Source organism: Pleurodeles waltl, chromosome 7 (genome assembly GCF_031143425.1).
Source record: "Pleurodeles waltl isolate 20211129_DDA chromosome 7, aPleWal1.hap1.20221129, whole genome shotgun sequence".
Classification (NCBI taxonomy): domain Eukaryota; kingdom Metazoa; phylum Chordata; class Amphibia; order Caudata; family Salamandridae; genus Pleurodeles; species Pleurodeles waltl.
The window spans coordinates 179266747-179410916 of NC_090446.1; the positions used below are offsets into that span (position 1 = coordinate 179266747).

Consider the following 144170-nt stretch of genomic DNA (forward strand, 5'->3'; position numbering starts at 1 on the left):
TGTAGTGTTATTTAAATAATATTACAGAATGCAATAGTTATTAGAGTCAAGGGATAAACTATAAAACCAAATTGTAGTAGTGCATAAGGCTATGTGCCTTTAAGTACGGAAGCAGCCACAGCACCTTTGATAATTAATCTGATCTATAGTAAATAGGCCTAAACACAAAAATGATCAAGATCCTCTAGTCGTCTCTAATTAGCAAGCAGAAAAGTATGAAAGCCTAAGCGGAAGAAGGTGAAAACATTTTGATTGGCTCTTTCCCGTATAGCATTTCTTATATAATGTTCTGAACAAAGAAAACATTCGAATTCTTAGCATGATTTTAGGTAAATGGGCAGCACTAAAATGTTACTTGTGCAGCACCAATCGCATCATTAATTTTAAAACAGTACTTACTTGCACATTAGTTTCATTGGCTGTTGAATACATGATGTGTTGCACAAAATAAATTGTATGTTTTATTGATGCAAAAACATAAGAAAACAAAGAAGTGCTTCTGCACATTTAGAATATTGACATGACAACGGACGTTTAGCTCATAACCTTGTAATGTTGTAATATAAGTATATCTCTTTCTGAGGTAGCTAGTGATAAATTACATTTGTACACAGGGACTGAGATCACGGTTTGCAGCTGAATTTCAATGATTTTAGGAGAACATATAAAATATGAATGAATGAGTCTTGTGCACAACAAATAGACATGTACCTTTCTGCAATGTGACAAGCACTCTTGTTAATGAGGCCTTGTAATGCTAACTAAACCAAACCTATATTAAACACAATTTTCTAATAAAATATTTCACTTTCACAGGGGCACTGTCAACTGCCCATTTCCAGTTACCCCTTCCTTTTTCACACCTACTTCACCTGTCACTACATCCACCAGCCAACCTAGCCTTCTTCCCTTTCGATCATATCTCTCTGGACCTTGCTTGCATTTAGATAGCTGCACCATGTGCAAATAGCACTAAAACTTGGATATTACTTAATGATTTTACCTGAAGTTTGAGATTTTTTTATTTTACTTTTTCACCTTCATATGCTGTTATCAATGTCCAATATTGTGTGACATTAGTTCTGGTCTGTGACATGAGCGATAGGCGAATACGTTTCTAGAAAATCAAAAACCTGAGAGCTCTGTGATCCCACCTTAACAAATTGCACTCAATGTCCTGATATCAGTACGTAAATGAAGGTGTCTTAGTCATTTGCAGAACTCTGGTACAATTCCCATTACTGACTATTGTGCACAATCAAGGTGTTTCTTCGTGAATTGCAGAAACAGTGCAGAGAAACCCCAATGAATGTGTGCTTTATGAATAATAAATAACAGCTAGAGCTGCTTCCTGTACAAGAAATATTTGCTCATGTAACTTGCCTTTCAAAGCAATTCGCTCTGCCTGGAGATAGTTCCCTCGGTGTAACATTAACTTTAGGCACATTGCTTACTTGGCAACCTACCCAGGTGCTATATTTATTTTATGAGTAAGCCTTCCTTCCTTGAAATGATTGTTTAATCATCAGTTTCTAAGAGCTATTCATTTTAGCACACTTCTCACAATCTCTATTGTGAAATATATACAGTTTTCTCCTCTACAATAACAACTTAAAAACAGACATTCAGTAGTCTTTTAGTCAAGCGCTTTCCAACATTGTAGCCTGCAAATGGTTGCCACTGTTTTTCTGAGAAAAATACCAGCCATTTGTACCTAGTATGAGGTTCCCGATGGGCCAGGAGATGCAGAATTATCTAACTTACCCTCAGAATTTGGATGTCATCCACAGCCGGTTGTCTACACCAACATACTGTGTTTTTAGCCCACAATACAAACAGAACCAGACCAGAGATAAAAGATTGGATCTCAGTGGCAGTTTCAAAAGCATGTTTGGAATTACCTATTGGAACCTCAGAAGGTTCCTTGGAGGGTGCAAGGCTGTCAAGTCTCAGAATCTCTTGTAAAACATCAGAGCAGTCAGAGAGGTCTTATTTTACTGAAAAAAAGAAAATTAGGTGCTTAAGTCTACTATCAAAATTCCAAGATATCAGTTGTAATTGTGGGGGCTCATCGACTAATGACAAAGAAAAGTTCATGTTTAATAGTGTGAATCTTTGGTTAGAACAATCTGTTTAGCTTGTGAACTAATGTAAAAGACAGGAAAATGACTAACGCAAGGCTGAAACTAAACAAAATTTGCTTGTAAAGTAGTCTGGATGAGACGTAGGCCCTCATTACGACCCTGGTGTTCCGAAAACCGCCAGGGCCGTGGTGGCGGTCTCACCGCTGACAGGCTGGTGGTGAAGACCGCCACATTTTGATTGTGCGGTTTGGCCTCTGCCAAAGCGCCAGATCTCCGCTGGTACCGCCAGCGCGGTCGGACAGCCGGGCCGAAGGACAGCACCTCTGGGCTAGCTGTCCACTGCAGACCGCCAGCAGTATAATGAGTCGGCTTTCCGCCAGGTTTTCCACAGCGGTAGCACGGCCACGAAAACCCTGGCGGAAAGGCTGCCGGTGCCAGGAAATTCCTTTCCTGTCACCGGCAGACAGCTCCCCCACCACCCCCCTGCAAATACAATACCCATCCACACCCCCTTCTGTGACAGCACCCTCCTCCCCCACATTGCCTTTCTGTGCCAGCACCCACCTCCCCGCCCCCCTTCTTTGACAGCACCCCCTCCCTGCATACACATACACACACTCCCACACGCCCCCCGCATACACCAGCACTTACATTCACGCATACACCAACACCTACATACATGCATACACCAACACTTACATACACTTATTCACCAACATGCATACATACACTCACTTACTCTCACCTGCAGGCATTCACACAAACATTCCAACATGCATTCACTTCAACAATCTCACACAGATTCACACTTACATTCACACACGCATACACACACGCAGACATACACCTACTCACACTCGCACACACAACACCCTCTACCCTCCCACTGCCCTTCCCTGTCGGATGATCGGCTTAACCTTGTCCTGCATGGAGGTCGTCCGCTAGGGAACGGGACCCGGCGCTTTCACTGCCAGCAGCGCCCTCCCATCAGCACACTGCCACGCTGTATTACTGCTCGCGCCTCTGTGCCGCCGACCGCCAGGACGATCGCTGAAGGATTTTCCACCCAAATTGTGGCAGAAATCTTTCAGTACTTGTAATATGGCTGTCGGGAGACCGCCAGCACTGGCGGGCTTCTTGCACCCACAGCTCTGGCAGTCTGTGTATGAGACCACTGAAGTCGTAATGAGGGCCTAATTGTCACTTCATAACATTAATCTATCATGCTTTATGGACCCTCATAGAGACATTACTGCTACAAGCCCATGTACTTGTCTATGACAAGTGCACATGTTTCGTTCTCAGCACATATTAATTTACAGATGTAACCAGGTAGTTAGGGCCGTGTCACAGAAGCAGCCACAGATAAGGGCACTCACCACTATCATTTCATAAAGTATCAGGAGAAAGGAATAGTTTCTTACCTGAAAATCCAGTTCTCTCACAGGGTAATATCCATTATAGTCATAAGCACTGAATAGTCCAGCCCATGTGCAGGGACTCCGTAGCACTTCTTCACAATATATCCTTTTAAGTAGAGATGTTCGCCTATCTTTGGTAAGGCCTGCAGAGTCACTGAAGGCTGAAACTAAACAAAATTTGTTTGTAAAGTAGTCTGGATGAGACGTAGGCCCTCATTACGACCCTGGTGTTCCGAAAACCGCCAGGGCCGTGGTGGCGGTCTCACCGCTGACAGGCTGGTGGTGAAGACCGCCACATTTTGATTGTGCGGTTTGGCCTCTGCCAAAGCGCCAGATCTCCGCTGGTACCGCCAGCGCGGTCGGACAGCCGGGCCGAAGGACAGCACCTCTGGGCTAGCTGTCCACTGCAGACCGCCAGCAGTATAATGAGTCGGCTTTCTGCCAGGTGTTCCACAGCGGTAGCACGGCCACGAAAACCCTGGCGGAAAGGCTGCCGGTGCCAGGAAATTCCTTTCCTGTCACCGGCAGACAGCTCCCCCACCACCCCCCTGCAAATACAATACCCATCCACACCCCCTTCTGTGACAGCACCCTCCTCCCCCACACTGCCTTTCTGTGCCAGCACCCACCTCCCCGCCCCCCTTCTTTGACAGCACCCCCTCCCTGCATACACATACACACACTCCCACACGCCCCCCGCATACACCAGCACTTACATTCACGCATACACCAACACCTACATACATGCATACACCAACACTTACATACACTTATTCACCAACATGCATACATACACTCACTTACTCTCACCGGCAGGCATTCACACAAACATTCCAACATGCATTCACTTCAACAATCTCACACAGATTCACACTTACATTCACACACGCATACACACATGCAGACATACACCTACTCACACTCGCACACACAACACCCTCTACCCTCCCACTGCCCTTCCCTGTCGGATGATCGGCTTAACCTTGTCCTGCATGGAGGTCGTCCGCTAGGGAACGGGACCCGGCGCTTTCACTGCCAGCAGCGCCCTCCCATCAGCACACTGCCACGCTGTATCACTGCTCGCGCCTCTGTGCCGCCGACCGCCAGGACGATCGCTGAAGGATTTCCACCCAAATTGTGGCAGAAATCTTTCAGTACTTGTAATATGGCTGTCGGGAGACCGCCAGCACTGGCGGGCTTCTTGCACCCACAGCTCTGGCAGTCTGTGTATGAGACCACTGAAGTCGTAATGAGGGCCTAATTGTCACTTCATAACATTAATCTATCATGCTTTATGGACCCTCATAGAGACATTACTGCTACAAGCCCATGTACTTGTCTATGACAAGTGCACATGTTTCGTTCTCAGCACATATTAATTTACAGATGTAACCAGGTAGTTAGGGCCGTGTCACAGAAGCAGCCACAGATAAGGGCACTCACCACTATCATTTCATAAAGTATCAGGAGAAAGGAATAGTTTCTTACCTGAAAATCCAGTTCTCTCACAGGGTAATATCCATTATAGTCATAGGCACTGAATAGTCCAGCCCATGTGCAGGGACTCCGTAGCACTTCTTCACAATATATCCTTTTAAGTAGAGATGTTCGCCTATCTTTTGGTAAGGCCTGCAGAGTCACTGAAGAGAGAAAGTCATAATGCAGCCTATAGGAGAAGCCTACAATGGCCTAATTCTTCATCTTTAATTCCAAAACAAGGGGCCAGGAGAATACATGTTTATAGCATATGATGGTCTTTTAGAACAGAAACAGCATAAATGTCTTACACAGGCCTTTTTTGGGGGGTAACAGAAAGATAAAGCAAGCCAGGACAGTGTAGCCCCATAGGCTTGCCATCTGCAAGCTTTTGTTTGTTTGCTTTTTGGAGTAAAGGGCTATCGAGGGTGAAAGGGGAAGACGTGCCTCTGACAGGAGCAGTTCTCTGTAAGAGATACTGCACCTTTCACAGTCACATTCCACTTCACAAGGTAAAAGGTTTTATTAAGGTGGCAGGTCTGAATATCACCTGATGCTGCAGGGCAATAGGGTAACAACGGGCATCATTGTGAAAGAACATCACTGCTCCTGATCCCCTCTTTGGGTCTCATCCCTTAAATATGCTTTCCACAACCTTCACACAAAACTCTTTTAGGGAAAGCCTGAATCTCTGTTGAAATGTATTTTCATTGCCTACTCTTAAAAAATTAAAGTAAAACTTTTCATTTTCTTTTTTAAATGCAGTCCGTTTTCCTTTAAGGAAAACTATTGACATTAAAAAAAAGAAAAAGATTGCTCTATTTCTAAAGCTAGTGAGACTCATGATTTCCCCCCTTTTAACAGCTTTGAAAGTGTCCCAAACCACAGTCAAGGTGTCCGATCCTATGTTTACCTTAAAAAATTCTTCTGTCTGTATACAGAGGCGGGGAAGCAACGTCACTATCCAACAATAACGTACGGTCAAGGGTCCATCGCCTTACCTTTTCTTTCAGAGAGGGTTTAATCTCCTGAATGGTCTGATAAATGCACAGCTAAATAAGCAATATCATAAACTGCCTTTGTTAACACCTGACCTAAATTTCCTGCTCACTACACTTTAGTGTCTGTATTTCCATCTGTAGCCAAAAGCAGTCCCAAATCTCCCTTGGACTAGAGGTACTAGTTCACTGCAGCCAGCAGGCAAAAGCTGCACTCACGAAACCAAAATATCACTGTAGTCCTGACCTCCAGCAAGTTTTAGGCAGCTACTGATTTTCCCCAGACTCCAGGACGTCGTAGTGAATGAAGGGTGAGCTTGCTGTTACCAATGCTTGCTGGTGGCCCATTGTACTACCACTACCTTTGCTCAACACTATGACTCAAGGGAACCCTGCAGCACCTCACCCCATTGCTCCAGCGACCCGTTGTCTAGAGATTGAAACCCTTTTCTTGCCAGCACCATCTAAACGGCCAAACCAGTATCAGTACCATGGGTAGCCAGGACTACTCTTCACCCGGGCCCAATGAGCCATGTAAAATTCGATTGACTATCCAGGTCCGGTCCTGGGATGCATTACCTTACACCCTCAGCAGATTCCATTGAACTCGACAGGCATGTGGTCCTTTGCACCTAGCACCTTTCTTCATTGACCGCAACGTGAAAGTTTTGCATTATTTATATTTAAATGCACTGATTTATTTTCCTTTAAAAACCCATAACTCCAGTTATACATGTTTGATTGTCTTCATGTTGGTGTCTAAATTTATATAAAACCTGTTTAGTTTTTATAGAGTTGTGTCTGTTTTCTTTTGAGTCGTGTCAGTTACTTATCCTCCATGTTGGCACTCTGAAATGCTTAACTAATGTTCCTCTTTTAAAGTCTGACTACTCTGTGCCACACTACCAGGACCGAGATAGGGATTCATTAGTATGAATCCAAGGCTCAATTTGGTGTACCGTGAAGTTATTACATAGTGAAGCATAACCAGCCCCATTGCATAATAATAAACTTTCCTACAAAAGTTATCACTTTTTAAATGTAATAAGGGAACCCAATGTTATTTTTGGGGAGAGGTAGACCTTGCAGTAGTGAAAAAAGAATTGGAGTGTTTCACTACCAGGACATGCAAAATGTAAAAGTACATGGCCAACTTTTTAAATATACACTGCACCCTGCCCTAGGGGCTATTTGGTGCCTACCTACCCAAGGGGTGACTTGGATGTTTTAAAAAAGATGGTTTAGGCCTGGGAAAAGTTCTATTTTGCCAGGTCAAAATAACAGTTTAAAACTCCAACCACAGGTTGCAATGGCAGGCCCGAGAGATTTTTAAAAGGCTACTTAAGTGGGTGGCACAATAAGTACTGCAGGCACAATAGTAGCATTTAATTTACAGACCCTAGGCACATGTACTACCACATTAATAGGGACTTTAGACAAGTAAATTCAATGTGTAAACCAATTTCACCATGTTTAAAAGATAAAGCAAAAGCACTTTAACACTGGTTAACAGTGGTAAATTGTGCAGAGTCCTAAAACCCAACATAAATGGGTTCTGAAAACAAGAGGGTAAAGGCAAAAGGTTTGTGGATGACCCTGCATAAAGAGCCAAGTCCAACAGACATCTACATAAATTGTACATCCACTGGAAAAATTCTGTGTGTCTACAGGGAGTGCAGAATTATTAGGCAAGTTGTATTTTTGAGGATTAATTTTATTATTGAACAACAACCATGTTCTCAATGAACCCAAAAAACTCATTAATATCAAAGCTGAAATTTTTGGAAGTAGTTTTTAGTTTGTTTTTAGTTTTAGCTATGTTAGGGGGATATCTGTGTGTGCAGGTGACTGTTACTGTGCATAATTATTAGGCAACTTAACAAAAAAATATATATACCCATTTCAATTATTTATTATTACCAGTGAAACCAATATAACATCTCAACATTCACAAATATACATTTCTGACATTCAAAAACAAAACAAAAACAAATCAGTGACCAATATAGCCACCTTTCTTTGCAAGGACACTCAAAAGCCTGCCATCCATGGATTCTGTCAGTGTTTTGATCTGTTCACCATCAACATTGCGTGCAGCAGCAACCACAGCCTCCCAGACACTGTTCAGAGAGGTGTACTGTTTTCCCTCCTTGTAAATCTCACATTTGATGATGGACCACAGGTTCTCAATGGGGTTCAGATCAGGTGAACAAGGAGGCCATGTCATTAGATTTCCTTCTTTTATACCCTTTCTTGCCAGCCACGCTGTGGAGTACTTGGACGCGTGTGATGGAGCATTGTCCTGCATGAAAATCATGTTTTTATTGAAGGATGCAGACTTCTTCCGGTACCACTGCTTGAAGAAGGTGTCTTCCAGGAACTGGCAGTAGGACTGGGAGTTGAGCTTGACTCCATCCTCAACCCGAAAAGGCCCCACAAGCTCATCTTTGATGATACCAGCCCAAACCAGTACTCCACCTCCACCTTGCTGGCGTCTGAGTCGGACTGGAGCTCTCTGCCCTTTACCAATCCAGCCACGGGCCCATCCATCTGGCCCATCAAGACTCACTCTCATTTCATCAGTCCATAAAACCTTAGGAAAATCAGTCTTGAGATATTTCTTGGCCCAGTCTTGACGTTTCAGCTTGTGTGTCTTGTTCAGTGGTGGTCGTCTTTCAGCCTTTCTTACCTTGGCCATGTCTCTGAGTATTGCACACCTTGTGCTTTTGGGCACTCCAGTGATGTTGCAGCTCTGAAATATGGCCAAACTGGTGGCAAGTGGCATCGTGGCAGCTGCACGCTTGACTTTTCTCAGTTCATGGGCAGTTAATTTGCGCCTTGGTTTTTCCACACGCTTCTTGCGACCCTGTTGACTATTTTGAATTAAACGCTTGATTGTTCGATGATCACGCTTCAGAAGCTTTGCAATTTTAAGAGTGCTGCATCCCTCTGCAAGATATCTCACTATTTTTGACTTTTCTGAGCCTGTCAAGTCCTTCTTTTGACCCATTTTGCCAAAGGAAAGGAAGTTGCCTAATAATTATGCACACCTGATATAGGGTGTTGATGTCATTAGACCACACCCCTTCTCATTACAGAGATGCACATCACCTAATATGCTTAATTGGTAGTAGGCTTTCAAACCTATACAGCTTGGAGTAAGACAACATGCATAAAGAGGATGATGTGGTCAAAATACTCATTTGCCTAATAATTCTGCACTCCCTGTATTTTAGTGAGGCAGTTGTTGTATACAAATGATATGTCTTACGATTGTAGGGCAATACTCAAGTCTTTATTACAGACCTGGCAACCGATGCAGTTTGCTTCAATGCTTATGTGTAACTGTTCTCAAGAGAACAACACACATACAATCTAAAAAGGAATACAGAATACAGAACACGCTGGTGGCTCAGTGGAAGAACAATAACGAAATCAACATGATACACATTTTCCTATTATACCAAGAAACAAAACATACAATATCTCAATATTATATACAAATTTATATAAAACTAGATTATAATGAGCAACAAATTCTATGGTACTAAGGAAAATCATACACAAAATTCTTCAACCTTTTAGCTTTAAAATCATCCTGTCGAATTATCCCTTAGTTATTCCACTAGTTTTAGGTGTCGGCGCACCACCCATGATTTATTACTGAGAGTCGATGGGCATGAAATGCAGAATCGCTCAGTCAAGATCATTAAGAAAACCCGCACAACAATGTTTTTCCAGATCTCAGTATTTGTAGTGTTATTTAAATAATATTACAGAATGCAATAGTTATTAGAGTCAAGGGATAAACTATAAAACCAAATTGTAGTAGTGCATAAAGCTATGTGCCTTTAAGTACGGAAGCAGCCACAGCACCTTTGATAATTAATCTGATCTATAGTAAATAGGCCTAAACACAAAAATGATCAAGATCCTCTAGTCGTCTCTAATTAGCAAGCAGAAAAGTATGAAAGCCTAAGCGGAAGAAGAAGGTGAAAACATTTTGATTGGCTCTTTCCCGTATAGCATTTCTTATATAATGTTCTGAACAAAGAAAACATTCGAATTCTTAGCATGATTTTAAGTAAATGGGCAGCACTAAAATGTTACTTGTGCAGCACCAATCGCATCATTAATTTTAAAACAGTACTTACTTGCACATTAGTTTCATTGGCTGTTGAATACATGATGTGTTGCACAAAATAAATTGTATGTTTTATTGATGCAAAAACATAAGAAAACAAAGAAGTGCTTCTGCACATTTAGAATATTGACATGACAACGGACGTTTAGCTCATAACCTTGTAATGTTGTAATATAAGTATATCTCTTTCTGAGGTAGCTAGCGATAAATTACATTTGTACACAGGGACTGAGATCACGGTTTGCAGCTGAATTTCAATGATTTTAGGAGAACATATAAAATATGAATGAATGAGTCTTGTGCACAACAAATAGACATGTACCTTTCTGCAATGTGACAAGCACTCTTGTTAATGAGGCCTTGTAATGCTAACTAAACCAAACCTATATTAAACACAATTTTCTAATAAAATATTTCACTTTCACAGGGGCACTGTCAACTGCCCATTTCCAGTTACCCCTTCCTTTTTCACACCTACTTCACCTGTCACTACATCCACCAGCCAACCTAGCCTTCTTCCCTTTCGATCATATCTCTCTGGACCTTGCTTGCATTTAGATAGCTGCACCATGTGCAAATAGCACTAAAACTTGGATATTACTTAATGATTTTACCTGAAGTTTGAGATTTTTTTATTTTACTTTTTCACCTTCATATGCTGTTATCAATGTCCAATATTGTGTGACATTAGTTCTGGTCTGTGACATGAGCGATAGGCGAATACGTTTCAAGAAAATCAAAAACCTGAGAGCTCTGTGATCCCACCTTAACAAATTGCACTCAATGTCCTGATATCAGTACGTAAATGAAGGTGTCTTAGTCATTTGCAGAACTCTGGTACAATTCCCATTACTGACTATTGTGCACAATCAAGGTGTTTCTTCGTGAATTGCAGAAACAGTGCAGAGAAACCCCAATGAATGTGTGCTTTATGAATAATAAATAACAGCTAGAGCTGCTTCCTGTACAAGAAATATTTGCTCATGTAACTTGCCTTTCAAAGCAATTCGCTCTGCCTGGAGATAGTTCCCTCGGTGTAACATTAACTTTAGGCACATTGCTTACTTGGCAACCTACCCAGGTGCTATATTTATTTTATGAGTAAGCCTTCCTTCCTTGAAATGATTGTTTAATCATCAGTTTCTAAGAGCTATTCATTTTAGCACACTTCTCACAATCTCTATTGTGAAATATATACAGTTTTCTCCTCTACAATAACAACTTAAAAACAGACATTCAGTAGTCTTTTAGTCAAGCGCTTTCCAACATTGTAGCCTGCAAATGGTTGCCACTGTTTTTCAGAGAAAAATACCAGCCATTTGTACCTAGTATGAGGTTCCCGATGGGCCAGGAGATGCAGAATTATCTAACTTACCCTCAGAATTTGGATGTCATCCACAGCCGGTTGTCTACACCAACATACTGTGCTTTTAGCCCACAATACAAACAGAACCAGACCAGAGATAAAAGATTGGATCTCAGTGGCAGTTTCAAAAGCATGTTTGGAATTACCTATTGGAACTTCAGAAGGTTCCTTGGAGGGTGCAAGGCTGTCAAGTCTCAGAATCTCTTGTAAAACATCAGAGCAGTCAGAGAGGTCTTATTTTACTGAAAAAAAGAAAATTAGGTGCTTAAGTCTACTATCAAAATTCCAAGATATCAGTTGTAATTGTGGGGGCTCATCGACTAATGACAAAGAAAAGTTCATGTTTAATAGTGTGAATCTTTGGTTAGAACAATCTGTTTAGCTTGTGAACTAATGTAAAAGACAGGCAAATGACTAACGCAAGGCTGAAACTAAACAAAATTTGCTTGTAAAGTAGTCTGGATGAGACGTAGGCCCTCATTACGACCCTGGTGTTCCGAAAACCGCCAGGGCCGTGGTGGCGGTCTCACCGCTGACAGGCTGGTGGTGAAGACCGCCACATTTTGATTGTGCGGTTTGGCCTCTGCCAAAGCGCCAGATCTCCGCTGGTACCGCCAGCGCGGTCGGACAGCCGGGCCGAAGGACAGCACCTCTGGGCTAGCTGTCCACTGCAGACCGCCAGCAGTATAATGAGTCGGCTTTCCGCCAGGTTTTCCACAGCGGTAGCACGGCCACGAAAACCCTGGCGGAAAGGCTGCCGGTGCCAGGAAATTCCTTTCCTGTCACCGGCAGACAGCTCCCCCACCACCCCCCTGCAAATACAATACCCATCCACACCCCCTTCTGTGACAGCACCCTCCTCCCCCACATTGCCTTTCTGTGCCAGCACCCACCTCCCCGCCCCCCTTCTTTGACAGCACCCCCTCCCTGCATACACATACACACACTCCCACACGCCCCCCGCATACACCAGCACTTACATTCACGCATACACCAACACCTACATACATGCATACACCAACACTTACATACACTTATTCACCAACATGCATACATACACTCACTTACTCTCACCGGCAGGCATTCACACAAACATTCCAACATGCATTCACTTCAACAATCTCACACAGATTCACACTTACATTCACACACGCATACACACACGCAGACATACACCTACTCACACTCGCACACACAACACCCTCTACCCTCCCACTGCCCTTCCCTGTCGGATGATCGGCTTAACCTTGTCCTGCATGGAGGTCGTCCGCTAGGGAACGGGACCCGGCGCTTTCACTGCCAGCAGCGCCCTCCCATCAGCACACTGCCACGCTGTATTACTGCTCGCGCCTCTGTGCCGCCGACCGCCAGGACGATCGCTGAAGGATTTTCCACCCAAATTGTGGCAGAAATCTTTCAGTACTTGTAATATGGCTGTCGGGAGACCGCCAGCACTGGCGGGCTTCTTGCACCCACAGCTCTGGCAGTCTGTGTATGAGACCACTGAAGTCGTAATGAGGGCCTAATTGTCACTTCATAACATTAATCTATCATGCTTTATGGACCCTCATAGAGACATTACTGCTACAAGCCCATGTACTTGTCTATGACAAGTGCACATGTTTCGTTCTCAGCACATATTAATTTACAGATGTAACCAGGTAGTTAGGGCCGTGTCACAGAAGCAGCCACAGATAAGGGCACTCACCACTATCATTTCATAAAGTATCAGGAGAAAGGAATAGTTTCTTACCTGAAAATCCAGTTCTCTCACAGGGTAATATCCATTATAGTCATAAGCACTGAATAGTCCAGCCCATGTGCAGGGACTCCGTAGCACTTCTTCACAATATATCCTTTTAAGTAGAGATGTTCGCCTATCTTTGGTAAGGCCTGCAGAGTCACTGAAGGCTGAAACTAAACAAAATTTGCTTGTAAAGTAGTCTGGATGAGACGTAGGCCCTCATTACGACCCTCGTGTTCCGAAAACCGCCAGGGCCGTGGTGGCGGTCTCACCGCTGACAGGCTGGTGGTGAAGACCGCCACATTTTGATTGTGCGGTTTGGCCTCTGCCAAAGCGCCAGATCTCCGCTGGTACCGCCAGCGCGGTCGGACAGCCGGGCCGAAGGACAGCACCTCTGGGCTAGCTGTCCACTGCAGACCGCCAGCAGTATAATGAGTCGGCTTTCTGCCAGGTGTTCCACAGCGGTAGCACGGCCACGAAAACCCTGGCGGAAAGGCTGCCGGTGCCAGGAAATTCCTTTCCTGTCACCGGCAGACAGCTCCCCCACCACCCCCCTGCAAATACAATACCCATCCACACCCCCTTCTGTGACAGCACCCTCCTCCCCCACACTGCCTTTCTGTGCCAGCACCCACCTCCCCGCCCCCCTTCTTTGACAGCACCCCCTCCCTGCATACACATACACACACTCCCACACGCCCCCCGCATACACCAGCACTTACATTCACGCATACACCAACACCTACATACATGCATACACCAACACTTACATACACTTATTCACCAACATGCATACATACACTCACTTACTCTCACCGGCAGGCATTCACACAAACATTCCAACATGCATTCACTTCAACAATCTCACACAGATTCACACTTACATTCACACACGCATACACACATGCAGACATACACCTACTCACACTCGCACACACAACACCCTCTACCCTCCCACTGCCCTTCCCTGTCGGATGATCGGCTTAACCTTGTCCTGCATGGAGGTCGTCCGCTAGGGAACGGGACCCGGCGCTTTCACTGCCAGCAGCGCCCTCCCATCAGCACACTGCCACGCTGTATCACTGCTCGCGCCTCTGTGCCGCCGACCGCCAGGACGATCGCTGAAGGATTTCCACCCAAATTGTGGCAGAAATCTTTCAGTACTTGTAATATGGCTGTCGGGAGACCGCCAGCACTGGCGGGCTTCTTGCACCCACAGCTCTGGCAGTCTGTGTATGAGACCACTGAAGTCGTAATGAGGGCCTAATTGTCACTTCATAACATTAATCTATCATGCTTTATGGACCCTCATAGAGACATTACTGCTACAAGCCCATGTACTTGTCTATGACAAGTGCACATGTTTCGTTCTCAGCACATATTAATTTACAGATGTAACCAGGTAGTTAGGGCCGTGTCACAGAAGCAGCCACAGATAAGGGCACTCACCACTATCATTTCATAAAGTATCAGGAGAAAGGAATAGTTTCTTACCTGAAAATCCAGTTCTCTCACAGGGTAATATCCATTATAGTCATAGGCACTGAATAGTCCAGCCCATGTGCAGGGACTCCGTAGCACTTCTTCACAATATATCCTTTTAAGTAGAGATGTTCGCCTATCTTTTGGTAAGGCCTGCAGAGTCACTGAAGAGAGAAAGTCATAATGCAGCCTATAGGAGAAGCCTACAATGGCCTAATTCTTCATCTTTAATTCCAAAACAAGGGGCCAGGAGAATACATGTTTATAGCATATGATGGTCTTTTAGAACAGAAACAGCATAAATGTCTTACACAGGCCTTTTTTGGGGGGTAACAGAAAGATAAAGCAAGCCAGGACAGTGTAGCCCCATAGGCTTGCCATCTGCAAGCTTTTGTTTGTTTGCTTTTTGGAGTAAAGGGCTATCGAGGGTGAAAGGGGAAGACGTGCCTCTGACAGGAGCAGTTCTCTGTAAGAGATACTGCACCTTTCACAGTCACATTCCACTTCACAAGGTAAAAGGTTTTATTAAGGTGGCAGGTCTGAATATCACCTGATGCTGCAGGGCAATAGGGTAACAACGGGCATCATTGTGAAAGAACATCACTGCTCCTGATCCCCTCTTTGGTTCTCATCCTTTAAATATGCTTTCCACAACCTTCACACAAAACTCTTTTAGGGAAAGCCTGAATCTCTGTTGAAATGTATTTTCATTGCCTACTCTTAAAAAATTAAAGTAAAACTTTTCATTTTCTTTTTTAAATGCAGTCCGTTTTCCTTTAAGGAAAACTATTGACATTAAAAAAAAGAAAAAGATTGCTCTATTTAAAAGTAATCACAGACATGGTGGTCTTCTGACCCCAGCAGGCCACCATCCCTGGGATTTTTTGTGATTCCCAGTGGGTCGCAAAGCGAGATCCACCCCATGAACATTAATGAGGTAGGTCTATTTGTGACCCACTAGGAATCTCAAATGAAACTCAAACGAGTTTAAAACATTTGAAATTGATATTTCCTAACTGTGATTCGCATAGAATAGGAATTAGGAACTAGCAATTCAAAACATACCTGCATCTAGTCCAAAATCCCTTAGTCTCTGACTAGTTGGTTAATTAGGTTGGAGACTGCACCTCTGATGATGAGATTGGCTTGCCTCCTCCTGGGTCACCACGCAAGTATCTGAGTGGGGTGCAGGCATGCCCTGGCTGCCTTGTCTCTGGGTCCTTGTTCATCGCACAGCGTTCCTCATTTGTTTTTCATTGGGCCCTAATGTTTCATTTGGGATCCCAGCAAATGTTGCCTTTCTGAACTATAAAATGTTCCGGGTCACCTTCTCAATTCCCATTTGTGCCGTGACTGTCCATAGCCCAGGCTCATATGGTGTTCGGGACATCCAGCCCGGTGTTCAGTCCATGAAGATCACTTGATCACCAACATGTAGGTGCCACGTCACTGTGCGTCTCTTCCGGCTCACTTGAGTATTCCTCTCTTACCATCTTGCTTGTGTCTCCTCAGGCAGTAGAGCACTGGCTTCCTCCCTGGATGGGTTGGGATGGTATTTCGTCTTTTCCCCTTTAACATCAGCGACCATGGGGCTTGTCGCTTGGTGCAGTGAGGTGTTCCTCGGTACTCCAGCAGAAAGCGTTGACGGCTAAGCTCAGCGTCCTCGACTTCCAGTATGGCAATCTGTTTGTTGAGTGTACGCATGAAACGTTCCACCTCACCATTATGGAGTGGATGCCCAACCACACCATCTGGTCTTGGAACTCGGCTCCTTGAAAAGTGAGTCCATTGTCGGTTTTGACTTCTTCAGGTAGTCCAAACATTGCAAATATGTTCTCAATAACAAGTGCAAGATTGGTGAAATCAGTGGAGTCAATGACTTCCGCCACTGGAATCTTGGAGTACCCATCCACTACAACCAACCTGATCTGGCTATCAGGGAAACTTCAAAAATCAAGGCTAGTCTTTGACTATGGCTTGATGCTCGGGTTCTCTGTCATGCCTGGTGCTGGCACATCTGGAGTGCTTGTCAGTTTGCAGACCCGGCAATATCTCACCAGTTCATCTACTTAGACTTCCAGGCCATCACACCTTTTCCCACATGCGTTCCTTCATCTTCGCCGTGTATTAGTGACGTCTATGGCCTAGATTGGTCACTAGTCATTGGAGGCCGAGGGGAATCACCAGAAAGTGTCTTCACAGTGTGAGGCCATCCGGGGTTGCACTGAGTTAATTCCAAACTCTTCAGAGCTTTGTCAGCCTGTCTTTGTCTGTGTTCGTCCAGTCATTGGCATCTCTGAGAAAGTCTTGCCAGGAGGACACATTTGGGGCATTCCTCACTTTCGTCAAAACGGCATCATGGACTGTGCAATTGGGGATTTCCTATTAGACAGCTGCTGTGCACTATTGCTTTGACATGTTTTTCTCCCACCTCATCATCAGCCATCATTTTTTTCATCCGGTTGCAACTGGTGCCGGGAGAAGAAATTGTCCGGATTCCTTGTGACCGGCCGGTATATTACATCCATGCAATAATGTTGGAGATGGTTGGCCCATTGTTCTATTGATGGAGGAGGATACGGAGCAGGGCCCCAGAACAAGGGCACTAGTGGTTAATGGTGTATGACCACTCTAAGCGGCCTTCCACAGGGATAGAAGTGAAAATTTCCACAAGCCCATTAAATGGCAAGGGCTTCTCTCTCAATCTGTGCAGAGCGCTACTCAGTTTGCGTTAATGCTTTGCTGACATAGGCAAGTGGTGCCCACCGGCTAGGTTCTACCTCTTGAGTTAAGACGGCTCCTAGGCCTACTGGACTGGCATCTACACCCAACTTTATCTTCTTCATTAGGTCAAAGTACACCATGGTAGTTTTACACAGTAGCACTTCTTTCATTGTTCGAAATGCCTCTTCTTCATGGTGTCCTCACACCCAGGGAGCATCAGTCTTGGTGAGGGTTCAGATAAAGTGGCTAGGTTCAGTATGAACCTTCCATAGTAGGTGGTCATCCATAAGAAGCACCTCACTTCTGTCACAGTTTTTGGCGCCGGGGCTTGCTTGATGGCATGTGACTTGAGCTGGTCAACTTGGACGGCGTTTTGACTGAATACCTATCTGAATAGTTCAATAGATGTTTGGAAACAAACACTTTTTCTTGTGAAGAATGAGGTCATGTTCTGCCAATCGCTTGGCGGTGGCCCTTAGATGTTGGTGGTACTCCTTGGTGGTGGAGGAATGAATGAGGATGTAATCGCTGACATTCATAATGCCACGTAGTCTTGAGAGTGTCTCCCGGATGGCATGCTGAAATACTTCAGCCACTAAAGGAATGCAGAAACTTAGACGTTTGTATCTCCTCAGACCCAGGTGCATTGAGATGGTGGGTATGTACCTACTCTCCTCTGCCAAGCACAGTTGATGGTACTCTTCATTCAAGTCCAACTTAGAAAACCACTGATAGCCATGCCTGGCCAGAGGATGTAGTGAATATACACATCCAGTGACAAACTAATGACGACAGGTTAGGCTGCCAAAAAGTGTGCAGCCTCATTACACCTATTAACTTCTAACTACTGCGATGGCCCATTTTACTTTACATGGTGCAAATAAAGCACAGCTTTTCTGGGACAGTTCCTCAAACTTTCAGCCTTCTTAAAATAGCTATTACCATAGTATCTATATTTTACCTATGTTACTCGTGTAGTGTGCTTTAATAGCCGATCTTTATCACAACATTTTCAGAAAATTATTTTGGGTTGGAAAACACTAGCCCGTTGAAAGTGGGCTTTAAACCACAGTCTCTTATGTCCAGTGTTAAGTTAAGGTCCCAGAGATGTGTACCTCATTCCACTGCATGGTCCACTTGCCATGCAACTATCACCCTCATTTTGGGTTTGGAAAGTTGACGGGTATGAAGACGGTATATAAATACAGTTTCTGTAAAATCAACTGCATTCTTTTTTTAAACCATTCACGAATGTCTTGGATATCTCCATATTACGTTTAATGAGTTTGTCTAATGTTTGTTGCTTGAGGTCTATATTTCAGAGGAAATAATTGTGGATTTAGATCGTTTTTTCCACTTTTTTTGGATGTCCTGCCATGAAAATACTAGTCCGGTAGAAAAACCTAAACGTATGTAAGTTGTTCATTTTCATGATTGGATAAGATTTATTATATATTTTAATATTCCTATTAATTGACAATTTGTCCAAAATGGGGGCTTGGGGGCACAGCCGACCGCTAGGGAGGTCTTTTCCCCGGGTGCGACAGGGGTGACACAATCTAGCGATTGTGCTGCTTTTTGGGATACATCGGGTACAGGCATTTATGCCTTTGTATTTGCCTCCGCCATTTTGTCTAGTGAAGGCGCAAGGTTGCAGCTCTATCACGTTAGTCTTACCAGTATTTTTGGCGGTTCGTAGGTGTACAGTACAGGCGGTTTCCCCCTTTTATTGCGACCTAGTAAAAAATATTTACTGTGCCAAATATTTGAAGATGGCTTCGGGCACCTCACAGCGGAGGCTGGTCGCTTGAGTCTGGTAGCGGGAAGCAGCGTGTCGGAGAGACCGATGTGGCAAGCTTCCAGAGGCGTGACGCCAGGGATCTTCGCCCCCTCACCGCCCCACAGTAAAACATCTGCAAGAGCTGAGGTAGGCAGCTGGGGCCGGCCGGGTACACGTAGTACGGCTCCACAGACCATGAAAGAAAGGGGCGGGGCTGGTGTGGGGCTGCAGGTCATAAGCGGTGTGGTACACCCAGGGCCAGCTCAGGAGCAGAAGGCTCATCAAGGGATAACAAATGGGAATACAGGGGGCGGTGGCCAAAGTATGAAAGGGCACAAAGGCCCCGTCCCAATAAAAAACTGGAGCACCCGGTAGTGGTGCAAATGTTAGAGAGGGACATGCCAGCAATAGTCAAGGCCTGATTCTAGACCCTGTAGAAAGGGCAGGCCCATCACAGAATGGAGCACGAGTAAGCGATTTGTGGGAGCAGGAGATGGGGGTGAGGCAACAGCCCAGCCAGAAGGAAGAACTCACTGACCCAGGGGATGGACAACATTTTCTTTTGGGATTCTGGCGTTGGTTGGCCAAAGCACCAGAGGCCCTACAGAAACTGTGGAGGGAGGTGGGATTAATGGGGAAACGAGAATGGGCTCCACAATGGGGTCAAACTGAGGGGTCTAGGAATGCATTCAGGCCGATTCAACTGCAGAGCTAGGGCAAATTTGGAATCAAGACAAGGGTACTTGTTCCACGTTGGGAGAAGCCCAGTTTGGAGTGGAGTGAGGATGAAGGCCTGTCCAGCCCTGTGTGCGGGGAGAGAGAGAAACCTTGCAATGTGTATTCATGCAAGAGGAATGTGGGGATACACCCCAAGCGGTAGGGTTAAAACAGGCTTTGGTGTCCTGAGTGCAGGTTTAGTGACAGCAGGCAGTAGAAGGGGATAGTAGAGGGTGCTGCACACTGGATTTGTCTTTGATGTTACAGGTTTCTGGAGCTAGCAAATACATAGACTCAAAGGAGTTTAGTACAGCTCACTGACCCCGAGAGGAAGGGATGGCGCGGTGTGGTGCAGCAGACCTGATAGCGTCATGGGATCACAAATTGGGCACCCGCCATAGGTCAATAGCAGCTCCAAAGGGGCGATTCAGTCAAGAATACTCAGCAAATACATCTACTCAGCATCCATTCTTGGATACTCCGTTGAGAGAGTATGGTACGGCTCCTCAGAGTATATGTTTCATGTATCCCGGGAGGGAACAGGTGGCCCCTTTGTGTGTGGTGAGTACAAGCTCCCAGATGGGAGTCGGTGGCACAAAGTTGGGTGAGGTGCACAGACTATGAAGTGTGGCAGGTCAAAAACGGAATTGGATGCAAGAGTATTACATGGAGGAGCTAATGTATGAGGAGGACAGTCTGGAGGAAGGGGAGATCGTAAAGGAAATTTCTTCCCAAAGGCTGGGGAGTACATGGCATCAAGGGGGCAGCTGACTAATGCCTCTTGCAGCGACATTTTGCATTTGAGACAGAAAGAACGGACCCCACATGGGTGACAGACAGTGCTGGACAGGAATCTTTCTCTGGCAATACAGCAGGCTTCTGAGCGGGTGCAGACTTTGTTGCCAGAGAAGACACAGGATTGCAGTCAGGAGGTTCAGAGGTTATTCTCAAAAGGGTAGATCAAAGACATGAGACTATGGCCCTCATTGCAACCCTGGCGGTCGGTGGTAAGACCGCCAACAGGCTGGCGGAAAAAAAATGGAATCACTACTGTGGCGGAATCCGCCAACATAGACAGACACTTTAACACTCTGACCGTCACAGCGGTACAAACAGCATGGCGGTCACCGACCAACAGACAGGCGGAAGACAATGTACCGCACACTGTATTATGAGAGGCCAATCTGTCACCTTTTCCGGGGCGGACTCAATGCGAACAAAAACACGGCAGAAACTGAACTTGGAAGGGAAAACGCTCACCTCTACACATCCCACGAGGAACCAGGACACCATGGAGCCGGAACTCCAAATTCTACCTGCCCTTGTCTTCCTTCTCCTCTACCAGGAGCACGACCGACGGCGGCGACGACCACAGTGAGTACTGCACCTACGACACAGAGGAGGTGGGAGGGAAAAGAGAGTGACACACACACACAACACCCCCACACCCACCCTCACACACTACAACACACAAACCAATACATGTCTAAACATTACATTTACACCCCCAACCCCCCCTGGAAGAACTGAAGGACAAAAGGAAATGATTTGAACGATTGTAATCAGGAAAAATCCATTACTCAAAAATATATATACACTATTAACAAATATGTACACCAAGATTCCTAGTCCATGTACTGCACCTACATAGTCCATATACCTCTGGGCCCAAAATGCATGGGCGAGGCCCACACTCAATACCCGATCCAAACGGAAAGAACACTGCAAGGGCATCAGATCGAAATAAAACAGGCACCTCAGGGGGAAAAGAAGGGGGGGCACCTCAGCCGGATGAGTGCACGACACCAGCTCCACGAGGGGGCTCCATGCCCATTGATGTATCCTGGGGAGTGCAAAGCCACAGTCTCTCAAGTCTTTCCAGTGGGTGGTTTGCCCACTGATGCATCCTGGGGAGTGCAAACCCACAGTCTCTCAAGTCTCTCCAGTGGGTGGTTTGCCCACTGCTTTATCCTGGGGAGTGCAAAGCCACAGTCTCTCAGGTCTCTCCAGTGGTTGGTTTGCCCACTGCTTTATCCTGGGGAATGCAAAGCCACAGTCTCACAAGTCTCTCCAGTGGGTGGTTTGCCCACTGCTTTATCCTGCGGAGTGCAAAGCCACAGTCTCTCAAATGGATAACAGTCTCCACTGGTTCTGGAGGGGGCTTGGTGCCCAGAGTGCTTCATCCTGCCAAGGACTGAGGTAGTGGATGTATCTCTCCACTGGTTCTGGAGGGGGCTTTGTGCCAAGAGTGCCTCATCCTGCCAAGGACTGGGGTAGTGGATGCCTTTCTCCACTGGTTCTGGAGGGGGCTTTGTGCCCAGAGTGCTTCATCCTGCCAAGGACTGAGGTAGTGGATGCCTTCTCCCTCCGGGCTGTGGCCAACTTCTTTTGTTTATGAGGTGGGGGACTGTCCTTGGCCTGGCTCCTTGGCACACTGGCTGCCTGCTGCTTGGCGCACTCCAGAAGCTGGTGACTGCTGGCACCACTGTTCCTAGTGAGGTGGGGGCTGAGGTGCTGGGTTGGGACCTGGAAAGACAGGCCCTAGGGGACAGAAGGAGTGGGAGAGGTGTAGGGAAGAGGTCAAGGTTTGCCAGGAAAAGTTTTTTAGATACACTGAGATGGGTACATGGAGGGGGTTGGGAGTGGAGGAAGAGGTAGTGGTTGTAGGAGGTGTACGTTTGCTGACTTTGGGTGAAGGTGCATAGGCTGGAGGCTGTCGTGAGGTGGATGGCTGTTCGGTGGGTGGGTGACTGCGTTTGTGTAGTTTGGGAGGTGGGCTCACAGACACACTGGTAGAGGACACAGGGGATGTGTGAATGGTAGTGGGGGTGGTGAGTGCACTTGAGAGGTGTGTGGTGATGGGCGTGCTGGATGGAGGTAGTGGCTGAGGATGTAGTGCATGTGGGTGTGAGTGTAGACGTGACAGGGAGGGAGGAGGGAGACGTGGAGTAGGGGGACAGAGTGGAGGCAGTGGCTGTTGGTATGTCTGCATGGGTATGATGCTTGTGTGAGTGCCTGTGGGATGTGTGGTGCTTATGTTGACCAGAGCTACCCTTGTGTGTTGAGGTGTGTGCATGCTGGTCTGATGATGTGCTTGGGATAGGCTGAGGTACTGGGGATTGTGTCTGGGTGGAGGAAGTTGGAGGGGGGAGGCAAGACACAGGAACAATGGCTGCCATCAGTGCTGAGGCCAGAGTCTGAAAAGCTCTCTGTTGGGCTGCCTGACCAGGATGAATGCCCTCCAGGTATACATTTGTCTGTTGCAACTGCCTCTCTACACCCTGGATGGCATTCAGAATGGTAGACTGCCCAACAGTGAGGGATCTGAGGGGGTCAATGGCCTCCTCACTGAGGGCAGCAGGGCTGACAGTGGAAGGGACTGAGGTGCCTGGGGCGAAGGAGCTGCCCACCCTCTTGGGTGAGCGACCACAGGGCACACACTGAGGGGCTGGTGGGAGGGCGGTGCTGGTAGGGGGGGTGGCGGCTGTACCTGTAGATGCGGTGGGCACAGAGGGGCCCGCCACCGCAAAGGAGTTCCCATCAGAGGAGAAGTCAGTGTCGCTGGTCTCAGCTCCTGTCCCCACCGTGGAGCTCCCCTCGCCCTCCGTCCCACTGGAGAATTCGGAGTCCGTAGTCTCGCCCTCTAGGGCCATGTGGGATGCAGCTCCCTCCTGCTCCGGTGGCACTGCTCCTCCGCATGATGATGCTAATGCACACAAGAACAGGGAGACCACAAAAAGGGGGGGAAGAAAGTAGAAAGACATGTTCAGTGCATGCAATACCCCTACCGTTGGCAGACACAGCAGCCCTCTGCACTACGCCATGCACTTAGAGTTCCCTAATTAATCACAGGGCCATGAAGTACAAGGCCTATGCCCGATTGCTGCACACATGGAAGTCACAGGAGCCTGACTAGAGGTAGATGGCTCTTAACACTGGTGGGGTGGGGTGCCACATAGCCTGCCTCACGAAGGGACCTTGCCTGCAAAACTCACCCTGGCCTAGGGGAACCCACTGCCCACCTCCCCCACCCAGACACCTCCCATGCGTGCTGAATCAGCTGAATGAGAGTGTACTCACCCCCTTGTGGCTGCTGCTCCAACTCCGGATACGCCACCGTCAGGATCCGGAACATCAGGGGGGTCATGGTGCAACAGGCACCCCTCCCCTCCCACGTTGGGAGGCCATCCCCAGCTGGGCCTCCGCCGTCTTCTTGCTCCATTGACGAATGTCCTCCCATCTTTTACGGCAGTGGGTGCTCTGTCTGTGGTGGAACCCCAGGGTCCGGACTTCCTTGGCGATGGCACGCCAAATATCCTTCTTCTGGTGGGCGCTGACCTACAGGAATAGTAAAGGGGAAAAGGAGAAACTATAACCTTCCATACCGTCACAGTCATTGGCCCACGTTCCCACCCTTGCCCTGACGCACATGCACTCACCGTCGTTTCATGCACGCCTCATTCCCCCCCCATCTCCCATCCACACCACTCCAAACAGGCATTGCCCATACAGCATGCTCACAGTGTACTCGCCTGTTTGTCTGGAGGACCGTAGAGTAGCGTGTACTGGGGAGGACCCCATCCACAAGTTTCTCCAACTCCTCCAATGTGAAGGCAGGGGCCCTTGCCCAAGACACTTGAGCCATTGTCGCTTCCAGACTGAGGTCACAGCAGCACGTGCAGTGTAGGTCCTCTCCTGTCGAAGATCAGGTATCAAGTGAGTGAACAGACAGAAAATGGCGGTCACATCCGCGGCGGTGCGTACCGTCACCACCGGCGTACATCGTCATTGGCTCCTCGGACCCAAAGGGTCCAATGTTAACCAATGCAGGATTACGCTGTGGTCTTCGACCGCCTACCGCGACGGTGTACAACGCCAGCGCAGTTACCTCATATCCCATTGTCCCACCTTACAGGTCAGGCAGCTGCCATTTCAGGGGGCCACATGGCATTATTTTTTTAATGCGTCTCACATATCTAGGCGTCTCACATACACACTAAGACAGGCACATAGCAGATTGACAAATATGTGCAATTAAGATGTGTGTTCGTACCTCGGTGTTAGCTGACCCTCTGCTCACTGTTCTCATCCATAGACCATGTCCGCTGGAGCAGGTGAGGAGATGGCAGCATCCTCCAGTGTACAGACCGCTGGTGGACCTGTCGACAATGGAAGAGCGACATGTTATAGTGACCTACCGACTTCATCCTGCCACAATCCAGGAACTGTGTGCCCAGTTGGAGCCACACCTGATGTCAGCTATCCGCCATCCCACAGGTATCCCCCTTCTAGTGCAGGTCCTGTCAGTACTCCATTTCCTGGCAAGTGGGTCTTTTCAAACTACAGTGGCGATAGCATCAGGGATGTCCCAGCCTATGTTCTCAAACGTCTTATCCAGCGTGTTGTCTGCCCTGCTGAAACACATGCGCAGCTACTTCGTGTTCCCTCAGGTGGAGGATTTGCCTACAGTGAAAGGTGACTTCTATGCTCTGGGACATATCCCCAACTTCATAGGTGCCATTGATGGGACACATGTGGCCTTTGTACCCCCCCCCCATGCCCCCCCCCCCGGAGTGACCAGGTGTACAGAAACCAGAAGAGTTACCATTCAATGAATGTTCAGATGGTGTGTTTGGCCGACCAGTACATCTCCCATGTGAAAGCCAAGTTTCCTGGCTCAGTGCATGACGCTTACATTCTAAGGAATAGCAGCATCCCTTATGTGATGGGGCAACTCCAGAGGCACCGTGTGTGGCTATTAGGTGAGGACATGGACCCTATACAGTGTGAATAATTGTTTGGGTCTGGGGTTGTCTAAAATTTGTCCCTCTACATTTGCAGGTGACTCTGGCTACCCCAACCTGTCATGGCTACTGACCCCAGTGAGGAATCCCAGGACAAGGGCAGAGGAACACTACAATGAGGCACATGGCCGAACTAGAAGGGTTATAGAGAGGACCTTCGGCCTCCTGAAGGCCAGGTTCCGGTGCCTCCATATTAAAGGTGGTTCCCTCTACTACTCCCCAAAGAAGGTGTGCCAGATCATCGTGGCCTGGTGTTTGCTGCACAACTTGGCTTTGCGACGCCAGGTGCCTTTTCTGCAGGAGGATGGTCCAGATGGAGATCTTGTGCTGTGGAGTCTGTGGACGGTGAAGAAGAGGAGCCAGAAGAAGAGGACATAGAGGACAGAAACACCGTGATCCATCAATACTTCCAGTGAGACACAGGTAAGAAGACATCACTGCCTCCTACATCTGATAAAATTGTTCTACCTCTGATCTGTCTTTCACGTTCACCCATTGTATGGACCCTGATTTGTCACTTTCCCTTTCGATTTCACAGATGTGGGTCCCACTGTGTGACCTCTGCTATGTAACCTCATGGACTAGAGCTGTGTGACATAGGTATGTTAACAATAGAATGGACATTGCCATTTTCCTTAGTCATTGCTAATACACATTTGTGAAAGCACAGACTGACTCCAGATTGTTTTGTGATTCAAGGATGTTTATTTCAGTGCAAAATAGTGGAGGGGTTTGTAAAATGGTCAGGGGTGATGGTGGAGGAATGTCCATGGCAAAATCCAGTCTATTAGTCTCACAGGTGCATTGTCCAAAGGGGCACGGGAAGTGGAGCTAGGGCATTATAAGGATGGACAGTGTGACAAAGTGGGACAGAAGAGTGACAATCAGGGTCGTCTCATTTCTTGGTGGGGGTCTTGGCATTGTTCTCTGTCTTTGCCCTGGATCTCAGGGACCGTTTGCGGGGTGGTTCTCCATCTGCAAGGGGTAAGGTGCTGGTGTCGTGGTCCTGTGGCGATGCCTCCTGTCCACTAGCGCCGGCGGAGTTGGAGGGCAGTTCATCGTCCAGACTAGTGCCAGGGGCCCCTTGTTGTGCCACTGTGTCCCTCCTGGTGTTCACAAGGTCCTTCAGCACCCCTACAATGGTGCCCAGGGTGGTATTGATGGATACTGTTCCTCCTGCAGCCGCTGGGTCTCCTGGAACTTGACCAGTACCGTTGCCATCGTCTCCTGGGAATGATGGTAGGCTCCGATGATGTTGGAGAGAGCCTCGTGGAGAGTGGGTTCCCTGGGCCTGTCCTCCCCCTGTCGCACAGCAGCCCTCCCAGTTCCCCTGTGTTCCTGGGCCTCTGTCCCCTGAATCGTGTGCCCACTACCACTGCCCCCAGGTCCCTGCTGTTCTTGAGGTAGTGGGTTAGCCTGGGTTCCCTGTAGTGGTGGATACACTGCTGCTTGACGTGTCCTGGGGACAAGGGTATGGGCCCGCTGGGTGGGTGCTGTGCTGGTGTTTCCTGAGGGGGGAGGCTTTGTGGTGGCCTGTGCCAGTGTGAGGGGAACCAACTGTCCCAAGGTCCTAGATGGGCTGGGCTGGTCATCTAGATCCAGTTGGACAGAGCTGCTGTCATCACTGTGGGCCTCTTCTGTGGGTGGAGTGGACATGTCTGGAACCTCCTGTCCGGTGACGTTGGGTAGGGGTCCTGCAGGGGTGTAAATGCATAGTTTTAGTATCTGTGTGTGCCATGGTGTGCAATGGGTTGGTGACCCTGCAGCCCAGTGCTTCCATTCCTGTGTAGGAGCTTGTGTGATATTTGTTTAGGGGTCTGTGTGGGTATGTGGAATGGACATGCATTGGTGATGGGTGTCCATGCTTTGTTGTTGCATGTAGGGCTTGGTGTTGGGACGTGTGGTTTGTGCTAGTGGGACATATGTGAGGAGTTGGAGTGATGGGGGTGAGGGCGAGGGTGGGGGGTATGTAGTAGCATGCAGGTAGGGTGGGGGATGTAATATTAAAGCTTTGACTTGTCGCGTAGGCTCTCATTATCCTAATGAGAATACTGGATTTTGAGCAGAAAGATCGTCCACAATGTGGGGGACTGAGTCTGACCCACGGTGGATGACGCTTGTCACTCCAAATCCGGGTTTTGCTTCGGCTAACTAGCAGTGCCTCATCTCTCCCAAATGGGAGAGACAATTGGGCAGCCGAGCGCATTACATATCGGTACTTCTCAGGGAAGTCGTGGTCACTCAGGTCACAACCGGTTCTCTCACACAGAGTGCGGTCTCATATATAAATAACAATAAAGGCAGTATACGTTTTAAAGATTGGTTTAATAAAACAACTGCATTTTGGATAGCAAAGCGTGAGCTGCAATAACCAGAACTACACAACACAGTAATATTAAAATAGTAACGATGAGAGTGAAACACAAGAATAAGGCTATCATAGTGCCGCTAGGATCTATGGGCTATTCTCTCTCTAAGTTATATTACGAGCACAGCATGTTAAGCTCTCAAGCCTGCCTTTCAGGTTTCCCCGGGAGGACATCAACCCTCATTCCTGAGCAAAGGCCTGTAATCTGCATCAGCATCTGCAACAGGGCATTCACCATACAGTTGTGGTTCCCTGGCTGAAATCTCCCTCTTGACGTGTATTAGGACTAGAAAGTGTTTTTATAACTAACACAGCAGATGTTCTAAGAAAATGTCCCTACGTAAGGATGTGTATTTTCTACGAATGTTGGAGACTAAACTTCTACCACGTTTACCGGCAATGTACCAGACTGTAGCCTTGACTGAAGCACAGGGCGATCAAGAATGCATTGTTTGAGAAAACAGTGCTGAACTAATCTAAACAGTTTGTCAGATGAAACTAAAACAAGACTGTAAACACTGTTTATTGTAAAATAACAGTGCAAAGCAGAATAAAATAGATCTAGGGCAAAGTGCACAGCGGCTTAGTATGTCAAACTAACGTGCATGGAGCTATACTTAAAAATGGCTACACAACAGACTTACCAGAGTCCATTCCTCCAGCTACTCCTGCGAGGCCCTTAGGATTCAGTATAGCCAAGACCTGCTCCTCCCATGTTCTTAGTTGTGGGGGAGGAGGTGGGGGTCCGCCGCCAGTCCTCTAAACCGCAATGTGGTGTCTTGAGACCACGGAACTCACCTTCCCCCATAGGTCGTTCCACCTCTTCCTGATGTCATCCTGTGTTCTTGGTTGCTGTCCCACTGCGTTGACCCTGTCCACGATTCTGCGCCATAGCTCCAACCTCCTAGCTATGGTGGTGATCCGAATAGCTGTGGCTCTACCCGGATGATTTCCTCCACCATGACCCTGAGCTCCTCCTCAGAAAACCTGGGGGTTCTTTGCTGTGCCATGGGGCGGTGTGGGTGTTGTGTGAGGTGGTGTGTTTTGTGATTTGTGGGGTGATGTTTAGGGGTGTGTATTGTTTTGTGCGTGGTTGTGTATGTGTGATGGTGTTGTGTGCCTCTGTATGCTGGTGTTGTCTTTGCTTTGCTGTCTCTCTGGCCTTCTTCGGATTTTTGGGTAGTAAGGGTTTGTGGGTAATGTGGGTGTGTGTTTTATATTGTATTGGGTGTGTGGGAGTGGTGTGTGTATGTGTATCAGGTGTGTGTATTTCGATTTGTCCAATGTGGTAGTGTTTTGTAAATGTGTGTGTATTTTGAGCACAGCGGTGTGTATCGCCATTGGAATACCACGGTTGAAAGACCGCCACGTGGATTCGGGGGTCGTGATAGTGTGGGCGTATTCCTGTTGGCATGACGGTGGAGGTTTTGTTATCGCCAGTTTATCACTGACCTTTGGTGTGGCGGACTTGTGTGGGTGTCTAGATTTTGGCGGTTTCTGAGCAGTGGGTCATAATAGCTGTAGCAGAATTTCGCGGCCACAGTGGTGTGTTGGCAGTCTTCTGCACGGTGGTAAGTAGGATTTACCACCGATGTTGTAATGAGGGCCTATATAAGGGAACATATGTAAAAGACACAGGGGTAGAAGAGGATAATAGGTCAGCAGGGGAGACCAAAACATCAAAAGGGGATGTTAAAGTGTCAGGATCATCAGAGCACAAAGCTACAGATAGGGGCGAGGACAGTCAGCCTACTAACGAGGATGGCAATGAAAAAGGTACGCAAGCGGTGGATAAGAAGGAGAGTAAGGAACTGAAAATAAAGAAGCTTCCTGTTAGACCTGACAGCCTTAGGGTGGTCACCCTCAACGTTTTGCCTACCTCCCTCCACTTTTTGACACATTTTGTTGGCTGGTTCTAGGACTCTGTGTACTTTACCACTGCTAACCAGTGCTAAAGTGCATATGCTCTCTCCCGTAAAACACAGTGACATTGGCTCATACCCAATTGGCATATTTAATTTACTTGTAAGTCCCTAGTAAAGTTCACTGCATGTGCCCAGGTCCCGTAAATTAAATGCTACTAGTGGGGCTGCAGCACTGATTGTGCCACCCACATGAGTAGCCCCTTAACTATGTCTCAGGCCTGCCATTGCAAGGCCTGTGCACACAGTTTCACTGCCACTTCGACTTGGCATTTAAAAGTACTTGCCAAACCTGAAACTCCCCTTTTTCTACGCATAAGTCACGCCTAAGGTAGGCCTTGGATAACCCACAGGGCAGAGTGCCCTGTAGGCAAAAGGCAGGTCATATACCTGTGTGTTTTATATGTCCTGGTAGTGGAAAACTCCTATATTCATTTTCTACTGCTGTGAGGCCTGCTCCTTTCATAGGCTAACATTAGGGATATCCTAATATACTGTCTGAGTGGTAGGTTCTGATCAGAAAGGGCTAGACAGGTCATATTTAGTATTGCCAGAATAGTAGTACAGAATCCTGCTGACTGGTAAGGTTGGATTTTATATTACTATTTTCAAAATGCCACTTTTAGAAAGTGAGCATTTCTCTGCACTTAAAATCCTTGTGTGCCTTACAGCCTGTCTCCAATCCATGTCTGGGCTGGGCTGGTTGACAACTTCCTTTTGCATTTCTACCACACAGCCCTAAAAACAGAATGCTCAGTCACACCTGCACTCATCTGCATACTGAATGGGTCTTCCTCGGCTGGAAGGGTGGAGGCCCTGACACTTACGCTTCAAAGGACAGTGGCCTGCCCTCACACAATGGACTGCCAAACCCCCTACTGGGACCCTGGCCGACAGGACTGTACTGAAAAGGGACCTTGTGCACTTCAAAACCACTCTTTGAAGTCTTCCCCACTTCAAAGGCACTTTGGGGTATATAAACTGGGTCCCTGACCCTACCAACTGAGACACTTCCTGGCACAGACACTCTGAACCAGATCCTGAAACCTGCCACGAGGAGCTGCCTGGCAGCCCAAAGGACTCACCTGGACTACTTTGCTGTGAAGGACTGATGCTTTGCTGTTGCCCTGCTGCCTTGCTGGCTCTGCTGAGAAGTACTCTCCAAGGGCTTGCATTAAGCTTGCCTCCTGTTTCCTGAAGTCTCAGGGCCAAAAAGACTTCACCTCTGCAAAGGAACTCCTTGTGCGGCAGACTCGACGCACAGCCTGACTGAATCGATGCACAGCCTGCCTAGCGTGAAAGAATCGCATATCGCTAACCCGGAATGACGCAGCCCGGCTCCCCAAGAGGAGATCAACGCAGTACCAATGTTGTGACTGGAATTTTGATGCACAGCTCACTGGATCGACGCATCACTGAGCTGGAATCCATGCAGCGCCTGCTATGCGACAGAAACTCTGACGCATTGCCCACCGGATCAACACAGCACCTGTGACTTCGTCCTGCACGCCCAGGATTTCCACGCATCGTCCCTGGGCATCGAAAGACCCCACATCGCAAAGAGGATTCAAGCCTGCAAACTGGGATTTGAAGCAAAGTCCTTGCCACGTTGAAAAGCATTGGCGCATCGTCTGTGTGCGCCCAGGAATCCGATGCTTTCCATGCACCTCCTCCTCTGCGGTCTCCGTACGTGTAACTTTGACGCATACCAGGTACTTTGTGCTTGCAAGAGACAATTGTTGCTTTTAAGAACTTAAGACTCTTATTATTATTATCATCAAAGTGATATTTCATCTTCTGATTATCAAACCTTGATCGTTTTGACCTTAATTTATTCAGACAAATATCTCTGGTGTATTTTGTGGTGTTCTCACTGTGTTATTGTATGATTTATTGCACAAATACTTTACACATTGCCTTCTAAGTTAAGCCTGACTGCTCAGTGCCAAGCTACCAGAGGGTGGGCACAGGATAATTTGGATTGTATGTGACGTACCCTGACTAGGATTGTGGTCCCTACTTGGACAAGGGAGTATACCTCTGCCAACTAGAAACCCCATTTCTCTAACTTCCCTATTTGGGAGTAGCTAAACCATTGAGGGCTCATCTCATGCTGGCCACAAAGGAGAAGATTTGGAAGGGTGAATATGTGGAAATCTTCAAGTTGCTACATAGAGAAGTGAAGGCCAAGGAGGAGTGGAAGGTGGAAGAGTATCAGTGAGTGAAGCATCCACACGTGCCAATGACGATAGAAAACTGGAACAACATCCTAAAAGAAGGGTTGCCTTTTTTAAGTATATGGATGTAATTCGCATGGCCCAGATTTAATTTGGAGGCAATGCCTGGGCTCAATATGATGAGGAGTTTTGGGCCAGAATGGCAGTAGACCCTGAAGTAAAATCAGGGGAAATTGGTAACGACTTGTGGCAACATACGATGGGCCCAGTAAAATTCGACAAGAGCATATTTATGATGAGTGGTCTTCCAATTGTTTACCACCCCTTTCAGGCTTGTCCCACCCAGGAGGAAGGGGAGATGCAGTCAGCAAAAACCAAGGTGGAGCAGTCAGGACATGCTGGGAATTCATCAAGTGTTTGTGCACCAGGGAGTATTGTAAGTTTAAATATGAATGCTCCAAGTGCGTAGGTAAACATGCCTTGGTCCACTGCAATGCGGCGCCCGGGTCAGGACAGGGGACTGTAGTGGGAAACACAAACAACCAATGGCAACAGGAACCAACAACTACAAGGGAGGTAGGAGTGCACAAGGAGCTGCAGGAAAAAGCCCTTATGTCGGTTAAGGTAGAAAGGTTAGCTTACTAGTTACATTTGTATCAGGACAAGAAAAAAACACAACTAATTTTACAGGGTTTTCTGTGGGGTTTTAAACTAGGTCATGAAGTCATCAGTGTGTGTTGGGCAGAGAATGAAAATCAGTAAAAGAAAACACACGGTCAGACAAGGAAAAATTGTCAAGGTCAAGGAAGGTAGAATGGCAGGACCCTTTGATGACTGGCCTATGCAAGATTTGATATAGCTCTTCAGCGAATTACTTTATCACTGAGGAGAACTGATCAGTGTCATATTCGTCAGTGGATGTGGCTCTGGAGTTTGTGGAGACTGCTGGACTGGGTGTCTTTATTGCAAATTGTGACGTGAAGTCAGCATTTAGGCTACTTCCAGTGCATCCAGAAGACTTTCAGCTGTTAGGTATACAGTTTGGGGGCAACTAGTATTTAGTCAAGTCCTTGCCTATGGGCTGTTCCACTTCCTGTCTTCTTGATATTCTGGGCATCAGTCAATAACACACTATGGGGGTCATTCCGACCCTGGCGGGCACCGCCCGCTGGGCGGAAACCACCCAAAGACCGCACCTCGGTCAAATGACCGCGGGGGTCATTTTAACTTTCCCGCTGGGCCGGCGGGCGATCTCCAGAAGATCGCCCGCCGGCCCAGCGGGAAAGCCCCTGCAAAGAGGAAGCCGGCTCCGAATGGAGCCGGCGGATTTGCATGGGTGCGACGGGTGCAGTAGTACCCGTCACGATTTTCACTGTCTGCTATGCAGACAGTGAAAATCTTTGTGGGGCCCTGTTAGGGGGCCCCACGACACCCGTTCCCGCCAGCCTCTTCCTGGCGGTGTAAACCGCCAGGAACAGGCTGGCGGGAAGGGGGTCGGAATCCCAGCAAGCAGCGCCACCATGGAGGATTCCCTGGGCCAGGGGAAAACCGGCGGGAAACCGCCGGTTCCCCTTTTCTGACCGCGGCTTTGCCTGTAGAATAGTGAAGGCTGTTAGGACATTTTGTAGGCAACAAGGTTAGGCTCTCACAGGTCTGTCTTTGTCAAATCATCACATTTGGTTGTCAGCAGGAGTAAAAAGAGGATCTGAGAATGTGGAGTTTCTTTTTGGAATCCTTAATAGGATTCCCATACATAGCCCACGGGAAATTGACTTAGAAGTACAGCTGTACCTCGGGCGGTGTTGGGTTTGGCATATACTGGCAAGGGAGATGGTGCGCAGAGGAGTGGCGGACCGCATGGATGAAAGAGTGAAGAAATACAGCATTTCTGGAGCTTTTTCCACTAGTGGTTGCAGTGCATTTATGGGCCACATCATTACAACACAAGCAGGTCATTTTTAGAGTGGATAACATGGCACTGGTTCTGGTTGTGAATAGACAGTCGGTCGGGGACCCACATGTTTTGAAACTGTTGTGAGTATTTGTGCTGGCTTGCCTTAAGAATGACATTGTATTTACAGCCAGACATGTGCCAGGTGCCGACAATGACATTGTGGACACTTTGGCCCTCATTACAACTTTCGTGGTAAATGTCGCCTGCTGCCGTGCCGATGGCCGCCAACATACCGTGACCGTGGCGGTATTCCTCTACGGTATTATGACCCACACAGAGAAATCCGCCACTGTACAGACACCCACACAAGTCCGCCAGCCCAAAGGTCAGTGATAAACTGGTGATAGCAAAATCCACACCGTTACGCCAACAGTAATACGCCCACAGTATCAGGATCCACAAATCACCGTGGCGGTCTTTCAAGCGCGGTAAACCATTGCCGGTACACACCGCTGCGCTCAAAATTCACACACTTACAAGACACCACCACATTGGACAATTCAAACTACACAAACCTGACACACATACACACACCACACCCACAAACCCACACCACTATAAAACACACACCCACATTACCCACAACCCCTTACAGTGAAAAAAAGATAGCAAGCAGAGAGAGACAAGCCAGGAGCACCCACTCAATCAGAGGCACAATACATCATCACCCATACACCATGCACGCACATCCCAATACAACACCACACACATCACCCCACACATCCTCGCACATATCACTCAAACCACACCCATGGAACCCCAAAGACACCCCAGGTTTTCAGAGGAGGAGCTAAGGGTCATGGTGGAGGAAATCATCCGGGTAGAGCCACAGCTATTCGGATCCCATGTGCAGCAGACATCCATTGCAAGGAAGATAGAGCTATGGTGGAGAATAGTGGACAGGGTCAAATCCCAGAACAAGGGATGACATCAGGAAGAGATGGAACGACCTACGGGGGAAGGTGCGTCCGTGGTTGCAAGACACCAGGTAGCTGTACAGAGGACTGGCGGTGGACCCCCCACCTCCTCCCCCACAACTAACAACATGGGAGGAGCAATAATGTGTCCTGAGGGCCTCGCAGGAGTAGCAGGAGGACTGGACTCTGGTAAGTCAAAACTTTACTACTATATCCCCCACCCTACTTCCATGCCATCACAAACAACAACCCCTACCCTCACCCCATCACTCCACCACCTCATATATACCCCACTATCACAACCCACCCATCCCAAAACCAAGCCCTGCATGTAACACCAATCCATGGACCCCCAGCACAGACCTGCATGGACACCCATTACCACAGCATGCACATTGTAAGGAAATGCCTCCTTGGCATGGTTGCCCCCTGACTTTTTGCCTTTGCTGATGCTATGTTTACAATTGAAAGTGTGCTGAGGCCTGCTAACCAGGCCCCAGCACCAGTGTTCTTTCCCTAACCTGTACTTTTGTATCCACAATTGGCAGACCCTGGCATCCAGATAAGTCCCTTGTAACTGGTACTTCTAGTACCAAGGGCCCTGATGCCAAGGAAGGTCTCTAAGGGCTGCAGCATGTCTTATGCCACCCTGGAGACCTCTCACTCAGCACAGACACACTGCTTGCCAGCTTGTGTGTGCTAGTGAGGACAAAACGAGTAAGTCGACATGGCACTCCCCTCAGGGTGCCATGCCAGCCTCTCACTGCCTATGCAGTATAGGTAAGACACCCCTCTAGCAGGCCTTACAGCCCTAAGGCAGGGTGCACTATACCATAGGTGAGGGTACCAGTGCATGAGCACTGTACCCCTACAGTGTCTAAGCAAAACCTTAGACATTGTAAGTGCAGGGTAGCCATAAGAGTATATGGTCTGGGAGTTTGTCAAACACGAACTCCACAGCACCATAATGGCTACACTGAAAACTGGGAAGTTTGGTATCAAACTTCTCAGCACAATAAATGCACACTTATGCCAGTGTACATTTTATTGCAAAATACACCCCAGAGGGCACCTTAGAGGTGCCCCCTGAAACTTAACCGACTGTCTGTGTAGGCTGACTAGTTCCAGCAGCCTGCCACACCAGAGACATGTTGCTGGCCCCATGGGGAGAGTGCCTTTGTCACTCTGAGGCCAGTAACAAAGCCTGCACTGGGTGGAGATGCTAACACCTCCCCCAGGCAGGAGCTGTAACACCTGGCGGTGAGCCTCAAAGGCTCACCCCTTTGTCACAGCCCAGCAGGGCACTCCAGCTTAGTGGAGTTGCCCGCCCCCTCCGGCCACGGCCCCCACTTTTGGCGGCAAGGCTGGAGGGAACAAAGAAAGCAACAAGGAGGAGTCACTGGCCAGTCAGGACAGCCCCTAAGGTGTCCTGAGCTGAAGTGACTCTAACTTTTAGAAATCCTCCATCTTGCAGATGGAGGATTCCCCCAATAGGGTTAGGATTGTGACCCCCTCCCCTTGGGAGGCGGCACAAAGAGGGTGTACCCACCCTCAGGGCTAGTAGCCATTGGCTACTAACCCCCCAGACCTAAACACGCCCTTAAATTTAGTATTTAAGGGCTACCCTGAACCCTAGAAAATTAGATTCCTGCAAACTACAAGAAGAAGGACTGCCTAGCTGAAAACCCCTGCAGAGGAAGACCAGAAGACGACAACTGCCTTGGCTCCAGAAACTCACCGGCCTGTCTCCTGCCTTCCAAAGAACTCTGCTCCAGCGACGCCTTCCAAGGGACCAGCGACCTCTGAATCCTCTGAGGACTGCCCTGCTTCGAAAAAGACAAGAAACTCCAGAGGACAGCGGACCTGCTCCAAAAAGACTGCAACTTTGTTTCCAGAAGCAGCTTTAAAGAACCCTGCAACTCCCCGCAAGAAGCGTGAGACTTGCAACACTGCACCCGGCGACCCCGACTCGGCTGGTGGAGAACCAACACCTCAGGGAGGACCCCCGGACTACTCTCCGACTGTGAGTACCAAAACCTGTCCCCCCTGAGCCCCCACAGCGCCGCCTGCAGAGGGAATCCCGAGGCTTCCCCTGACCGCGACTCTCTGAAACCTAAGTCCCGACGCCTGGAAAAGACCCTGCACCCGCAGCCCCCAGGACCTGAAGGACCGGACTTTCACTGGAGAAGTGACCCCCAGGAGTCCCTCTCCCTTGCCCAAGTGGAGGTTTCCCCGAGGAAGCCCCCCCTTGCCTGCCTGCAGCGCTGAAGAGATCCGTTGATCTCTCATAGACTAACATTGCGAACCCGACGCTTGTTTCTACACTGCACCCGGCCGCCCCCGCGCTGCTGAGGGTGAAATTTCTGTGTGGGCTTGTGTCCCCCCCGGTGCCCTACAAAACCCCCCTGGTCTGCCCTCCGAAGACGCGGGTACTTACCTGCAAGCAGACCGGAACCGGGGCACCCCCTTCTCTCCATTCTAGCCTATGCGTTTTGGGCACCCCGTTGAACTCTGCACCTGACCGGCCCTGAGCTGCTGGTGTGGTGACTTTGGGGTTGCTCTGAACCCCCAAAGGTGGGCTACCTTGGACCAAGAACTGAACCCTGTAAGTGTCTTACTTACCTGGTAAAACTAACAAAAACTTACCTCCCCCAGGAACTGTGAAAATTGCACTAAGTGTCCACTTTTAAAGTAGCTATTTGTCAATAACTTGAAAAGTATACATGCAATTGAAATGATTCAAAGTTCCTAATGTACTTACCTGCAATACCTTTCAAACAAGATATTACATGTTAAATTTGAACCTGTGGTTCTTAAAATAAACTAAGAAAAGATATTTTTCTATAACAAAACCTATTGGCTGGATTTGTCTCTGAGTGTGTGTACCTCATTTATTGTCTATGTGTATGTACAACAAATGCTTAACACTACTCCTTGGATAAGCCTACTGCTCGACCACACTACCACAAAATAGAGCATTAATATTATCTATTTTTACCACTATTTTACCTCTAAGGGGAACCCTTGGACTCTGTGCATGCTATTCCTTACTTTGAAATAGCACATACAGAGCCAACTTCCTACACACATTAAACAGAATCACCTAGCCCACAAAATCACCACGCACACAAGGCAAAGTTGACAGGTCAATCACAACCATACAGGGACCTACACCCATGCACAAGATGGCACATGCAGATACAATAACATTGCATTTTCATCCCCACAGGACCCCTACTCAACATCACCGGAGAGGAGGTGCCAGCAACATCCAGTCCCCCACCAGAGCAGGCCCACAGTGATGACAGCAGCTCTCCACGCCTGGATCACAATGACCAATCTGACCCATCAGGGACCTCTGGACAGTCAGTTACCCTGCCACAGTCCCATACCACCACAGAGCCTCCCCCCTCAGGAAACACCAGCAGAGCACCCACCCAGCAGGCCCATGCCACTGTCCCCAGGACACATCAATCAGAAGTGTGTCCACCACTACAGGGACCCCAGGCAACCCCACAAACACAGGACGAACAGGGAACTGGGGTCAGTGGCAGTGGGCACATGGTTCAGGGGACAGAGGCACAGGACAACAGGGAGGTTGGGAGGACAGGCCCAGGGAACCGACTCTCCAGGAGGCCCTCACCAACATCCTGGGAGCATACCACCATTCCCAGGAGACCATGGGCCAGTTAATGTACAAGTTGCAGGAGACCCAGCGGCTGCAGGAGGGACAGTACCTGAGGATCAGGGAGGACCTCAAAAGAATCTACACGATCCTGGTCACCATTGCATGCGTGCTGGCTGACATGGGCAAGACCATGAGGGAGACAGTGGCACAACAACAGGCCCCTGACACTAGCCATACCGAAGAACAGCTCTCCACCTCCGCTGGCGCTAGTGGATAGGAGGCCCCGCCACAGGACCAACAGGCCACCAGCACCCCACCCCCTGCAGAAGGAGAACCACCCCGCAAATGGTCCCTGCTATCCAGGCAGAAGTCTGAGAACATTGCCAAGACCCCCGCCAGGAAATAGGACTCACCTGATTGTCACCCTTCTGTCCCACTCTGTCTCCCCTTCCTATGCCCCATTGGACAATGCACCTGTGATACCAAGGGACTGGATTCTACCCTGGACTTTCCTCCACCATCACCCCAGCCCATTGCACATCCCCCTATACTTATGAGCACTTAAATAAACACCCTAGGAAACAAATACAAATCTGGAGTCCGTCCAATGAATCAAATATGTATTAGTTCAACAGTGTCAAAGCATTATAAGTCATATGTACAGTAAAATATACTTTGGAATGACCTTTGGTGGGCAGCAGTACACATAGCAGGAGGCAGAGTGGGGCACAGATATCTGAAAATAGAGATGCCAAAGGGTACAGTTAGTGGCCATAGACATAGGGAAATCAGGCTGCCATGTACAATGTCCAACATAAAACTGGAAAGTAAATTGAAGTTACAGTGTCTTACCTGTATGTCACTGGAAGTACTGCTGAATTATATTACTTCTGTTGTCAACATCTTCTTCCTCTGCCTCCTCTTCCTCACTGTCCACAGGCTCCACTGCTGCCAAAAGACCATCTACAGGCTCATCTTCCTGCAGAAAAGGCACCTGGCGTCTCAAGGCCAGGTTGTGCAACATGCAACGATGATCTGGCACACCTTCTTCGGTGAGTAGTACAGGGATCCACCTGTCAGATGGAGGCACTGGAACCTGGCATTCAGGAGGCTGAAGGTCCTTTCAATAATCCTCCTTGTATGCCCATATGCCTCATTGTAACATTCCTCTGCCCTTGTCCTGGCATTCCTCACTGGGGTCAGTATCCATGAGAGGTTGGGGTAACCAGAGTCACCTGCAAATATCAAGGGACAACTGTTAGACACACACTAACCCTTAGGGACAACCCCATACCCATATACCTACTTATACGGGGTGGGACCTTGGGCTCACCTATTAGCCACACCCGGTGCCTCTGGAGTTGGCCCATCACATATGGGACGCTGCTATTCCTCAAGATAAATGCGTCATGCACAGAGCCAGGATATTTGGCATTCCCATGGAGATGTACTGGTCCGCCAAACACACATCTGCACTTTCATAGAGTGATAGCTTTTTCTATTCCTGAAAACGTGTTAATTTCTCCGGTGGGGGGCAAATGCCACATGTTTACCGTCAATGGCACCAATGATTTGGGGAATATGTCCTATTGCATAAGCGTCGGCCTTCACTGTGGCCAAATCCTCCACCTGGGGGAATACGATGTAGCTGTACATGTGTTTCAGCAGCGCTGATAACACTCTGGTCAACAAGTCGGAGAACATTGGCTGAGACATCCCTGATGCCATAGCCACTGTTTTTTGGAAGGAACCACTTGCCAGGAAATGAAGCACTGACAGGACCTGCACTAGAGGGGGATACCTGTGGCCTGGCGGATAGCTGACATCAGGTCTGGCTACAATTTGGCACACAGTTCTTGGATTGTTGGCCGATCAAGCCTGTAGGTTATGATAATGTGTCTGTCCTCCATTGTCGCACGGTCCACCAGGGGTCTGTACACAGGAAGATGTCGCCATCTCATATTCAGCCTCAGCAGTTGAAGCCTATGGAAGAAAACGGTGAGCAGAGGGTCATATTCACACATCTGTTGCACTAAGGATGATTTTTGTTCCTTTACAGAACCAGTATGTGAATCCGACAGTCAGTTGCTGTGCCAGTGTCTGCTGTGACGCAGTTAGGTGCCATGCCTCGTGCCCCCCCTGAAATGGCGGCTGCCTGACCTGTGAGGATGGACAAGTGGAAATGAGGTAATTCCGCTGGTGTTGTGTGCCATCGCAGTAGGCGTTGAAGAGCACTGCGGAACTTCGCTTTGGTTATCATTGGGCCCTATGAGTTCCAGGAGCCAATGTCAATGTATGCCGGCGGTGACGGTACGCACCGCCACGGACGTGACCGCCATTTTCTATCTGTTCACTCACTTGCTACCTGACCTTCAACAGGAGAGGACCTACACTACAAGTGCTGCTGTGACCTGGGTCTGGAAGTTGCAATGGCTCATGTGTGTGGGGAAAGGGCCCCTGCCTTCACTGTGGAGGAGTTGGAGAAACTGTTGGATGGGGTCCTACTCCTGTACACTTACTCTACGGTCCTCCAGACAAACAGGGGAGTACTCTGTGAGCATGATGGGAGGGCCATGAATGTATGGAGTGCTCTGTGTGTAGGCCACATGTAGGGGGGGGCAGAGGGTCCTGGCCAGATTGCTGCAAGTATGGTGGTCAATGTATGTGCGTAAGTGGATGGGAGGGATATGTTGGGCCATGAGTATGACAGTCCGGATTGTATCACTAATCCTTTATCTGCTGTCTTTTACCTTCAAGTCAGCGCTCACAAGAAAAAGGGTATTTGGCGTGCCATCGCCAAGGAGGTGTGGACCCTGGGGGTCTTTGACAGGCAGAGCACCCACTGCCGCAAAAGGTGGGAGGACCTGGGTCGCTGGGCAAAGAAGGCAGTGGAGGCCCAGCTGGGGCTGGCCTCCCAACGAGGAACGGGTGCCCGTCACACCATGACCCCCCCTAATGTTACGCATCCTGGCAGTGGCCTATCCGGAATTGGATGGGTGCTTGAAGGCATCACAGCAGCCACAAGGGGGTGAGTACAGAATCCTGACTTTGCACGCTTTAAGAGCTACCTGGGTGGGGGATGTGGGCTATGGGTGCCCCTAGGCCAGGGCGAAGATGGCAGGGTAGGGCCCTTTATGGACAGGCTCAGAATCACTCCTTCCCCAATAGTGTTAGTGGGCATCTACTACTGGTCAGGGTCCTGTGGGTTTCAGGTGTGCAGCTAATAGCGGTAGGCATTATACCCCATGGACTGGTGACTATCTTAGTAACTGGTAGTGCATGGCCTAGTGCATAGGGCTGCTCCCTGTGCGTTGTGTATGCCAACGGTAGTGGTGTTGCTGGCATTGACCAAGTGTATCCTCTGTGTCTCCCCCCCTACCTTTTTGTTTTCTCACCCTGTCCTTGTGTGCATTAGCATAATCTGGCATAGGAGCAGAGGCACCGGCGATGAAGGAAGCTGCATCCCAAATGAGAGGCCGAATCCACCAAGGGTGAGGGCACCAGTGGGACAGAGGGCGAGAGGAGCACCATGATGGGGACAGGAGGGGAGACCACAGACAGCGACTCCTCCGATGGAAGCTCCCTGGCAGTGACGGACACCTCTATGCCCACCCCAACAACAGGTACAGCCGCCACCCCCCTACCAGCATGTTTCCCGTGCCTGCTCACCCAGGAGGGTGGGCATCTCCTTCGCCCCAGACACCTCAGGCCCTGCCCCAGTTAGCCCTGCTGCCCTCAGTGAGGAGGCTATTGACCTCCTGAGATCCCTCACTGTTGGGCAGTCAACCATACGGAATGCCATCCAGGGTCTCAAAAGGCATTTGCAACAAACAAATGCATACCTGGAGGGCATTCACTCTGGCGTGGCGGCCCAACAAGAGAGCATTTTAGGCTCTGGCCCACTCCCTGATGGCAGCCCTTGTACCTGTCTCTAGCCTCCCCCCTCCACCTTCCTCTACCCAGACCCATTCCCCTCAACCCCAGCCTATCCCAAGCACACCTTCAGATCACCATTCACCCAAATCACCACACAAAAGTGGCTCAGGCAAACACAAGCACCACACTTCATCTCACAGGCACTCACACAAGCACCATCCCCATGGAGACACACCAACATCCACTGCCTCCACTGTGTCCCCTTCCACCTCGTCGCCCACCTCCCTCCCAGTATTGTCTCCACTCATACATCTTCATCCACTACCTCCATCATCAGCACGTCCATCACAACAGACCACTCACGGGCAGTCACCACCCCCAAATCCATGCACACGTCCCCTGTGTCCTCTCCCTGTGTGTCTGTAACCCCTCTTTCCAAAGTACACAAACGCAAGCACCCACCCAACAGCCATCCACCTCCCAACAGCATCCAGCCCATACACCTGCACCGAAACACAGCAGACAGACACTTCCTACCACCACTCCCTCTTCCTCCACTCCCAAACCCTCTCCCTCTTCCTGCCCCAGTGTGTCTAAGAAGGTTTTCCTGGCAAACATTGACCTATTGCCTACCCCTCCCCTCCCTACCCCCCGTCCTTCACCCCAGGCCAGGGTGTCCAGAACCCAGGCCAGCACCTCAACCACCAAGTCGCCGTCCGCTGTGGTACCTGCAACTGACAGAGGCTCAAAGGGGTCACCCATCAGCCCAGCAAAGGACAAAACCATTCCGCCACCTGCCAAGGTGAAGAGGGAGACAGCATGCAGCAAGGCCAAGGAGCACGAACCACCCAGAAAGGCCTCCTCAAAAACTACAGCTGCCAGAGCCAAGGTCACACCACCATCTGCCAAGGTGAGAAAGGGGCACCAGGCAAGGCACCTCAGCCGTTGGAGGCTGCAGGTGAAGGCCTGGTGGCTACCAGCACAACTGCCAGCCCCGCCACCTGCACCGTGGCCAGCACCGCCAGCAGCCCCGCCGCTAGCACTGCCACCTGCACCGCCACCTGCACCGCCGCTAGCACCACTACTGTCAGCAGCAGCAGCCCTAGTGGGCAGCCGTCCAAGGCTGCAGGAGAAGGGCTGGAGCCTCCCTCCACCACTGGCAGCACGCCATCTGCACAGCCGCTAGCACCGCCGCAGGCCCCGCCACCTGCACCACTGACAGTAGGACCACTAGCAGCAGCCCCAGGGGGCAGCCGTCCGAGACTGCAGAAGAAGGGCTGGAACCTCCCACCACCACTTGCAGCACCTCCACCAGCAACTGCACTACCACCAGTGTGCAGCCTTAGCCACCGCAGAATGGAGTCTAGCCCTGCCTCCATGGACTATCATGCAACCTGTTCCCTGCAAATCTCGTGTCTCAGACACCCAGGTGAGGGACTGTCAACTGCCACACCCCAAGTGTTGCATCACTGGGCACAAGGCATCCTCCAGAACCAGTGGAAATATGCATCCACTCACCCTATCCTTGGCAGGATGAAGCACACTGGGCACAGGGCTCCCTCCAGAACCAGTGGAGAAAGGCATCCACTCACCCTATCCTTGGCAGGATGAAGCACACTGGGCACAAGGCCCCCAGGACCAGTGGAAGAACCCATCCACTTGAGAGACTGTGGCTTTGCACTCCCCATGAGCAACCAGTGGGCAAACCACCCACTTGAGAGACTTGTGAGATTGTGGCTTTGCACTCCCCAGGACCAAGCAGTGGGCAAACCACCCACTTGAGAGACTTGTGAGACTGTGGCTTTGCACTCCCCAGGACCAAGCAGTGGTCAAACCACCCACTTGAGAGACTTGTGAGACTGTGGCTTTGCACTCCCCAGGACCAAGCAGTGGGCAAACCACCCACTTGTGAGACTTGTGAGACTGTGGCCTTGCACTCCCCAAGACCAAGCAGTGGGCATGGAGCCCCCTCAAGGAGCAGTGGCGGTATTCCATCTTCCGGCTGAGGTGCTCCCCTTTCCCCATCCCCCTGAGGTGCCTGTGTGTTTTCAACCTGATGCCCCTGCAATGTTCTCTCCGTATTGATGCAGGAGTCAAGTATGGACTTGGCCCATGATGTTTGGGCCAGTGGCCCACGAACATTTTGAATGGACAATGTACCGTCTTATGTACATATTGTATATTTTTGTATATACTGTTTTTTATATTTATTACGTATATCTGCCTATTTCTAAAATATCACTGTTTAACTCAATTCCTTTTGTCCTTGTGTTCTTCCAGGGGGGTTACAGGGTGTTAATGTAATGTTGCTGCATGTGTGTATGGTGTTATGAGTGAGGGTGGGGGTGCTGCGTGTTGCGTGTGTGTGTCACTCTCTTTTTCCTCCCTCCCTCCCCTGTGTACTAGGTGCAGTACTTACCGTGGTCGTCTCTGCCACCTTTCGTATTCCTGGTAGATGAGGAGGTAGACCAGCATTGGCAGGACCTGCAGCTTGGGCTCCATGGCGTCCTGGTTCTTCGTTGAGTGTCAAGAGGTGAGCCGTTTCCCTTCTGTTTCCTGTTTCTGCCATGCTTTTGATGGTGTTGCTACCACCCCGGAAAAGCTAGAAGATAAGTGGGTTGTGAAGGGGTGGGTGGTACATTGTCTTCCGCCTGTCTGTTGGCGGTTACCGCCGTAGTGTTTGTTGCTACCGTCGTTGCGGTCGGAGTGTTAAAGTGTCTGTCTGTGTTGACGGTTTCCGCCGTAGTCGTGATTCCATTTTTTTTACAGGGTTGTAATGATGGCCTTTGTCTCATTCACAGTGGGAGTGATTCCATGGACTGGCCATGGCGGCGGACGGAGACAAGACTCCCATGCCACTGGAATTGTGGACCATAAGTGACAAAGGATGCCTCAGCTGATGATAGAGTTCCTATTGGTATCCGTTAGAAAGGCATATGCAAAAGCATGGTCAGAATTTCTGCAATCAGGGGCTCTCAGGAGAGCGAGCAACAGAATGAGGTAGGATGGAGGTCGTGGTACAGTTTATCGTGGGTTCAATTGACAAAGGGCACTCACGGGTAACCATAGCAGGAAATCTGTCAGGCTTTGCATTTGTAGGAAATCTGTGCTGGGGTTACGCATGTTCAGTGGGGGAATGAGGTAAGAGTATAGTTGAGGATGGGCAAGAGAACAAGGCAGGTCAACAGCATTAAGGAGATCTTTGACTTTTGACATATGTAAGAGGAAATTGGATAGGTTACAAGCCATTTGCACAAGTCCTTTTGAGGTCACATTGTTTTCCACGCTAATGTTGTGCATGTTTTTTGGGGCTGTTAGAGTATCAGAACTATTAGGGGGTCACAAAAGGGTATGTTTATAGTGGAAAGAGGTGAATATCCAATCCAATGGGATAAGGGTTTTCCTGCGTAGCTCTAAATTGACCAAAAATGTCAAGGGACTACTATACTTATCCCAGTTCAGGAGGGTGAAGATTTTTGCCAGTGGATATGTGGAGCACTTCTAAGGACGAACTTGTTTCCTTTAGAGGGACAAGTTTTCAGACATAGGAACAAGGAGGGGGTTAAGCCTGGCCAATTGTTGGGAGTGCTGCAAAAACTGCTCAACAGTCCGGGTCTACAGTGTAAGGCCTACGGTATGCATTCATTACGGATCAGGGAACAGGGTTGGTCAGGAGATAGGATCATGAGATAGGGGAAGTGGTCTTTGGACTGTTTTCAGCACTATATCAGGTCCAGAGACCAGGGTATAGGAGAAGTTGGGAATATTTCAGCACATTAATTCCAGTTTCTTTTCCAGGTACATACGGTGCCGGGACCGCTGTCTGCTGGCATGTCTTTCTGGATCGTAGGTCATTCATTTGTAAAATGGGCAGTGAAAGAAACGGGGCATTCCAGCTGTGGACGTAATCTGGGTTTCGGGAGGAACAATGTTTCAATATCTTGGCATGGTAGAGTTGATATGAAATGGAGGGATTTGTTACCATTTCTCAATTTCTTTACGGCAAGAGAATGTTTGCCCTAACATTTTACTTATTCATTTATGAGAAAATGATTTAGGGCCAGATGTAGTCGCACTGGTATGCAATTCCATTTGCGACTGCGAAAGCGGTCGCAAATGGACTCGCAGTTACCATCCACTTGAAGTGGATGGTAACCCAGTCGCAAACGGGAAGAGGTCCCCATGGGACCCCTTCCCCTTTGTGACTGGACCAAAAAAAAATTTTTCAGAGCAGGCAGTGGTCCTATGGACCACTACCTGCCCTGAAAAATACCGAAACAGAAGGTTTCGGTTTATTTTTCAAAGTGAAGCTCGTTTTCCTTTAAGGAAAACGGGTTGCACTTTGAAAAAAAAAAACTGCTTTATTTAAAAGCAGTCACGGACATGGAGGTCTGCTGTTCCCAGCAGGCCTCCATCCCCGTGAGTGCCCTGAATCGCTATGGGGTCGCAAATTGCGACCCACCTCATTAATATTAATGAGGTGGGTCTTTGCGACCCCATAGCGACCCGCAGAAGGTGTCTGAGACACCTTTCTGCATCCCAAATTGCGAGTCGCAGGGAATCTCAAATTGCAAGTCGCAATTTGGGAAGTTGCTACATCTGGCCCTAAGTCTTTGATAAGAAATGGGGTCTCTAGTTGGCAGTCGCTTTGCACCCTGTCCAAGTAGGGACCTTCATTCTAGTCAGGATAAGGGAGATCCCCGCTCAGATAACCCCTACTCAACCCCCTTGGTAGCTTTGCACGAGCAATTAGGCTTATCTCAGAAGCAATGTGTAAAGCATTTGCACATAACACACACAAATAAGTGTGAAAATACTACACGAGGACACCACACCAGTTTTAGAAAACTATCCAATCTGTATCTGTGTAAAACAAGACCAAAACGATAAAAATGCAACATATATTATATACATATATATTATGACATTGACTTTGGACATATGTAGGAGGAAATTGGATAGGTTACAAGCCATTTGCACAAGTCCTTTTGAGGTCACATTGTTTACCGCCACGCTGACGGCGCCAACCTACCGCCGCAGTGACGGATATCCGTTCACCTTATTATGACACACACACACACCAATCCGCCAGAATACAGCCACATACACGCCAGACCAAAGGCCAGTGCAAAAGTGGTGGTCCCAAAACCCATACTGTTACGCCAACAAAACAACGCCCACCACTGGATGACCCACGAATCACCACGGCGGACATTAAACGGCGGTAAACCATTGTTGGTATATACCGCCACGCTCAGAGTGGACACCCACATACAAAACAACACCACATTGGCCAATATTAAAGACACACACTTGACACTCATACATACACCACACCCCCACACCACTATAAAACAAACACCAACATTATCCACAACCACTTACAGTTACCGCCAGGAGACTGAGAAGAAGAGCACTGAGACAACTAGACACATAGACCACTTACACCCATACACCCCTCACGCACTCCACATCACACACCCCACCACATTACCCAACACACCCTTAACAACACACATCACACAACACCCATGGCACCACAAAGGCACCCCTGTTTCACTGAGGAGGAGTTAAGGGTCATGGTGGAGGAAATTGTCAGGGTAGAGCCACAGCTCTTTGGAGCACAGGTACAGCAGATTTCCATTGCAAGGAAGATGGAGCTATGGCAGAGAATCGTGAACAGGGTCAACACCGTGGGTCAGCACCCAAGAACAAGGTACAACATCAGGAAGAGGTGGAACGACCTACGGGGGAAGATACATTTCGTAGCAGTAGGACACTAGCTTGCCATACAGAGGACAGGCGGTGGACCCCCCACCTCCTCCCCAACAGCTCACAGCATGGGAGGAGCAGGTACTGGCAATACTGCATCCTGAGGGACTCGCTGGAGTTGCCGGGGGACTGGACACCGCTAAGCCAATATTTACTACCTATCACTCCCCAATACTTGCATGTCATCTCAAACCCACACCTTCACTCCCATCACTCCACTCCATCCCAAACACTGCACCCACACATCTCACTAATCCCAATGCCAAGCCCTGCATGCCATACCAATGCATGGACACCCCTCCCAGCCCTGCATGGACACCCATCACTAAAGCATACACAGCATAGGGAAACTAACAATCCCACAATACATCACCATACACAAGCAAAAGCTGGCAGGGCAACACCAACCATAGAGGGGAAGCTACGGAAGTACAAATGTCATATACTTGAAGCATAATACATCATTTATGTCCCCACTGGTACCCCAGCCAATGTCAGTGGAGAGGAGGTGCCTCCACTATCCAGTCCCCCAACAGAAGAGGACCCCAGTGATGACAGTAACTCTGGACTTCTGGATCTGGAGGACCTACCTGGCCCATGAGGGACCACTGGACAGTTGGTTACCCAAGCCCACTCACAGACCCTCCCCCATCAGGAACCAACACCATAGCACCCACCCAGTGTAGCCACACCTCTGTCCCCAGGACACGTCATTCAGCAGTGAGCCCATCTGTACAGGGATCCCAGGCCACACCTCGCCCCCAAGACAATCAGGGACCTGGAGTCAGTGGCAGTGGGCACATGGTTCAGGGGACAGAGGCACAGGCCAACAGGGACACTGGGAAGACTGCTGTGCGCCAGGGGGAGGACAGTACCAGGGAACCGACTCTCCAGGAGGCACTCTCCGAGATCCTGAGAGCCTACCAACATTCCCAGGACACGATGGGCCAGATCCTTGACAACGTGCAGGAGAACAGGCGGCTGCAAGAGGGCAGTATCAGGGGATCAGGGAGGACTTGCAGGTCATTAACAACACCCAAATCTCCATAGTAGGGGTGCTGGCAGACATGGCCAACGTCATGAGGGAGGCAACAGCACACCAGCGGGCCCCAACCAATAGCCATTCCATCCACCAGCCCTCAGCTGCCGCTAGAGGCCAGGATGCCCGCCACAGGACCCACAGGCCACCAGCATCCCTCCCCCTGCAGAAGGTGACCCACCCCGCAAACGTTCCCTGTGACCTAGACAGAAGCCAAAGACAATTGCCAAGACCACAGCCAGGAAATGAGACTCTCCTGATTGTCACCCTTGTGTCCCACTCTGTCACCTTGCCCACCTTGAACTGCCATTGATCCCTTTCCTATGTCCCCCTTGGACACTGCACCTGTGCTACAAACAGACTGGACCAATACTCTGGACTTTCCTCCATCATCACAGGTGAGTATTATGTGCCTGTCCTCTAGTATAGCTAATTCCACCAGGGGTCTGTACATGGGGGTATGTCTCCATCTCATGGTCATCCGCAGCAGTAGGTTTCTAAGGGACACAAGAGTGAGTAGGCTGTCACAATTTGAACAACTATACCACAACAGCAGTCCACATCGTGAAATTATGTTTTGGGACAGTGGAATTTAAAAGTATGTGCTTTTTGTCCTGTGACACAGCAATTATCGATAGGCCTGTCCCCCCCACCCCACCCCTTGAAATGGCGACCGCCTGTCCTGTGTGGAGGGACAGGTGGAACACCAACGTTGTGCGCTGTGGCGGTAGGCGGTCGTGAACCACTGTGCAATTCTTCATTGGATAATATTTTGTCCTAAAGGGTACAGTGGAAAATGGAGATGTACACTGGCGGTGACAGTATACACCGCCGCGGGCATGACCGCCATTTTATTTCTCAGTCATCACTTGTTTCCTGACCTTCCACAGGAGAAGACCTATACTGCATGTGCTGCTGTGACCTGTGTCTGTGACCTACTATGGTCCGTGTGACTGGGGAAATGGCCCCAACCTTCCGTTCTGAGGAGTTGGAGCGACTGGTGGAAGCGATCCTACCCCAGTACAGACTGCTGCATGAGCCTCCAGAGCAACAGGTGAGTACACTGTGGGAACTATGCATTCGGCTTGTAAGCATGGAGTTATGTGTGAAGGCATCAAGTAAGGGTGGGTGGATTGATTTACTCTTGGCGGTGTACATGTTGTGAGCTGGCCTATGTGTTTTGCACTGTTCATGGGATCGAGTGTGGTGGGCCATGTGTGTGACATGACGGACTGTTCGTTTAATGGAGTTCTCCTGTATGTATTACCACTGCAGGTCAGCGCCAATCAAAAGAAGGGATTATGGCATGCCATCGCCAAGGAGGTGCGGACTATGGGGGTCTATGGCAGATGGAGCACCCACTGTCGTAAACAGTGGGAGCACCTGAGACGCTGGGCACAGAAGACCGCGGAGGCCCAGCTGGGCATGGCCTCCCAGCGAGGAAGCGGTGCCCGTCGGTCCCTGATCCCCTGATGGCCCACATACTGGTGGTGGCCTACCCTGAGCTGGATGGGCGCTGGAGGGCATCACAGCAGCCCCAAGGGGGTGAGTACAGTGAATATAGTTACAACTTATGGCTGGTGGGGTGGTATCTGGGTGGTGGTTGTGTGTTAGTGGGTGCCCCTAAGGCCAGACATAGCAGCGTAAGTCCTCTGAAGGGTAAGGTTTGCATGGCAAATACAGGTAACCTAGCTTGCTAGTATTCACTTCTAGACAGGGCTGCGTGAGTCCCAGGTGTGCTGCAGTTGAAGGTGTGTACTCCTCCTCATGCCTTGGTGAATAGCCATATCACTGGTAATGCAATGCATAGTGCGTAGGCCTGTTCCCTGTGTATAAGGGTGCTGTGTACGCCATAGATGGTGTTGGTGCAGTCACTGACGCAGTGTATCCTTTGTCTCCCCCCACTTTCTTGTTTTGTGATCCTGTCCTTATGTGCATTAGCATTATCTGGAGGAGGAGCAGAGGCACCGGCGACAGAGGGAGCTTTATCCCACAGGACAATGGAGGCAGAGTCCACTGACACAAAGGGAACCAGTAGGACGGAGGGCGAGGGGAGCACCACAGCAGAGACTGGAGGGGACAACACAGACTCTGATACCTCCTCTGATGGGAGCTCCCTTGTGGTGGCGGACACCTCTGTGACCACCCCAGCTGCAGGTACAGCTGCCATCCCTGACCAGCAATGCCCTCCCAGTCGCCCCTCAGCGAGTTCCCCGTGCCAGCACACCCCAGAGGGTGGGCATCTCCTTTACCCCAGGCACCTCAGGCCCTGCTCCAGTGAGCCCTACATCCCTGAGTGAGGAGGCTATTGACCTGAGATCCATCTCAGTAGGGCAGTCAACCATTGTGAATGCCATCCAGGGGCTAGCATCCCAGAAGCAGCAAAGCCCAACAGAGATCGATTCAGGCTTTGACCTCCTTTCTGATGGCAGCCATTGTCCCTGTTTCAACTGTCCCCCACCAACTCCCAGTCCCATTCTCCTCAACCCAACCCACCCAAGCACACAAACAGACAAGCATGCACAAAAGGCAACACTCAAGAGTGGCACAGGCAAACACAAGCACCACACTTCATCCCACAGGCACTCACACAACCACCATACCATTGCAGACATGACAACATCTACAGCCTCCACTGTCTCCCCTTTCTCCTCCACCTCCCTCCCAGTTACGTCCACACTCACACCTGAATGCACTACATCAACATCCAATTCCAGCATTACCACACCAAGCAGAACACACACCTCACTGGCAGACACCTCCACAACATCCATGCACGTGCCTCTGTGTCCTCTTCCACCATGTCTGTCCCCCTCCTAAAGGACACAAACAAAAGCAGACATCCAACAGCCATCCACCTCACATCAGCATGCAACCTGTGCACCTGCACCCAAATCCAGCAGACATACACCTCCGACAACCACTCCCTCATCCTCCACTCCCATTACTCCTCCCACCCCAACGTCCCAAAAGAGGCTTTTCCTTGTCCAATTTGACCTCTTCCCTACCCCTCCCCCGTCCTGCACGTATGAGGAGGGTACCAAGGACACAGCCCAGCACCTCAGCCAGACAGTCCACGGGGACAGTGGTAGCACCAGCTACTCATGGTGGTAAGGATACAAAACCTACGACACTGAAGGAGGAGGAGCCAGCACCACCAGCGATGAAAGGGAAGAGTCCTGCACCAGCTGTGAGGAAGGAGCCAGCACCAGCTGTGAAGAAGGGGAAGGAGCCTGCACCACCAGGCACAGAGGGGACGAGCCCATCCACCTCTGCCAGGAAGGGTTCCCCGACCCATGAACAGGAGGAGAAGAGGCAACTACGCCAGCGGAAGCTGTCAGACTAACACCACCACCAACACCAGCTGTCACGGGGCCCCCACACCAGCTGTGGCTGTGCAGCCATCACTGAGTGCAGGGGCTGCACAAAAGCCTCCCCCAACCACCGCCACAATGTGGCCATCACTGAGTGCAGGGGCTGCCCAGGAGCCTCCCCCAACCACCACCTCAGTGCAGGCATCACTGAGTGCTGGGCTGCCCAGGAGCCTCCCTCAACCACCACCACCACCATGCAGCCATCACCGCCGGCAGACACCATGTAGTCCACCCTCTTGGGGCTACTGTGCGGGCTGCCCCCTCCAGAACCAGTGGGCAAGTCACCCACTCCAGAGACTGTGGCTGTGCACTCCCCGGGACAAAGCAATGGGCATGTTGGCCCCTCTAGAACCAGTGGGCTAGTCACCCACTCGAGAGACTGTGGCCTTGCCCTCCCCAGGACAAAGCAATGGGCATGTTGCCCCGTCCAGACCCAGTGGGCTTGTTCCCGCATCCGGCTGAGGTGCCCCCATTTTCCCCCTGAGGTGCTTGCCTGTTTGCAAACCGATGCCCCTGCAGTGTTCTATCCAGCTGTGCTCATGATTTGTGTTGCCCTTATAATGTGCCCTGTGGGCCCTTTGAACTTTGAACTGGTGTTTTGCTTTTACTAATGACCGAGCTGACAAAAATCTCTGGAATGTACTTCTTAGTTTAAAGAAGACATTTATTATTACTTCACCACGAGGTTCCTGAGAAAGGAGATTAGTAGGTTGGAGGCACACTTTTGTTTAAAAAATAGTCATAGCAATGAAAGGAAAATATATCAAAGTGATTGTCAACTGCAATGTACCCAGCAAATATATGTGATTATATTATAGCATAATTGCAAAGCAAAGAATAAAGTCAAAATTCATCACCGTAGGGCCTGTCAATGCTCTTCATCTCTCTCATGCCAGCAAGTTGATGACCCCTGTTCAACTGCGAGAAAGAGTTTTCCACCCTCACGGGATGTCAGGCATTTGACGTCCAATCCTGACTGAAGTCTCTGAAAATTCCCCTTGTTGCTGCCCAGGGACACCTTTTATAGGTTAAATAATCATGGGAAAAAGCCTTCTGAAAAGCCCTTCCCTCTCAGATGTGAATTATTCAAAAATGCTGGCTTGTTTAGGTAAACCTTGACAGGAAGTCCCTCAAGGTCAGACTGTTTTCTGCACTAAAGAAAAACACAAAAATATGCTCTTCCTTATCATGCTATCATGTTCGGCAAGAGAAAATAGAAAAAACACAAGCTTAGTTTACCATGTGGAAAAGCACAGCTCATCTGCAATGTCTCAACTGCAATGTCTAACACCACAATAAAGCCAATAGGCAGCTAAACTGAATACAAAATGTAATGTCTAATGCCACGATAAAGCCAGTAGGCAGCAAAACTGAATACAAAATGTTCTCCGCAGCTGGTGAACATTGTACAACTAATATGCACAGAGGTGAAACACAAAGTCAGTGGTCATCTTCACTACAACTGGGCAGTGTCCCTTTTTTGTACTGTTTCATTGCCAAATCAAATTATTAATTTTGATGTTGATCTCTTTACAATCACTTTTTTCAATTCCTGTTGTCATTGCATAATTCTACCATTTTCTGGGAACAAATTGTTTTCCTTGTGCAGCTGGTTGTGTGCATGGTGTGTGTGTGTGTCGGGTGTGTGTTGTACGTGAGTGTATGTCACACTCGTTTTCCTCCCTCCTTCCCTTGTGTGCTAGACGGCTGCACTCACCGTCGTCGTCTTCGTCAGCGTTGGTGTTCCAGGTGGAGCATAACGTAGAAGATCATTGGAAAAACTTGAAGTCTTGGTTCCATGGCGGCGTGGTTCTTTCTTCCTGTGTCTCCAATGGTGAGTCCTTTCACTTCTGAGCTCTGTTTCCACCAGCGTTTTGTTGGCATTGGTACTGCCCGGAAAAGGTGGTGGTTTCCTGTGTCAAAAAATGGTGGGCAGTACTTTGTCTTTTGCCTGGCTGTTGGCGGCTACCGCCGTTGTCGGTGTTGTTTCTGACCTGGCGCATGGTGTGGTACATTGGATGGCTATGGGAAATATCACCACCATGGTCCTAATTTGGCGGTAATTACCGCCAGCCCGTTGGTGGTATTACTGCCACTTTATCACCCACCGCCAGGGTCGTAATGAGGGCCATAGTGTTAAAAATATGAATTTTGCAATATTTACTCGTCGTCGTGCCCCTGAAGTCACAAACCCCGGGGATCAAACTCCGAACTGATGAAATTAGGTGTGCTGGCGTGGATGGCGTCGGGGCTGCGGTGCAACGGTGGACAATGCGACGTGCGGTGCTCACAGGTCATGGTGCAGGCAGTGGCTTGTGATGGCGTCCTGCGGCGTCAGACCAGGGCTGCGGTGTGAAGCGGGGCGATGCAACATGCCATGTCACCAGGTCATGGTGCAAGCAGCGGCGTCGGCGTTGCTGTATCGCTGTCGGCAGTAGGCCCATGTCAGCGGTGAGGGACGGGACGGTGCTTCGTGACCCCCACGAGCGGTTTCCACAGGCCACAGTGCAGACAGGATGCCTGGAGATAACATTGGAGTCAATGATTCTGGCGTCGGTGGACCGGGGCTGTGGTGCGGGACGGGACGGCGCTTTGTGTGCCTCATGAGCTGTGTGCACAGGCCACGGTGCAGGCAGTGGCGCCGGTTTCAGCCGAAGCGACAGCGTCAGCGATCCCCAGGCTGCGATGTGAGCAGGCGATGCTGGAGTGCGGGCCCACAGGTCGCGGTGCGAGCAGCAGCTCGGTGAAGTCGTCCGATGACGCCGCCGGTGAGACCAGGGTCGCTGTGTGAAGCGGGGCAGAGCGGCTCCGTGCAGCGTTGGCACGTCACAGTGCAGGCCAGCTGCATTGTTGAGGGCGTTGCAGTAGTTTTTCTCCTTGAACAGCACAAAACACACAGTTCCCAGTGCTGCAGGTCGAGGAAAATGAAGTCTTTGGTGTCCCTGAGACTTCCAACAGGAGGTAAGCTCTACTCCAAGCCCTTGGAGAACTTTCTCAAGCAGGATACACAGCAAAGTTCACCATTTGCACTCTTTTCAAGCAGAAGCAGCATTTGCAGGTCAGTCCAGAAAAGCAACACAGCAAGGGGACAGCACTCCTCCTCCAGCTCTTCTCCTTTAAGAGGTTCCTCTTGATCCCAGAAAGATTCTAAAATTCTGGGGTTTTGGGTCTTCTTCTTACACCACGTTCTGCCTTTGAAGTTGGCAAACTTCAAAGCAAAGTCTCACGTGTTTGCAAGATCGTTCCTTGTCCAGGCCAGGCCCCAGACGCACACCAGGGGGTTGGAGACTGCATTGTGTGAGGGCAGGCACAGTCCTTTCAGGTGTTAGTGACTACTCCTCCCTCCACTCTAGCTCAGATGGCTCATCAGGATATGTAGGCCACACACCAGCTCCTTGTGTCACTGTCTAGAGGAGAGGTGTGAACATCCCAACTGTCAAACTGACTCAGGCTGGGAATCCACCATCAGGCAGAGTCACATTATGGTTTAAGCAAGAAAATGTCTGCTTTCTAAAAGTGGCTTTTTCAAACAGACAATTTAAAAACCAACTTCACTAAAAGATGTATTTTTAAATTGTGAGTTCAGAGACCCATAACTCCACATTTTATCTGCTCTCAAAGGGAATCCGTACTTTAAGGATAATTAAAGGCAACCCCCATGTTAACCTATGAGAGGGATAGGCCTTGCACAGTGATGACTGAATGTGGCAGTATTTCACTGTTAGGACATATAAAACACACTAGTATAGGTCTTACCTTAAACAGACACTGCACCCTGCCCCTGGGGCTACCTAGGGCCTACCTTAGGGGTGCCTGACATGTAGTAAAAGAGAAGGTTTAGGCCTGGCAAGTGGGTACACTAGCCAAGTCGAATTGGCAGTTTAAAACTGCACACACAGACACTGCAGTGGCAGGTCTGAGCCATGTTTACAGGGCTACTAATGTGGGTGGCACAACCAGCGCTGCAGGTCAACTAGTAGCATTTGATTTACATGCCCTGGGCATCTCTGGTGTACTTTACAAGGGACTTACCAGTAAATCAGATAGGCCAATTGTAGGAAGTTGGCTCTGTATGTGCTATTTCAAAGTGAGGAATAGCATGCACAGAGTCCAAGGGTTCCCCTTAGAGGTAAAATAGTGGTAAAAATAGATAATACTAATGCTCTATTTTGTGGTAGTGTGGTCGAGCAGTAGGCTTATCCAAGGAGTAGTGTTAAGCATTTGTTGTACATACACATAGACAATAAATGAGGTACACACACTCAGAGACAAATCCAGCCAATAGGTTTTTATATAGAAAAATATATTTTCTTAGTTTATTTTAAGAACCACAGGTTCAAATTCTACATGTAATATCTCATTCGAAAGGTATTGCAGGTAAGTACTTTAGGAACTTCAAATCATCAAAATTGCATGTATACTTTTCAAGTTATTCACAAGTAGCTGTTTTAAAAGTGGACACTTAGTGCAATTTTCACAGTTCCTAGGGGAGGTAAGTATTTGTTAGGTTAACCAGGTAAGTAAGACACTTACAGGGCTTAGTTCTTGGTCCAAGGTAGCCCACCGTTGGGGGTTCAGAGCAACCCCAAAGTCACCACACCAGCAGCTCAGGGCCGGTCAGGTGCAGAGTTCAAAGTGGTGCCCAAAACACATAGGCTAGAATGGAGAGAAGGGGGTGCCCCGGTTCCGGTCTGCTTGCAGGTAAGTACCCGCGTCTTCGGAGGGCAGACCAGGGGGGTTTTGTAGGGCACCGGGGGGGACACAAGCCCACACAGAAATTTCACCCTCAGCAGCGCGGGGGCGGCCGGGTGCAGTGTAGAAACAAGCGTCGGGTTTGTAATGGAAGTCAATGGGAGATCTAGGGATCGCTTTCAGCGCTGCAGGCAGGCAAGGGGGGGGGGTTCCTCGGGGAAACCTCCACTTGATCAAGGGAGAGGGACTCCTGGGGGTCACTCCTCCAGTGAAAGTCCGGTCCTTCAGGTCCTGGGGGCTGCGGGTGCAGGGTCTCTCCCAGGTGTCGGGACTTAGGATTCAAAGAGTCGCGGTCAGGGGAAGCCTCGGGATTCCCTCTGCAGGCGGCGCTGTGGGGGCTCAGGGGGGACGGGTTTTTGTACTCACAGTCTTAGAGTAGTCCTGGGGTCCCTCCTGAGGTGTTGGATCGCCACCAGCCGAGTCGGGGTCGCCGGGTGCAGTGTTGCAAGTCTCACGCTTCTTGCGGGGAGCTTGCAGGGTTCTTTAAAGCTGCTGGAAACAAAGTTGCAGCTTTTCTTGGAGCAGGTCCGCTGTCCTCGGGAGTTTCTTGTCTTTTCGAAGCAGGGGCAGTCCTCAGAGGATGTCGAGGTCGCTGGTCCCTTTGGAAGGCGTCACTGGAGCAGGATCTTTGGAAGGCAGGAGACAGGCCGGTGAGTTTCTGGAGCCAAGGCAGTTGTCGTCTTCTGGTCTTCCTCTGCAGGGGTTTTCAGCTAGGCAGTCCTTCTTCTTGTAGTTGCAGGAATCTAATTTTCTAGGGTTCAAGGTAGCCCTTAAATACTAAATTTAAGGGCGTGTTTAGGTCTGGGGGGTTAGTAGCCAATGGCTACTAGCCCTGACGGTGGGTACACCCTCTTTGTGCCTCCTCCCAAGGGGAGGGGGTCACAATCCTAACCCTATTGGGGGAATCCTCCATCTGCAAGATGGAGGATTTCTAAAAGTTAGAGTCACCTCAGCTCAGGACACCTTAGGGGCTGTCCTGACTGGCCAGTGACTCCTCCTTGTTGCTTTCTTTGTTCCCTCCAGCCTTGCCGCCAAAAGTGGGGGCCGTGGCCGGAGGGGGCGGGCAACTCCACTAAGCTGGAGTGCCCTGCTGGGCTGTGACAAAGGGGTGAGCCTTTGAGGCTCACCGCCAGGTGTCACAGCTCCTGCCTGGGGGAGGTGTTAGCATCTCCACCCAGTGCAGGCTTTGTTACTGGCCTCAGAGTGACAAAGGCACTCTCCCCATGGGGCCAGCAACATGTCTCTGGTGTGGCAGGCTGCTGGAACTAGTCAGCCTACACAGACAGTCGGTTAAGTTTCAGGGGGCACCTCTAAGGTGCCCTCTGGGGTGTATTTTGCAATAAAATGTACACTGGCATCAGTGTGCATTTATTGTGCTGAGAAGTTTGATACCAAACTTCCCAGTTTTCAGTGTAGCCATTATGGTGCTGTGGAGTTCGTGTAAAACAGACTCCCAGACCATATACTCTTATGGCTACCCTGCACTTACAATGTCTAAGGTTTTGTTTAGACACTGTAGGGGCACAGTGCTCATGCACTGGTACCCTCACCTATGGTATAGTGCACCCTGCCTTAGGGCTGTAAGGCCTGCTAGAGGGGTGTCTTACCTATACTGCATAGGCAGTGAGAGGCTGGCATGGCACCCTGAGGGGAGTGCCATGTCGACTTACTCATTTTGTTCTCACTAGCACACAGAGGCTTGTAAGCAGTGTGTCTGTGCTGAGTGAGGGGTCTCTAGGGTGGCATAAGACATGCTGCAGCCCTTAGAGACCTTCCTTGGCATCAGGGCCCTTGGTACTAGAAGTACCAGTTACAAGGGACTTATCTGAATGCCAGGGTGTGCCAATTGTGGATACAATGGTACATTTTAGGTGAAGGAACACTGGTGCTGGGGCCTGGTTAGCAGGGTCCCAGCACTCTTCTCAGTCAAGTCAGCATCAGTATCAGGCAAAAAGTGGGGGGTAACTGCAACAGGGAGCCATTTCTTTACACAAGCCCCCCCCAGCCCACAGGCCAGGAGACTCAGCCCAAGCTGGGAGAGTCTTCCTAGTCTGTCAGGCGAGGAAGAGTAGGAGAAATAGGCTGGTTAGTTGCAGGGCCTACTCTGCCTTACATCCTTCTGTTCAGGTCATTCCCTTTGGGGAACTGACCTACTTCCACAGTGATAGGACCTAGTCTGAATTGCCTCTTGTCTGCCTCTTCAATGTCTCCACCCATTCTTTCTATTTTGGTCTTAGAGGTATCCACCTCTGCTAACCTTATCTTGGCCAGGGTTACCCCTAGCTTACCCAGAGAGGTTACCCAGAGCTGGAGTAACCCCACCATGACTAATAGGGTCAGGGGGCCTAACTTGCTATTTGGCATGGGGTCAGACCACCATGCTAAGGATAGTGCAGCCATAAAGGCTAACACCCAGCAGAGGCCACTGACAGCTGTCAGTGCCCAGAACCACACCTTTAGCTCTTCACCTAAAAGGGAAGGGGCTAAGTTACAGGCCTCTTTGGGTTCAGGTTGCCTGTCTGCTGTATTAGAGTGGGGGGTTACCACATCTTGTAGTAAACACCCTTCTTCCACTCTTTCTTCTGTTAGCTGAGGAGCCACCCACTCAGGTTTAACAGTTGCCTGACTAGCCAGGACTTCTTGTGGGTCAGGTTGGACTTTATCAGGGCCATTTTTGGAGTTCTCCCCTACTGGAGCAGAATCTCCTTGGCTTGCTGTAACCTTGGCTAAAGGTTGTCCACCCTTCCTACTCTGTTTTCTTTTCTTCTTCTTCTGGGGCCTGCTTGCATTTACTGCAGAGGCAGGACTTCCAGAATCTTTGGGAGAGGACTGGCACTGGACCAGTTCCTCTCTTGGGCTCTGACTAACCTCTGGGTAGTCATTTCCAAGGAGACAATCAAGGGGGAGGTCTGTACTGACTACTACCCTTCTCCAGCTAAGAGTGCCACCCACTTCTATGGGTACTAAAGCCACAGGCCTCTTGGTGACCCTGTCTAGGCTAACTCTTACCCTGGCAGTCTCACCTGGGATGTACTGGTTTGAGAGCACCAGCCTGTCATGCACAATAGTGTGACTGGCACAAGTGTCTCTCAGGGCAGTGGTTGGGATTCCATTCACCAGTAGGTGGTGGAAGTGTCTACTTCCCTCTGGAATCTCCAACTCACCTGTTGGGCCCTGTTTCCAGTTGAAGGCTATGAAGACCTCCTCATCTGAGGAGTCATCTCCCATGGCTACACTGGTTACCCCTGGAATTTTGTTCTGGGGTTTGTTTTTGGGACAAGAAGTGTCCTTGGTGTGGTGCCCAGACTGTTTACAGTTGTGGCACCATGCCTTAGTGGCATCCCAGTTCTTACCCTGGTACCCACCTTTGTTTTGGGTTGTGTCTTGGGGCCCACCCACCTGTTCTGGTTTTTGGGGGCCTACAGAGGACTCTTTTTCTTTGTTTCTAGTGTCACCCACTTTCTCCTGGGGAGTTTTTGTAACCCCTTTCTTTTGGTCACCCCCAGTGGAAGTTTTGGTTACCCTAGTCTTGACCCAGTGGTCTGCCTTCTTTCCCAATTCTTGGGGAGAAATTGGACCTAGGTCTACCAGATACTGATGCAACTTTTCATTGAAGCAGTTACTTAAAATGTGTTCTTTCATAAACAAACTATAAAGCCCAACATAGTCACACACTTCATTTCCAGTTAACCAACCATCTAGTGTTTTTACTGAGTAGTCTACAAAATCAACCCAGGTCTGGCTCGAGGATTTTTGAGCCCCCCTGAATCTAATTCTATACTCCTCAGTGGAGAATCCAAAGCCCTCAATCAGGGTACCCTTCATGAGGTCATAAGATTCTGCATCTTTTCCAGAGAGTGTGAGGAGTCTATCCCTACACTTTCCAGTGAACATTTCCCAAAGGAGAGCACCCCAGTGAGATCTGTTTACTTTTCTGGTTACACAAGCCCTCTCAAAAGCTGTGAACCATTTGGTGATGTCATCACCATCTTCATATTTTGTTACAATCCCTTTGGGGATTTTTAGGATGTCAGGAGAATCTCTGACCCTATTTAAGTTGCTGCCACCATCGATGGGACCTAGGCCCATCTCTTTTCTTTCCCTTTCTATGGCTAGGAGCTGCTTTTCCAAAGCCAATCTTTTGACCATCCTGGCTAACAGGGGGTCATCTTCACTGGAGTTATCCTCAGTGATTTCAGAGGTGTTGGTCTCTCCTGTGAGGGAACCAGCATCTCTGACTATTATTTTTGGAGTCAGGGTTTGAGGGACCCTGTTCTCCCTAGATAGGACTGGTAGGGGGGAATTTTCCTCCAAGTCACTATCCTCTTCCTCTGAGTTGCCACCCTCAGAGGGGTTGGCCTTTTCAAACTCTGCCAAAAGCTCCTGGAGCTGTATTTTGGTAGGTTTGGGGCCCATTGTTATTTTCTTTATTTTACAGAGTGACCTTAGCTCCCTCATCTTAAGATGGAGGTAAGGTGTGGTGTCGAGTTCCACCACAGTCACATCTGTGCTAGACATTTTGCTTCTAAAAGTTGGAATACTTTTTAAGAATCTACAACTGGTTCTAGAATCTAATTCAAACTTTTACAAACTTTTAAACTCTAAAAGAAATGCTAAACAGGATCTAACACAAGGCCCTAGCAGGTCTTTTAAGAATTTAGAAAACTTTTCAAATTGCAAAAATCAATTTCTAATGACAATTTTGGAATTTGTCGTGTGATCAGGTATTGGCTGAGTAGTCCAGCAAATGCAAAGTCTTGTACCCCACCGCTGATCCACCAATGTAGGAAGTTGGCTCTGTATGTGCTATTTCAAAGTGAGGAATAGCATGCACAGAGTCCAAGGGTTCCCCTTAGAGGTAAAATAGTGGTAAAAATAGATAATACTAATGCTCTATTTTGTGGTAGTGTGGTCGAGCAGTAGGCTTATCCAAGGAGTAGTGTTAAGCATTTGTTGTACATACACATAGACAATAAATGAGGTACACACACTCAGAGACAAATCCAGCCAATAGGTTTTTATATAGAAAAATATCTTTTCTTAGTTTATTTTAAGAACCACAGGTTCAAATTCTACATGTAATATCTCATTCGAAAGGTATTGCAGGTAAGTACTTTAGGAACTTCAAATCATCAAAATTGCATGTATACTTTTCAAGTTATTCACAAGTAGCTGTTTTAAAAGTGGACACTTAGTGCAATTTTCACAGTTCCTAGGGGAGGTAAGTATTTGTTAGGTTAACCAGGTAAGTAAGACACTTACAGGGCTTAGTTCTTGGTCCAAGGTAGCCCACCGTTGGGGGTTCAGAGCAACCCCAAAGTCACCACACCAGCAGCTCAGGGCCGGTCAGGTGCAGAGTTCAAAGTGGTGCCCAAAACACATAGGCTAGAATGGAGAGAAGGGGGTGCCCCGGTTCCAGTCTGCTTGCAGGTAAGTACCCGCGTCTTCGGAGGGCAGACCAGGGGGGTTTTGTAGGGCACCGGGGGGGACACAAGCCCACACAGAAATTTCACCCTCAGCAGCGCGGGGGCGGCCGGGTGCAGTGTAGAAACAAGCGTCGGGTTTGTAATGGAAGTCAATGGGAGATCTAGGGATCGCTTTCAGCGCTGCAGGCAGGCAAGGGGGGGGTTCCTCGGGGAAACCTCCACTTGATCAAGGGAGAGGGACTCCTGGGGGTCACTCCTCCAGTGAAAGTCCGGTCCTTCAGGTCCTGGGGGCTGCGGGTGCAGGGTCTCTCCCAGGTGTCGGGACTTAGGATTCAAAGAGTCGCGGTCAGGGGAAGCCTCGGGATTCCCTCTGCAGGCGGCGCTGTGGGGGCTCAAGGGGGACGGGTTTTTGTACTCACAGTCTTAGAGTAGTCCTGGGGTCCCTCCTGAGGTGTTGGATCGCCACCAGCCGAGTCGGGGTCGCCGGGTGCAGTGTTGCAAGTCTCACGCTTCTTGCGGGGAGCTTGCAGGGTTCTTTAAAGCTGCTGGAAACAAAGTTGCAGCTTTTCTTGGAGCAGGTCCGCTGTCCTCGGGAGTTTCTTGTCTTTTCGAAGCAGGGGCAGTCCTCAGAGGATGTCGAGGTCGCTGGTCCCTTTGGAAGGCGTCGCTGGAGCAGGATCTTTGGAAGGCAGGAGACAGGCCGGTGAGTTTCTGGAGCCAAGGCAGTTGTCGTCTTCTGGTCTTCCTCTGCAGGGGGTTTCAGCTAGGCAGTCCTTCTTCTTGTAGTTGCAGGAATCTAATTTTCTAGGGTTCAGGGTAGCCCTTAAATACTAAATTTAAGGGCGTGTTTAGGTCTGGGGGGTTAGTAGCCAATGGCTACTAGCCCTGAGGGTGGGTACACCCTCTTTGTGCCTCCTCCCAAGGGGAGGGGGTCACAATCCTAACCCTATTGGGGGAATCCTCCATCTGCAAGATGGAGGATTTTTAAAAGTTAGAGTCACCTCAGCTCAGGACACCTTAGGGGCTGTCCTGACTGGCCAGTGACTCCTCCTTGTTGCTTTCTTTGTTCCCTCCAGCCTTGCCGCCAAAAGTGGGGGCCGTGGCCGGAGGGGGCGGGCAACTCCACTAAGCTGGAGTGCCCTGCTGGGCTGTGACAAAGGGGTGAGCCTTTGAGGCTCACCGCCAGGTGTCACAGCTCCTGCCTGGGGGAGGTGTTAGCATCTCCACCCAGTGCAGGCTTTGTTACTGGCCTCAGAGTGACAAAGGCACTCTCCCCATGGGGCCAGCAACATGTCTCTGGTGTGGCAGGCTGCTGGAACTAGTCAGCCTACACAGACAGTCGGTTAAGTTTCAGGGGGCACCTCTAAGGTGCCCTCTGGGGTGTATTTTGCAATAAAATGTACACTGGCATCAGTGTGCATTTATTGTGCTGAGAAGTTTGATACCAAACTTCCCAGTTTTCAGTGTAGCCATTATGGTGCTGTGGAGTTCGTGTAAAACAGACTCCCAGACCATATACTCTTATGGCTACCCTGCACTTACAATGTCTAAGGTTTTGTTTAGACACTGTAGGGGCACAGTGCTCATGCACTGGTACCCTCACCTATGGTATAGTGCACCCTGCCTTAGGGCTGTAAGGCCTGCTAGAGGGGTGTCTTACCTATACTGCATAGGCAGTGAGAGGCTGGCATGGCACCCTGAGGGGAGTGCCATGTCGACTTACTCATTTTGTTCTCACTAGCACACAGAGGCTTGTAAGCAGTGTGTCTGTGCTGAGTGAGGGGTCTCTAGGGTGGCATAAGACATGCTGCAGCCCTTAGAGACCTTCCTTGGCATCAGGGCCCTTGGTACTAGAAGTACCAGTTACAAGGGACTTATCTGAATGCCAGGGTGTGCCAATTGTGGATACAATGGTACATTTTAGGTGAAGGAACACTGGTGCTGGGGCCTGGTTAGCAGGGTCCCAGCACTCTTCTCAGTCAAGTCAGCATCAGTATCAGGCAAAAAGTGGGGGGTAACTGCAACAGGGAGCCATTTCTTTACACCAATCATTGATAAACCAATCAACAGTACAGTTAACACAGACAGCATATGCACTTTAGCACTGTTTTAGCAGTGGTAAATGGCCCAGAGTCCTAAGCCAACAAAAAAGGGTCAGAAAAATTGGGAGAAAGGAGGCAAAAAGATTAGGGATGCCTCTGCAAAAGGGCCAGGTGCAACAGTCTTACAGAAAGGTTTGGCACTTCTGAAGGGGATGAAACACGTTTTGAAAGACATCAAAAGCCAGTGGGTGGGTTGTTTCATCTGTTGGATGGAGTTTGTTCCGAGAAGGGTTTGGAGAAGTGTGCACAGACCATCTACTATTGACAAGCCAGGCGCAAAGTTAATAGAGAGATGAGGTGCTTTGTTATTGACACAGGTCTAGGCATGGTAGCTCACCAGGACATATGCTATGAGGCAGTCGAATTCTCCCGCAGTGATGGTGTTTATTTATGGAGCTTTTGGAGATCAGGGAATTTTTGGGGAGTATTTTGAGATTATAAGGAGCTAGAGGACAGACACATGGGGGTGGAGGTGGCAGAAAAAGCAGCTACTGTTTTTCCTGGTGGCGGGTGTCCCACAAGTTATAGGCCTTTACAGGTTGTTGGGTTTTTGACATAGGAAATCAAGATGAAAGGGATGGGGCTGAGCAGATTCACAATAGATACAGAGCGGAACGTTAAGTTACCTCACAGGAGGCTACGGGGAGGCATTTCACAGGTTTAAGGTTTAAAGGTGGGGCACGTTCAAGACAAGTTCAGGTGTTACAAGTTTTGGAGTGCAGTGAATCATGATGTATGTAGTACAGTGAAAGTTTAAGGGGGGTGGATTTTTAGGGGAGGGAGGGTAGGCATTAGGAAGGTGTGATGTATAGCGAGGTGTTTAGTTTTTTAAGGCTTCAGGCCAGGTTGTTGTATTTGTAATGCACAGTTGTTTCAATAAAGCATCCTTTTTCTCACAAAGCAGGAGTCAATTGTCTGTCTGTGCCTTGTGTTGCCAAATTTCTGTCTGTAATATTGACAGTTTATCCAGATTTTTTTAAGTCACTGCCAAGGGTTTCATTTGGCGACTGGCAGTCGTCCTAACACCGACTGTCTTTCATATATGCGAATGCAGAAGAGCCTTGCAGTGCCAGTCCTGCAAGTTTCCGAGGTCCATAGAAGAGCTACTCCAGTCAAGGTTTTTACTTTGAATTCTAGGACTTTTAGTCTTGTTTATGACATTATAGTACAGGACAACATTTCAGAACACAGAAGTGGGAGATTTTGAAAACAAATCGGGGGAATGTGTTTTCCTCATTGGCTGCTATGGGAGCAGAAGCCATTTCAGTCAGGAGATAGGTTAAATAAAGCTATTAGTCGCTTCAAAATTCGTGGGTTTCTCACCTAAATCAGGTCTATCGGCATGTATGCATTTTAATACCAAAACTAGAAGACCCAGAATTGAAAGAAAAAAAACCTGGACCTCTGGTCTTCTTCGAGGATTCCGGAATCTTGTTTCAACCATCTTGCAACGGACACATATTTGTGTTTTGGGTTTAAGAAATATATGGAAATACCAGCAATACATTAAACACATTTTTCAATATTGTAGACAGAGACGTGTTTTAAAATGCATTTTTATTATATTTTCATGTTATACATTATGTGAACTTTGTGTTTATTGGCAGATTTTTGTCTGTTACACGTCAAGCCCATCTCTGTTACTCACACGTGTTATATCAGTGGGCTTCTCCACCTCGTTATACGGGCTGAGCTTCGTTCAGGCTTTATTTTCCTGGCAATTGCGCAAACTGGTCAGACCGGCTCATCACATGATATCATTGAAGAGGAGTCAGGTGATAGGAAGAGCCGAGCAGACCAGGAAAGAACAGAGGGGAAAGAGGTAAGCAGGAAAAGAGCTGCGTAGGAGTAAACGGGGGAGCAGGAAAGTGGGTGCCGTTGTATTATCTGACAACTGAGTTTCAAAACGCGCGGGGGAAACTATGTTACGGGTGCTGAGTGTGACCGAAGTGTCTTACATGGCTAGGGCAGCGGTTCGAAGCTTAAGCTTAAATAGAAAGGGGCTGCGTGGGAATTGGTTTAGTCACGTAGGACACTGCTGAAATGTATATTCTCTGATAATTACTAATATGGTGGGTGCCCACCCGTGCCGGGCTGAATAGAATGAAAATTGGGGCACCCCAATGCTAGGTAGGATACATGGGTACACCGAGGTTTGGCTCGTTAATTGGAGACACCGATGCTTAGGTCAATAATTGTTCGGTTCTGTAATGGGACACACCAATGCTTGGTTCATTAATAAGTCGCACCGATGCAGGTCTGATCATGCCCGCCTTGAAGCTGGTTTGGATACTTGTGGTCACAGATGCTCGGTTGCATAACGGGGGACGCTCAAAAAGGGATGGGAGGACTGTTAGTAAATAGACTCGTCTACCCGCTGGTAACCGCTCTTGGCATCATTTCATTCACCGCCGTGTTTATTGCAGCTGATGCACTAAGTGTGTCAGGTGGGTTCATGCTAACTGTGCTGTTGGACTCAGGCTCCTCCCACTGGCGAGGTAGGTTGCAACTGGTCGGAGGTTTTCTTGCGTCCCTTCTGAGGGGTACCTCGCTTGGCAGTATGATGGGTTGTTCCAGCATTGTTCGAGCTAGACGCAGCCACAAGCAGAACTGACCTTCTGAATTCAGTAAGACAGGATGATGTGTTCTCTTCTCGTTGTCAACACCAGTAGAGCAGACTGCTCTTGATGTTTGCTTAAAATACCTGAGGGTGCTACAATTTCTGCTCCTGAGGAAGACCCGCAGAAAATTGCAGCTCTAAGGGGGTCAACACATTGACAGGTTATAGTATTTTGGATTCCAAATAAGCTTTTTAGTCGTACGTCAGACACTGCAGGGAATTACTTTTGACTTTAGCCCTGTCTCAAACACGAAAAGGTTGCGCCTTCTTCGAACACGATTTTTTAGATGCGTTTACATCTGCATAAATATGATGTACATATAGAAGTGGATCCCTCATAGCCTCAGTGAATTAGAAAGTGTCAATAAGTTAAATGGTATACTTCTGAAGGGACCATTGTTTAAGTTAGTATCAACTTGCCCAGGCTCACTGAGTTGGATAACGGGGGACACTGCAATGATCCTCGTTTGGATAACAGGACACACGATACTGATGCTGAATTGGATACTGTTGCACTCTGATGGTGGGTTGGATAACGTTGTACTCTGGTGTGGGTTGGATAACGGGGCCTTCTGATGCGGAGTTGTGTAGTGGGGCACTCTGATGCTGGGGTGGAGAGCAGGGTTACTCTGATGCTGGGGTGGAGAGCAGGGCACTCTGATGCTGGGTTGGACAATGGGGCACGCCGATGCTGGATTCAATAACTGAGAACACAGACGCGGCATTGGATAATGAGGGACACTGGTGTTGGGTTGGCTAATGGGGCACATCGATGCTGGTTTGGATAACTGAGCACACTGATGCTGTGTTGGATAAGGGGGAACACCGACGATGGATCCAATAACTGGACAAACCATTGCTGGATTCGAAAACATTGTACACTGATACTGGGTTGGATAATGGGGCACACGGATGCAGGATGCTATAACTGTGCAGTTTGATGCTTCGTTCGATTTGAGATGTATTTGAGGTAACCGTGATCTGCTGGGCTCCTGTCATCCCTCTGTAATGCATCACGTTTTTCTCTTGGCAGATGTTTTCCCTGCAGGTCTCCGTTGTGCTGCTGGCAGTGCTGCAGGTGCTCTCTGCCCCTGCTGGAGATGAAATCACCTACCTTCCTGGGCTGCCCAAACAGCCTTTCTTTCGGCAGTATTCTGGCTACCTGACTGTATCTGGCAACAAGCACCTCCACTACTGGTGAGTGTGGGCATCTCCCTGGCCAGGGTATCACCCCTGCTCACTTTGGGGTGGGGAACTGGAGGCCCCCTAAGCACGACCATGCTGTAGCATCCAAGCTATTTCAGTTCCACCCTGTAAGTTTCAAGTTCTAATCTAACCATTGACAACACAGGTGTTCGTTATTCCATGGTGGAGAAAAGAAGCATTGTTTAAATGTTATTTATGATTTTAGTGGCAAGAGAAAAAACAATATTTGTTTTCTTTTGTGCTTTATAAAATAAAAACACAATTCAGACATTTCTTCACTAAAGCTGTGAAACGCCTTCTTGGTCTTTCCAGCCCTCCTGTTTCCTTTCATCTATGTACTTTCTCTACTTGGTGTAGTATGTGTCACCAGGGCTGTTGAGGTGCTGGAATTAGCAACTGCTACAGTGCCAAACATTTTAGGCCCTTTTGTATGCATCTTTTGTTTTACTGTTTGGCATGATCTGTTACATTTCATTGGATGTGATCCTGCAGCTACTGTTGTACATAAGCAAATTACCTCTGTAACCAACCCTACTTGGAAGCAGCGTGTGTCTGAGGAAATCCAGAGATTGAAGCAGGCTCTGAAACTGACACTAATATCTCGGACATGCACATTATTAAGGATATTTTGGTCAGTGCAGATTAAAAGTCAGCCCCTCTATTGCTCATGATCCGATTATTTACATTGGGCGTGATGAGATGGATGACTTGTTTTATCCACTTGTTAAAAAGAAAAAAAACACGTTCTCTAATTCTGTTGGTTTTTCAATTGCTCTTCCTCATTTTGATGGACATGCATCTTTTCTACCAAGTGTGTGTTCTGGAGTCTTTAGGATTGTGTGAGATAATGTAGTTTCTCTAGTTTGGAGGTAGATGCTTCATGGCCTAGCTGTGTGTGTGTGTGTGTGTGTCTGTGTCTCTCTCGCTCTCTTTTGCTCTTTCTCCTTCTTACCCTCCCCCCCCCCCCCCCCCCGATCAGACAGATTCTTGCCCACCTTGTGCTTCTATTTTTTTTCTTTTTCAGGTCTGTGCTTTTTATGCCTTTTTCCTTTGCATTAGTGTCTTTCCCATTTGTACCTGTCTGTGCCTCGTTTTCTCCCGCTTGTTTTGCCTTTGGTCGTTTCTGCCTCCAGCTAGCCCAGCCCACCGCCCCTCAGCGCACCTCCCAGGACCTTCTTGATGGACGCCACAGCGTGGCTGTGCAGCAAGTGCACCAGAGCAAGGAACCCTGGTTTTCCTGCACCCCGCAGCTACACCGCTGCCGATCTTCAAGCCCTGAACCACGGACACCATGACAACCGCTGCTGCCGCACCTCACCTTAATCCACAGTAGGACCTTTCTCCTGCATCATCGGATCGCCCACCAACTCTCCATCTACCACCACCTGAACCAAACAACACTAGGCATCTACCTCACAACAATTTGCCTCCCTTCTTCTCAGCACACACTTGCTTTACAGATAAGGAATCTAATCCCCACCCTCATCCTGACGTCATCTTCCTCACTGAGACCTGTCTCACACTCATGTCAGCTCCTAATATCGCCACAACAACACAGGATGGATGCAAGATCACACACACAAACTGCACCAACAAACCCAGAGGAGGGATTACCATCATCCACAAAGAAAACATCCACTGCACCACTGAGACAGGAAACACCATCCAGACCATGGAACACCTCAACTTCAAACTCCAAACAGAAAACCACCATCAGAGGCACCATCGCCTACAGACCACCTGGACTTTGCCTCAGCTTCTCCAACGTCATCCCTGAGTTCATCGCCTGTGTCTCCATTGCTCCAAAGATGACATCTTCCTCGGAGGTCTGAAAGTCCATCTCAATGACCTCAAAGACATAACACTGCCAGTCTCCTCAACAGCATGAATAACATTGGACTCGTCACCGACCCCTCCCACAACACAGGACACACACTGGACCCCATCTTCACCTCCACGGCAACATTAATGCAACTTCTGAACTTTGTGTTATGTGGAATTTCTCAAAATTGTACATTGCACAATCTTATAGGTATTTTTATTTTTTTATTTTTTTTATTTTCTTTTTTTTGCAGGTTAATTTGGGCAGAAATTGTCATTGAGAGGCATTTTCTGTTCAATTCAGTAACTCACAAAATATATATATATTTTTTTCTTCACACATGAAAAACTCAAGCGAGATGCAAGCAAACTACATTTTATGGAATTAACACAATATTTTGTGGGAAAAACACACTATTGAGACCGCACTCCCTATTTTACTCTTTGACTCTCAGGTTTGTGATAAGTTTTATGTTGTTACTCTTCAGGTGTGGGGATGTGCCATTTCTTCTTTGTCTTACTATGCACATGTTAGATCTGTATGTGCTGGATAACGAGTTATTTTGCGTGCCCCTCTATGTGATGGCCACATTGTCACTGCATTATGATTCACAGGGTGTTTAATTTAATCACTGGTGTTCGGTTGCTGGGTAACAAGTCATGACGAGTTACCACCTAGCTCTCCTTGATTGTCCATCTTTGGCCAGCCACCTCTGCACCATACTGCTGTTGACCTGTGACTAGGCACCTGGACGCCTAGCCTGCCACTTGCCTGTGGCTTCCAATTCCTGCTTATTCTGGACTGATCCAGTGACACCTCAGCTGCCTGGGTCTTCCCACTGGAGTTTTCCCAACTGGATTTTCCCACTCACTGTTCTTCCTGCCAACAGAATCCCCGCCCAACCCAGCATCTACCTAATGCAGGCTACAGAGTGACCACATCAGTAGGCCCCTGGGCCCCTAGCCTACCACTTGCCTGTGGCTTCCAGTTCCTGCTTGTTCCAGGCTGATCCAGTGACACCGCAGGTGCCTGGGTTTTCCCACCAGGGTTTTCCCACTCATTGTTCTTCACGCTAGCAGAAACCCGCTCATCCCAGGGCCTACTTAATGGAGGCCGCAGTGTGATCGTGCAGCGGGCATGCACATTGGGCTCGCTGCTGGCTCTCTAAGGGCAACAAAAAAGACAGCCCTTGCTGCTCGCATGGAAACCAGCAACACCAAGGATAATTTCAACATCGTTAACAGGGCTTGAAAAATCATACAAATGTTACCTGACCTGCAGGTCGAGTAACTTAAATAATCTACTCGACCTAACTGAGTACTGAACCTGTAAACGGGTCTTATTGTGTGATCCTAGGCAAATGGTTTACAGAGCTGCCTCTTTCTTAATTTTCACATATGATTGCACCTTCAAATATGTGAGCTCATCATTTCTGCAGTACAAAAAATCCTCTTTTGTTTGATTAAGTAGACCAAAGTTTGCTGCATGCATCACAAGAATCTAGCACACATACCTATGAGGTCTAGCCCACATAACCTAGGACTTCTTTTAGTTTATTAACAACATTTTCATCATGGCAGGAGTGTTTCTCAGCTTGTTTAAACACTCAATTTTAATAAATATCTAACTAAACCATGATGTGGTAACATACTGTCATCGACACACAGTAACTTTCCAAGAAACATCTAAAAGCCTCTCCACTAACTTGCAGTTTTACTGATAAAACTATATAGTGTATTAACAATCTGTGAATATTGGGTTTCAGAAAAATATCCTTTTCCCAGCAACATGTAAAGTATTCTGATTTGTTTTTATCCTATTAAAATATTTTTTAATCACACAGAAATATAAAAAAGGGCTTCCACAACTACTGAAATATATTTTGAAATGTTTGCACAGTTAACTTGGTCATTTAAATGTTATGTGTTAGGGAAAAACCTGACACCCTATAATCGTTTTATTTTACATTCTAAGTAGCAGGCCACACAGTTCACCTTACAAAGTCCTGGAACTATGCTGTCAGAAGGAAAATTAATTGTAAGAAAAACTGACTTTTGACCTGTCTGTGAACACAGAGCAGATGTGACATAAGAACAAGATTTAAAGGCATCTTTTATTGTCCCTCCACTTTTCAACAGAACACCTGTTCAGTGTCAGTCAACTCGCCAGAAGGGACGAGTAAGAATTGAAAATAGCTCAACCTGATCCAATTAGACTCGCCAATGCTTGTGGTCGAGTGGATTTTTCGTGCCCTGATTATGAAAGTCTCCAACCCAACTGCTAGTGAAAACAACATCACACCCTCACAGGAACTGTGCAACAACCTCACCCACTTCTTCCACAACAAGATCGCAACTCTATACAGAAACTTTGAACCCCGTCCCACACCTACTGACTTCCTCGACAGATATGCCACCACTGTAACTAACAGCACCACCGTAACTGACACAAGCCACACACTGACCACCTGGAACATCCTATCCACCAGCGCTTAATTTGTACATAAAAACTTGCTGGTGTCCAAAGCTTTCTTCAGAAACCCACAGATGCTGCATTTAAATGTGCAAGCAGAGAATACTGAGGCAGCATAATTCTAAAGCCATCTTGGGCCTCTTTAATCCACTTACAGCCACTATGTGCCCCTTCAGCTCACTCTTGGTGCTTCCTGCTTTCTCCCTTTGTGAGGCTTCGCTTTTCTTTTCCTCCGTCTTTCCCATTCGTGTAGTTTGCTCACAGTAATTGTTTAATTCAGAAAAATAAGTGCCGTCCCTCAAAAATAGGTGCTGGTGCCCTGCACTGGAAACCACAGGCTCAAATTAAGCACTGCTCTCCACCAAGACATCCATCCAATCTGGAGCTCCCGCAGACTTGTGCGCAAACCACATCTTCAACATTGAATACCCAAGGTTGGCCAGGAACTCTCCACCCTGCTCAGTACCTATTACCATAGCAACATTTTCTGATGCCTGAAGTCAGACCACTACTGAATAAAACCCTCTGCCAACCCAAGCAAACCCAAAAACTACCGGCCTATCCCCCACTCTCTTTCCCAGTGAAGGTACTAGAAAAGATCATCAACAAGCAACTGATGACATACTGGAACAGGACCAGCTTTACAATGCCTTCCAATCCGGCTTCCGCAGCAATCACAGCACCAAAACTGCCCTGATCGCAGCCACCGACGACATCCGATTGAGAAACAGAAGGTTTGAGTCTCCTCAACCACTCTGTAGTCTTCAACACATTATACCGCCACAACGGCATCCAAGGGGACGCGCTCAGATGGATCACATTCTTTCTCACCGGAGGAACCCAGCGGATCCACCTTCCAACTTTCTCTTCTGAACTCATGGAGATCACCTGGGGTGTACCATAGGGCTCATCTTGCAGCCCCACGCTCTTCAACGCATATATGACCCCACTGGCCAACATCCTCCGACCTCACAGTTTTGACATAACAGACAGACGACTCCCAACTCATCCTTTAGCTCATCGACCACCCCTCCACCACCATAACCAACTTCCACAGATGCATGACAAGCTTCGCTGACTGGATGAAGAACAACTGCCTGCAGCTGAACACAGACAAGACCGATGTACTGATCTTTGGCAATAGCAGCAACACATGGAACGACCCCTATTGGGCATCAGATATAGGACCTGGACCCACTCCCTCCGACCGTGCCAGAAACCTCAGAATCATCATTGACAATAAGCTCTCCATTAAAACGCAGATCAATGCAGTCTTCTCCGTCTGCTTCCTCACTCTGCGCATGCTACGTAAGATCTTCAAGTGGTTACCCCTACACATGAGACACACTGACATTGGCCCTCATCACCAGCTGACTGGATTACGGCAACTCCCTCTACATAGGAGTCATTGCACACCACCTACAGAAACTTCAGACCATACAGAATGCCACAGCCGGACTTATCCTTCCCCGATGAACCCACATCACACCCCACCTCGGGCAACTCCGCTGCCTCCCTGTATAGAAGAGATGTCAATTCAAGCTGCTGACCCACTCACACACAAGACTCTGCACAACCAAGGAACCATGTACATTAATCACAGCCTGTACTTCCAGCAACCATCAATAAGATTACGTTCTGCCTCCGTTTCACTTGCCCATACTCCCCGCATCTACAGAAGTGGGGGATGCTCCTTCTCTCACATTGCAGCAAAAATCTGGAACAACCTCCCCATTCAACTCCGGACCATCACATCTCTGCCTGAAATCACAATGGCCCTCAAGACCTGGGTGTTCGAATAAGCCTCTGAGACCTGCAGGCGCATACCCTATCGAGTGATTAGAGACAATTTTAAATCCTGATTGATTGATGCATTTATAGATAGCACATGTTAAAAGTAACAGCCAGTTAGCAATGGTACTACAGGGAGTGCAGAATTATTAGGCAAGTAGTATTTTTGAGGATTAATTTTATTATTGAACAACAACCATGTTCTCAATGAACCCAAAAAACTCATTAATATCAAAGCTGAATATTTTTGGAAGTAGTTTGTAGTTTGTTTTTAGTTTTAGCTATGTTAGGGGGATATCTGTGTGTGCAGGTGACTATTACTGTGCATAATTATTAGGCAACTTAACAAAAAAAAATATATACCCATTTCAATTATTTATTATTACCAGTGAAACCAATATAACATCTCAACATTCACAAATATACATTTCTGACATTCAAAAACAAAACAAAAACAAATCAGTGACCAATATAGCCACCTTTCTTTGCAAGGACACTCAAAAGCCTGCCATCCATGGATTCTGTCAGTGTTTTGATCTGTTCACCATCAACATTGCGTGCAGCAGCAACCACAGCCTCCCAGACACTGTTCAGAGAGGTGTACTGTTTTCCCTCCTTGTAAATCTCACATTTGATGATGGACCACAGGTTCTCAATGGGGTTCAGATCAGGTGAACAAGGAGGCCTTGTCATTAGATTTCCTTCTTTTATACCCTTTCTTGCCAGCCACGCTGTGGAGTACTTGGACGCGTGTGATGGAGCATTGTCCTGCATGAAAATCATGTTTTTCTTGAAGGATGCAGACTTCTTCCTGTACCACTGCTTGAAGAAGGTGTCTTCCAGGAACTGGCAGTAGGACTGGGAGTTGAGCTTGACTCCATCCTCAACCCGAAAAGGCCCCACAAGCTCATCTTTGATGATACCAGCCCAAACCAGTACTCCACCTCCACCTTGCTGGCGTCTGAGTCGGACTGGAGCTCTCTGCCCTTTACCAATCCAGCCACGGGCCCATCCATCTGGCCCATCAAGACTCACTCTCATTTCATCAGTCCATAAAACCTTAGAAAAATCAGTCTTGAGATATTTCTTGGCCCAGTCTTGACGTTTCAGCTTGTGTGTCTTGTTCAGTGGTGGTCGTCTTTCAGCCTTTCTTACCTTGGCCATGTCTCTGAGTATTGCACACCTTGTGCTTTTGGGCACTCCAGTGATGTTGCAGCTCTGAAATATAGCCAAACTGGTGGCAAGTGGCATCGTGGCAGCTGCACGCTTGACTTTTCTCAGTTCATGGGCAGTTATTTTGCGCCTTGGTTTTTCCACACGCTTCTTGCGACCCTGTTGACTATTTTGAATGAAACGCTTGATTGTTCGATGATCACGCTTCAGAAGCTTTGCAATTTTAAGAGTGCTGCATCCCTCTGCAAGATATCTCACTATTTTGGACTTTTCTGAGCCTGTCAAGTCCTTCTTTTGACCCATTTTGCCAAAGGAAAGGAAGTTGCCTAATAATTATGCACACCTGATATAGGGTGTTGATGTCATTAGACCACACCCCTTCTCATTACAGAGATGCACATCACCTAATATGCTTAATTGGTAGTAGGCTTTCGAGCCTATACAGCTTGGAGTAAGACAACATGCATAAAGAGGATGATGTGGTCAAAATACTCATTTGCCTAATAATTCTGCACTCCCTGTAATGCTGGCGACCTCCTAATGATGCATTCAGAAAACAAGAATCAATTCCAAAATGGCTGAGAGGAGGAGGAAAATACAAAAAAGCTTGACTACTGTCTGATACAGGTGTTTCTGTGTGTTGGTCAGGGACTCTCTGAGATGTGGAACAGAGTCAAAATTATTAATTTAGGGAAAATCAAATAAAATCCCTTCCTAAACGCCACCTCAAGACGTGAAGAACCTGGCAAATAAAATTTCATTTTTTATGTCTCTCATTCCATGGCTGCCAAAAATTTGACTTCTTAAAATTGCGTTTGAACAGTTTGTGGCAAGTAAAAACTATTTTCAAGCTTTTCACTAATGATGCAGTGTTTATTGTGGGCCAATGTAGGTGCTCTGTGTAAGCTCGGTTATCTTTTTTCTGTGGAGTAAGCAAGTTATGCAGCTGCCTATGCTATACTGTTGTGTATGTCCAAGGAAGGCTTCCCACTGCTCTCCTGTACGCTTCTATGTCTTCTGTAATCATTTTGTGTGAGTAAAAATTGTGCTGCTGCCTGCGCTGTTCCTGTTCTACATGAAGAACTTACATTCTCAGTGAGCAGCCTGGTTTCTGTGGGAGCAACACTTGCTTGCTGATCTCCATGTATTACAGTTACTGTGAGTGTGTGGGGAAGAGAACATGTATAGCAATTTCTTGCAGTGTGCTAGTTCTACGCGTGTGATGGAAGCTTGCATTTTCAAAGCTTCTTCTTTGTGCCTTGCACTGTACTACTCTCGCACCCTGTGTTGCCTCGTTATATGTAATAGACATTTGTTTTCGTTTTTTTTATACTGAAAAATGTTCTTGATGCTTAACTGACATATAACAATATGTAGAAAAAGTACAGCTTTGTACAAATTAGTCAGTGTACTAACACACTATAGACTGACAGTCACTGCTTCTGCCCATCCCTCATTACTGCAGCCCCAAACCACTGCACCAGGAAAATTTGAGGGCTAACCAAATAAATGACCTCTTCAATGTCTACATGGCCCCGCTCGCTAACATCGCCAGATCCCACATCCTCAACATCATCTCATACGCCCACAACTCCCAGTTGATCCTCTTCCCTCACCAGGGACTCCGCCAAGACCTACCTCCACGAAGGAATGAAGGCCATCGCCGAATGGATGAAGAGCAGCTGCCTCAAACTCCATTCCGACAAGACGGAAGTCCTCGTCTTCGGCTCCACCCCCTCCACATCAGATGACTCCTGGTGGCCTGCCACACTCAGAACCACTCTGACTCCCACCGACCACGCATGCATCCTAGGATTCATCTTGGACCCCTCACTATCCATGACCCAACAAGTCAACGCCATCTCCTCCTCCTGTTTCAACACCTTCAGCATGCTCTGAAAGATCTACAAATGGATACCCACCGAAACCAGAAGAACAGTCACCCAAGCCCTTGTAAGCAACAAGCTGGACTACGGCAATGCCCTCTACACAGGAACCACGGCCAAACTCCAGAAGAGGCTGCAACGCATCCAGAATACCTCTGCACGCCTCATCGTGGATATCCCCCACAGTAGCCACATCACAGACCACCTGAAAAACCTGCACTGGCTCCCAGTCAACAAGAGAATCACCTTCAAACTACTCACCCACGCTCACAAAGCACTGCACAACACCAAACCAGAATACCTCAGCAGACAACTCTCCTTCTACACCCCGACCCGGCATCTCCGCTCCGCCGTCCTCACCCTCGCAACTGTCCCACGCGTCCGCAGAACTACAACCGGCGGTAGATCATTCTCGCACCTCGCCACCAAAATGTGGAACACTCTTCCCACCCACCTGCACCAGACCAAAGACCTCCTTACCTTCAGGAAACTTCTCAAGACCTGGCTGTTCGAGCAGTAGCAACACCCCCTCTGCCTCCCACCCCCCCTCCTCAGCACCTTGAGACCCTCACAGGTGAGTAGTGCGCTTTACAAATCCCTGATTGATTCCATCACTGCCTAACAAAGTTTTTTATTAGAAAGGTGGTGAACTTTTGGTTTTCAAGCATTACTGCTTTAGGACTGCAGTGATTGAATATTTCAGGTTGATAAATGTGCTTGTCTCTTTACTAGAGCACTGAGGAAGCCAGTAGACGGGGACTTTTGGGGAAGATTCTGTCTTTGAGGTTTTTCATTCATTTAAGGTCACAGTTTGTCATAGTGGGTGTTTGTTTAAGGTGTCATATTGTTGTATTTCCTGGTCCTGGTTAAGGTAATTATGTTCTTGAAAGTTGATGATGTAAAGTAATTAAATAATTTTTACTTTAGACAAAACTTAAATGGTGCTGTGTTGCATGCTGCAAAATAAATGCAATGTGGCACAATCAAGTATGTGTCTCAGTTTGTCAGTGTCAGAGGTGCATGCTTGAAAATCTTCGACCCATTTAATAATTATGGGCTTTTAATGCGTATGTTGTGTTGCTTTGTCTGCAGGTTTGTGGAGTCTCAGACTGACCCCGCCACATGTCCAGTAGTTCTTTGGCTCAATGGAGGACCTGGCTGCAGCTCACTTGACGGACTCCTGAGTGAGCATGGCCCTTTCCTGGTCAGTAAACATACAACTCTGTGCTACATTCTGTGACAGCAGCACTTGCCACTCTGTTGGCTTCTGAGCTTGGGCACAATGCATTAGTCTAACACTCTCCTTCTTTAACTATTTCTCAGTTTTGTAGTTTCAATAGAAAATGAATCTGAGGGAAACCTCAAAAAGAGCCTTCCCTTCCTCTATTTGTCTTGACATGAGTGACTCATTAGGTTGAGTGCGCAAGCACTTTGACCTGTTGTAAATATTGTAGGCTTTTAACCACGCACACCTATCACTTTCACTCAATCGTGGGCATGCCTTTAAAAAATCCTTTGTTGTCATTTGTAATTCCCTATGGGCGTCCCTCCTTGGGTCTGTTTTGTTACTGCCTTGCAGACTGCCCCTGTTACATGGATAAAGTCACGATTGACGATACGTTTGATTGTGAGCAAACCTTTTTTCTTTTTGTGGCTTTGTAGGGAAGTACCCTCTTTCTTGGCATGGTTACCACCCTTTCTGCCTGATGTCAGTGTGTTTGACTGTGTCTACTGGGTTCCTGCTAACTGGGACCCCAGTAGTTTTGCTCCCTCCTGTAAATTGTACCTTTTTCTCCACACAATTGGCATACTGGTCCCCCCATTTAAGTCCCTGGTATATGGTACCCAGGGCATTGGGGTTCCAGAGGATCCCTATGGTTTGCAGCAGTTATTCTGCCACCCATCGGGAGACCATGCAAAGGGTTCTGCAGGCCTGCTGTTGCAGTCTGCATGAACCAGGTGCATGCACCATTTTTCACTATAGGTCACTGTAAGTCACCCCTATGGTAGTCCCTCTCAGCACAGAGGGCAGGGTGCAGGTAACTGTGTGTGAGGGCACACACAGGTGCAATAGAAGAGGAGCCCCCACAAACTGCAGATCCATCTTCCTGGACTTTGTGATTGCGGGGACGCCATTTTACGCGTGTACTGGACATACGTCACTACCTATGTCCAGCTACATAATGGTAACTCCGAACCTGGGCATGTTTGGTATCAAACATGTCGGAATCATACCCCAATACTGTTGCAAGCATTGGAAGTATGATTCCATGCACTTTGGGGGCTCCTTAGAGGACCCCCCCATCATTGCTCCCACCTGTCGTACAGAGTGTCCAGGCAGCCCAGCTGCTGCCACCCCTCAGACAGGTTTCTTCGCTCCTGCTGCTTGGTCTGATCAAGCCGAAGAAGGCAGAACAAAGGATTTCCTTTGGGAAAGGGAGTTAACACCCTCTTCTTTCGCAAATAGGTGTGACTAGTTGGAAGGGGTAGCCAATCCAAGCCACTGGTTTTGCTTTGAAGGGCACATTTGGTGCCCTCCATTCTTTAAACCAGTCCACACCAGTTCAGGGACTCCCAGACCCTGCTCTGGTGCGAAACTGAACACTGTAGAGGGGAGTGACCACTCCCCTGTCCATCGCCACCCCAGGGGTGGTGCCCAGAATGCCTCCAGAGGATCCCTGCGTTCTGACATCTTGATTCCAAGGCTGGCAGGGAACTGTGGGAGCATATGAATGGCCAGGCAGGTGATATCAGAGCCCCCTCCTGACAGGTGCTTAACCAGTTACGTGACCAGTCCCCCTTTCAGGGCTATTAAGGGTCTTCCTCTGGAGTGGGTCCTCAGATTCAGCTTGCAAGATTCCAGCAGGACTCCTGCAACCTCCACTTTGACTTCTGGCCACTGGAACCATGACTGGACCTCCCAGGAATTGACAAAGCTGCAGATCCACGAGGAAGACTCCTCTGCAAAACTGTTTCCAAGACTCCTGCCAGCTGTGCAACATTCCCCCGGCTGTGCATCTTCAGAAGACAGCAACTCCTCAGCCTGCACAGGAAGGAAGAAGAAATCTCCCTTGGAGTGAAGGAGTCACTCCCCTGCGTCCACAGGCACCTACAGCTATGACGACAGGCTGCGTGGATCCCCTCTTGTGCTGAGCTGCATGGATCCTGCCTCACAAGTGGTGGTTTGGAGTGATCCCCTTGGTCCTCTCTACCAGCTGTCCATCTTTGTTTGAGGTAAGCTTTTGCCTTCCGACGCAGGACAGTACCCCCAAGCACCACATCTCTTGCAGCTGCCAAGTCTTGTTTGCATCTTCTCCACGGGATCTTCAGGTGACGTGCAGCTCCAGCCCCCGGCACTCCTTCCTGAAAAGCACAGCTCTCTGCGTGGTTCTCCTGCGGCGTGGGATCTCCTTTTGTAGTGCTGCATGGACTCCTTCCTGCACCTTCTGTATCCTCGTCCTGTGGGACTCCTCTGGGTGCTGTCTGGGCTTCTGTGGGCTTCCTTGATGGCTGAGGGTTCCCTGTGACTTCCCCCCCCCCCCCCTCCTGGGTTGAGTCCCCAACTGCTTGTTGGTGGAATCCGGGCACGCAACCCAGTCTGCAATCTCCTCCTGGCGTGGGACATCACCTGCATCCTCCAAGAACTCGATTCCGTCTTCAGGGGTGCAATGTTGACCATCTTGTATTCACCGGTAAACCAACTCCTGCATCTTCAGTGTGGTGGGTAGAGTGATAACCACATATAGCAAAGAGAGTCATGATATAAAACAGATTTTTCAGAGAAACTGGCACACCCTGTTAGGGGACGTGGATGTATCAAAAATGCTGGGACCCAGACCCCAGTTTACATTCAGAAAAGCACTGTCTTTAAAGGATAAATTAGTGAAAAGCCATTTTGTAGAAAAACAATCCACAACATGGTTGGGCATTCAAAACAAATGTTTTCTTAAATGTTTGAGCTGTAAAGCTTGCCAAATTGGAAAAAATGTGAAATATATCAATGATCAGCATCAAAATTGACCAAAGAATAACATGCAATACCACCCATGTGGTTTGTCATTGAATGCAAATGTAGCTTAAGATACATTGGTAGTATGACATGTCCAGTCAAAAAACGAATCCTGGAGCATATCCGAGCAGTGGAACATGGTAATACAAGTGATGCAGTGGCCAAACACTTACAGACATCACGAGGTCGAGATTGGCAGTCTCTCCAATATTATGGACTAATACATGTACCCAGCAACAAACGAGGAGGTGATTGAACTCTGTCACTAGTCGCTACGGCGATTGGAAAGTAGGTACATTATTAGATTACACACGAAGATCCCGCACAGATTGAACACCGATGAGGAACTTTATGTGCATTTATGAGAACCTCTATATCTGGCATCTCACATGACTTGGGAGTATAGCAGGGCGTAATGTATATCGGGTGAAGGATAACACCATATAAACAATAAGATAAGACGAACATCTGATAACTGTCTAGTGTCTGACATAAACATTTTATAAAAATACCAATCGAATTCTTTTATAGCCAATATTTGTATTGACCTATGACAATAAATCGATGGTGGATGTAAATTAGGTCACTATAAATAATGTATTGGTGTGGAAGGGCCTGGGATCATTCCTGAAGGGAGCTATTACTTGGCGTAATAATGTTGTGTTTTTAGAATGAATTTTTCTATTTTATTGCTTTCTATGAATGTGGTTTTATATGTTTATACTCTTGATGGGTGTTTTTATTATATATGGTTTTATTGCTATTTTTAACAAATGTATTGGTGATCATTTGTTGTAATGGATGAATTTTTTCATACCGAATAAAAGTTGTTATTATTATTAAAAGTGGGATATCTAATCACAGACACACGAAGTAACAGATAAATACAACGATATACATTGATATATTTATGTTGTCACAAAGGATATGAGCGGTTAAATATGATCTAGTTATATGTTGGTGCCCTTTCTCTATAGTTTGGTATGTACTACCAACTATGTTAAATCTAGAATCCCTGTCTCCTATGTTTGTCTTTGTGATAAATTGGTCTTAGTGTCTTATAGGAGGCACAGATTTGCAAATTACTCTGATTTGTCATCCTAGTTGAATTCTCTTTATTTCCATTTTGCCTGACCTAGTTGTTTGCTATTTGTTTGTAATGTGTATTTAAGGAAAAATAACTATCCTTTTTCTCTCTTCCTCTTTTGGAACTACATGTCCCAGAAAGCCTCATTATGGGCTATCTGGTATATTAGCATATAATGATAATGAAAGAGGGACTCATAAACCATGAACAAGACGCTTTTGGAGTTGAAACGCGTTAGTTGTTTGTTGCTGGCTTGGAATAAAATATGGGCTATTCGGTGAAATTGAGTGCAATGGTTTCCCCTTTGTTTTGGATTTACACATATATATATAGTTTTTACTCAGCTGCTAAGGTAGTATTGCCTCTACAGTATTTTTGGTGTTGTGTTACCAAAATAAAGTACCTTTTATTTTTGTAGCACTGTGTGGTTTCTTTCATGTGTGTAAGTGCTGTGTGACCACAGTGGTATTGCAAGAGGTTTGCATGTCTCCTGGATAATCCTTGGTTGCTCATCCACAGCTACCTCTAGAGAGCCTAACTTTTTGTCATTACCTACACTACACTAATAGGGGATCCCTGGACCTGGTAAGTGCATAGGTACCCACCACAGACCAGGCCAACTTCCTACAGTCTCTCCTTCATGCTCATGGCCGCCATGACACTTTGAATCGTCTTGCTTATGTCAACTGTTTTGCTTTTCATATTCAGTTTAAGTGGCAAGAAAAGTCCAGTTAGGAATTTACAACGCTAACAGCTCTAACACTAGCAAATCCGCGACCCATTGCAGTGCAAATGCTTGTTTTTTTTCTCCTTTCTCTCCGGACCAAGTGTCCCATCAGTGTTAGCTCCCTCTTTCTGTATTTCCTATTGGATCTTTCCCACCACTTTCTGCTCTTTCTTTCTCCTAGCCTGTGTCTATTGGTTTTCTCATGCACAGTCTCTTGCTTTCTTCTGCATTTCTGTTCTCTGCCACTCTCTATCTCTCCTTTTCTCTTTTATTGCTCCCCTGCACGTGTCTAACAGATTTTGGTTCCCATTAAAAGAACTTGAAACACAGCAAAGCAGAGCTGGGTACCAGTTTCAGATCAATACAATACTGTTGTTTTTAAGTTGTAACACTTAAGGCCTTTATACATCCCTTTTTAGTCTGCCTAGGCTTGCTACATTTCATGATCCAGGACGGGTTGAGTTGTCTACGTTTCTTATAATTTGATTTATAATTTCTGTCCTTAAAAATGTGGCTAATGATGTTTCAACATAAAAATGTTGACCTTCCATTGTGGGTCATCAGTCTTTGGAGCATTGAAAGTGTAACCTGATTTGTGTCATAGCCTTAAATGTTACAACTTCATAACAAGAACACTGTGACAGATGTGTGATGAATACCCTGCACCTTTTTTCAGTTTTTACAACATGCTCCACTATCACTCAAGCCCACTTGAAGCATTCCATAACTTTTGTGACCTTTGGCAACGTCAGAGCTGTGCCCTCATGTCAAGTGAACCCTCAAGTGTGCTTGAATGATAGTTGTTACCACCCTCTAAACCCAGACTAGGCAATGAGTGACGGTGAGTTTAGGGGGATTCTAGTCCAGAGAGGCAGTTTTTAATCCATGTTGCTCATGCAGTGGTTACCAGCCAGCTATGTTTTTCTTCATGTAGATTTCCTTGCCTGAGAGAAATCACCAGTCTTCCATTGCCTCTGTTGTAGCCATGTGCCCAGGCAATGGGAATTTGGGCAGGTTTCAGTTTGAGGCCAATGCACAAAAGACCTAGACAAGTCCGAAATGCTCTGACTGGACTTAAAAGTAAAGCCAGCAACAAGGGCAAGATGCTCCTCCTGATTCAAACAGAACACTGACCTCTGATTGTTGCAGAATCTCCTGCTCTGAAATTTCACCTTGACCGCCAGACGAGTATAAGTGCACCGCGTGGTTCATCAGTGTTTGTTGTTGAGATATTTAGAGGGGCCTCTGCACTAGAGTAGAAGAGTATAGCAGAACCTCCTCGTAGTTGCAGTTTCCCCTTCACACTGGGTGGGAGTCTCGGAAAGCAAAGGAAGTGTCATTGCTGCTGTGTTTGTAAACAGGAAATAGATGGAAAGACCTGCTTACCTGCTAGTCATGGTGAAGTCTGATCCAGAACTGACAAACCTCTAGTGGGGTTTAGAGCCACTAGAGACTGCTCTGAATTGTTGGTGCATCCACTACCAGAAAATCTTGACTGGGGGAGGTAGATACTAAGATGCAGACACTAATAGAAAAGAAAACCATTGGAAGTCAATGGTGGTAGCTGGTCCGCTGTTTTCATCCATTCCATTAAAAGAAAAGGAGGTGGGTTATTAACTCGTCCTTTAACTGGACAGTGTCTAGTACTGGACAAAGTAAACTTTCAGAGATCATAGTTTGATCCAGGATGCACACACCTGTGCTTCTCGCCCACCTGTAAATACCCTAATTAGAAGCATTGTTTCTGCTAAGAAAGAAAATCTTGACCGCTCCCAAAGTTCCCGCCGTTGAAATGAACCTGAACCTAGAGAATAAAGTTGGTTAAATGGCTACTGTTGTCAGACGTCCAGCAATAAAGCCCATAGGTTTTTATAAAGTAAAACAGTGACTGGACATTGGTGTGATTGATTCTTTCTGAATCTGAGTTTCTAATTCCTTCCACCTCCTAAAGTATACCTTGGCTGTACGTCTTTGGCACCCCAAGCCAGTTGGTGAGTAGCTCTGCTGTCTGGTTCGAGTGCAACAGTATTGTGGTACTGGGACACCAGTGGTAAAGAAAGGAACCTAAAGAAGTTACGACACATGAGAAACTGACTGCTCCAGAAATGCATGAAAAGACTTGTGCATCGTGCTTTGTCAGCCCACCTTGCACCTGTTATGCCCCCTCGCCTACATATCTGGCCTTCCTCGTACCATTGATTTAATTTCTTTAGCCACATTCCTTCTCCTCTTTCTTTTGTTCTGTGTCCATCCTCTGCCCTGCATCACAATTTCTTTACACCCTCGCTTTGCCCTCTTTCTATCCCTAACCCACTTACCTCTGTCATTCTCACACTTCCTCAACTGTCACCCCTCCCATCTCTTTTGCATCTTCCTATCTTTCATACTTTCTCACGTCCTTTCTCCCCCTTCTCTTTGCCTTCCTTCCATGTCCCTGCTTCCCCCAAACTTTGCCCCTCCCTCCTCATCGCTGGCAGCCCTGACCGCTTACCCCTTTCTTGCCCCTCCTTCTGCCCTCTCGCGTGTCCTCTCCCTCTTACCCCATACTGGCCTCATGCTGCTTCCTCCTCTTGCCCTCCTTCCTGCCCCTGTCGCCTCTCCTTGCCCTTGGAGTCCCCTAAGCTATGTCTTGGCCCCCTACCCGTCTCTTGCTTCTGCTTCCCTCTCCTGGTTGCCTTTACTGCTCTCCTGCTTCCCTTCTTTTACTTCGTTCCTCCCTTTGTCTCTTCCCTATTTTGCATGTCTCGCTTTCCCTCTGTTGCAGAAGAACCCACTGCAGACTGGAGGGTCTGCTGCTTTGCATGGCTGCTGCTGCACATTTATATTTTATGTTTCCGCCTGCTGTGTGCAGCTTTGTTGACCAAGACATGTTTCCCTTCTCGTTAGATCCAGCCTGATGGTGTTACCCTGCAATACAACCCGGAATCATGGAATCAGGTAAAAGCACCAGCTTATCTGCTTTCAGGCAACATAACATGCCTTTTGTTTCACTCAGGATCCCATTGCCTTTTACCTTCTCATAAATAGCCTGACAGGAGGGTCAGGACTAGGACAGAAAATAGGTTTAGGCACCAAATTAAAAGTGCGCCATTAGCAAATCGGATAGCTAAACAAAAAAGTGGTCATCATTTGCAAATCCGTATAGTTTTGAACTTGTAAAGACATGGTGTACAGGTGTTTTGGAAGGTATAGGAGACTGCATACATTTGTGCTTGCTACAAGCAATGTTCGTGGTGATTTCAGAGAAATCAATAGTAAAAACTGGCCTACGTTTAAAAGTACTTGTAGTCTTGTTTATATTGAAGTAATACCTTTTATTATAGAACAGACTGTACAGCACAAGCTTTACAACTTCCAACCTCCTCTCCGCTCTTCCAACCATCCCACCTCCCCGTACTCCTATTGTCGAACCCCCATGTTATTGCCAGGATACAAGATGCCAGGACACAAGTCTTATAGACAACTCAAAAGAAAAAAAAACGTACTCCTAGATACAAATTAACATTTAACATATATTAAATAAAAACAACATTTTGCATTTAGATTTTTTTTCTCATTTCCTATTCAAATCAATTAACAATTGCAAGCAACATGAAACTTAATCACACCAAATAGTATTGTGTCCATATGATACTGGAATGTCTAAAATTCTGTTTCAGCACAAACACTCTAAACTTTTGGAAATTTCACATTTCTTCCAATCCGCATTGATAAACAATTTCGAAGAGGAACAAATGTAGAACTACCCCTGGCATTTGAATCAACTCCGTTCTCAGAACTCACATCAATTTGTGAATCATCTCTGGTATAGATCTCACTTCAATTGCATCATTCCACAGCCAATCATTTGTGCAAGCACTGTTAAAGTTCCCCCTCTTAACTTTTCCAATCTAAAATTTTGTTACATCTTGACAACCTGCTAAAATGCCATACTTTTTTTTATCACTTAACAATGCAGATTTATTATGCACTTCCTTAACTTGCATTGGTTCTGAAAATGTGCTGCAACCCTTATTCGTTTTATGTCCAAGTTTCTCACTCAATCACCAGGATCCAAAACCACTTCATTTACCCCATGTTTCTTGTCAATAATACTCTTTATACAACATTTGGATTTTTTTCAACAAGTTTTTTTTTTTTTTTTTTTTTTTACTAAAGAGGGAGACCAGTTACTGCATAATTTCATATCCACCCAAACCTTATTGTCCTTAGTGAATGGTTCTCTTCCTCTTAAAATTCTAATAAGACTGTATCCCGTTAGTGTTGGAGTAATCCTGTATGCCCAAATAGTTTTCTCCAGTTCCTTCTTCCAGTCTAGCCTCACACTTATGGCAGCTTGCACACTTCCCATTTATACTCTGTTAAACCTTTCCACCACTCCATTCCCCTGCTGGGTGATAAACTGGAGTACGTTTCCCTTTTATATCATTCCTAGTCAAAAAATTGTTATATTTTTCTGCTGTGAATTGCGGTCCGTTGTCACTAATTATGATTTTGGGAATTCCTTCTCTCAAAAATGTTTTCTCTAAAAATGAAATTATCATATTAGCATTTAGCACTTCCTTTTAGCACTTCCTTTTTTCAATTTCAGGCCATTTAGCGTAATTATTATGTATTTCATTTCTCCTCATTTATCTAAAATAGAACCTAGTATATCTACACTCAATTCTTCCCGTGGATTTCCTGGAAATTTGTGTTCTCCCAACGGTGGTCTAAATGTGGATTGTATTTTTTCTGCACCTGCACCTGCACATACCAAACAGTTTCTAACAAATCTCTCTGTATCCATCGATACCGGGCCACTTGTAAATTGACTTTACCCTTTTTTTTTTTTTTTTACTTAACAATGCCTGGATGCCCCTCATGGTTGATTTCTAAAATCTTAAGCCTCAACCTCTTTGGTGGAAGTAGTCTATTGCACCTTAAGATATAACCTGTTTTGTTAAGAGATAGTTCATCTTTAATTTCACAAAATTGTTTGCATTCCTCTTGCAATTTCCCTTTCACTGTCCACCGTTTTACTATAGATACCACACCTACCAGATGATAAAATGGGTCCACATACAGTCACAAGTCGAGCCTACCCACTGACCTGTCAAACCAGCCCCCGGGCACTACCAGATTGCCCAGTAGGCCAGTCCGACCCCGCCTGACAGGCACTGATAGTTTGCCATACGTGTGTCTTTTTAAATGCCCTGTGTGTCTCCTGCAGATCGTGCACATGCTGTATCTGGAATCTCCAGCAGGGGTCGGGTTTTCCTACTCGGATGATAAGAATTATGCAACCAATGACACAGAGGTGAGTGGTACTTCTTGCTGAACATTTCATGATTTCTGTGCTTATCAGTGTTATGGCGTTAATGTAAGACTGAACTGAACTGCTGTTTGGCTGATGGTGTGTTGGAAATCCGCCTGAAGGCTTCTGTTTTCTTTGCTGCATTGTCAGTACTTAAACATGACCCATCAGTGCCCGTTAAAGTTCTGGTGAGTGGTACCTATTATAGCCAGTTCTCCAGGAATTATCTCCTATAGATTCACCTGCTGCAGGTTATTACTGGTTGCCATGCTTTGCATTCTGGTTACAGTAAGTACATGCCAATTTAAAAAACAGAAAACATAAAAACTAGTAGCCCATCCACATTGGTCAGGTCTTTTCTTCTTCAGCCACTGAGTTGATGGGGCTAAAGCATCACCCACCTACCCAAGCAGTGCATTCATTCACACGGATTTGTGGTGCACTGTAAGTGGAAAATCTAGTCCTAACAAAAAATTACTTTGACATGCATTTTACCTTACTAACAAATTCAGATTGACCGGAAACTGTTCTACCAATAATTGAGATTTCCTTTTTGCAAAATGTAATTCCTTTTCCTTTACATTGTAAAGTTTGTCTTCTACTTTTACCAGTTAATCCCCCCCGGGCCCCTGCACCCCTTTTTTTGCACTATTCCTGGTCACCACCTTTCACTTGGGCCATTCTCTGCCCTGTTTGTCTTTTCTTTTTTTAAATGCTTCATCCCTCCCTGTTGGGACAAGTCATGTGTTAGTCTGCTATATGTTTATCTCCAGCAACCTTAGGACTCTAGAGTCCACTGGGTGGCCTCTGCATGTTATTGTGCTACTTGTGGGCACTTAAGTTAAGTGAGGGCGGCTGCCACCTCACACTTGGCTAGAAGGTGACCGGCAGCAGTGACAGAGTGATTATAGTTCAGGTGCTCAAACCTTTTTATCTGTATTTGTAATGGGAAGAGCCAGCAGTACCATCCCCACCAAGGTCTGCCTGGTCCACATGCCTGGGTCTGTTTCCATTTTTATGTCGTGTGTGTGTTTGCATGTTCTACTGCATACAGGTTAATGGAAGTGAACCTTTATTGGCACTGTGTTGCATAAGGTGTGCCAAAATCGCTCTGCTTTGTCCATGGTGGATGCTTCAGACTGCATATTCCTGAGGTTGGGTCCCCTTGAAACCAGCCTTATCTCTTGGGTGGGGGATATGCTGCTGTTCCTCTTCTGGTGTTTAGTGTTTGTTTCCTGGCCTCAGTGACACTCCCCCTTCCCGTGTTCCTATGTCTAGCAGCAGTGGCCAACTCTTATGGCCTGTCTTGATCAAATCAATAGTTACAGTTTGATCATACCTTACTGGTCTGACCGCCGTCCCCCTGTGCCGGAAGACCTGAAAAGGAATGTACTAAGAAGCAACATGCACTTCTCCTGGACTGAGAGAACACTTTAAACTTTGATTGAAACATGACTTTAGTTGGCCAAAGCTTTCAACTCTGGCCAAAAAGGAGGAAAATTACTGGCCACCATAAGGCAGAAAATCCTACACATAATGCGAACTGCCTGGAGACTCTGGCCCAGCCCAGCCCAGAGCACACGTTTCCATGGACAAATACGTATTTGTTTGCTTTCTTCCTTCTGGTTGTGGTCAACCCTTGTTGGTTTGACCTGTTTTAAGAGAGGAGCTGGACTTGAAGAGAGGATCTGTCCAGGCTGCCAAAAGATCCGACGAAGGCCTAGCTGACAGCATTAAAGCAGGACCACATTAAATTAGAGAGACAACGATTACCATTAGCAAAGTTACTACATTCAGATTTGTTTCTATCCTGTTGTGTGTAGGACAGAAGTTGCAGTATTTTGTGCACGTGCAGAACATTCCAGCATCTTGTACAAAGTAAAACAAAACAACTCCTATATATACTTTGAGGCCTTAATTTAAGGACTAGTGAACTTATTGGAACTTCAGACATGTAATAAACCAGTAAGCGCATAAATGCAGCCTAAGGTAACATGGACCAAGGCTTATAATACAGAATAAAATGTTCAAACCTAAATAGCCGAGCACTGTGCGTGGCACTTCCTCCTAATTCTAATATTTCACATTATTTATGACCTACCAACATTCTCACCTACATCACCCTTTAACTGCACTAATCAGGTTCTAAGAACTCATCTTGGTTTAATCCAAAGGTTTGCAGTTGACATCTAAATCAACTGCAAACCTTTGTGTGTTTGTTTGTTTGTGTGTGGTGGGGGGGGGGGGGGGGTGGTGGTGTGTGTGTGTGTGTGTGTGTGTGTGTGTGTGTGTGTGTGTGTGCGCGCTACCCACTTTCTTCCTGGACTTGCAGTTCTTCAGATTCACATGTAACGTGAAGAACCTTTCAACACTGACATTCACCTGCACATTGTAGACTTCCCTTGTGGATATTACATGCACAGCACAACCGAGCAGAGAGACAGTGGTCTGTCTTTATTTTTTTTTTTTAGGTAATCACTGCTTTTAATTGTCTATTCAGCACGCCACTCCATCAGAGATTAAATGCTGGCAAAGAAAAAGTTACTGCTTTTATCTAATTACCGTTCTTTATCTAACTACTGCATTCAATCTGCAGTAACACACTTTGTATGCTCTGGAATCTAAATATGGCCACAGGGCAGTACTTGCATCTCACAAATCCATTTAATGTAGTCTTAAAATGTCCTTCGATGTAAATGGACTATAGGCTTATTTTAAAACTGCTGTGCATCTGATCTACTGGAGATTCCCAGACAGACACAAAAACAGTCTGCAAAGAATGGGAATCTCTGTAAAATACCAATGCCTGACCCTTCTAAGTGTTTTTCAGTCTTGCTGTATTTGCTTTACTCTTTTATGGAAAGCATAGTGTTCTGCACTAAGTTGGCTCTGTAACAGCTGACCTCATTGGGAAGGTGAGGAAAGGTCTTGAGCATCAAACAATGATGCAAGGTAGCATGTAGTGAAGGCCCTCAGCAGCGAGTCTTGGAAAGTAGATGGGGGAGTTATTGAAGGAGTCTGGGCCTGTGCCTCAGGTAAGAGTAATGTGCACATTCCTCCCAAGAATTTGAGAGCAATACAGGGAGTGCAGAATTATTAGGCAAATGAGTATTTTGACCACATCATCCTCTTTATGCATGTTGTCTTACTCCAAGCTGTATAGGCTCGAAAGCCTACTACCAATTAAGCATATTAGGTGATGTGCATCTCTGTAATGAGAAGGGGTGTGGTCTAATGACATCAACACCCTATATCAGGTGTGCATAATTATTAGGCAACTTCCTTTCCTTTGGCAAAATGGGTCAAAAGAAGGACTTGACAGGCTCAGAAAAGTCCAAAATAGTGAGATATCTTGCAGAGGGATGCAGCACTCTTAAAATTGCAAAGCTTCTGAAGCGTGATCATCGAACAATCAAGCGTTTCATTCAAAATAGTCAACAGGGTCGCAAGAAGCGTGTGGAAAAACCAAGGCGCAAAATAACTGCCCATGAACTGAGAAAAGTCAAGCGTGCAGCTGCCACGATGCCACTTGCCACCAGTTTGGCCATATTTCAGAGCTGCAACATCACTGGAGTGCCCAAAAGCACAAGGTGTGCAATACTCAGAGACATGGCCAAGGTAAGAAAGGCTGAAAGACGACCACCACTGAACAAGACACACAAGCTGGAACGTCAAGACTGGGCCAAGAAATATCTCAAGACTGATTTTTCTAAGGTTTTATGGACTAATGAAATGAGAGTGAGTCTTGATGGGCCAGATGGATGGGCCCGTGGCTGGATTGGTAAAGGGCAGAGAGCTCCAGTCCGACTCAGACGCCAGCAAGGTGGAGGTGGAGTACTGGTTTGGGCTGGTATCATCAAAGATGAGCTTGTGGGGCCTTTTCGGGTTGAGGATGGAGTCAAGCTCAACTCCCAGTCCTACTGCCAGTTCCTGGAAGACACCTTCTTCAAGCAGTGGTACAGGAAGAAGTCTGCATCCTTCAAGAAAAACATGATTTTCATGCAGGACAATGCTCCATCACACGCGTCCAAGTACTCCACAGCGTGGCTGGCAAGAAAGGGTATAAAAGAAGGAAATCTAATGACATGGCCTCCTTGTTCACCTGATCTGAACCCCATTGAGAACCTGTGGTCCATCATCAAATGTGAGATTTACAAGAAGGGAAAACAGTACACCTCTCTGAACAGTGTCTGGGAGGCTGTGGTTGCTGCTGCACGCAATGTTGATGGTGAACAGATCAAAACACTGACAGAATCCATGGATGGCAGGCTTTTGAGTGTCCTTGCAAAGAAAGGTGGCTATATTGGTCACTGATTTGTTTTTGTTTTGTTTTTGAATGTCAGAAATGTATATTTGTGAATGTTGAGATGTTATATTGGTTTCACTGGTAATAATAAATAATTGGAATGGGTATATATATTTTTTTGTTAAGTTGCCTAATAATTATGCACAGTAATAGTCACCTGCACACACAGATATCCCCCTAACATAGCTAAAACTAAAAACAAACTGAAAACTACTTCCAAAAATATTCAGCTTTGATATTAATTAGTTTTTTGGGTTCATTGAGAACATGGTTGTTGTTCAATAATAAAATTAATCCTCAAAAATACAACTTGCCTAATAATTCTGCACTCCCTGTATGCCCATACCTCATGGGGTGAAGAACGGCGTGCTGCGCCTAGGGGGAGGCGCAGGTAGAGCTTATTTGTCGCTGGGGAATGTGGCACTGGGGGACTTTATTTGTTTTATAATATAGCATGTTTGACTAAATTAAGTGGTAGGAAAAGGCCAATTATGCAGCGTTGAAATGTCACTAAGTTGTAATTTTCCCACACAATAATGGCTTGGTAAAGCATTTCAACTCATTGCTGACAGTGTAAAATTAGTTTCTGTAAGTAAAAGGTGACTCTTTAACCTTGTCAAATGGTCTACCATTGGGTACCTCCCTATGTGCCACTTTTTGCAGTAACTTTTATTCCATTTGGGTTAGAAGCAAATTAATTGTGTTAAAATCTGCAACCTGCCCAGGAGGAAATTCTGACTCTGCAAAATTCCATAATTCTAGAGCCCATATAGACCAATATTCACAAGGGCTGTCTCTTGGAATTGGTCCATGGCCTGAAAGGACCTTGTGTTTCCTGGTTTTAGAATGGACTCTTGTTGCCCTGCAGTAGATGTACCAGATCTTTGTGGTTTTTGTGTTGTCAGAAGATGTTCGTATGTTTTGCGTGGGCAGTTGAGAGCTTTGTGTCCATTCTGTGATTTGAGTGGGCTCCTGTTTGTGAGGGAATGTTGGAGAGGGAATGGTTCTTATACTATATTTTAATGTTTTTGTGTCTGTGATGCTGTAGGCTACCTTTTAAGCTTTTGTTATGGTTGCAGGCGTAAGTGGGGTTTGTAATAAGAGGTGCGTGTTTTCATATTATATTATATGTAAATTATGCACAGGCTTTAAGTAAAGTAGTGGGTAGAATTGCATTATAGTGCTCTGTGGTTTAGGCATTTTCTTTGAAAGAAGATTTATATCAGATGATTGAAAGTAGCTTTTGTGTAGTTTGATTTCACCATCCCATGTTCATAACCTTTTCAATGGGGGCATCGGCCATTGGCCGACGCCCGCACTACCTCCCTGATGCGGGTCACGACCACTGGCCGACACCAGGGAGGGGGTTAATAAATCCTCCGGTGCGTTACACCCGAAGATTTGTTTTTTTTTTTTTTTTTGGGGGGTGTCTTCCCCCCCCCACCCGCCCCTTTGTGACGTCAGCGCGCCGCGAGGCTTGCAGACATAACAAAGTGGATTTCCCCATCGGGGCAGGAAGCAGGCTTGCGGCCGCTTCCTGCGCCGATGGGGAAAACGGCCTTCCCCATGTTTGGGAAGGCCTCGTATGAAAGGGGAGATTCTCCCCTTTCTTACGAGGCCTTCCTGAAAGTGTTTCCTGGCCACCGATCGCAGCACAGCTGCGATCTGTGGCCAGGAAACACTTTCAGGTTTCCTGGCCCCCAATCGCAGCACAGCTGCGGTCGGGGGCCAGGAAACAGTTTCAGGTTTCCTGGCCCCCAATCGCAGCACAGCTGCGGTCGGGGGCCAGGAAACAGTTTCAGAAGGCCTCGTAAGGAAGGGGAGACTCTCCCCTTTCTTACGAGGCCTTCTGAAACTGTTTCCTGGCCCCCGATCGCAGCACAGCTGCGATCGGGGGCCAGGAAACACCAATAGACGCCAGGGATTTCACTTGGGGGGTCGGCCCCCTCGGGAAACGGGCCGCCCCTCCCCACCCCCCACCGGGGGCATATATTTTTTTTAAAAAAAGGTAGGTGCCCCCCTGGGGCAAAATTTATTTTTTCTCTAAAAAATACAAAAATAAATGGACAGGGGTGTCGCCCGTGGGCAGGGGGCCCCCCTATGGGAGCAATTTTATATATATATATATATATATATATATACATACTTTTGTCAATGTGTGTGGTTTCCCTGGGGGCTGCGATCGGCCCCCAGGAAAACCAGACCCCCATATAAAAGTGATATAGATATATATATATATATAAATAATAGATTTGCCACCAGTTGGCTTGCAGTTGCAGCTTGCGTCTTCAAAGCAATGCACATACTTCAACTGACGCATTTCACCTGTAGCTTTTAGGCAGCAATAAAAAAGTCAAGTAAGTATTGTGAATATGTTTCTGCTACGAAAGGATCAGACTTTTGTCTAGTGGCAGTTTTAGTGCCATAAAGAAGCGCAGAAGCTTTATATGCCTACTGCAAAGAGCAAATCTGTATTTTATGTCAATAGCTGAGTACATTAGTAAAGTCAAGCCATTACCTGCGCTATAATACAAATGAAATGTATGTGCAGGGCGGCTATGGAGAGATGAAGGGCACTTTTGCTGGGTGGTAATGAGGGAATCCGAGGAGGAGGGAGTGGGAGCACCAATAATGATTGTTGGACTGGGCGCAGGAGGTGCTAAAGACTGTGACGAATGGTATGTTTCAAGATGTTTTTTGAGTGTCTTAAAAGAACGTGCTGATTGAGGGAAGAAGCGCAGGTAAGGTGGCCTCTACTCCACGTATCTCACACACACCATCGATTTAGTGACTGTCTACGTAGGCTAGTGTTTTAGAGCAACAGTTTAGCCAATAGCAGAGATGGCATCTTGATGGATGACTGCTGTCAGCACTCTGGTTATAGAGGACAGCTCTGACATAGGATCAGAGACTGAGACATCAGATACTGAGTCAGCATCTGAGGGATAGGACAATGGCGCAGACTCTGAGTGATTTTTCAGTCGGAGGAGTCCCATTCAATAACTCCTCTTCCAGTACATTATGAGGGAGGTGATGAGGACAGTCCTGCTGTCCCTTCGCAAGCAGTCTGTGCAACAGGGTAATAGTGGGTTAGCCCAACCCAGAGAGCAGGTGAATGCGGCGACAAGCAGAGAGAGAGAGAGAGAGAGTGCTCTCTTGGGAGCTCCCCAATTTAATTCAGCCCCAAATTCCACCGCCCAAATCGTATTGTGGAGACATCAAAATTATCTATCGCAAAACAAACTGGTTTTGTAAGGCAGGCACCTGTGTTTTTGGTCCTGGGTTCGGCGGCCATATATAGAAACACACTAAAACCCAAACATTTCTGGAAACTAGACATTCGGGGGAGTCCACAGAGGTGTGACTTGTGTGGATTCCCCAAAGTTTTCTTATCCAGAATACCCTGCAAAGCTGAAATGTTGAATAAAAACTCTATTTTTCTTGCATTTCTGTCACACAAACTACAGGAATATGCTGGGATCCACACAATTCCTACCACCCAGTGATTCCTCACCTGTCCTGATAAAAACACTACCCCACTTGAGTGCCAACACCTAGTGCCTGCTTCAGGAATGGATCACCCCAGGGTCAACAGCTGCCTCATGTAAGGACCAACATTGACCGTTGTGTGATCTGTTCCTGTCGCGGGCACCAGGCCTACCCACACAAGTGAGGTACCATTTTTATCGGGAGACTTGGGGGAATGCTGGGTGGATAGAAATGTGTGGCTCCTCTCAGATTCCAGAACTTTGTCACCGAAATGAAAGGAAAAAGTGTTTTTTTGGCCACATTGTGATGTTTGCAAAGGATTCTGGGTAACAGAACCTGGTCAGAGCCCCACAAGTCACCCCATCTTGGATTCCCCTAGGTCTCTAGTTTTCAACAATGCACAGGTTTGGTAGGTTTCCCTAGGTGCCGGCTGAGCCAGAGGCCAAAATCTACAGGTAGGCACTTTGCAAAAAACAGCTCTGTTTTCTGTCAAAAAATGGGATGTGTCCACGTTGTGTTTTGGGGCATTTCCTGTCGCGGGCGCTAGGCCTACCCTCACAAGTGAGGTATCATTTGTATCGGGAGACTTGGAGGAACATAGACTACCTAAACAAGTGTTATTGCCCCTTATCTTTCTCTACATTTTTTCCTTCCAAATATAAGAGGGTGTGTAAAAAAGACGTCTATTTGAGAAATGCCCTGCAATTCACATGCTAGTATGGGCACCCCGTAATTCAGAGATGTGCAAATAACCACTCCTCCTCAAAACCTTATCTTGAGCCCATTTTGGAAATGCAAAGGTTTTCTTGATACCTATTTTTCACTCTTCAGATTTCAGCAAATGAATTGCTGTATACCCATTATAGAATGAAAACCAACTGCAAGGTGCAGCTCATGTATTAGCTCTGGGTACCTAGGGTTCTTGATGAACGTACAAGCCCTTTATATCCCCGCAACCAAAAGAGTCCAGCAGACATAACGGTATATTGCTTTAAAAAATCTGACATCGCAGGAAAAAGTTACAGAGTAAAACATAAAGAAAAATGGCTGTTGTTTTCAGCTCAATTTCAATATTTTTTTATTTCAGCTGTTATTTTCTGTAGGAAAACCTTGTAGGATCTACAGAAATGACCCCTTGCTGAATTCAGAATTTTGTCTAGTTTTCAGAAATGTTTAGCTTTCCGGGATCCAGCATTGGTTTCACACCCATTCCTGTCACTAACTGGAAGGAGGCTGAAAGCCCCCCAAAAATAGTAAAAATGGGGTATGTCCCAGTAAAATGCAAAATTTGTGTTGAAAAATGTTGTTTTCTGATTCAAGTCTGCCCGTTCCTGAAAGGTGGGAATCTGGTGATTTCTGCACCAGAAACCCTTTGTTGATGGCATTTTCAGGGAAAAAAACACAAACCTTCTTCGGCAGCCCTTTTTTCCCATTTTTTGGGAAAAAACAACCCAGCAGCTAAGGGGATAATGTTGTTTGCTTCAGTTGCTGAATGGAATGCAGAGCTCATATCTCTTATGTTTCCACTCTTTCTCAAGGTTGCAATGAACAACTACCTGGCTTTGAAAGAATTTTTCCGTCTCTTCCCCGAGTACAGCAAGAACGAGTTCTATATCACTGGAGAGAGCTATGCAGGAGTCTATATACCAACCCTCAGCATGCTAGTGATGGAGGATCCAAGCATCAACCTGCAGGTGAAAGGTGGTAGGATGGAGGGATGACACTTGTTTGGGGTGGAGTACATTGTACTAGCACAGTTATAATTAAGTGGCATAGGGTAGTGCATGCAAGGGTAGAGGCTAGGAGGTACTAGCAAAGGGTAATGACTGGTTCATTGTGCAGTTTGTACCTGTGATGCATACAGGTGTTTGAGGGGGGAGTGGAGTGGATTGCACTGCTTTGACTCTTGAACAATGGTGCTTGCATAGTGTGGAGTGATACTGTAGGGTCAACTGCAGGTACTTGCCTCATATACACACCATGCATCCACCTCTGTGCCCTCACCTGTTGTCCTGTTGTTAACATTGCTTCTGTGTCTCACAGGGAATTGCTGTTGGGAATGGGCTGTCAAGCTACGCAAGCAACCAGAACTCTCTGGTGGATTTTGCCTATTATCATGGACTTATTGGCGACAGGTAAAGAAGATATGAAGGGGCTCTTGGGTTTAGTCACCAATGTCTGTGGCAAGTTATTTTGTTTACTTTGCTGTCTGTGGCAAGAGTTAACACCTCTTCCTCTTTCAGCTTGTGGGCAGGTCTGCAGACCTACTGTTGTCCCAGAGGACTCTGTGACTTTTATGACTCATCTGATCCAAACTGTACTCTCAAGGTAGGTGTGACGGCGGTACTGTAGACCCCAGCCTATAGAGGGCAGAAGTTAGGGCCGTGTGGTATATTTGTGTGTTGTGTACAGTGCTTGGTATGTGCATTACTGACTACCCACTGCTGTATCTTATTTAGTAACATTTTCCCCTTTTATGGCTCACTAGGTTCAGGAAGTCATGTACGTTGTGAACAACATGGGCCTGAACATCTACAATCTGTATGCCCCATGTGTTGGAGGAGCACCTGGAGAAATCCGGTACGTGCAGTCTCACTTAAAGCTTCATTTTCACCTGAATGGATGAACGTGGGATCCTGTGCATGAATCTCCTACCGCTTTAGAGGCCCATCTGCTCCCAGGTTTGATCAAGCAGGAGAGAAGGTCACTGTGAATGACCTTCACCGGGTCCGGAGGCACAGTAAATGTCTGCCTGCTGTCGCTTCATGTGTTAGGGTATTATAAGGTGCAGCTTTGTGGTGGTAGGAATTTTCAGCTCCCTAGTTTTAGTTGTGAGGGATTGAATAAATACATTTAGGGGGAATTCTTAGATTTCAGAGGGCTGAGCTGCGAACCCCCCTGATTTAATGATTTGACTGTGTGGTATTGTGTTGGGGCTCGGAGCCGTAGTATGTGCTGAAAAGGACCAATTCTGCTTCAGCTGACGAGTTCTTTCTCCGCGTTTCAGGGAGAACAAAGACAACATTGTTGTGCATCATTTTGGAGTTCCATTTCACCGTTCACCACTTCACCATCACTGGAATAAGGTGAGTGATACATTCCAGTTTAGACTGAGCTGACCAGACACATCTTTTATGTAAATGTAGTGTTGGTGAAAATAATAGGATGTTTGCTTTACACCAAAATAAATTATGAATGGCAGCATTCATTACTCAGTGTTGAGGTATCGAGAGTACAGCAGCAGACGAAACCCTATGCCGGTGTGAGGGATGCACCGGCCGCTTTGTCTTGGCACCCTGCATTTGTTTTGCATGAGATACACTAGAAACCATTTTTGGAGTGTTGCAGGTGAATCTAATTACGTTTTGTAGGGTCTTGGGGGGCACTGGATTCCATTTGTGTGAATGTGAGCTGCACTGGGTGTCTTTGGAACGCATTATGATAGTTGGCTCTTGAGATGTGAAAACCTTGTGTTTCTGGCCATGAGTATGAAATATGGTGCATACATTGATGGGTGCACCATGGTAAAGGAGAGAGGGTGCTCTCATCAGTGGAGTGCCAGGCCTGAGATGAAAGAACATAGTCAGCGGGTGGACACAGACCGAAGACCGCATTTCTCTAAGCCTTTGCACCAGGTCTTCATGTGAGAAGTTATATCTTATAAAACAAATGTCATCTGCATAGCTTTGTGGTGCTGTGGCAGCATTCACTTATCCTTTTTTCTCGAAAACCCTGTATTTATACCCCTGTCAGGACATTAAACCTGACGGCTAACAGGAGGTTCTCCCTTTAACTGTATAATTTTCAACATAAGTTCTGGGCTGTAATATCAGGTGGCGTTGGCCCAAGGCAATGTGGGACTGACAATGGATGTTGCATGTTTCTAGTTTTACGGCTATTGCGGAACTGCACCAACTAGGAGTCTTAGAAATAATTTTCTTTTGAAAGAAACAAGATGAATTCACCGAGTTAAAAGTTTTTTGGAGACCAGATGAGATCAATCTCAAAGCACAGTTTTGTCTAAGCGACAAATGTCTAGACGGGGTGGGGGTGAAATCTTATTCCCTGTAAATGCAAGGGCCCAGAGAATTATGTTGCCATTTGCAAATATGACACATGTTTCATTAGGAAAGAAGTGGAACCAATGAATATTCATCTGTTTCCTGAATTTGACGACGTTGCAGGATTTGTTTTTGTTTTCCTGCTGTGTCCCTGTTAGGTCATCCCATTTCACACAGTTGGGACACGCTGTGGTGTTCAGTAGCTTACACCTGTAAGCTGACCAAATGCTAAAGCAACTCTGATTGCAACACGTACAGATTGTGTCAGCTTCTCTAACACTAGTTATAATTTGTAGCAGATCATCCTTGCACCCGTGAGAAATGGTGATGCTTACCCCTCGAAAACCCAGCAGTTAATGGCATTCCTGCCTGTTAGTGGACAAAATATTGTAGCGTTTCCTATTGCAGCATATAGGGTTTTGACAGCTCCTCCTTCCAGCAGTTAAAGGATGCGGCAGCCCTGCTTGTACCCTGTAGAGGCAGTGACCATTCTTTCAGTAGAAGGAGTTGATGGCAAGCCCTCACAGACCCATACGCTGGGCAGCAAAACTAACAGCTCAATATTGTGATGTGTAGAGATCATGGAATCTCCCACTTGCAAAGCATCTAGGGTTATGGCATTCACTGGAAATCCGGGAAGGTTCATGGTTTCTATTCGATAACGATTTTGGCAATGCCTACTTTTAGCAGTTAGTGTTTTTCAGCAGTGTCCTGTGCAGTGGGTAACTGTTGTGGTAGCTTACTCTTGTAGCCAGTAAGTTTTGAAGCGATTCCTTGTGCAGTCGGCAAAGGTTACGGCTCTCATCCTACGTTTCTTTGAGGTTGCAGTGCTTCTCTGCTCTTTTACCCACAGAAGTTGCTTCTTTTATCAAGATCTTCAAAGCCTGTGAGGATGGATCCACCTTGTGTGAATACTACAGCCTCAAGAACATATCTGAACAACCCGTATGTGAGAAATGCCCTCCACATTCCCCCGGCGGCCCCAATGTGGGAAGTCTGCAGGTACTGCTTTACAGCATCCTACAATCTGTGAATGTTATAGTTGGGGCCTGTTAGCCTCATGTTTAAGTAGCCCTCTCCTAAATATAGTCATTTGTGCCTCTCTTTGTTTATTATGTCCAGAGTAACAGATATGTCTGACTCTTGCTCTTTCTCATATTGAGGGAAATAATTTCTCCCATTTGTGCTGTGGAACCCTCTCCAGTACATTGTCTACAAACAGTTTACCCACTCTCTCATCTGCTTCCTGCATCTCCTCCGACTTGCTTTTTATGTCTTCTTCACTTTCACTGTCTCTCCATGTGCATTGGTTCCTTCTGGTTGTTCAGTTTCATGCTTCCTGATGCTGCTTAGATTTTTGTGTGCAGTTTACAGGTCTTTCAGGGGTACACTCGCCTGGTGGAGAGCTTGGAGAAGCAATACTTGAAGCTGTTGAGTAAAATGGTAAGAGAGAGTGTCTTAAAGGTGGATCAGAAGCAGATGGAATTGGGTATCTCCAAACTAAACAGATCCCTCTGTCTCTTCTTAGAAATACAGGGTCCTGATTTATAATGGTGATGTGGACATGGCATGCAACTTCCTGGGAGATCAGTGGTTTGTGGAAGGGCTGCAACAAAAGGTGAGCATTGTAGATACTAGTTGCAGGCCACAGCATTCATGTGATATCTAGTGTCTGGAAGTGGCTCTGGCTACGTTCCAGTGGCACCCATGATCAGAATGGTCTGTTGCTTCGTGCCTATTAGAGTGCTCCATTGCAGATGACGTGGGAGTATAATGGGGGTGAGATTGGCTGCATCATGTCATGTCACTGCCTTTTTGTTGAATATTCGTATTCAATGTTCTTCAGGTGCAGGTGAACCGCAGAGTGTGGAAGTACGAGGATGGAAACGGACTGCAAGTGGGAGGCTTCGTCAAGGAATTTCCCAACATAAGTTTCCTTACAGTCAAGGTAAACTCTGCCAAATCATTCATGCCTTTGTTCTCTGCCTGCCCGCAGCTGGAACAGTACACTGTCCAGACGATTTGTTGCCACTGCGTTGACAGTTGTGGGTCTAATATGCAGGTATTCTGTCCCGTGGGCATATTTACCAACCGGCCACGAACCAGGTCCACCTCTCTGTGGATGATAACTGTGCAAATAAGTTTAGTGTGTGAGGAAACTACAAGAAGATCTGAGGCCCGTGCCCAACACACATCAGCTCCTCACCCCTTCTCCCACTCCCTTGTTGCCCTAAGATTCGACCAACCCCATGTTCCTGGGCACATTTTGGTCCTAATCCCAGCTCTCATCCTAATCGGTTTCCCATTTACTGCCACATTTAATCACCAGTCCAGGTTGTGATCTCTTCACTCTTAGGAACCCTACATCCTTAACCTCGCTCACACTTGTAGGAAGTCCACTCTCTTCTCTGCGCTCAAAGTACCACTCTACTCTCCCACATCACCCCAGCTTCTCTAATACCTAATACCTCTCCCCAGTTCAGTCCTCCTCTCGCTTTCAAACCCCTTTACACTCTCCTTTGCTGTCATCTTGTACTCTTCGTTGTCCTGATGTTCATAAAACTATTCTTTTCTGTTCCTAGTTTTGGCCCTCCATCATATTTCCAGTCTCCTTTTCCTCCTTTCATCGTGCAAGTTTTTTTCTTCCACAGAGTCGTTAAGTTTCCTTTTAAGGCTTCCCCTCTTTTTTAAAGTTTCACATAGTATAAAAAAAGTGTCTGAAGAATAAAAAAAAGTGGCTGAAGACCTCCACTAAAAGTAGATTGTGGAGGACACAAAATTTGTGAAAGAAAACTCATTCGTTAGCCGAAAGCTCGTAAAAACTGTTTTTCTGAAAACAATCCTTTCATGCATATTAATGAGTGATTGGCTTTGGCTATTCCCTCTGAATACTGGTATTCTCTGGGACTGCTTAGTACAGAGGTGGCCATGCATAATTATGCCTAATCAACATAGAGGCATCATGGAAGTTCTCGAGACGAAAGATAAGTACTTATGTTCCTACTTTAATAAAGCTATGACTGTGACAATGAGGTTTTTTTTCTGGGCCTCAGCTTCAGAAACATATGTATTGAGAGGTAATGAAATTGATGTCACCCATGTCTTAATAAAACAATGTAAATGACTTTACAAAATACATTTTTTAATCTTTGGAAAACGTTGCACACAGAGGAATTTGGGGGGGGGGGGGGGGGTCACATTGCCTAAGCCTGTCGACTTCACAATGTAAACAGCAAAGTTTGTTAAATGAACTAACTTCACGGTCAATGTTTGAAACTGATCCCCACTCCATTCCCTTATATATGTGTTCTACCCAGATTTTGTCTCTTTTCCCAAGAGCTGAAAGACTGTGAACTGAAATTTCAGTCATTTGTATACATGACACTGTCATTGTAGGAGAACTAAAGTGGTTGTAATTAGGCTGGATGTGGGGTTATCATGTCGGTAGTTGCAATGGGAATATATCGTTTTTCTTTCTGTCGTCGACCTTCACTTCAGTCTCAATTACATTCTCTACAGTTCCATCTGTTCCTGATATTTAGCCGTAGAAACCTGTTGATATTTGTAAAGGCCCACATAGACTTTGTGGCTTAGCTGCTACCCACACGTTACTCCGCCAGGCCCTCTAATAGCAATAGCCTTAGCCTGGACTTTCTAATTGATACTTATTGCCACAGATTTCTCCCAATATCTCCCAGCTGCAGCACTGGACCTGGAAGGTACTTTTGAAGCCATAGCTCTCCAGGGCCTCTAGGTGGCTCCATGCGGCCTTACCCACTCTGGATCTGGCAGGAGTAGGGCATGGAAGGAAGTCACTGACACACTGGAATCAGCTCCTATTTTTGCGCACCACATCCACGTGTAGCCAGAGCTCTTATTGGTGCATCACTGATTAAATTCCTCTATTTTTAAAAGCAACTGGTGAAATGTCTCTTACGTGTGTCACACATAGTGTAAAAAGATGTCTTTTGAGATTCACATGACATCTGTATATGGGGTCTTAGATCTGACCATGATCCCTCAGCCTGTGATTCATTTTCTTTTCAATACAGGGTTACTGATTTTAGACATGCAAGCGCAATTTTGTCTCCTCTATGCCTCCCTCCTACAGTTCCAATTGTATATCTTTTGTATTACTGTGGGGCCTTGTCCATGTCTTATATCCTTTTCATAGTTAACGTCCTTTCTTTCAGATCTGCAAGGCCCTTACAGCTCTAGGGGAAGATAAGTCTCTGAATTATTCTGTAATGTATTTCGATTCTGGGCTCCATATTTTCCCAGATAACTGTTTTATCCCGTGCAGACCATGTGAACATTTCTCCATACTAGGGATCCTCCCCTTGATTATCAGTTTGTATATTGTGGATACTATTAGTGTATTGTCTGTCACTCTTCTTAATCATTTTTCTCCTTTGGCTTACAGGCATATGATTTCTGCCCTTAATGCCTTTTACATGACCCAGTGTCTGATCTGGGTGGATCTGTAGTTTTCTGCTTCTCCTGAATCACAGTCCAAGCAAATTTGTTTTCAATATCTTCAGTTTTGTTGCAGTGGGTCACTCACTATTAAATGCTTCCCTGTATAGTTACGGTCTAAAATCTTGGTTTCCGAATAGCGAGGTTAGGGTGAGGTGAATTTTAAAGTCCTACAGCATCTCCTACAGTAGTCTATACTTTTAAAGCCACCCTCGTTATTGGGGAATGCAATAAGTTTTGAGGTCTCTTTTTGGGCACAGTCATGGGACTTCCACAACAGGCTTACTGCTAAATAAATAAATAGATTTAAAGTACCAGTGGCACCCCGTTTCTGCTTTTAACCATTCCAATAATTAGCTTAGGTGGCTACTCCTAACACGAGGAGAAAATCATCACGGACGGTTGTTGCTTTCGCACAAAAATCCAGTCGTCATTGGATGGATCTTTGCTGTCAGGTCGAAGTGCTGGTCCTGCGTTGCTGGTCATTGTGGGTGGTCACGAAGAGCAGGTTTTGCTGGAACTTCATGTTTTTGGTTGTTGCAGATGGCAGAGTCTTTGTGCAAATGGGCCCATTTGTGGTTGCAAGGTTGCAGCTTTTACTTTCGAGGAATCTCTCACCTATGCCAGCCACGAATCCAGGATCTGGAGGCACCTCTTGGGGATCAATACCCACTCCAGCAGAGGCCAGCGGCTGGGCTCAAGCAGGCCCAGGTGGAACTGGACAGCTACAGGGAGGCCTCTGGAAGCTTGTTGTGTCCCTGTTGCTCACTCAGGAGCTCAGCCAATTGTCCCCCTGTGATCACTCTGTCTAGCCTTGGGTCAAGGCAATAATGTTCAGTCTTCCTTCTTCAGAAAGCAAGGCAGTCTTTTAAGCAGCAGGGCAGTCCTTCTGGTAGCAGGGTCAATTTTTCTTCATAATGTTCCACAGGTTCAGGTGTGAACTGAAGAAAAGCTCTAAAGGTCCCACTTTTATCCCTTGTGTCAGCCTTTGTGTGAGGGGATTCCCTGACCTCTCCCCAAAACGGGTTCTAGTCCGTTATTTGCCTTTACTGCAAACTGTGAAAAGTGACAAAGTCAAGGGCTGGCCTCTGGTGTCAGGTTTTTTTGTGTGTGTTGCAGGCAGAGCCCTTTAAAATGTAATCAGGGCAGGGTCCACCTTCTCCCTGGCCATTCTGTCAGATCCTCTCCTCACACACCCAGGTTCACTTTATTTCACAGTCTAGAAACAATACAAAATCACCAACAACGGATCCATTAACAGGCATGTAACCCAGGACATTAGCAGCTAGGCACATTTGGTTTGGACAACAAAATGTCGACGTTCTGAAAGTATAATTTTCAATATTGTAACTTAAAAACAAAGTTCACCATTAAAGAGAATTTTAAATTACAATTTATTTGAGTATAAACAGAGTATCTCTATATGTTGCTAATCTGAAGTTAGCATTTACTTAATATAACAAGGTAACTCCGTGTTAATCTATGGGAGGAGCAGGCTTCACAACAGTGAAAAATGAATTCAGAAAACGGGGGTTTAAAAAATATATATAATTGTTAATAAAATGATTCATGGAAAGAAATATTAATTCCTATGAGAATAATTAACTACATCCATATCGGGCCTTGAGAAATCTAATTGTTATGGTGAGTCTGATTTTATCAGGGCGAGCTATTTTTAGGGCCTACTGGCCCAGTCTGGCGAGAACTCAAACTGGCAAAGAACAGGTGTTCTGTTAATTTAGAAAGTGAATGAGCCATAAAGATATCTGTGAATCTTGTTATCATGCCACATTTTCTGTGTCTTCTAAGACAGAAGTCAACTGTCTTTTTACAAAGTGCTGCTTATTTTATCCCAGAGATCGACATTTTCAAAATCCTTTAACTTGACAGTCAGAGAAAGCAAGAAAGTAAAGTTGAACTACCTGACAATTGTGCTTGGTTAAGGCAGTGTGAAATGAAAGGCTTTAGGATGCAATTTTTTCCTAAGAAACAACATGTTCGATGGCATCTGTCGCTGTAGATACGCATGTTCTGCAATAGCTCGCCATCTGGTGTTGGGCCGGAGTGTTACAAGTTGTTTTTCTTCGAAGAAGTCTTTCGAGTCACGGGACCGAGTGACTCCTCCTTTTGTCTCCATTGCGCATGGGCGTCGACTCAATCTTCGATTGTTTTTTTTCCGCCATCGGGTTCGGACGTGTTCCTGTCGCTCCGAGTTTCGGAACGGAAAATTAGCTAATTTCGGAAGATTTTCGTCGGTATTGTTGCGTTCGGGATCGGCGTACTTAGATTCCACACCGCATCGAAGATCGAAGAGCTCCGGTGCCCTTCGGGGTAGTTTTTCGATCCTCCGTCGGGGCCTGGTCGGCCCAACCGCGTGCTGAAGAACTCCGATGGAACGGACCCCGTTCCGTTTCTGCCCCAAATGCCACAATAAATACCCCTACACAGACCAACACTTGGTCTGCAACCTGTGCCTGTCACCTGAGCACAGCGAAGACACCTGCGAGGCCTGTCGTGCGTTCCGGTCCCGAAAAACACTCCGAGACCGTCGAGCCAGAAGACTTCAAATGGCGTCCGCACCGACAGCCCAACGGGAGTTCGAGGAACAGGAAGAAGAAGGTACCTTCTCAATCCAAGACTCAGACTCCGAAGGATTCGACGATACACAAACCGTGAGTAAGACGTCGAAAACCACACAAAGAAACATTTACAAGGCCCAGGGGACGCCACTGCCACCAGGCCATGGCTCGACCCATAAATTCGGTGACCGACCGTCGGCACCGAAAAAGGCCCAAACAGTGCCGAGATCGTCCGACTCCGGTCGAGACACCGGCACGCAGCCTTCTCGGGACCGAGAAAGTGCTGGAGACAAGCCTCGACACCGAGATGCCGGTGTGGACACGGCTCGACGCCGAGACAGCGGCACCGAAACAGATCGACGCCGAGAGGTTTCGGCCCCGAAAAGGAAAAAAGTCACCTCGGAGCCGAAAAAACACGCAGACAAAGTTTCGATGCCGAAACAAACTGCAAGCGACCCAGCTTCAGGCTCTTATACAGAAGAGCACTCGCTAACCTCCCAAATGCAAAAGCATAGGTTTGAGGAAGAGCTACAAGCAACTGATGTGGACCATACGCAAAAGCGTATCTTCATTCAGCAGGGGACAGGAAAAATAAGCACCCTTCCCCCCATTAGGAGAAAGAGAAGGTTGGAGTTCCAGACGGAACAAGCACCACAACCAAAAGTGGTGAAAAGAGTTACACCACCACCCTCTCCTCCGCCCGTGATTAACGTTTCACCAGCACAAACTCCATCACACTCCCCAGCTCACACCACCATGAGCCAGGGTGACCAAGATCAGGACGCATGGGACCTATACGACGCCCCAGTGTCAGATAACAGCCCGGTGGCATACCCTACAAAGCCATCTCCACCAGAAGACCGCACCGCGTACTCTCAGGTGGTGGCTAGAGCAGCACAATTTCACAACGTAAGCCTCCACTCAGAACAGGTCGAGGATGATTTCTTGTTCAACACACTCTCCTCCACCCACAGCTCATACCAAAGCCTGCCTATGCTCCCTGGTATGCTCCGGCACGCAAAAGACATATTTAAGGAGCCGGTCAAAAGTAGGGCAATCACACCAAGGGTGGAAAAAAAGTATAAGCCGCCTCCTACGGACCCGGTTTTCATCACTACACAGCTGCCACCAGACTCTGTTGTTGTAGGAGCAGCTAGGAAAAGGGCCAACTCTCACACATCTGGAGATGCACCACCCCCAGATAAAGAAAGCCGCAAGTTCGATGCAGCTGGTAAAAGAGTCGCAGCACAAGCTGCAAACCAGTGGCGCATCGCGAACTCCCAGGCACTACTTGCGCGCTATGACAGAGCCCACTGGGACGAGATGCAACATCTCATTGAACATCTGCCCAAGGACTTCCAAAATAGGGCAAAACAAGTGGTTGAGGAGGGACAGACCATCTCCAACAACCAGATACGTTCCTCCATGGACGCTGCAGATACAGCTGCACGGACAATTAATACATCTGTAACTATCAGAAGGCATGCATGGCTCCGAACGTCTGGATTTAAACCAGAGATTCAACAAGCAGTTCTCAATATGCCTTTTAATGAAAAAGAACTGTTCGGTCCAGAAGTGGACACAGCGATTGAGAAACTCAAAAAAGATACGGACACTGCCAAAGCCATGGGCGCACTCTACTCCCCGCAGAGCAGAGGGAATTACAGCACATTCCGTAAAACGCCCTTTCGAGGGGGGTTTCGGGGTCAAAGCACACAAGCCAGCACCTCACAAGCAACACCGTCCACTTACCAGGGACAGTATAGAGGAGGTTTTCGGGGACAATATAGAGGAGGGCAATTCCCTAGAAATAGAGGGAGATTTCAAAGCCCCAAAACCCCTACTACTAAACAATAACTCACATGTCACTCACCCCCTCCACACAACACCAGTGGGGGGAAGAATAGGTCATTATTACAAAGCATGGGAGGAAATCACTACAGACACTTGGGTTCTAGCAATTATCCAACATGGTTATTGCATAGAATTTCTACAATTCCCTCCAAACATACCACCAAAAGCACAAAATTTAACAACACACCATTCCAATCTCCTGGAGATAGAAGTGCAGGCACTATTGCAAAAGAATGCAATCGAATTAGTGCCAAACACACAAATAAACACAGGAGTTTACTCCCTGTACTTTCTGATACCAAAGAAGGACAAAACGCTGAGACCAATCCTAGACCTCAGAGTAGTGAACACTTTCATCAAATCAGACCACTTCCACATGGTCACACTACAAGAAGTATTGCCATTGCTAAAACTACACGACTACATGGCAACTTTAGACCTCAAGGATGCTTATTTCCATATACCAATACACCCATCGCACAGGAAATACCTAAGGTTTGTATTCAAAGGAATACATTACCAATTCAAGGTACTGCCTTTCGGATTAACAACCGCACCAAGAGTCTTTACCAAATGTCTAGCGGTAGTCGCTGCACACATAAGAAGGCAGCAAATACATGTGTTCCCATATTTGGACGACTGGCTAATCAAGGCCCACTCGTTCATACAGTGCTCAAATCACACAAATCAGATCATACAAACCCTCTTCAAACTCGGGTTCACCGTCAACTTTACAAAATCCAACATTCTGCCGCGCAAGGTACAGCAATACCTAGGAGCCATAATAGACACATCAAAGGGAGTAGCCACTCCAAGTCCACAAAGAATTCTAAATTTCAACACCATCATACAACGCATGTATCCAACACAAAGGATACAGGCAAAGATGGTATTACAACTCCTAGGCATGATGTCATCATGCATAGCCATTGTCCCAAACGCAAGACTGCACATGAGGCCCTTACAACAATGCCTAGCATCACAGTGGTCTCAAGCACAGGGTCACCTTCTAGATCTGGTGTTAATAGACCGCCAAACTTACCTCTCGCTTCTGTGGTGGAACAACATAAATTTAAACAAGGGGCGGCCTTTCCAAGACCCAGTGCCACAATACGTAATAACAACAGATGCTTCCATGACAGGGTGGGGAGCACACCTCGATCAACACAGCATACAAGGACAATGGAACGTACATCAAACAAAACTGCATATCAATCACCTAGAACTTCTAGCAGTTTTTCAAGCACTAAAAGCTTTCCAACCAATAATAGTTCACAAATACATTCTCGTCAAAACAGACAACATGACAACAATGTATTATCTAAACAAGCAGGGAGGGACGCACTCCACGCAGTTAAGCCTGCTAGCACAGAAAATTTGGCATTGGGCAATTCACAACCAAATTCGCCTAATTGCACAGTTTATACCAGGGATCCAAAATCAACTCGCATACAATCTCTCTCGAGATCACCAACAGGTCCACGAATGGGAAATTCACCCCCAAATTCTGAACACTTATTTCAAACTCTGGGGAACACCTCAGATAGACTTGTTTGCGACAAGGGAGAACGCAAAATGCCAAAACTTCGCATCCAGATACCCACACAAACAATCCCAAGGCAATGCCCTATGGATGAACTGGTCAGGGATATTTGCTTACGCTTTTCCTCCTCTCCCTCTCCTTCCTTACCTGGTAAACAAACTCAGTCAAAGCAAACTCAAACTCATATTAATAGCACCAACTTGGGCAAGGCAACCCTGGTACACAACGCTGCTAGACCTATCAGTGGTACCCTGCATCAAATTGCCCAACAGGCCAGATCTGTTGACACAGCACAACCAAAAGATCAGACACCCAGATCCAGCATCGCTGAATCTAGCAATCTGGCTCCTGAAATCCTAGAATTCGGGCACTTACAACTTACCCAAGAATGTATGGAAGTCATAAAACAAGCCAGAAGGCCATCCACCAGGCACTGCTATGCAAGTAAATGGAAGAGGTTTGTTTGCTACTGCCATATTAATCAAATACAACCATTACACACAACTCCAGAACATGTAGTGGGTTACTTGCTTCACTTACAAAAATCTAACCTAGCTTTCTCTTCCATTAAGATTCACCTTGCAGCAATATCTGCATACCTGCAGACTACCTATTCAACTTCCCTATATAAGATACCAGTCATTGAAGCATTCATGGAGGGCCTTAGGAGAATTATACCACCAAGAACACTACCTGTTCCTTCATGGAACCTAAATGTTGTCCTAACTAGACTTATGGGTCCACCTTTTGAACCCATGCACTCCTGCGAAATACAGTTCCTAACCTGGAAGGTGGCATTTCTCATCGCCATTACTTCCCTAAGAAGAGTAAGCGAGATTCAGGCGTTTACAATACAGGAACCTTTTATACAACTACACAAAAATAAAGTCGTCCTAAGGACCAATCCTAAATGTTTGCCAAAGGTTATTTCACCGTTCCATCTAAATCAAACAGTGAAACTTCCAGTGTTCTTTCCACAGCCAGATACCGTAGCTGAAAGGGCACTACATACATTAGATGTCAAAAGAGCATTGATGTATTACATTGACAGAACAAAAAACATCAGAAAGACTAAACAACTCTTTATTGCCTTTCAAAAACCTCACGCAGGAAACCGAATTTCAAAACAAGGTATAGCCAGATGGATAGTTAAATGCATCCAAATCTGCTACCTTAAAGCTAAACGACAGCTGCCCATTACACCAAGGGCACACTCAACCAGAAAGAAAGGTGCTACCATGGCCTTTCTAGGAAACATCCCAATGCAAGAAATATGTAAGGCAGCCACATGGTCTACGCCTCACACATTCACCAAGCACTACTGTGTAGACGTGTTATCCGCACAACAAGCCACAGTAGGTCAAGCCGTATTAAGGACATTATTTCACACTACTTCCACTCCTACAGGCTGATCCACCGCTTTTGGGGAAATAACTGCTTACTAGTCTATGCAGAACATGCGTATCTACAGCGACAGATGCCATCGAACTGAAAATGTCACTTACCTAGTGTACATCTGTTCGTGGCATCAGTCGCAGTAGATTCGCATGTGCCCACCCGCCTCCCCGGGAGCCTGTAGCAGTTTGGAAGTTACCTTCAATTATTTATATATGTATCATCTCAACCTTAAATAGGTGCATACTTAGTCACTCCATTGCATGGGCACTATTACTACAATTCAACTCCTACCTCACCCTCTGCGGGGAAAAACAATCGAAGATGGAGTCGACGCCCATGCGCAATGGAGACAAAAGGAGGAGTCACTCGGTCCCGTGACTCGAAAGACTTCTTCGAAGAAAAACAACTTGTAACACTCCGGCCCAACACCAGATGGCGAGCTATTGCAGAACATGCGAATCTACTGCGACTGATGCCACGAACAGATGTACACTGGGTAAGTGACATTTTCATTAAATAGTTTGCAAATAAATTGTACAAATATTTCAAAATATATTTCAGATATTAGGAAAGCATATTTTTTGTAATTCTGAAGTGTGATGGAATTTTTTTTTTTAAATAGGATCAAAACAAATAGTAACACTTTACTTGGTTAAGTGTAAATTATAAAAATTTGCTGAACTGTCAGTGGGAAGGTTAGTTGTCATTTCAATGGAAATGTGCTGTCTGTAAATGACTGTGCACTACCACAACAAGCTTTAGTAATATATGTATGGAGAGTATGAGTTTTTAAACATGAACTGAGAAACATTCCTACCACTGCCTTAATGACTGCTTTTAATGAATTAAGATGCGAGTCAGGTCATATATACCTTATTTGTGGGTTCGATTTTCAATATATATGGAGCAAAAGTTTAGTCTATTAAATCAAGCAAAAGAGCTTTTGTACAGCAGACATGCTGAACTCATACTTGAGGGTGCTCTCATTTGTGCTAAGAAAGGAAAAGGCAATTTAGTGAAATATAATATTTGCCTACGTTCACACCATTTGAGATCAGTTTATGGGTCAGTGGTATTACAGTTAGGTCGAGTGGCTTTAAAAAAAAAAAAAAATTTAAGCTCACTAGACCTGTAGGTCTAGAAACATTTGATGAGTTTTCAAGGCCTACATATGCTTAAACACAATTTAAGATATGTAAACAAATTGTTATGGTTTTGTGTACAAAACAAAAATAAGTTGACTTTTTGCCAACATGCTGAGTAAAGTATCATTTAAGATGATATACTAAATAGAAGCAATACAGGTTGAGCCTGTGTGGTGTTTTTTTTTCTTATGACTTAGTTACCCCCTCTTCCATACGTAGAAGAAGTTTTTTTAGTTACCCTTTGGATGTTTAGAGATAAACGAGTGCTGGATATGGAATTGATCTTTTGAGGGCCCAGGGGTGTGATCTAGAGTTGCTCATCTGGACAAAATGGTATTGAATGTTCAGATAAGATTTGAACTATGAAGGAAGTTGTCATTAAAAAAAAAAAAAACGCACATTGTATTTTTCGTCATACAACAAGCAACACAATTTACAAAACAATAGCTCAAGAAAAGTCATGGAGCCCTTTTGTAACAGCTACATCAGACATAACCCTACTTAAGTGAAGTCTGGACAGCACAAGTTAAGTTCAGAGAAGGAACACCCCTAAGTCCATGGCTTCTGGCCTGAGTCAGTTGGATCTGGATTAACATTTTGGAAAGCCCCTACCAGTGTATTATGTCTTCTCTGCTGCTGTCCACTGATTCATTCCCAATCCTCAGTCTTGTCTATTCCAATGCAGGATCTCCACACTGAGCTCCTGTTGTAATGGGTCAAGATTATCTACGTAAAACAATTAAGGGTCTGTTGATACCAAGATCCTAAGATATTCACAGTGCATGCCTTCAATTCTAAAGAGCATAGCGCACCCCAAGCCTGGTGTTGCTGTTTTTTAAGAGACACTAATACAGATTTTCAAACCCATTTATATAAAATAGAATGTAACATCAATATTTGTTAAAGATCAGTCTCAATCTTTTTAATGAATTATAGGGATATGCGCTGCGTAGTAATATGTTGTCCTCCTAGAGGGAGATGTATTCATCCCAGTTACTGTTCCATTTCAACACCTAAAAAGAATGGGGGACAACACAACCCTGTGTGGTCTCGTCCGTTTGCCCCCTCCCACCCTCTTTTTGGTAGGGTTTGGGTTGCCTATTGGAGCAGTGTACAAAACCTTTACCCATGATGATAAAGACTAGGGCCAAATACCATATTTTTGTTTAGGAAGAATGGAAAAGGCTGTTCAGCACAGTTGAATGTCTTGTCCACATACAAAGATGCCAGTTTGTTATGCTCCTCAGCCCTTCTTTAGAGTGATGACTTGTACAATCTGCATATGTTATGATATATTAGGCTAGTTGATCATGCAGGCACCAATCCATATTGATTAGGAAGTATCATGTTGTGTATAACTGGACTCAGCCTATTCATCAGTGCCTTTGCCAGTAATTCAGTCTTTTTAATAGCTACATAGGATAGTGAGAGGCACATTTGTCCATGGTTGACCTTCTGTAAGAATCATTATTATTGCAGTCTCTAAGTAACATGCCTTCTTTCCTTGATCTCACATTCATATCCAGCGTCACCTGTATCACAGTCCCTGCCATTTTTCGTGAAACAGCACAGGCCATTCGGTTCATTCATCTTACCAAGCTCTACAGTCTGTCATTGAGTCAGAGCAATTTCTAATTTGATCCACTGAGATCATCTTCCAATAATAATCTATGTTGAACGGCCAGCTGTGATAATCAACAGTCTTGCATGGAGTTAATCAAGTCATCAACTCTATAGTCTGATTTGGAATCATAAAATTTCTGAAAATGTTGAGTAAAAGGGTTGAAAATCGTCTCGCCACCTGTCATCCTCTTGTCTGTAGCCATTTTAATTTCAGAAAGATGTCTAAAATTCTCCTCCCTTTTACTTAACCATCCTTTCAGCTTCCCAGCCTTATTGCCTACTACTAATATTCTTTTTTTCCCCAGTCCTCCAAGGGCACCGAGGCCACAGCCCTTGCACTTTACACAATCAGCCATGCATGTCCACTGTTCCTCCTTTGTACAACCGATGCTGGCCCCTGCACCCGCAAATCTATTTGTAGGCAGTAGATGAGAAGGTCCAGGAAGATACAAAATGTTCTATGCCACCAGTTGGGCCACTCCGGACTAGCTCATTCTTTCTCAGGAAAGCACCACCTTGATCCATATCTTTACTGCTACCCCATTTGTGTGTCTGCTCCAGAATTATAGTGAGCGTCCTGGCAGGATTTATAAACAAGATCTTATGAATGATTCCCCTGGAAGTCAGGGAGCTCCCCTAGGATGCGGACATCTTTGTCGCCATAAGGCCATCTGAGCCAATTCTTGAAGAGAGGGTGTTGCATAGGGGTGACTATCTTCGGTGTTGAAAGCTGCACCCTACTGAAGAGACTCAATGGTCTCAAAAAATGTCTGGTGCTACTTGTGTTCTTTTCCGAGGAAACCTGGCTTTGCAATTTTGACTTGATTATTCATATTGGAACAGAACTAATGGTGATTCTCCTATGGCTGGTGCCTTTCTGAATTGGTATGATGGGGAAAATAATGATGGACTGAAATGTGGCTTAAAGGATTCCTAGTGATTGAGATTCGAGCATTCCACCCTAACATTTTTATTTTACTTCAGAGTGATGCCCTAAGTGTGGCGGGTGTGACCAGATGTGGTCACTTGAATTGGTTGTATGGTTGCTTGTATTGTGGTGCAGAGGGGATTTGGCCTGGTGTTCGGCCTGGACTGCTCCTGTTGGAGCAGGCTGAGTCTTATTTACGAATGACTGGTTCCAGTCGGAGGAGGCATATTGGGCAAAAAATGATGAACTGGAATGTGGCACCAATTAATTAGAAATGGATCAGATTAATGCAAACATTCCACTGTAACTTTTTTGTTTTTTCACATAGATCCAGCAAGATGAGGTGACTGTGGTATAATTTAGACCCTTCCATTGAGGGGTTCTCTGGATTGATTGGCTTGATGGGTGTTCTTGATTTCCAACGCCAGTACCCCCTCTCGCCTCCCCCCCCCCCCCCCCCCCCCACCACCACGCCCCCTTGACCACCCAGCCCGTGACTGCCTTTTTATTGATCTAACACACACGTTTTTAGTTGTGTGATGGGTTAGTAGTTGGCCTGGTGGTCCATATGCAGTGTAAACTTGTCACTTTTTTCCTGAAGAAATGTAGCTGGTGATGCATTTCTCCATGGAATTGTTTCTGGGTGGGTTTGGAGTGGAATTCACCCTGTCTGACTTATCGTCCTGCTTCATCATCTGTCATTATTGTGGCGTAACTGGTCTCCGTGGTGTCTGAGATTAACTTTATTCAGGGCGGATGGAGTGTCTAAGGGTTGTGAGGTCTTACTGTGCCTGCGTTAATAATGTAAAGAGAGGGGCCCCCTGCTAACAATACGAGTTCCAAAGGCAAGGGGAATGAATCAAAGTGCAAAAACCTGTGGCAAGTCTTAAATATATCTAAACTACAATTTACACTCTTTGTACAAGTGAAAAAGACCAAAGACAGGTATGCAGTAGAAAGAAATATAAACTCTTTATTTTTTTATATATAATGTTTTGACTCATTTATTATAGAGTAATACAAACTTCTATCTACAGTAAGGATGTAATTACTTAAGACAAACTAATATGTACAAATATGATACATACATACTCCTTTCGCATCAACATACATACTATGCACACCCACACAGGTCACAAAACAAATAAACAAAAAAAAAGATTAGAAATGACACATCATGAAGATAGAATTTATGTGCAATGCAATCGTATATTTCAATATATTGCATACATTATGCTTAGTGAAATCTTCTGTTAACTTATCAAAAGCTTCGTATAAAAATGCGACTCAAAGATGGAGTTGATGTACAATGTAGTCACATATTTCAATATATTGTATACATTATACTCAGTGAAATCTTCATATAACTTGTCAAACAAACTCCACGTGCATTTCGGCACACAAGCACCTTCTTCAGGAAAACCACTATTAAGCTATTCCTGCAGTCACAAAATGCAATATTAACTCATCATCTGTACCAGATACCCAAAAAGGAATAATAAAATCACCTTAACTGTTTACAGCCATTGAAAAGCATCCCCCACCAAACAACGATAAGAAAAAAAGACCATGCTACGGACATGCTGAGAATTAAAAGAAAAAAAACGACGAAATAAAAAATAATAACGAATACAAAATAGAGACAAACACCAGAAAACAATAACCCCCATGAAAGAAAATGTTTGAGAATTCTTCCAATGTGGTAGCGCCAGGATTTGAGTTGAATACTGAAAACCGTGTGGTATTCTTCGTATCGGGTCATAGCTAATCTTACTCACTAGAACCATCGCAAGAATCTCAAATGATGTATGCGACAAGGAAATGAAGATCAATCCCATCTTACTGTTGGACAACTAAACATCAGCCTTGAATTCCATAACTGAGAAACAAAGACCTCGCAGTCGAAACGCGTCAGCCAGTTTAATAAATATCAGGGATAGTGCATCGCGATCTCTAAGTGCAGGCTCTTCTCTTGCGTTATACGTGGCGCACAATATTGTTTAATATTTGTGTGTGTGTGTGTGTGTATATATGTGTGTGTATATATATATATGGAAAATGTCACTTACCCAGTGTACATCTGTTCGTGGCATTAGTCGCTGCAGATTCACATGCTGTGCACATCCCGCCATCTGGTGTTGGGCTCGGAGTGTTACAAGTTGTTTTTCTTCGAAGAAGTCTTTTCGAGTCACAAGACCGAGGGACTCCTCCCATTTCGGCTCCATTGCGCATGGGCGTCGACTCCATCTTAGATTGTTTTTTTTCCGCCAGACATTTTAAAAATGATATATATATATATATATATATATATATATATATATATGCGTGTGAACACAAACACACGCACGCGCGTAGGACTTGCCTTTAAGATATATATATATATGCTGATATAACATATTTACTTTGTTCGCAGGGAGCTGGTCACATGGTGCCGACAGATAAACCAAAAGCTGCATTTACAGTTTTCAGTCGCTTCATAAAGAAACAGCCATTCTGAAGAGGAGAAGATGCTGGAGGAAGAGAACAGCCCAGGGCACTCGAGGGGCCTGCGATCTGACATTCGCTCCCACTTACTGACTTTGCTTTGTTGCTCCATACCGTGCCACAAACACAAGAATTCACTGGGGATATTGTTTCATCCACTTAACGCGCACCTTTCCCGCTGTGCACAGACCTGCTGTCATTGCAGTGCAGTGGGTCTCCGTGTGGTGCTTACACGGTGTTTTACGGAAGGAAAGATGCATGTTTTGGGCCCAGCTACAGTGCGCAGCCGTCTTCAAATGTGGGCATTTTTCATAAGGCTGTGAACCGCCCGAAATGTGGCCTTGACTGACCACTTACACAGAAGGGTTAAATTAAGGGTATCTGCTTCTGTCCCCGCTTGTTGTATGTGCACCGAGTGTTAGCTGGGAAATACCCTTCAGTTAAGGCTCCTCTTTATGAGGAGGGGCTCGCCGAATGTCCTCAGTGTATCTTTGATGCCTTTCCCTCTCGTTTTTTCTGTTTTTGCTTTTATATTGCAAGGGACGCTGGGTGCTTTGGCAGCTTGGACTAGTCAGCCTCCATGTTCACATATAATGCACTTTGTCAAAGGGTGAAATGTTGTGCGTCATGGCGTGCTAGGCTTTGTATGGCGAGGCTTTGGTTGTGATCTCTTTGAATTAAGGGGAAATCCGGAGGAGTTGTGTGTGGAAAGGAGCCGCTACGCTGTCGGAGCACATGTTGGCAAACTCTTCTTGTACAGTTGGATAGCACCTATTTTTCTCTATTTCTGCAGTGCCTAATCTCCACTTCCCCCTTCTCCACTGCCCCTTTCTGGCCACAAACATTCCTCTTGCTCACAGGAAGGGGCGGTCACTTGAATCCGGGGGTTTTTGAGTGTTGATTTCTTCATTGCTGCTGATATGTCATTTTGTGTGGCTTCCTGCTGAAAAAGAAAAGAGTTCTTACATTCTGGGATCAATGTTTGGGCCAAATGTGATTTTGTTATGGGTCAAACATTACGTGAAGACAGGGGAAAAAAAGCTTGGTCTCAAATAATAGGAATGTATTTTATTGAGATTCGTACATCTGCTAATCGTGTTACAATGTATATTTTGATTGTTATGAGTAAATAATTTCCTTCTAATTCTGGAATCTGTGTAGGTAGATTTCATGGGGCATCAAATTGAAACCTCTTGGGGGTGTGCAGGGGAGTCTCTCCATATGAATAGCTGTGGACACCGGTGTTCCTTTTCCCTTTTTTTTTTTTCTTCTTTTCTTTTCTTTTTTTGGGTCTTGTCGCCACGCTTGATGATCCAGGCATTTTAAAAACATAGTTGCTCATATTTTTAATTATCACCTGATAACAAGTATTGGTTGTAACATTTCCTCCATTAGGCATTTTAAAGTTTCGCTTGCCAAGATTGTGGGATACAGTCACCTGGGACACTGGATCTCATTAATCTGTCAATTTCCACCACCATTGCTTTTTCAGTCTAATAGACTTGAACCCTATATCCATCGGACCTCACAACACCATCTTATCCAACCCTCTTGTAAATAAATTCTCCCATATCTTGCACAGTGCCTGCAACCAAGCACCGATGCCGCTCGATCCCTTTTTGTAATTCTCCTCTGTACACGCAGGCCTGGACAGGAAATAAATTATCCACCATGCCATGCATTTATTGTAATTAAATTAGTGGAGCCATGCAAACAGTCTAGCTATCTGTGTGGCGACCTTAGCTATGCCCACACAATTGAGTGACGTGTACTCATTCAGCATATACTGTGTGCATTATGAATCTGTTACATATCCACATTTTGTGGCTATTCCTGACATCGTGTGCTTGGTCTGGAAGGTGCAGCTTTATTTTCTCAGACGTTTTTATTGTGTACATCGGCAATAGTCTTGAGTTTAAAGACGACCCCCCTTCCCCCCCCGGGGAGATGTTGACAACAGCTCCACAATGCCCAAACAGTACCATTTTAAAAGGAAACGTGGCCACTGGAGCTAATGCTTCATTTCTATTGACCGACTCGTCCTACATTTTGAACTGTGTCCGTGCTTAAATATGCGCACAAGGCTAGCACATCTGGAATCAACAGTGAGCACATGTAATAACCTTGGTCAATGCTCTACAATGACATGAGTAAATATAGCATTTAATGAGTGGGTTCACTTGCTGTTAGGATTTCACTGCTCATTTTAAAGCAAGTATATCTCTTTACTAGGCAGCTTAGGGCAAATGTTTTGTAAATTTATTTTTAGCATAATTCCGCACAAATGGGCATAACACGCACTCAACCGTCTTGGTGTATGGGGTAGTAGACTCCGTGATAGTGTTTTAATAATAAGGTCCCCTTTTGCCATACATTTTGTGTTTGCAGTTCATATCATAGTGCCACCATCGGCTGTTTCGTTGGAGAAGGAAAGTTGTTACTGTAGAATCTCTTGCTCAGACTAGTCATTTAAAAGGATTAAAAAAAACTGAAATTTTGCTGGAATCACATATTTTGATAAAGTTGTCAACTTGCGGCCTCAGATACCTTGTAGAGAGCCACGGGGCTGCCACAGAGGCCCTCATGAACATCAGTTGCTGTGTAGGGCATCCACTGCCACCATCCCCATCCTTGCAGGCTATAAGCAACAGTGAAGGAAGCCTCCGCCACTATGCTGAGCTTATGAGCTAGAGGCTTCCTTCACTACTTTAAAGATGTTCTTTTCTTGTTGGGAGGTGCTCTATCTGCCCTCTCCCCACCATTGGAAAGGCTTCTGATCCGCAATAATAAACAATCTTGCACATTCTTACTTTCGGTACCCCTGAATGGGGGACACCAAGGCATTCTTCCATAAGCTGTTTTCCCAGCAGCGGCCTGTTCTCAACAGGGGAGGGGCCATGCTCATCCACCTATACCCCCTACCAAAAGTCAATGTTACAGACACTGTTTATGGTCAGGTCAAGCCACCAGACATTATACATGCTCTAAATGTGCAGGCACATGGCTGTCTAAGCCGAACTTTACCAGGCTAAAGATGTCACAGCTCCCGAGGGCGTGACCTGTTGAAAGAGCCATAACCGGGCAAAGTGCTTGGAGGACCTCTCCCTTATGAGGAGGCGTAGCGTCATTGATAGCCTGTACCTGGGTGCTTCAGTTTTAATTCTTGGACTGTCCAAAGCCGAGTGTTTATCATTGACCCTTTAGTCACAGAGTAGGGTGGGTCAGCAATTCTCTCTGATCCCAACCCAGTCTGCGATGAGGCAGGGTCTGCCGCCTCTTCTCACTCGCTGACCTTAAGGAGTTGCCAGCCCCAACTGTCCTGGAATCTCTGAGGCTTCGCTCCAGAGATGCTGCAGAAGGTAGGTGTTATGTGCTTGGGTGGATATGTATATGTGAGTGCTTGACGTGAATGGGTGTGTGTGAATTCCTGGGAGTGAGTTAATGTGTCTGTGGCCCCCCCTACACCCACTGTCGCGTGGGCTCTCATTATCGTAAATGAGACTACTGGATTTCTAGGCAGCAGGATCGATAATGTGTGGGGGACTGAGTCTGACCCACGTGTAAGGAACTCTGCCACCCTAAATCCGGTTGTTGCTCCGGCTAACTAGCAGTGCCTCATTTCTCCCACGGGGAAGAAATGATTGGGCAGCCGAGCGCATGACATCTTTGGAACTTCTCAGGGAAGTCGTGGTCACTCAGATCCAAACCAACTCTCTCATTCACAATATGGTCTCATATACAAATGACAAAGACAGTATAAGTTTTATATAATGTTTTAATAAAACAACTGTATTTTAGATATTAAGGCGTGAGCCGCAATAACCAGAACAATACAACATAGTAGGATTGATATAGTAACCAGGAGAGTAAAACATAGAAATAAAGCTATCATAATTCCTAACCGTTTCTACTCTCCCTCTGCTTGTTCTATTTAGAGCACAGCATGTTAAGCTTCTAGCTTGCCTTTCTGTATCACTAGGGAGACGGACACACTCATACCTGAGCAAAGGCCTGTGATCTGGTTCAGCATCTGCAACGAGGCAGTCAGCGTCTAGTTGTGGTTCCCTGGTCGGAATCTCCCTCTTGCATGTATTGGGACAAGGAAGTGATTTTATAACTAACATGTCATCGTGATCACAAAATGTTCCTGCGCAGGAATGGCAAGTCTAGACTCCTACCACGTCTATCGGCAATGTACCAGACTGTATCCTTGACTAAAGCACAGAGTGAATATGTTATGAAGAACTCCAGTGCTGAAGTAGGCAAAACAGTGTGATATGAATAAAAAACAACACCGTAGAACTGGCTATTCTGTAAAATAACAGTACGAAGCCTAATAGAAAGCATTTAGAGTAAAGTGCACAGAGGCTCTAAGCTGTTAGCAAATGAATAAAATATATTTAGGGCAAAGTGTACAGAGGCCTAAGGCCTGAAGCTAATGCGCAAAATATACGTAAAACTGACCACACTACACCACTATGCTCTAATTCCCGGCTGCCACTGTGTTTACCATGCTATGACATTGCACTTCAGAGTGCCCCACCCCTCTCTTTCTGGATAATGAAGCCTGCCTCTCCTTGGCAGACTCTCGTATGCAAGGGATCTCAAATCAACTTTCAGTATGCTGCGCACAGGTAAATGACTGTTATTTTGTGATACACAACTTTATTACACATTTCCTAAAGGACAGTGTTACAATCCTATGAAAATATAATCTAAACCTTTAACGGAACACTTCTCTTAGAAACACACTTCCTTACTGTTGAAATATTATCAAAAGCAAAGTAAGGTCTATACCACGCTTCTCCAATGGGTAGCTTGTGAGCTACTGGGAACCTTCTACTCACCTGTAAGTAGCTCTCCTGTCTACAGCCAAGTCTACTACATTAGTTGTTACTTGGTCAAATTAGTATATGTATACCAGCATTGAAAAGTGTGTATTTGAGATGTAAATGTGTGTCCGTTCAATCCTCTAAAACTGATTTCTGGAGAAAAATGGTTGGCTTAAAAAAAAAAAAAAAAAATCTTAGCTGATATTTGAGCGATACATCATGAGTGGTGGGGAAATTTATTAGTAATATTCTTAACTTGTGCCAGGGGCATGACAGCTATGACTGTTATGTATTGCCCATGCATTGGCAGCTTACATTGCCAAAGCATTTTTTACATGTCTGCTAGCAACCTTGCCTGATGCATTTGTGGTGATCACAGCTAGTAATAATGCATACGGGCACTATCTACTCTAGTCTGACATAGTTACGATTAAACCTATAATATTATTAGTAGCTTGGGGTGATTTTCATTCAACATAAGTAGCTCCTATTACAGACAAGCATTTGCAATGCAACATGTCTCGCATTTACTTGAATTGGATCTATTGGCATTGTAAATACATACTCTGGCCTTTTTTTGCCGTATTAATTGGTTAACCCTGACGCATTTTTTTGTTCTTTCTGCCACATAATTCCAGTGGTTCTGCATATAACTGAAGGGTTAGTAGGCTTAATGGAATATTTTTTCAAACAAGGCCCTTAAAACACAAAAAAAAACCAGGTGCAAAACATATTTACTTGGCAGTTGGTACAGGCGACCTTGCCGGCAGGGCAACAAATAACTAATTGTACTCTAAGAATGCATGCTTACTGGATCACGGTCCCTTTACTGCAGTCTAGTGAGTTGAACAAAACGACCATGCTTTTTTCACACGCTTGAGGAGAGCCATCTCGCATATTAACGATCCTCAGTCAGTCTTGAACTGAAATATTTGTTATAAAATATTGATCATTGTACAGCATAATCAACTGTAAACTCTCCTCGAGGTTAGTTTTATAAATACACGCACACACAGCTCCAGTTTAACAGACTCTTGCGTGTAGTTCATCTAGTCAGGTTTTTGCTTTGTATTCGCAGCTAATATCACGTTATGAAAATAAAACTACAAGTCCTAAAATGCAAAGCAGAAACTAACTAAATGAGTGAATCATACATCAAACAAAGGAGCTGGACAACTCTACGAATACTACTCCAAGGGCTGGTTTCCAGCTTGCATCATGTATAAAAATAAAACTACAAGTCCCAGAATGCAAAGAAAAAACAAACTAAATGAGCGCATCATGTTTTGAACTAGGGAGCTGGACAACTCTGAATACTACTTCAAGGACTGACTTCCAACTTCACAATATTACAGTTAGAATGCCCTCTTGAAAAGTAGTGTATCACAGTAAAAACATGGGAAAACCAGGATTTCAGCACCTTGCCCCACTGTTTTCATCATGGACCGCAGCTAGAGCTCATGAGCTGGGGTTGGCTGCCTAGACAGGGTTTAGAAGCAGCCACAGTGCACAAATTTCAAAGGTATTTATTAAGGAGTTCAGTAAAGTTGTAATATTGTGTTCAAACAAATAGCTTATATTTCCTAGAGGCCCAAAAAACAAACTTCTTCAAAGCAGAAAATAGCTTTAAAGCACTACGCAGTAACACAGCTGCTTCATATAAATGTTAAAGCACTAAATACTGAGGCAATGTAATATAAAAGCCATATCAGGCCTACATATCCGCTGTAGAGCCACGTCTGGCCCCTTCAGCTCACTGTTACAGCTGTTTTCTGTTTTTCTTTTTTCCCATTTGTGACGTTTTTCTGTTGAGAGTTCATCTAATGTAAAAATGTCAAAATAACTGGTGATTAATGCTCTTTCTGGAGAGAGCACATACTTTTGTCTAGAGGAAGGTAGCGCAAAGGCTTGATGTGCCTACTGCAAAGAATGTGTAGTAGGGTCATCACAAAGTGCATGTAATGTAAAAATGTCAAAATAACTGTCGATTATGTTCTTTCTGGAGAGAGAACATACTTTTGTCTAGTGGAAGCTTAGACTCATAAGGTAGCACAGAGAGTTAATTTGTGTGCTCTAAAGAACATGTACTAGGCAGATCACGAAGAAAAAATAGTGTAAAAATGTAAAAATAACTCTGGCGATCAATGTTCTTTCTGAAAAGAGAGCATACTTTTGTCTGGTGGAAGCCTGGACTCATGAGAAGGTAGCACTGTAGGTTAATATGCCTGCTGCAAAGAACATGTGCTAGGCAGATCACAGAGTGCATATAATGTAAAAGTGTCAAAATAACTCTTGTGATAAATGTAGTTCCTGGAGAGAGAACATACTTTTGTCTAGTGGAAGCTTGGAGTCCTCATAAGGTAGTGCAGAGGGTTAATCTGCCTGCTGCCAATAAAATCACAGAGTGCATATAATTTAAAAATGTCAAAATAACTCTGGTGATTAATGTTCTTTCTATAGAGAGAACACACTTTTGTCTAGTGGAAGCTTGGACTCATGATACGGTAGTGCAGAGGGTTAATATGCCTGCTGCAAAGAACATGTACTAGGCAAATCACAGAGTGCATATAATGTAAAAATAACTTGTGATTAATGTTGTTTCTAGAGAGAGAACATAGTTTTATCTCATGGAAGCTTGGACTCCTAAGGTAGTGCAGAGGTTTAATAAGCCTGCTGCAAAGAACACGTACTAGGCAGAGCAGATCAAAATGCATATAATGTAAAAATGTCAAAATAACTCTCGTGATAAAACTATGTTCTCTCACCAGAAAGAACATTTATCTAGTGGAAGCCTGGACTCATAAGGTTGTGCAGAGGGTTAATATGCCTGCTTCAACGTGTACTAGGCAGATCAGAGTGTATATAATGTAGAAATGTCAATAACTTCGGTGATTAATGTGTTCTCTGGAGAGAGAATGTACTTTTATCTCGTGGAAGCTTGGAGTCATCATATGGTAGCGCAAAGGGTTAAGATGCCTGCTGCAAAAAGCTTGTACTAGGGGAATCGTAAAGTGCATGTAATGTGAAAATGTCAAAATAACTCTGGTCTGGTGATTATGTTCTTTCTGGAGAGAGAAGGTACTTTTGTCTAGTGGAAGCTTTGAGTCATCATAAGGTAGCACACCGGGTTAATATGTCTGCTGCAAAGAACGTTTATTAAGCAGATCAGAGTGCATGTAATGTAAACATGAGAAAATACCTCTGGTGATTTATGTTGTTTCTGGAGAGAGAACATACTTTGGTCTAGAGGAAGCTTGGAATCATCATAAGGTAGCGCACAGGATTAATATGTCTTCTGCGAAGAACATGTACTAAGCTGATCAGCATGCATATAATATAAAAATAACTGGTGATTAATGTTCTTTCTGGAGAGAGAGAGAAAACATACTTTTGTCTACTGGAAGCTTGGACTCATTATAAGATGGTGCAGACTGTTAATGTGCCTGCTCCAAAGAACGTGTACTAGGCAGACCATAAAGTGCATATAATGTAAAAATTTCAAAGTAACTCTGGTGATTAATGTTCTTTCGGTAGAGAGAACCTCGTTTTTATCTAGTGGAAGCTTAGACTCATCATAGGGTGTAGTATAGAGGGTTAATATGCCTGCTCCAAAGAACTGTCCCAGGAAGATCACAGAGTGCTTCTAATATAAAAATGTCAAAATAACTGAGAATTTATGTTCTTTCTGGAGAGAGAATGTACTTTTGCCTAGTGGAAGCTTGGATTCATCATAAGGTAGTGCAGAGGGTTAGTATGCCAGATGTAAAGAACGTGTGCTATGCAGATCACAAATTGTATCTAATGTAAAAATGTCAAAAAAACTCTAGTGATTTATGTTCTTTCTGGAGAGCGAACATAGTTTTATCTAGTGGAAGCTTGGACTCATAAGGTAGCGCAGAGGGTTAAAATGCCTGCTGCAAAAAACATCACAGAGTGCACATAATGTAGAAATGTCAAAATAACTCTGGTGATTAATGTTCTTTCTGGAGAGAGAACATACTTTTGTCCAGGGGAAGTTTGGAGTCATCATAAGGTACCACAGAAGGTTGATGTGCCTGCTGCAAAGAATGTTTACTAGGCAAACACAAAGTGCATGTAATGTAAAAAATAACTCTGGTGATTTATTTTCTTTCTGGAGAGAGAACGTACTTTTGTCTAGTGAAAGCTTGGAGTCCTCATAAAGTAAGGCATAGGGTTAAGGGTTAATATGCCAGCTGCAAAGAACGTGTACTAAGCAGATGAGTGCATATAATGTAAAAATAACTCTAGTGATTAATGTTCTTTCTGGAGAGAAAACATACTTAGGGGAGAGCCAAAATAAATTACCCTGATTAGGTAACTGTGAGCAACGTCCTTTGTGTGCTGTGAGCGCCATTGTGCACGAAGGGGAGAGAGAAAAGAAAGAAATAGTTCACCCACACCAAAGTATATTGTTGATCATGCAATAATCCATGTAACAGGGTCAGTCTGCAAGGCGGTAACAAAACCACCTCAAGATGGGACAAACTTAAAGTATGTGCCAATTAAATGAAGGGATGTTTGAAAGGCAAGCCCACAAAGGAGTGAAAGTGATGGGTGTGAGGTGAGTGTGGGTAAAAGGCCACAGAATACTTATAACAGGTCAAAAAGTGCTTGTGCGCTCAACTTAAAAAGGTTCTAGACCCCTGATCTATACCAACACTGTGTTATAAAACAGGGCATGCTCTGGGTCAAAAACAAAGCAAAGAACAAGCAGTACAGATAAGATAATAGGGGAGAGGGACCTCTTCACAAGAGCACATGCACGATTACTGGTCACCTCATGGGTGGGTAAGTAACATTGACGTCATTCAGCACCTCTATCTTTCCTGCACAACAAGTGATTATATGTTACATGATGCTCACGGTAGTCCTGCCTTGTGCTAATGCCTATCTGACCCTTACACAGTTCACCTCACCAAGATATGAATGACTTGTGGTTTTTAGGGCCCTTGTGCTAAGGCAGGATACACCCTTTTGTTCCACCCTGTTCGTGCTAAGTGAACATTTTGAAAGCAACAGTTGGTGCAGCTTTAAAGAAAAACTCTCATTCTAATGTGGCTTGGGACTCTTGTGTGTTTCAGCACAGCTAACTTAACAATACAGCATGTGTATAAGTTTCCTAAGTAATAAGTGTTTGTTTGTCCTAAATATGACCTGCCTTTTCTATTGAACCCACAGTCTGTCTTTTTTTAGCATGTCCTGTATTAAGCCTTTCACTACTTACATTCGTTTACAACTATCCCTAGCCTAAAATGTTTGTATTAGGATTTGGGAACTTATGTTTGTTTGTATGTGATGTGTTCCTATTCTTCCTACATCATTCCCCCCTCTAGTTGATTATTTAACTACTTTTCCTACCTCCCCATCTACTAATGAAACTAGGGGAATCACCACATACCCACTACTCTGTCCCTCCCAATTTAGCTGTCATCCTATTGCAACATGCTATTATTACCTGAAAAATAAGACACATCAAGAGCAACAACACGATCAAAGGCAACAAGGCCTTGAACAACCCTGACGGCACCCATTCGAACCAGCCCTCGAACCACCCATCAGGGGCACCCCCCTCATTGATCATTTTCTTTTGTAGATCATGCAATGTCTCAATGGCCTGAGTTAATGTCCCATTGTCCGCATCATTGGGTGGCACATAAGTACAACAGGCCGATCTAATCTTCTTACACACCCCTCCTTCCATGGCCGTCATTAAATCAAGTACATATCTGTGTTGCATTACCATCAGCCTAAGGGCTTGGAGTTCTTCCTTGATAGCATTGAACCCATCTTCGGTTGCATTTTCATCAATTCAAAGCGTGTGATCTGCAGCCAGCGTGCAGTTGCCTTCCCCTGAATAAATGGTAGGATGCTACCAAAAAAGATTTTGGCATCATTAAATAGTCTATGTTTCTGTGCAACGTCTTTCCACCCTTCAGTACCAAAAAACTCAGCAGCTCGTTTTGTCTGGTAATGGTGAAGCAAGGTTGTTGGACGGCTCATGGGATGGTCATGTAACTGAGAAATGTCCACACCTGGTATCACCAGGGAGGGAGTGTGCAAAGTCACTAGAGAGCAGAGGCCATTCCAGTTCGGGGGTAGTTGCATGTGGAGCCCAGCCCCACACATCCAGTAATGATCCATCAGGCTGGAGGTGCCGCCCTGCATATCAGCGTTGTAGGTGGTGATGTTGCAGTTTAGGTTACTCCCCACCTTCACTGTCCTATTCCCTCTGAAACAAAGAAAAAACTGTGTTAATTTCATTGCTATTTTAGGGTGTATGGTAGTTTCTGAAAGAAAACTGTGTTAATTTCATTGCTATTTTAAGGTGTATGGTAGTTTCTGTCCATGTATATCTCTGTATGTTCGCATCCCATATTTCCTGACATTGGCCTATTATCTTATTAAAACTTAGTGGACCTTGTGTCTCAGTGCCATGCCATAATGATATTGCTCTACATATGACTTTGACCTCGGTATGCCATTTATCATGGGCAAATACTGATCCTGTGATACTAAGAACTGGCCTGCCTGTGCAATCAGGGGGCAGGGGTTTAGCTAAATAGTTACTACTATCACTTCAGATGATGGGTAAGACCTTCCAAAAATACCTTGATGTAATACCCCTTTTTCCCAATCTAGGTGAGACCTTTTTTGCCCTGCTTTCTTCATTTTTGATATCTCTTCCATTATCTCTTGTTCTCCTGTCAGGACTTGTAGGACTTCTGGGGTGGTGTCAAATCTAGTTGTGTTAACTAGTGCAGTAACAGGACTAACGTGAGTTGGTTGTAGCTGTACTCTCATTCTGCATAAAAACAGGTGCAGGAGTCCATGTGTAATGTTTGAGGATACCTCTTTTGGGAGATGCAATCTATCTACTCCAGCAGCATGGGGGATGAGAGAGCATACATAACAACTGGTGTTGGACGTGGATGTGCCTATACTATGCATGTGCTGGTACCACATATTATCAAACAAAGCAGTATGGAGAGGGTGATGGTCAATATCATTATCAACAGTTCTACACCTGCGTGTAATAATTAATATTGGATCAAAAAAATAAAAATATCCAAGGTCTAAAAACATCAATATCAGTGCACCAAGGAGGAAAAACAAACATAAAATACATAACTGGAAAGAAGAATTGTCTAATATTGGAGCTTTAGAGGGAGGCTTTACTCCAGTTGCTACTCCTGTTCTCTCACCTCTTTTTCCTGCTCGGTGTCAAAAGGGATGGATGGCATGGTCAGGGCCAGGCGGATGTCCTGGAGGTGGTACCATGGTTTGTGGCCTTGGACTTTCACTGCTGTAGTCATGCTGTCTGTCACTGGGAAGGGTCCATTGAATTTGCAGTCCGTCCACTTTCTGACAAAATTGCGACTATATATTATAAAGTTCCCAAAGGTAATGGTGTTTGTTGATCCTTTACAGGAGATGCGTGGGCGCGCTTCTTGGCTGCACGTGTAACCTCTTTAGAGCAGAACTTTGCAACTTTGGTTGGCTCAAACATGTATTCATTCATTTCAGTTTGTACAACTTCAGGTGCACTCTGTCTCCAACTTATGTCTAGTTGATGGCACAAATGTGCTCATTGTTCTACCTGTCACTATTTGATGAGGAGTCAAATAGTGATCTGATCCTGGGGTATTTCTCAAAGCAAAGAGTGCCAAAGTGAGGCAGTATAACCATTTCTTCTTCAATGTCACACATAGTTTACTTATTTTGTTCTTAAGGAGTCTATTAAGGCGCTCCACAATTCCATTGCTTTGTGGATGCTAAGCTGAGGACAATTTATGTGTTATTCCTGGCAAGGTGGTGAGGTGAGAAAATATATTATTGACGAAGTGGGTGCCATTGTCGGACCTGATCCCCTCAGGGACACCCCACTATGGTATTACCTCACAGATCAAAAAATTAGCAGCAGACTTGGCATCACAGTGAACACAAGGTCCTGCTTCAATCCACCTTGAGAATGGGCAGACTACAACTATAAGATAGCGATAATGATTGCATCTGTCAATCATATCAATGTAATCAATGTGCAGTTCCTTAAAAGGACATTGTGGGCGAGGTATTGTGGAAGCTATTACCTTAGAGGTGGGACTTGGTGAATACTGCTGGCACACTGTGCAGGTGTGTATGTACATTGTAATCATCTCATGTAAGTTAGGGACAAACCAATCCTAACGTATTTGGAAGGACATATTGGGGCATATTTATACTCCGTTTGCGCCGAATTTGCGTAGTTTTTTTCTACGCAAATTTGACGCAAAACTAACTCCATATTTATACTTTGGCGTTAGATGCGTCTAGCGCCAAAGTTCATGGAGTTAGCGTAATTTTTTTGCGTGAACACCTTCCTTGCGTTAATGATATGCAAGGTAGGCGTTCCCGTCTTAAAAAATGACTCGGATGCATATGCGTCGTATTTATACTCCTGGGCAAAAATGACGCCCGGGAGTGGGCGGGTCTAAAAAACCCGCATTAGCGCCGGAATTTAGCGCCTGGGTCAGGGCAGGCGTTAAGGGACCTGTGGGCTCAGAATGAGCCCAGAGGTGCCCTCCCCTGCCCCCAGGGACACCCCCTGCCACCCTTGCCCACCCCAGGAGGACACCCAAGGATGGAGGGACCCACCCCAGGGACATTAAGGTAAGTATTAAAAAAAAAAAAAATTTGTGGCATAGGGGGGCCTGATTTGTGCCCCCCTACATGCCACTATGCCCAATGACCATGCCCAGGGGACAGAAGTCCCCTGGGCATGGCCATTGGGCAAGGGGGCATGACTCCTGTCTTTGCTAAGACAGGAGTCATTTCAATGGGGGTTGGGCGTCGTAAAAAAATGGCGCAATTCGGGGTAAGGCGATTTTTTTTGCCTCAGCCTGACTTGCACCATTTCTGGACGCCCATACGCCATTTTCCCCCTACGCCGGCGCTGCCTGGCGTACGTCGTTTTTTTTAACGCACACCAGGCAGTGCCGGCGGCTAACGCCGGCTAACGTCGTTTAATAAATACGGCGCCCGCATGGCGCTTCAGAATGGCGTTAGCCGGCGCTAATTTTTTTGGCGCAAAACTGCGTTAGCGCAGTTTTGCGTCAAAAAGTATAAATATGGCCCATTGTCTCTAGCAGTATGTGAAGGAAGATGTAGCTGGTTTAGAGCTATCCGTAGCAATGCTTGGGGCATGACAGGCTTCCCTGTTGACATTTGTCTGCATATTAAGGGGCATATTTATACTCTGTTTGCACCGAATTAGTGTCTTTTTTTGTTTTACTCTAATTCGGTGCAAAACTAACTCCATATTTATACTTTGGTGCTAGACCCCTCTAGCACCAAATTTATGGAGTTAAAGTCATTTTTTGAAAGTGGAGACCTACTTTGCCTTAATGAGATGCAAGGTAGGCGTTCCCGTGCAAAAAATGACTCTATGGCATTAAAGCAATATTTAGGGGCATATTTATACTCTGTGGCATATTTATACTCTGTTTGCACCAAATTAGTGTCTTTTTTTGTTTTACTCTAATTCGGTGCAAAACTAACTCCTTATTTATACTTTGGTGCTAGACCCATCTAGCACCAAGGCCCTGATTTAAACTTTTTTTGCACCGCATTAACGTCATTTTATGACACAAAAGTGGCGCAAACTTACTAAATATTGGCCCTTATTTATACTTTTCGCTGCAAAACTGCACTAACTCAGTTTTGCACCAAAAAGTTTAGCACCGGCTTGCACCATTTCTGTGCACCAGCCGGGCACCATATTTATGGAATGGTGCAAGTCGGTGCAAAGGGTAGGCTAGAGTTTTAAAAAATGACTTTAGTCGGGTGGGGCTGGCAGTATAGAAGAAGAGGGTTTAGCACCAAAAAATGGCTTTAGGCAGGTTAGAGTAAAAAAAAAAATGACTCTAACCAGATTAGCGTCATTTTATGGTGCTAAACCTACCATGCCACATGACTCCTGCCTTAGAAAAGGCAGGAGTCATGCCCACTACCCCAGTGGCCAGCACAGAGGACAGGGGTCCCCTGGGCATGGCCATTGCACCCTGTGCCATGTATGGGGGCCCATTTCAGGGCCCCCTATGGCACTTTCAAAAATAAAATGCACTTACCTGTCCTTACCTAGGATGGGGTCCCCCATCCTCGCAGTCCCTCTAGTGTGGGTGGGGGTGCCCCTAGGGCCTAGGGAGAGCGCCTCTGGGCTTATTCCATGGTGTCCCACCATGGAAATAGGGCCACAGGTCCCCTAACGCCTGCCCTGAGCCAGGTCTTAAAAAATGGGGCAAAGCAAGCTTTGCCCCATTTTTTGACCCCTCCTCCCTCGCACCATTTTTACATGGGAGTATAAATATGGTGTTAAGGCCATAGAGTAATTTCTTTTGCACGGGAACGCCTACCTTGCATCTCATTAAGGCAAGGTAGGTTTCCACTTCCAAAAAATGACTAACTCCATAAATTTGGTGCTAGACGGGTCTACCACCAAAGTATAAATCTGAAGTTAGTTTTGCACTGAATTAGAGTAAAAAAAAAATGACGCTAATTCAGTGCAAACAGAGTATAAATATGCCCCTTAGCGTCAAAAAATGATGCTAATCTGGTCAGAATCATTTATTTTGACTCAAAACTGCCTAACGTCATTTTTTTTTAAGCTAGCCTACCCTTTGCACCGGCTTGCACCATTCCATAAATATGGTGCCCAACTGGTGCTAAAAAATGGTGCAAGGCGGTGCAAAACTTTTTGGGGCAAAACTGCCTTAGTGCAGTTTTGCACCAAAAAGTATAAATAAGGCCCGCAGTCTGTTCATATCTGTGAGCATTCTCTGGCTTCCCACAACTGTTTCTCATGCTCTGGGGCATTTTCTTGTATCTCTCTTATATGCAGATGAGCTGTCTCTGTGTAATGTCTGGATGCATTCAAAGGGTCTGAAGTGGTCAATGTTTCACAAGCTAGCAAAACTGTGGTATGTGCGTCACTAAGAGGGCGTGTTGCTGCATCTTCGGCTGCCCAATCAGCCAGAGCATTTCCACAGGACACAACATCCTGACCATTAGTGTGGGCTGCGCATTTCACTACTGCAACTGCCTGTGGCAGTGTTAAAGCTTGTATCAAGTCCTCTAAAAGGGGACGGTGCATGACAGGGCTTCCATCAGACTTCAGACATCCCAGTCTGTTCCACCGCATAATGCTGGCATGCACTGTTGTAGTGACATAGGGTGAATCAGAGTATACTGTTATTGTTTCTCCTTTCCCTTGTTCGAGGGCTGCTACTAAAGCTACTAATTCAGCAGCCTGGGCTGAATATTGAGATGGCAACGTTATCTGTTCAGTTATCTGCAGTGTGTCTGAAGAGTTGTGCTGCATCGCTCTGTCCACTGCAGCACCTGTATGTCTTACCCCTGTGTCCTGATCTATTGTGGAAGACCCATCCACAAAATATACAACACTACCTGGAATGGGGTCTTCTGTTGGTTGGCTACACTCATCTGGAGTATATGTGGCACAATCATGGGCATCATCGTCAGTGTCTGAAATGGGGTGTGCAAAGAAGGTAGCAGGATTGACTATGTGGCACTTAACCACCTTCAAGGATGGTAATGATAATATTATCTCATAGCCTGATACTCTCTGTGTTGTTAATGTTGTTTTAGCTTTCTGAATTATTGCAAACACAGCATGTTCAGCATACAGTGTCAGAGGTGCACCCATGACAATGGGGGCACTTTTCTCTACTGCAAAGGCTACTGCGGCTAGTGCTTGTTCACAAGGGTAATGGCTTTTCATGACAGAATCAAGTAGGCCACTAAAATATGCAATTGGTTTGTGGCCTAAAGGATACTTTTGGGTGAGACAGCCGTCATCACCTGGCCATTACAGTGGCAAAAAAGAAAAAACTCTTTGTTGTAGTCTGGTGTTCCTAACACTGGTGTATTTGTTATCTCAGTTTTTAGCTTACTGAAGTTTTGTTCCAGCTCCGTAGTCCATGTTATCCTGTCTTTCTGTGTTTTCGCCTGTTTGATAGATGCAAGGATGTGGGGATATTAAGGTACTGTAGTCAAAAACCCATTGTCTGACATAATTACATAAGCCTAGTAACTTCTGCATTCCTTTCAGTCTCGGGCTCTGCCATCTGCCGAATGGATTCTCCTCTCCCAGGCATAATTCGGCGGCCTGATGCTGACAGTAGTTGCCCCAAGTATTGAACTTCTCCTGGCAGCACTGTAATTTGTCCCTGTCTACATTGTAACCTCTTTGAGCAAGGGTGCACAACAGGGACACAGTGTCCTTTCTACACTGCTCCTCTGCTGGACTCCAGATCAGTAGGTCATCGACATACTGCAACACTGTGCTGTCACATTGAAAATTGGTGAGGTAATTCTTGACTGTCCTGTTAAAGACACTAGGGGACTCACAGTACCCTTGAGGTAATCGGGAATGAAGGTACTGTGAACCGCAATAGGAAAATGCAGTCAAATAGTGACTGTCTTGGTGCAGGGGAATGCTGAAAAATGCATTCTTCAAGTCTATGACTGAAAAGTATTTAGCATCTTGGGGTATGTTGGTTAGGATGATGGAAGGGTCAGATACTACAGGGAATTCTGGTATCACTATGTCATTAAGGGGGCGCAGGTCTTGAATCATGCCCCTCAAATTTCCCTTGGCCTTCCTTATAGGGTAAATTGGGGTGTTGCAGGGGGATACACCTGAGTATATGACTCCCTGCTCTACCAATGCCTGTACAACAGGTGCAATGCCCTCCTCTGCTTCTTTGGATAGAGGGTATTGTCTCACTCTTGGTAGTATTGCTCCTTCCTTCAAAATTATTCTGAATGGCACTGCTGTGCGGACGAGGCCTACATCATAAGGGTCTTTTGTCCACAAGTTGGAGGGTACCTGCGCAAGATCATTATCTTTGATAGGACTGGAGGCATTTATTGGTATCACAGGCTTCGTCTCCAGTGTGGTGCGTAGCGGTATACTGTTTTGAAAACAAATATCTGTCTTTCTAAGGTTATCAGCAAACAAATGGTCATCTCATATGTCTCCCACCTGCATTTTGGGATCATAAAAGGTGACACATGCCCACATCACACCAGTGTGGTCCCTTGCCATCAGTGTCCCATAAGTGGGGGACACTTCTAGAGCCTCTATTTCCAGAATGAGGTCTTTGTCTAATATATCAAAATAGGGGCCCTGCCGTCTAAAGAGAAAGCTCTTGGGTAATTCAACTAGCTTCCCTGTCAGTTCTGGTGTTTCTGCTATGATGGTGTACACTGCTCTAGTAAAAGTTAAAATGTCTACAGGTCTGGCTCTAACTTGGTTACCATCTGGGGGGTGGGGGGGTGTAACCATTGTCATGATGCGTGTAGTAGATACTCCAGGTGTTGAACAGATCATAGTCCCATCCTCTTCAAAGTGAATAGTCATGTTTAATTTTGCCATGAAATCACGTCCTAACAGATTAGCTGGTGCATTTGGGGAGAACAAGAAACATCCATCAACATACCTTCCCCCTATTTCCATCTCCACAGGTTTAGTGAATGGAACCCTCATTACAGCCCCGGAGAACCCCTGTGTGTCCATTGATAAATTTGACAATGGCAGTCTCCTCTCACGGATACAGGACTTAGTGGCCCCAGTGTCAATGAGAAAGGTGTATTCCTTGTCATTTATGGCTACCATCACAGTGGGTTCCTCGTCTGGCCTGTGGGTTACCGATAAGACTGGACACATGAGACTTCTCCTTGGGCACCTTCATTGGGCATATCCTCCCATGTAGTTTTGCTCGAAATGGGTTTCCTCCCCTGACAGTTACCTCTCCTTGTATGTTCTGGGGCTGCAAGGTGGGCTGCACTGTCTGCTGTGGCCCATACTGTATTTGGGGCACTGATTGCTGTAACTGCTGAGGCTGTATCTGTGATTGAGGCTGCAGTTGTATTTGGGGCTGTGGGAGATATATCACTTGGGGACTCGTGGCAGGTTGTGCTACAGTGCCACCAGGCGGTGCCATTTGATGGCCATAATTTGCCCTGGTCTGGTTGCTAAGTTCATCTTCCTTTTTAAACCTACAGTCTCTAATGAAATGTCCTGTCATCTTGCAATAGTGGCATGTCTGTCCACTCTGGAATGTGTTTACTCTATTTCCCCAAACCTTCCTCGCCCTCCTCTTCCATTATTCCCGTTATTGCTTCTCTGGGCATACTGGTAGGGTTGCATTGGGGTGCCTGAAGGGGGCACTCCCAGGGACACTGCAGTTAACTGGGTGGTGGCAGTGGCAATTCCTTCCTCTGTTTTCTTATACAGTTTTTGCTGGACCAATTTAGCTGCTGCTTTCTCTATTTTATATTTCTCGTTCTTTTCCTTTTCTTGTCTCTTCTTACATTTTTTTATTATGTGTGCTTGTATCTCTATCCATGGTTTGGCCTCTAAGGCCACTATATTATCTAATTTATCCTGTACTTCAGCTGGCAGACCCTTTTTCACTATATTGTAAAATAGTATTGCATTCTGTCCAGTTACATCCCAACTCTCCCCCACTTCCTGTGCCCATTTTTCCTTCATTCTGCTAAGGAATTGGGCTGGGTCCTCATTTGGCGGCATTGTTTGTGCCATAAGGGACCCAATGTCTGGCCTGTCTGGATACATTTTCCTCAGTTGTTTCCAAACAATTCCCCTTACTCTAATAAAGGGTGCCCCATCTCATTTTGGGTTGGTCAATTTCACATCTTTTACTCCTGCCTTTGTGAACAATAGGTCTGTCTCATCTCCTATAAGGGAACTTAGTAAACTCTTAGGCCCGTATTTATACTTTTTTTGCTCCGCATTTGCGTCGTTTTTTGACGCAAAAACAGCGCAAACTTGCAAAATGCCATTGTATTTTGTAGGTTTGCGCCGTTTTGCGTCAAAAAGCGGTGCAAATGCGGCGCTAAAAAAAGTATAAATACGGGCCTTAATGTCCCTATTGCAAGAGTAATCCATGCAGTGTGTTTTTCCAGAACTGCTATCCATTTCCCAGCACCCTCAGCAAGTTGTGGCAACTGTTTAAGATTTTCTTTGTCCATCTGGGGCCATGGTATATACTGAGGCGCCCTTGGGCCCTTGAATATCAAGGGCAGTTGTGACAGGACTGTGGTCCTATTGCCAGTAGGGTGATGAGAGTCGTGCTTACAAGCATATTTCTGCCACACTCTTGGACTTTTCTGCATATAGGGATAATCCCAGTAAGGATCCCCTGTGCCCTGAAAAATGCACATTTCTGCATTAGCCATGTCTCAGAGTTCAAAGGAACCCTCTTGCGGCCTTGGTGTCATCTGTGATGCCAATCCTTCTGTCCAACCTGCTAGGTTGTCAGTAAAAGGGACAACATTATACCAACTATTTTCATACTGAGCTACTATTTCATTGGGCGTCAAATTATTGCCAGGGCATACAGGGAATGCATGTGCCATGTCTTTTCTCAGTGTCATTTTTCCTGCCATATCAAATGTTCCCTTTCTCTCATATGGGCGTGCATGCGCCCCATCAAATACTAATCTCTGTAATTCTCTTGGCTTCTTTTGCAAAGTCTGTCCCATCATATTGTTTTCTTCTCCCTCACAGGTATATTGTGACTGTTCCCTGTTATGGTCCTCAAGAAGGGACATTCTTTTAACATGTTCAGTGATGTCATCTAATGCCCCCTCTGATCCTTTGTAGGGTTTTTCTAAATCCAGATCTTCTTCACTTAAGCTGCTATGTGTGGAGACTGTGTCATCTAGTCCTTCTTGTTTAATCATTTGTGCCCTAGTGAGGGCCCTTGACTGCCTCAAGGGCCCTTCCTCCTTTTCCCAAATCGCTCTTTGGTCTACCCGTCCATTTTCCTGCACTGTGACCCGCTTGCCTACACTATTCTCCTGGGTGCATAAACCTTCAGCACTCTGTGGGAGGACTTTCTGGTGTGTAAGCTAACCTTCTTGTCTCATTTTTAATGTTGGTACTTGGTTTTTGCAAAACACCTTTTTTTCTAGCCCCATCCATTCTCTGGGCCTCTCTTGACCCCCTCATTAGATATACCTTCATTTTTCCTAGTGGGGGACATCTCGTCCTCTAAATGAAGTGTAAATGTGTCATCTACTGTCCTTATGTATTTATTACTGTCCTCACCTAACTTTTCCCGTGGTGTACTGGCCATTTGAGGACATGGGGATGGGTGGACATATTCTCTATGTTCAGAAAAAGATTTGAATGGTGGGCTATACTCGGGGTCTGTATATCCCACAGCAGGGGGATGTGAAGAGGTGGGTAGTGAGTGTGGGGTGCCAGGTTGCATCGTATACATGCCCTGTACCTTTGCACTGCCTAACCTTATTTGCACATCTTGATAGGGGGGTGGAGGAGCCGAAGGGAGGGTCTGAGGCTTTGTATTTGACTTATTCATATTTGTTTCACAAAAGACCCTCCATAGGTCTGGTGTGATCTTCCTTTTCTCTAGTTTTTTCCCTTGAATTGACTCTGTAGGAAGGTGGCCATGTGTTCTATTGTTGTATTATCAAATGTGCCCTCTTTGGGCCAAGCATGTGCAAGTTTTAATGTTGCTTTGTGCCATTCCTTACAGTATTTTCCTATCCTGTCCTTGTCTCCTGAGAACACTTTAACCATGTGTTCTAAAGGGGACCCCATGCCTGTTTAGTGAACTTAATCCTTTATACTATATGGTTTACACTCTAAATGGACTTCTATTTACTTCCTGGGGTATTTCCAGACTTCACATACACTGTTACTAGGCTGTGAAGGTGAACATCAGATATATATATCCCTAATCTCTGAAGGACTTTTCTTTTATTTATTTATATTTTTATATATATATATATATATATATATGGTAGGTGCATTAATGTGTGGCCTAAGTGGTTTGTTTGCCTGACACAATAATTTTATTGTGATATATATATATATATATATATATATATATATATACATGATTATAAGTTACTCATATCCTAAATTCCACACTGGGAGGTCCCTAATAAATGCATACAGTTGGAGGTCTAATACTAAATATGAGTCTGTTATTATTGCAAGGAATTCCCGTGACTGTTGCCCATGGTTCCACAGAAAAATTGCAGTGACTTCAATATATTCACTTTCTTGCCACAAGGTGGTACCAGTGTCACACGTGAAAAATTAAACTGAATATTTTAGAGGCCTTCAGAGGGGTGCCTCACTCTTGGAAAGACAACTGCAACAGGTTTTGTAGATTTCAAAATAAACTCTTTTATTCTAATTATGCGAAGGTCCTGTTCACATCTATCTGAAAGGTAGTTAAATATATTTGTATGTATAATAGCTGATAATTCTCCTTGTATTTGTATACCCTCAAGATATGTATATATGTCCCAGTCTATACTGTTTGATAATTCATCTTGCCTCCAATCTTGAGGCTTTATAGTTTCATAATGGGGATAATAGTTAGTAGTGTCAGTATTTGTTATGGGGTTCATGAGGCTACTACACTACATTTAACTTGGAGGACAATGTCCTTATATTAGTTCTTTGAATAATTATTTATAATTGTCTAACGGGCATTTCTCTTATGTCAATGTAGGTTGTTTTAAGGCCTAGAGGTGATATACTATAAATACCTAGACATTCATAAACTTTTGACTTAAAAATAAATGATTCTATGATATTGATATTACTGGTATACTAAGGTCACTTATGTTGCAGAGGGCGACAGCCTGACCATTATAAAAATGAATAATTAATTCAGGAATGTGGAATTAATTAGTTTACTTTTTGGGACATTTGCTCAATCCAGTCAATTACTTTACTTTTGAGTATACTGTTATAACTTAACCTTCATAAGAATAGGAGGTCTGATACTTATTCCTAAATGATACACTAAATAACAAACTTATATATTGACATTATTATGTGGACACATTTCTATCTATACATGCATATACATACACAGTAATTCTTCATTTCATACTAGGGCAAACAAAATACTACTGGTTACTTCCCTCCGGATTCATAGAGGGGACAACTTTTTCACTCTTTGCAACTACAATTTGTGACTTCCAGACTTAAGGTCTGGGTTAGATTGACATTAGTGTTCTTTAGAACATACACTGATTGCTCAGCCTCAAGTCCAACACTACTCTTGACCACTTTTGACTTACTTAGTCAAGCTCTCTGTATCTTCCGGACATTACCACCGGGATCCCTTAATATTTTATCAATTCATACACAATCTTACATGCAAACACCAAAATTATATACATCACAGTGTCAAAATTGTAAATGTCTTTATAAAATAAAAGGAACAGACCTCGTACTTTGTCCACCTCCCTACCTTCAACTGAGTCCCATCTGTCCCCACGAAATCAGAGATTTTTACATAAATGTTGGCATCTTCCTTACCTTAATTAAAAAGTGCGCAAATCACCTCGTGGAGACAGGCAGGGGCCCCAGTCCAGCAGCTAGTGAGATCAAAGTAGAGCTCCTGGCTTAGCTGGCCAATATGTTAGAGGGAAATCTGTTAATAAAATAAGACTGATCAATTTGACACAATAATATAGGTTTAATTGATTTTCAGCTGGGAACAGGCAGTCTCAAGATAGAGGCCATGACTGAAGTTCAAAGTTCTAGTTCACAAGCAGTGATATTTATACTGTAAAAACCACAAAAAACTATGCTGACAAGTTCAGCATTGATGTAAGCAAGAATAAGCAGTACAGATAAGATAATAGGGGAGAGGGATCTCTTGACAAGAGCACATGCACGATTACTGGTCACCTCATGGGTGGGTAAGTAACATTGACGTCATTCAGCATCTCTATCTTTCCTGCACAGCAAGTGATTGTATGTTACATGATGCTCATGGTAGCCCTGCCTTGTGCTAATGCGTATCTGACCCTTACACAGTTCCCCTCACCAAGATACGAATGACTTGTGGTTTTTAGGACCCTTGTGCTAAGGCAGGATACACCCTTTTGTTCCACCCTGTTCGTGCTAAGTGAACATTTTGAAAACAACAGTTGGTGCAGCTTTAAAGAAAAACTCTCATTCTAATGTGGCTTGGGCCTCTTGTGTGTTTCAGCATAGCTAACTTAACAATGTAGCATGTGTATAAGTTTCCTAAGTAGTAAGTGTTTGTTTGTCCTAAATATGACCTGCCTTTTCTATTGAACCCACAGTCTGTCTTTGTTTAGGATGTCATGTGTTGAGCCTTTCAGTACTTACATTAGTTTACAACTATCCCTAGCCTAAAATATTTGTATTGGGATTTGGGAACTTAGGTTTGTTTGTATGTGATGTGTTCCTATTCTTCCTACATCAGTGACATACACTGTCACTTACATTCTGAAGGTCTTCACCACTATAAGTGAGCTGGGTGAACCTTCAGTTTGATGGAGAGGAGTCTGGTTTCATGCTTGCCTGTTACAAGTTTGGTATTAAAAAAAAAACCTGCAAATAGCACTTCGATTCCAAGGCGGAAATATCTATCTCTGCAGTTGGGCGTTAGTTTCCATTTTCCAGACCGCCACTCAATCCCACTCTCAGAATGTTAGTTGTAGCATTCCATGCTACCATTCTCTTCTAGTTTCCTCACAAACTAACATATTAGATCCCCGTCTGCCTTCCTGTCACAGTCCTTAGGTAGTGAGAGGTTCTCATGCTTGACAAACTCTTTCCTAGCCCAAAATAAAACATTCCGGCAAGTCAGCCGCCCATTCTTACCACTGCACTGGAACTAATCTCTTCTTTAGAAGGAGTGCCTATTGAAAAATATTATATCCTCGTCCACGCAGCCTCTCTCCTACTGCCCGGCACCACCTGACATCAAAATGGCGGAACCAGCGAGAGTTTGGGGCCCGCGTGATTTTCTTACCTAGCAAACAATAAAGCGGGAATCGTAGACTGCTCTGTGTGACAGCATGGTTGGTAGTGGGCAGAGTGAAATTTTCAAGCGAACATGGATGAACAACCTGGCCCAGCCAGTATGGTTTCTTCCATGGCAGCACATGATAAATGCTGCAGTGGAAAATGTTTTGAGAACACAAGGGGTCTGTTCCTCCACCTGCTAAGGTGCCAATGTACCACTTTACAGTGTTCCTTCAGGTGACCCAGAGTAGGGCGGACAAGAGAAGGTTTGTTTTCTGCGGGGTGCGGAACTCCGCACCTAAGGGGCAACCTGAGTTTTTCAGCTCCTGCTACTGGAGATGAGGAGCAAAACTTTTTCACCGAGTGCCATCCAATGGATCTAGAGTCTTTACCTGTGTAGCGGTGTATATGGAATATCTACACATGCATGGAAAGACATT

The 144170-nt window shown here is 46.1% G+C and overlaps 1 protein-coding gene across 2 annotated transcripts; it reads left to right on the forward strand.

The window, feature by feature from the left end:
- Positions 1 to 19270: 19270 nt before the first annotated feature.
- On the forward strand, positions 19271 to 120174 carry LOC138303937 (lysosomal protective protein-like). 2 transcript variants are annotated; one of them, XM_069243512.1, is made up of 15 exons: positions 19271 to 19366; positions 68701 to 68864; positions 79110 to 79221; positions 86727 to 86777; positions 89053 to 89139; positions 98470 to 98625; positions 98975 to 99066; positions 99175 to 99259; positions 99420 to 99511; positions 99939 to 100017; positions 101846 to 101994; positions 102360 to 102435; positions 102521 to 102610; positions 102839 to 102940; positions 118952 to 120174. In XM_069243512.1, the coding sequence occupies exons 1-15, from the start codon at positions 19286 to 19288 to the stop codon at positions 119033 to 119035; spliced, it is 1500 nt and encodes a 499-aa protein (XP_069099613.1). In that variant the 5' UTR covers positions 19271 to 19285; the 3' UTR covers positions 119036 to 120174. The 2 variants fall into 2 exon arrangements, with proteins under 2 accessions (XP_069099613.1, XP_069099614.1); XM_069243513.1 differs by lacking the exon at positions 19271 to 19366 and adding an exon at positions 66737 to 66869.
- The last annotated feature ends 23996 nt before the right edge of the window (positions 120175 to 144170 follow it).

Coding starts and splice junctions, on each gene's coding strand:
- LOC138303937 (XM_069243512.1), top strand. CDS start 19,286: ATGTGGCAAGCTTCCAGAGGCGTGACGCCAGGGATCTTCGCCCCCTCA. Junction 98,626..98,974: donor ATCCAAGCATCAACCTGCAG/GTGAAAGGTGGT, acceptor TGTGTCTCACAG/GGAATTGCTGTTGGGAATGG. Junction 100,018..101,845: donor TTCACCATCACTGGAATAAG/GTGAGTGATACA, acceptor TTTTACCCACAG/AAGTTGCTTCTTTTATCAAG.